The sequence below is a fragment of the Medicago truncatula genome, chromosome 5 (assembly GCF_003473485.1).
Source record: "Medicago truncatula cultivar Jemalong A17 chromosome 5, MtrunA17r5.0-ANR, whole genome shotgun sequence".
Taxonomy (NCBI): domain Eukaryota; kingdom Viridiplantae; phylum Streptophyta; class Magnoliopsida; order Fabales; family Fabaceae; genus Medicago; species Medicago truncatula.
In genome coordinates this window covers 1312813-1422489 of record NC_053046.1, presented here as the reverse complement: position 1 = coordinate 1422489, position 109677 = coordinate 1312813, and the positions used below count along the sequence as shown (strand labels likewise).

The following is a 109677-nucleotide window of genomic DNA, read 5'->3' as shown; positions in this document are numbered from 1 at the left end:
TAAAAACCTAAAAAATAAAATAAAAGAAAAAACGTTGAAATTTTTGCTTTACCAGCTTGGCCCTGTGACTTATTCAATTTTGAAATTTTCATTGCAAAACCTTTGCTGAGATCAGGAATTCTTCTAGCCAGGCTTCTTATATATGTTGTTTTTCTCATGATCTATATATTTGTTTTGTTTAAATCTCCATGTGTTTTTTATGATAAAAAAGTGGATAACATTCAATTATACAGTGATCGTTATAAAAAACTTGCTACTTTTGATTATATAATGAATTAACAAATTACAAGTAGGTTTTCCAATAACTGATGTTTGAATCAGATGCATTATAAATAGGACACTCTAGTGAACCCAAAGCATCACAATTCACAACAGAAGATATAATAATCTTCTTCCATATACATCCTTTTTTTACTTGTGTTCTAAATGGCAACAATACCATATATGGATATTCTGAGTTATATACTTATCTTCTTGTTAATATTCATTGTTACACAAGTTTTTTACTCATTATTTGCAACCAAAATGAGAAACAAAACTAACTCAAAACTTCCACCAGGACCTTTCCCTCTTCCCATAGTTGGAAATCTCTTTGTAATGAACAACAAACCACATAAATCATTAGCCAAACTTGCCAAAATTTATGGTCCAATATTAACTTTAAAGCTAGGTCAAGTAACAACCATAGTTATCTCTTCGCCCGACATGGCCAAAGAGATACTCCAAACACATGATTCTTTACTTTCAGACCGAACTGTACCACATGCTTTAACCGCTTTCAATCACGACCAATTTGGCGTGGGATTCCTTTCTCTTTCGCCTCTTTGGCGAGAGATGCGAAGGGTATGCAAAAATCAACTATTCTCTAATAAGAGTCTTGATGCAAGCCAATATCTCAGGCGTGGGAAGATAGATGAACTCATCAATTATGTTTCTCAATGCAGCCTAAAGGGTGAAGCAATAGATATGGGAAAATTAGCTTTTAAGACTTCAATTAATTTGTTGTCTAATACTGTTTTCTCTGTAGACTTTGCTAATAACAAGGATTTGGTTATGGATATGTCGGAGACGGTTGGATCTCCAAACATGGCTGATTTTTTTCCATTGTTGAGGTTGATTGATCCACAAGGCATCAAAAGGACCTATGTGTTTTATGTAGGAAAGTTGTTTGGTATCTTTGACAACATAATCGATCAAAAGTTGAAATTGCGAGAAGGGGATGGTTTTGTCGCCAACAACGATATGTTAGACTCGTTGCTCGCTGAAGAAAACAAAAAGGAGTTGGACAGAGAAAAAATTCAACATTTACTACATGTATTTTCTAATCTCTTACTATTTACAATCATGATGTTTGATCTCTCTTTCTTTAGTCCACTTTATTCGCATCTCTCTCAATGGACTTGGATCCTCTCCGGTCCCTTCCTTTCTCTCAGGCTACCCGTCGGTTGCAATTTTATTGAAGAGACAAGAGGGACAATAAAGGATCTAAAAACCTATATGTGTGTATGTGCGCGCATGCGCATATTACATGTCATGTTTTAAATTTTAATAATGTTTTAATAAATTATACCATGAATACTTTTCAAGATTTTATTCACTATAAACTTTCAAGCTAATGGTTGGTTTATAACAGGATCTACTTGTTGGGGGAACTGATACAACTACATATACATTAGAATGGGCAATGGCTGAACTACTTCACAACCCAAATATAATGTCAAAGGTTAAAAAAGAACTTGAAGATACCATTGGAATAGGAAACCCGATCGAGGAATCAGACGTTGCTAGACTCCCTTACTTACAAGCGATAATAAAGGAAACCTTACGCTTGCACCCGATAGCTCCACTTTTGCTCCCTCGAAAAGCAAAGGAAGACGTAGAAGTCAATGGCTACCTCATTCCAAAAGGTGCACAAATTTTCGTTAATGTGTGGGCTATTGGTAGAGATCCAAAAGTATGGGACAATCCAAATTTATTTTCGCCAAAGAGGTTTTTAGGAACAAAGCTTGATATCAAGGGACAAAATTTTCAGCTCACGCCGTTTGGCAGTGGAAGGCGAATATGTCCCGGCTTGCCTTTGGCTATGAGGATGTTGCACATGATGTTGGGATCATTACTAATTTCTTTTGATTGGAAGCTAGAAAATGATATGAAACCTGAAGAAATAGACATGGAAGATGCAATACAAGGACTTGCCTTGAGAAAATGTGAATCCTTGAGAGTTATTCCAACCAAAATCAGTAATTAAATTCCCTACGTAGCAACTTGTAATTCTTTTACGTGTATTTCAATTCTATTTGGCCTCTGTAAGGAAATTAAACATAGACATTCAATAAAAAGAGAGTAAATTACACTCCCCTTCTCTAAGAGAAGCTTGAATTACACTCTCATCTCCTCTTATGTTAAAATATACACTCTCCTCCATTGAAAAATAAAATTTATACTCCCCTCGCCTATAAGATGCTTGAATTACAATTCTCACCCTTAATAATTAAATATACACTAAACTTTAATCTATTTTAAGATAAATAAATATTTTTATAATATATACCAATTTTGAACCATCATTTAAGTAAAATAAATTAATTAATTTATAATTTAAGTGTCAATGATAATTAAATTTAAATATTTTACTATTAATTTTATAATTTAGAGTATAAAATTAACTTTTAAGCAACCATACTTTATTGTCTTTAGTAATTGTTTACATATTTTAATTTTATTTTTGACTGTTTCATATTTTATAATAGGGTTTAAACTATATGTTAATAAAAAATAGCGAAAAATATGTATTCAAATTTTGATAATAATAAAATAGACCCGCAATACTATTTTTCTCAAAGTGTGTTCAATTTTTTTTTTTGCTAGATTATTAGAAATAAAAAAATTATTGTTGGAGTAAAGTGTAGATTTTGACTTAAGAGGGGAGGGGAATGTAATTCAAGCTTCTATTAAGGGAGGGGAGTGAAATATTTCCTAATATGTTTTGAATTCTATTAAGAGAGTGGAGTGAAATATTTCCTAATATATTTTGAATAAGAGGAGAGATGAGTGTATATTTTAACATAAGAGGTGAGGGGAGTGTAACTCAAGCATCTTTAAAGAGATGGAAGTGTAATTTACTCATAAAAGAATTGATTGACCAAGCCCACTTAGATGATCAATAATAAGCTTTTATGGTTTCTCGTGTTAGTATGTGAACAATCATGGATCATTCTTTTAATATAAAACAATACACTAAATTCTTGTCATGTTATTATTTATTATTATTTATAAGTCTATTTGAATGAGTATATGCTTTATCCTGGAATATCACACAGTAGATACGGGTAAAAAAGGGCAATCCGGTGTACTAGAGCTCCCGCATATGCAGGGTTCAGGAAAGGGTCCCACCATTTGGTGTATTGTACGCAAACTTACTCTATTTTTTATATAAGAGGTTGTTTCCAGGACTTGAACCCGTGACCTTCTAGTCACATGACAACAAGGTAATATAAAAAAATTAATGGTCCCCTCAAATCAGCACAATAATTAATATATAACAATATCTTCAAAATTGTTCAGACTAAGACTAGTTTTTGTGTACTGGAACACTGAAGTCTGCTCTTAAAAATTTGATATACCAACTTGACTAATGGAAAATACATTCAAAGACCAAATAATTAACTAGCAATAAACATAATGGAAGACCAAAGTGATTAATGAGAGACTATAGTTAATGATGTTTTTGTAATTTTGGTTAATTCAGGGTATATAGCACGTTGGAAGCCTCTTACCCATCACCGGTTAACCTTGACAGTGGAATTTTCATCAAAGCTCAAAGCTATAATGTAGCACCGACACTTTATATTGATAATGACACATGCAATTACATTCAATCATTTTAATTTTTCAAATTATTTTAACGATGTTTGCGTCTACGGCTCATGTCATATCTGGTGTCTGTGTTTCATATCTTGTAGAACCTTATTGATCCATTGCTTACATAATAGTACTAAAATAATCGAAGAACAACTAAGTACCAAGACATGGCTTAATAGTTGATAAATTTAGTTTTCCCAAGAGTAGGTAAAAGTATATTTCTTGGATAATATGCATGCCATCATCACAAAGACACAAACCATCCAGGAAAGCTACAATAAAATTTCAAAGTTGGAATAGCCAAGTATTGAATTCCTCTATGCAAATCTTAATAACAAACAATTCTATGTGCATTCAAATGCAATCCCAAAGCCCATGGTTCACAAACATGTACGTACTGTGGACTGTGGTTAATCGAAACAATCCGCAATAATAGGAGAAAGAGTCTGCAACAATAGGAACAATATTGAACACTAAAAAAAAAATCTTATATTGACTTTATGTACAAAAAAATATTGTGTTTTGATGTATCATCTTTTCTTTCAATATTACCCTTTATTTATTTATTTTTTTACCATTTTAGCATTTCTGGCTAATAAGATTGAAAAGATGTTAGTGGCGGTCTTTATGCTAGTATAATAGAATGGGCATCAGAAGCCCAATCCTCTTGGAGCGATGTGTACACAAAGCTAGGAATTGGACATTCATCACCACGACTATTAAAGCATAGTTCACTTAATCGTGTTAAAATTATTAAGTTGGACACATTTATGTTGGTTCGAACATCGACCTTACCGTTTTTTTTTAGGAAAATCGACCTTACAATTTTGTGTGTTGTTAAGTTGGAAACCTTCATGTTAGTTCGAACATCGACCTTGCAGTTCTGTGAGTGAGAGTATTAATGACGTTACCACTTTATCTATGGACAAAGAAGAAAAAGGACAACGTTACATGAAATGTGTTGTCTTGTATATGAATCAATTTTAATTAGACATGAAAGTTAGGGAAAGTAGTGTGTCGAATTTTCATCTGTGTTTGATTATGCGGTAGTAAAGTTACAAAATTGTCTCAGATTGGACATAACTATTTTTAATTAATTTTATAAGTCTGAGAAATTATTTGACTAACATAATGTATAGCCATAAACTACTTAGAAATTAAACAAATTATTTTTTGGTAGTGTCCAGAGTTTGAACCTCGAACCAACTAACTGAGCTAAGCTCACGAGAACAAATTACACCATATTGAATTACTCATTATGTATCTTGGTATAAAAATGACAATTTGCCATAAAAATAATTTGAATTGTGTTGAGAATAAAAGTTTTATGAATGACCTTCTATATTTGGTCAATCATTCTGACCAAAATTGTGAATGTTTGAAAAACTCTTTACCTTCGAGTTTCATTTGAAGTTACTAGATTTCTGACCCGTGTGCCGCACGGGTTTTATGAGCTGTATAATGTTACATAATATAGAAAAAATTGATGTGATATAGTTAGAATACTAAAAGACAGAGATATAAATTTAACTTCAACAAACGGTCTAACTAAAGTTGATTATCACTTACATTATATTAATAATGATACTATCAAATATTACAGAATACTTTCTCATAAACAACAGTAGATGTAAAATTGATATCTTTGTTGTTTCATCAGTGATGAGTATCATTAACTCTTCTTTTGAGGTAACTCTTGAAACAACAATATAGTTGTCCATGTAAAAATAGGGGAGTTGGTCTATAGGTGTAGGCCAACATTTTTAAGTCCGTGCTTCAAAATTTGTATTCTTTAGTTTCCTATAAAACTTGTGCCATCACAATAAATGGACCGTGTGCATTTATATAGTCACAATAAAAAATAACTGCAAGGGAGCAAAAATAAACTGCACAATACAAAGCACTTGTTGAAATTCCAAAAAAACAATTAAACTAAAACTTAACGCCAAGTCCATAGGTAAGCTGTTAAATTTAATTCACACCCCAAATACATGCCTCCATTTCTATACTAATTTTTTTTTTTTAAATAAAAAAAAGCATTTATTTAATATGCATTTTTCATACAACTTGTTATGGTTTTCCATATTATAATAGATGTGTAGTTGTTCATTAAATTGAGGTTTTTTCTAGATTACCTTTGAAAAATGGTGGGTAATTTATCCACCAACCAATCATAATGAGTAATTTATTGGTGGGATCAAGATAGTTTATGGATACCACCCAAAAAGGTGAATGTTTATTAGTTGGGGTAAATTACCCACCATTTTTCCATGGGTACCCTAGTTATCACCTTAAATTGATTCTTAAAGCTTAGTTTTTAATGCATATAAACTGTTAAACATGGTATCAAGCATATATATAAATAAAATTGTTTAACTGTATCATTAACCATCAACAGAGAATTACTTAGGGCAAAATATAAATGGAATTGAAATGAAACTGGATACTTAATTAAACAGATATAGTCTTGAACAAAATAGATTTGGCAAATTTCAACAACACAAAGCAAAAAAAGGAGTCAACATGCTCCAAAAATAAAATAAAAGGAAACAAAGACATTGAAAAACTTCCAAAAAAACGACCATCAAACTCCAGCAAATCACAGCTCCATGCACACCAAGTTTAACTGCTAAGATTGAAGAAAGTTTAGAAACAGATGAGTAAAACGGAAACAGTCAGGCATGTGTATATATACAGAGGGAATAAGGTGCATGATTGTGTTAATATGCATGGGAAAAAGAGGATTACATATGGATAGATGTGTTGGTTTTCAAAACGAAAGTTCAATAGCCCTTGATTAATGTTGTGTTGTATTCAAGCAAGGGGAATTTTGAAATACAAATACAAACTAAATGGAAAACTAAAGGTTTACATAAAACACGGTAAACTAAGCAGACCACAATAATTGCATTATTTTGAATTCAAACAGTCAAATACTTTGGAGCCAAATTATTTTAAGGTTAACTCATTAGCATTAATTGCTGCTAATTTGGCTCCAAATCTTTAGGGTTAACTTGATGCAAACCTAATAACTTTAAGGAATAAGAGATAAGATATTTGAAAAAAAAAATTGTGTTTTATTATTAATCATTTTACAATTAGTAATACATGGTCAATGATATTTTTTCTATCATACTTCTTATAGTAATTTACTCTATCTTCTTTTTATTCTTTTAATATATTTTTCTCTTGTCATTATTAAAAAAAAAATTATAACATCTTTCATAATTTCTCTTTTTTTAAATAAAATTAAATATATTTGCTAATATATGTAAAAATGTCCAAACGACATGGATCCATCAAAAATATAAGAAAACTGTTGTTGACACATTTCATAAGGCTGAGACACACAAGTAAAATACGCTTTTACAAATCTAGCAGAAGCTCTCTCATCCATTATTCATCTCATCTTCCAAAAAAAAATTCCAAATCTCTCTAAAAAACCCAACCAAATTTATTCAACAAAATCACAAGTAAGTAATTATAATGCTATTAACTTACATTTTAGTTGTTATAAATGTTTTTATTTTTTAGTTTTTGAGTAGATTTATTTTATTTTTGTTTTTGAGTAGATTTACATAGTATAATTCATTTTTAGTGTAAATGTTAGTTGCTTAATTTAGTTAAAATGTTTGTATGATGTCTATGTTATAGTTTAAAATTTTAGACTTATATTTTAATTTGGTGTTTTATATTTATTTTTTTATTTTAGTTTTTAATTAGATTTACATGTTATAAATCATTTTTAGATTATATGTTAGTTGGTTAATTTAGTTAAAATGTTTGCATGATGATTATGTTGTAGTTTAAAATTTTAGGGTTATATTTTAATTTGATGTTTTATATTTTTTATTTTATTTTAGTAAGAGTATATGATTTATTTAAAGAGTAAATATAAGTTGAATAATTTTGTTATATTTTACGTTTTAACAAAAAAAATGTGTTAAACATAAGTTGAATGATTTATGTTATAGTATATGATTAATTTTTTTTTATTTTAGTAAGAGTATATGATTTATAATTTTAGGGTTATTTTTATGATTTTTAGAGTCTATGTATAATTTGCACATCAAGTGTTTGATGAAATGTTTGAATGAGTTTTTCATTGATTTTTTTTAATTTCTTATTGTGTAGATTTGAAACAATGGCCGGGTGGATCGACATTCATGCACAATTCAATGGCGGAGAACCTCAGAGGTTGAAGGTTCGGTGCCTTGGTGTAACGTTAAGAGGTCTCAATGATGAACTGACTGAATTCAACCAAGGAGTCAACCCCGGAGACACAAGGAGGGTGGAACACGTTCGGTATAAACGTCCAACGCTCGACGAGGGGAGAGTATCATTCACTTGGGTGGAATTAACGAACGACGAAAACGTGACGACCATGTTTTGGGAGCACATCATGTTCCAGTGGATCCATATGCGGGTGACGTTGCTGAGATCAACTGAAGATATCATCAAAAGTTTGATTCCGCCAGAAGATCGTCATTAGGTACGGAGTGAATGCACCTTCCAGCTACAACAATTGTCTTCCTTTTAATGGGGTAATTCAAACTTGCCAAACGATAGGTCTCTAATATTCGACCGACATTCCCATTGTTCCTGTCAAAGGATTAAATTCTTGTTAGGCTGGTTTAAATGAAGGTATTGAAGTGTCAAGGAATGAACCTCATTCTTTTGACATTTGAATACCATCATTTAATCTCAGCCTAACAAGAATTTAATCTTTTGAATGGAACATTGGGAATGTCGGTCGAATATTGGAGTCATGCTTGACAAGTTTGAATTTACCCCATTCAAAGTTAACACAATTGTTGTAGTTGGGAGGTACAAACGTCCAACTGCAACAATTTTCTTCCTCTGAATGGGGTAATTCAAACTTGTTAAACGGCAGGAAGCCAACATTCGATGAGCATTTTGAATGATGGTATTCAAGTGTCAAGGAATGCACCACATTCTTTTGACACTTGAATATCATCATTCAAGATGCTCATCGCATGCTAGAGTCCTGCTGTTTAGCAAGTTTGAATTTACCCCATTCAGGGGTAAGATAATTGTTGCAGTTGGAAGGTACATTCTGGAATGTAATGTAAAGCAATATAATGTGATAACATATATAGTTGAATATGCATAATTCATTTTGTTTTGAATGGAACAATAATTATCTTATTTATTCACTTTTCGAATTTATTTATTCATTACACAATTTTAATTAGTTGAATTCACGTTAGATTTAATTAGTTTTTATTCGAATACACAATTATGCAAAAACGTGACTTTAAGCAAAATTATTCCAAATACGATTTTATTCTAAGTACCATAATGTCAAACAAAATATGCGCGACGCAAAAATAAAACATAAAAAAATCCAAAACAATTAGGCATTAAAAGCCATTACATTCATTCTTCCTCGTCACACAAGTCAACCGGGTTGTTCGCTACAATCCCTGGGGCACCTTGTTTTGATTGAGGATCAAAATAGCATGTCCTCCCGCTCCTCCTCAACCTAGACTAATTGTACACCGGCACCTTTGAACCCTTCTTTTTTTCGGAATCATCACAAACAATTCTGTGCCATGTCATAGCAATTTTTCTTCGTTCTTCTCATCACCCTGAACGTTGATTATGATTCTGAGACATATCTACATTAAAAAAAAAATGGCGATCAAAACCTAACTAAACAACAATGCCATAAAATCGTAAAATCAAAAACTAAACCTAAACCTAAATTATCATCAAAACCTACACCTAAACCTAAACAATTCTAACAATTCTACAACTATTCATCAAAACCTAAACCTAACAATTCAATAAAAGTTCTCTAACAATTCTAACATAAACTATCATAAATATCATAAAATCAATAAAACCTATATAATCGAACCTATATAATTGAAATTTAACAAAAAAAACAAACAATTCGACCACAAAACAACAATGTCGAAGATCAAAAAACGTACTTAGGAGATCAAAACAACAATCACAAACTTGCTTGTTTTTTTTATTGAAATTGACTTAGAATTGCTTGAAATTGCTCAAAATCGCACCTAGGAGATCAAAAAATATAACAATGGAGTTTTGAAAACTCCTATGTCAGTTCTGTTCTTATAAAAAAAATTCGACAGTTAACTACCGAGGTTTTCCTTGGCTGTTAACTGCAACCGGTTATTGAATTCCTCGGCAGTTAACTGTCGAAGGAGCAAAAGTGTATTTTACTTCTGTGTCTCAACCTTATGTAATGTGTCAACAACAATTTTCAAAATATAATAGGTTATGGAGTGAGTTTTTTTTTTTTAAGCAAAAGAAGGGATCTCCTGCTAGAGCTGTCAAAATGGGCCGGCCCGAAAGCCCGAAAAAAAACGTAGGGCTTGGGCCTAAAAATGGCAGCCCGAATTTAAATAGGGCTTTTTGGCCCGGCCCGTAAAAATCCGAAGCCCGTTAGGGCTAGCCCGCCAGCCCGCATAATTAAAATTACAAAATGAAGCTGCTGTTTGGGCTTGTGTGTTGTGTGTGGCCCAATTTCACTTTTCTGGCCCAATCCAACAAAATAAGCCATTTCTAGCTTTCTACCCATCTAACAAAAGAAACCAGTTCATGTCTCTCTCCCTCATATTCACTCTCTCACCATGGAAACTTTACAAACCATAAAAATTTCAGCTGCGCAGTCGATTTGTCATCTGTTCGTCTCGTTTTCCGTCATCGTGTAACTCGTGTTCTTCATTGACTCGTCTTCTTCCATCCATTTCTATTATATTCCATTTTTAATTTCTGCTTTAATATTACTTAAGTTGTGCTGAAAAATATTATGTCTATGTGGCTGGTTTATGTATTTATTGGGATCTAATGCATATTATTTTAATCAATATTTGGAGTATGTGGTTAAAAGGATTTATTTGATTATGTTAAATTGATTTTTGAAGCTGCAACGTCTGTTGTTAATGTTCATAAGTTTATTCATTTTTTTTCTACAAGTTAATGAGAATAAATTTTAATCCTTCACAATGAAATGCAGTTTCTGCCCTTTGTTCTCAAGTGGATTATGTATTCACTACACATACATTAAAAAAAAAAAAAGGTAAGATGGGCTTTAATATTCAAGCCCATTTTTCAACAGGGCTTTTTGGCCCGGCCCGAAACCCGTTAGGGCCGGCCCTAAACGGAGCCAGACCGCCGTTTTGACAGCTCTATCTCCTGCTGCAGAACCCTAATCATATATAATAAGAAAGAAGTACAAAAGGTGAGGGGGAAACGAAAGTGAGTAACTAACTTTAATATTATTTTTTTACCATGCAAAATTATATAAAAAAAAAATTGTTGTTCCCACATTTGATAAGGTTGTGGCACACGAGTAATTTACATTTTTGCCCCCTCGGCAGTTAACTGCTGAGGAATTAGAAATCCGGCTGCAGTTAACTGCCGATGAAACTTCAAACCTTTTTTTTTTTTTTACAAAAATCTTATATTGTCATTATTAATATTTATTGATTCTAATAATATTTAATTCATTGTGATTTTATAAGGAAACATAATCAACACTCTTTTAATATTCTGGATTACATTAAAGAATTAAACAAGAAAGTTATGATTTTCATTTTCTTTTTTAAAAAGAAGCAACAATAAAAGCACTTTAATTGTGTAATTAAATCAAAATTTCACTCAAAAAAATAATACTCGATTTTATCAATCAAGGCTGTGTATCTTTACTGATTTAAATCATTAATTAAAAAATAATTAAATCACATACAAATAAAAACATGAACCATATTTGACCATATTAAAATTTATTTTAATATTATTTACTAGGAAAATGATCTTTACCACGAACAGTGTTACAACGAAAAACAAGAAAAACACTAGCCTTGCCGTTTTTTCCGCCAAAAACGTCTTAGATTTTTTTTTAATATTAAAATGATGTTGATGTTTATTGTAGTTATATTGTGAATGTTTCGTGAATTCCTTTTCCATCAATGATGTTTATTCTACTTACTAAAGTCATAATTGATATTTTTTTTACAATAATCAGAATTAATTCGGCAATTGAATGACATCAATCATAATTAATTCACTTGATTCCATCCATGTCAATGTGCATATATAGAGGAAATAAATGAATTATTAAGAGAAGTTAAAGCCAAGTTGTTCTACAAGGATTTTTACGAAAAAGAATGGAAGAAATTTGATAAATCTTGAAGGATCATACGGATAAGCTGGAAAACAATATCTCATGAAATAATTTGTCAAAAAAAAAAAACATTAAAAGAGTGTTGATTATGTTTCCTCATAAAATCATAACTTTCTTGTTTAATTCTTTAATGTAATCCAAAACATTAAAAGAGTGTTGATTATATTTCCTCATAAAATTACAATGAATTAAATAGTATTAGAATCAATAAATATTAATAATGACAATATAAGATTTTTGTAAAAATAAAAAATAAAAAAAATTAAGGTTTGAAGTTTCCTCGACAGTTAACTACAACCGGATTTCTAATTCCTCGGCAGTGAGAGGGCAAAAACGTAAATTACCTGTGTGCCACATCCTTATCAAATGTGGGAACAACAACTCTCTTATAAAAAACTATATTTTCCACCCGTGCTGCCGCACGGGTCATATACATTGCAGATGTAGCAGACAAAAACAAATCTCAATGCATATCAAAGAGAATGAAATATGTGGTCCCAAATATCTGCAGATGTTGGAATTCGAACCTCAGACACCACACTTATTCACCTTAAAAATATTAATTTTTATCAGTCGTGTGTTACTTCATTCTTTTGTTAAAATTATATGTCAATGTTATATTATTGGTATGTTACTTCATCTTCTTTTCTTTTTTTGACAAAATGTTACTTCATTCTTTTGTAAAAATTATATGTTAATGTTATATTATGTACCTAAAAATAGTTCATTCTTAACCTCAACATGTAAAATGTTTTATTTAAATAATTTTTCTTTTATCGAATATTTGGCCTTTACCGTAAATGATATCCTTTAACTGTTTGTTGAAATGTTTCTTCCACCTGTTTATATAGATTGCAAAATTCAGGTGCATTTTGTGGTAGATATTTAACAAAGAGAGTTTAGTTCTAATTTGAATGAAAAGTGTAATATTAACAAAAAAAATGTTGCTATAATCTTTCAAAACCCTTTTATTCCAATATGGCGATTTGTTTTGTTGAAGAAATATGACGATTTGTTTTGAAGAAATAGGGAAAATAAAGCGATGCTGATTTGCTTTGTTCATGAATATAGGAGATTAGGTGTGAACATTAGGGCTGTTCATGAAAATAGGAGATTAGGTGTGAGCATTAGGGTTAAAACAGTTAAATTATGCAATAGAGTTTATGTTAAAATTAGTGCTTACGGGTTAACTTTAATATATAAAAATATTAGGTGTGAGCATTAGGGTTGTTCATGAAAATAGGAGATTGGGTGTGAGCATTATGGTTAAAACAGTTAAATTATGCAATAGGGTTCAGGTTAATCTAGAGCTTACGGGTTATTCTTATATATTAAAGTTAACCCGTAAGCCCTAATTTTAACCTAAACTCTATTGCATAATTTTACTGTTTTAATCTTAATGCTCACACCTAATCTCCTATTTTCATGAACAACCCTAATGCTCACACCTAATCTCCTATGTTCATGAACAAAGCAAATCGGCATCGCTTTATTTCCCCTATTTCTTCAAAACAAATCGTCCTATTTCTTCAACAAAACAAATCGCCCTATTGGAATAAAAGGGTTTTGAAAGATTATAGAAACATTTTTTTTGTTAATATTACACTTTTCATCCAAATTAGAACTGAACTCTCTTTGTTAAATATCTACCACAAAATGCACAAGAATTTTGCAATCTATATAAACAGGTGGAAGAAACATTTCAACAAATAGTTAAAGGGTATCATTTACGGTAAATGCCAAATATTCGATAAAAGGAAAATTATTTAAATAAAACATTTTACATGTTGAGGTTAAAAATGAACTATTTTTAGGTACATAATATAACATTACCATATAATTTTTACAAAAGAATGAAGTAACATTTTGTCAAAAAAAAAAAGATGAAGTAACATACCAATAATATAACATTGACATATAAATTTAACAAAAGAATGAAGTAACACACGATTGATAAAAATTAATATTTTTAAGGTGAACAAGTGTGGTGTTTGAGGTTCGAATTCCAACATCTGCATATATTTGGGACCACATATTTCATTCTCTTTGATATGCATTGAGATTTGTTTTTGTGAAAGTCTAGTATATAAGAAGATTAGGTGAGAATACTACGGTTGTTCATGAAAATAGAAGATTAGGTGTGAGCATTAAGATTAAAACAGTTCATAAAAATATGAGATTAGGTGTGAGCGTGGTTATGTTAAAATTAGGACTTACAGATTTAATATATAAGAAGATAAGAAGATACCGCCCAATAATTATAATCCTCTTCTCTAACCTAGAGATAGTAGCAAAATATTGAAACACACCAGACACGAGGGAAACGAAAGGGGTAAATCAATTCTTCCAACAAATCGCAAAAGCTATAATTTCCACTAGAATCGATTCCAAGGTGAATAATCGCGTTTTTGTAACTAATTCGCTACCAAACAATCCTTAACCACCACCATGTCCTCCGCCAAATCCCGCAATTTCCGCCGCCGAACCGACACAAACTCCGACGACGACACTCCTACCACCGTCCCTTCCAAACCCTCCGCCCCTAAACCTAAAAAACCCCCCAAACTTCTCAGTTTCGCCGACGACGAAATCGACGCCGATAACGAAACCCCTCGTCCACGCTCCTCCAAACCCCACCACCACCGCCCCAAACCCTCTTCTTCCTCCTCTCACAAAATCACCACTCACAAAAACAGAATAACTTCACATTCTCCTTCACCTTCACCTTCCAATGTTCAACCTCAAGCTGGTACCTACACCTTAGAAGCACTTCGTGAGCTTCAGAAGAATACAAGAACACTAGTCACTCCTACAACCGCTTCTCGTCCTATTTCATCTGAACCCAAACCTTCTTCTGAACCGGTTATCGTTTTAAAGGGTTTGCTTAAACCGGTAACGTCTGAACCGGAGTCAGATTCTGAAGAAAACGGGGAATTTGAGGCGAAATTTGCTTCCGTTGGGATTAAAAATGGGAAAGATTCGTTTTTTCCTGGTGAAGAGGATATTAAAGCAGCTAAGGCTAAGAGGGAGAGGATGCGGAAGGCGGGTGCTGCTGCACCGGATTATATTTCGTTGGATGGTGGAAGTAATCATGGCGCTGCGGAGGGGTTGAGTGACGAGGAACCGGAGTATAGAGGCCGGATTGCAATGTTTGGTGGCAAGAAGGGAGATGGAGAGAAGAAGGGTGTTTTTGAGGTTGCGGATGAGAGGTTTGACGATGTGGTGGTGGATGAGGAGGATGGATTGTGGGAAGAAGAGCAGTTTAAGAAAGGATTGGGGAAGAGAAGGGATGAAGGGTCTGCTAGGGTGGGTGGTGGTGGTGAAGTTCCTGTTGTGCAAGCTGCTCAACAGCCCAATTTTGTCGGTCCTTCTGTTGCAAATGTGTATGGTGCAGTCCCAAATGTTGTAGCAGCAGCATCGGCGAATACCAGCATTGGAGGAGCAATCCCAGCAACACCGGTTTTGGATGTCATTTCTATATCTCAACAAGCTGAGATTGCGAAAAAAGCTATGCTGGACAATATTAGGAGGCTTAAGGTATGAATTGCTTATATCATAGTACCATACTGACTTTGTTTCAGGCTTAGTTTTTTTGTTACTTATCAGATTAATGATCTTGTGCATGGTGTCCACACTTATTAACATTTTATGTATGCATTATGATCTTAGTGATACTGATTAAAGTAAAATAAGATAGAAGTTAGAGATATTGAGCCATTAAGTGTATCATATAAGTGACTTTGGCATCAAAAGAATCATTGTGGTTATATTGGTAAGAAAGGATCAAATTTGCCTAGTGTAGGTTGAGGGGTTCTGGCAATTGATCAGATGAATCATCCTGTTGATAATTAGATATAGATATAGGGTTCTAAGTTACAGTTGCTGTCATGTTTTTATTGTGGCTACTAGGGGTTAATAGGCGGGGTTGGCTAACTGTTGATGTGGTTTGCAATAAAGGCATGAATACATGATGTGATTATAGCGACCATTGCAACCCAGATGCTGCGGCTGTATCATGTGATGCAGTCTGCAATTTACTGCGATTACATATGATAAAAGAAGGCCCATGCACTCTCTCTCTGTGTGATCCAGAGCCAGAGGGTTGTAAAAGATGATGGTTGAAAGAAAAGAATGGCGATATTTGTCATGAGGGACCAATAATATAGGCTTTACGTGCACTTCAAAACTATGTTTGTGCTTAAATGGGTCAACTGCAGTCGTTTGCAAGCATTTATGTTGTATATGAATAGGTAAATAGGTAATTGCATATTTTCACACAAAACAACCATGAATAGGTATTTGCTTTTTCATGAAATATATACAGCTTTATTTTTCTGAGGATTTATATGTTTTCTTAATTGCATTTTTGTGTCCCCCACAAATGACAGGAATCACATGGAAGAACAATGTCATCCTTGAACAAAACAGATGAAAATTTATCCGCCTCCCTTTTGAAGATAACTGATCTTGAAAGCTCATTAGTGGTAGCTGACGAGAAGTACAGATTTATGCAAAAGCTCCGAAATTATATCTCGAATATATGCGACTTTTTACAGGTAAGGTAACCATATTTCTTGAATTCTTCCAAGTTCCTTATCTTCCTTCATATTGAAGTTTGTTTTTCCCTCTCAAAATATCACTAGTATTGCTTCTTTTTGTACTTCTATACATCCTTCTATTTTACTAATGAAGTAATGGGGTAGCTATATTGATTTTTCTGGTATTGGAAAGGCTTTGTGGAGATCTGTTACTTATAATGTCTCTTTGGCTTAAGTCCTTTGATCTATTTTCTGTTAACACGTGCTTCTCTTTGTATATACTTCTTTCTTCTCTAGTAAATATTTCTGTCCACAACGACTTAAAACATACACTTCAGAGTTTAGGCAGGTAGACATCTGTGAAATATATACTGATGAAGGGAGGAAATGTCCATTCTGAATTGATTGATGGTCTTTTTTGTTTGGTGAATTTGTTGTCCAAAGTGGTAGGGATGTATAGGTATTTCGACAAATTAATCATGTAAGAAATCAAGGCAAATGAGAACATGAAAACAACATTCTTGCCTATGTAGGATGGAATATTACTTCTCAATGTCATAGTATGATATTAGTACTTGGTTGACTAGTTAACCATGTAATGGTTTATCTTAATGCATAGTTGTCAAAATTGCAATCTGATAGGCCCAATAAGGAGACGGGGAGTAGGGGGAAGAATAATGGGCCTAAAGAATAGGCCGTGCCTGTTTATGAAAAGAGAAAGAAGCAAATTAAGAAGATATTAATGGGAGGAGGGTAACACATAGAATTAGTTGAAGAGGGTAACACATGGAGAGGGAGAGAGGGATAACCAAAGAGGTGGCACGAACAGAAAGGATACATGAATCATGAGGCAGCTGGAAAGAGATGGAGAAGGAGAATGGGTATATGGAGAGAGGGAACTGAATGGAAAGGGGGATCATTGAATTTCTGTAAAACACTGGCGGGGGCTAGTCTGAGTCAGGAAACAGGCTCCTTGACTGCAGGGCTTATCACTTTTATGTTGTTCTCTTCATTTCCACTATCATTTTGTAATGAGCATTGCTCCATTCCTTCTTAATTCCTAGAATAAACTCAGAGCTTTGTTTGGATATTCTACATACAACTGTTATAGAAGTTACTCAGTCAGTAGGTTTCTCATCATCTTGATATTCTTCACTGTTAATATTTGAATTCATCCAGCAAATATGCCAAAAAAAAAAAAAAAAATCCCGTTAAGAACCTTGCTCAAGCCACAAATTTACGTCCTTACTACTCTTTAGTCTTTAGTTTATGTATGTCTTATGGGTTTTCCTATTTTAGGTTGCTGATGGAAGAATGTAAAATGAGGATTTTAAGTGTTGGATTTTTAGGATTTTGATGAATTCCCTAGCTGGACCTTTGCCTTGAGAGATTTAGGCCTTGTTTGGTAAAAAAATAGCAGATAGAGGATAAGCTAGCTGATTTAATTTGTAGTGTTATGGTAAAATTAACTATTGAACTAGCTGGAAAGTATAAAATGATGTAAAAAGATATTGAGAGTAAAAATAAGAAGAAAAAAATGAAAAGCTATAAGCTTGTCGGTAAATGAGACAAGCTCGTAAGACTACCATCGTTACCAAACAATGAGCATATAATTATAAGCTACCTGCTTTAAGCTCGAAAATTGGCCTTGCCCAACAGTCTTAGGAGCTGAAATGTACAAGCTGTTTAAAAGCCTCTCCTCGTTCCTTTTTATTTGTTGCTTTTAATGAATTGCTTGTTACTATTTATCTATCATTTGTAAAGTTCAAAATGATATTAACTATTGTTTTGTTAAAAATGTCCTTGCCTATTTATTGGAGACAGAGAAATAAATGAAATGAGGTAATAACAGTCAATGTTATCATGGAAAAAACAAATAATTTCAACAAAAACAACAAATTTTATTGATTGTGTTGGCATGTTTCGATAATCTTAAAGCAACACATAAAAAGGAACAGAGGTAATACTTGAAAAACATATGCTTCTAATAAAGTTAAAGAATATGTATTTTTCTCACAAATTGATATTTAACACTTAAAACTCATTTACCTGCTTGTAATTTTTGCTAATGCATCTTGGGGTATTGTTTATTTGAGGGTATTACTAAGGTTATCTGTGACTTTAACTTTCAGCATAAAGCTTACTACATTGAAGAACTTGAAGATCAAATGAAGAAACTTCACGAAGATCGAGCATCAGCCATTTTTGAAAAAAGAGCCACTAACAATGACGACGAAATGGTGGAGGTAGAAGCAGCTGTGAAAGCTGCGATGTTAGTTTTAAGCAGGAAAGGTGACAACGTGGAGGCTGCCAGAAGTGCAGCTCAGGATGCATTTGCTGCTGTCAGAAAACAAAGAGATTTTCCAGTGCAGTTAGATGAGTTTGGTAGAGATTTAAATCTTGAGAAACGGAAACAAATGAAAGTGATGGCTGAGGCTCGTCAACGCAGGAGGTCCAAAGCTTTTGATTCTAAAAAGTCGGCATCCATGGAAATAGATGATCATAAAGTAGAAGGTGAATCGAGCACTGATGAGAGTGATAGTGAGAGCCAGGCATATCAGTCACAACGGGATTTGGTGCTGCAGGCTGCTGATGAGATTTTCAGTGATGCTTCTGAGGAATATAGTCAATTATCCCTGGTCAAAACAAGAATGGAAGAATGGAAAAGAGAGTATTCGTCAAGCTATAACGAGGCTTATATTTCGTTAAGTCTTCCACTGATCTTCTCTCCATATGTAAGATTGGAACTCCTGAGGTGGGACCCACTTCACAAGGGATTAGATTTTCAAGATATGAAATGGTATTGACTCATTCTATATATTCCATTTTTAGTATTCTTTCTTGAATCTGATATGAAATGGCTTGTTTTGCTTAGCCACTTCATTACACTTCATATGGTTATCGTTTACCTTCCTTGAATTTACAGTAGAGTTTTTTTTTTTTTTACTCTTTCTCTCTTTATGTTTAGGTATAAATTGTTATTCACTTACGGCTTGCCTGAAGATGGAAAGGATTTTGTTCATGATGATGGAGATGCTGACCTTGAGCTTGTCCCGAATTTGGTGGAAAAGGTTGCACTTCCTATTCTCCATTATGAAGTTTCCCATTGCTGGGACATGCTTAGTCAACAAGAGACAATGAATGCTATTGCTGCTACAAAATTGATTGTGCAGCATGTGTCTCGTGAAAGTGAAGCTCTTGCAGGTCTGCTAGTTTCGATTCGTACACGTCTAGCTGATGCTGTTGCTAATCTTACGGTATGCTCAATTAGCATTTACATTAACTAGTGACGCAGTATATGGTATTTGTTTTGTTCATTTGGTTTGCGATGTGATTTATATACTATATATTGGGCTTGTAGAAACTAGTAACTAGAAACAGTGAAGCATTTGATGATAAAATTTCCATCTTGTCTTGTTTGTAGGTCCCTACATGGAGTCCACTAGTACTAGCCGCTGTTCCAGACGCTGCAAAAATTGCAGCATATCGATTTGGTGTGTCTGTTCGACTATTGAGAAATATTTGCTTGTGGAAGGACATATTTGCAATGTCAGTGTTAGAGAAGCTTGCTCTAGATGAGCTTTTGTACGCAAAAGTTTTACCTCACTTTAGAAGCATATCGGAAAATGTTCAAGATGCAATAACAAGAACAGAACGGATTATTGATTCCCTATCCGGCGTTTGGGCTGGCCCAAGTGTTACTGGAGACAAAAGGTATGTTTATAGTAGTTTGTCAAAGTTGTTGTGAAATTGGTATATTCTTTTCTTTACTCTTCTTAATCATGTTACTGTCAGTTAGCATACCAGAAATAACTTGGGGTTAATGGGGTGGGATATTCATTAAGTGCCTACTTGACACCTTCATCGGGGGTAATTGGGATTAGAGTAGAGATTATAGGTTTAATTAAACTTCTTCCTAATTAATTTGCTTCTGTGGTTGTGAAGTCGTTTAACTCAACTATGATCTCAAATACTGTGTAACCTTATTATATGTAGTGCATACAATAATAGTATTGCATCTTCCTGTCTGTTAATGTAATTTTGATCAAATCTAATACTATCCATGTCCTTCCCTATTCTTAAATTGCAGCCGCAAATTGCAACCTTTGGTGGCTTATGTGCTGTCACTTGGAAGGATTCTGGAGAGAAGAAATGTGCCGGAGAGTGATTTAGCTCGTCGATTAAAGAAAATACTTGTCGACCTCAATGAATATGATCATGCCAGGACCATGGCCAGAACCTTCCATCTCAAGGAGGCATTATGAGCTTGGGAATTTTTTGTTTTCGTTAAACATGGTCTCTTGGTATGTTGAGGAGTTCGGCCCAGGGTTAGCCTTCTCAAGTGAGTACTTCAGATAGCCTTCTGGCTTTATGAGGTGTATGCTTTATGATTTGCATCTTTCACTCCAAGAGTCAGCTTAGTGTATGAACTTGCTGGAACATATGAAACTTGAGGACCTTCATCGCTTAATTTGTCACCACAAAGGGTATGTCTTACCAATGACCAAAAATGCATATGTATCATCTCACTTTCAGGGGTGCAGTGGGAATTTTTTTTATCTTGCCACTTTTTTCTTCCATTGCTATAACTGGGATCCCTGGAGAACAAATTTTGTAAAATTTTCGATTCTCTACTGTGATTATTTAGATTACATCTGATACTGAAATTAAAATATGATAAAACTGTTATATAAAGTCTATTTTGAGTTAAGTTCGAGTGGAGTTTATTTCCGGCAAGGTGTTTAGATGGTTATATTGTATCATTGTAAAATCTCATAATAATACGGGGTACAATTTAACCAATTTGTGGCAATGGTGTTCTCAAGAAATGTTGAAATTCAATTTCCAGGCCGCTTGAAGGCAAGGTTAGAAAAGGCCGCTTTGCAGTATTTTGCCTCTGTTGGTGATCATTTACGGATAATCTGTATCTCCCGCAGACAGCAAGAATGTGATATGTAGCCTAGTTTGGTGCACACTGTTTATGTTCTTGAGGGAGCTAGGATTTGCTTGCAAGGATTTGAAGGTGGCTTTTCACCTTTGACGAGGAGCAATAATATGTGAATTTGTGATGAAATTTGGAGCATTTGGGACGAGGTCGCCAAATGTGACTAATTGTGTTTGTATAAATTACAAAATTAATTTACTTTTAAGATTACTACTTCAGTTAACATAGAATTTTGCATTGAATATTTTGATTATGAAAGTCTCATCACCAACCTAATAGAACTACCAGTTAGGGTTCAGGGATGGAAGGAGATTCCACCACCACCGTACAATCCTTGAGTCCAGCAAATCATGGATACCAAAACCAAGATCTTCTCTCTTGCGGGCGATAGTGTAGCTTCCATGCCTTGCTTTCCGCTTCTAGAAGTTATTTTTTAAGGATGATTCCATATGGTTTCCGAGAATGGTGGGAGGGGAAGAACATAACTTTGGATTTTACAATTCTGCGGTTCCATGATTTGCTATTGTATTCTTCTTAGAGCTACACAGTAAATGAGTGATGTTATTTGAACGTAACAAATTTGTTAACTTTTTCCAACATCATATAAAACAGTACTTTAGCTAGGAGCACTTTAGGTGGTGATGAAGAACATGATTTTGGATTTTAGATTCTTATGGTTTATAAGTTAGTATGTTATCATATTATCATTTATAAGATCAATTTGAATGAATATATATATATATATATATATATATATATATATATATTTTATCCTATAATACCACTATAGCTAGAAGTACTATAAAAAAACTTAATGATTCCCTCACATCAGCCTAATAGTATATATATACAATAAAATATAAGGTTAGTGAGTCCATCTATATAACCACTTAAGCATGCAAACTAAATCTATCAGGTTAGTGAGTAATGAAAAGAGGAGCCGAAATAGTCTTTATAATATCAAAAGCGTAGTTTTTTTTTAGAGAGCAAAAGCATAGTTAATAATCTATCAATATTTTAGAGGCATTGCAGCCATCATCCTCCTTAAAACATCTTGTTTTCCCATTTAGCATAGATAATAATATCAACGAAAAAACTCCAACTTAATTGTCAGTAATCAGTATCATGATACCAAAAAATAATAATAGAGTAAATTTATATTTTTGGTTATTAAGTATGTGAGACAATGAAACTTGAAAATTATATTAAAACATCCTTCAGTATACTTTCTATAACTGATTTGATACACTAAATTGACTAATACAATATAAATTCATAGACTAAATTAGCAAACAAGAGAGCTCTTGTATTTGTGGCAACTTTACCTCTTCAACATTCATCCAACATCTGATTTTCTCTATATTTCTCTTTGAGTATCACATTGACCTCTTACATATAACATATATTAATGTTTCATGAACACCCTTTTCTTTTATCTCTCAAGATGTAGATATGGTGCACAGGTGTTTAAATAACAACAAATACAATTCAATTGAGAAGCCTAAATTGGTTAATATTATGAGAGACATATTTTGCAGGTATTTTTGTAATATTTTGGTTAATTAGATACTATAGCAATTGTGTCTCACAAATTAAAAGACCAAAATAAGGTTTACTAAAGAAAACATCAACATTCAATGGGTTTAAGCAAAATAATCTATTATCTATACTATATATAAATGGAATATATTTGATGACTTTTTCACTTCTGATTATATCCACAAACAAATTTGTCCATGTTAATGTTTTATTATTGGTGTCATTTAAAAAAATAAAAATTTATATTATATTTATTACATTATTTATGTCATTGAAAAAGAAAAATATATATACCTGTCATTTTAATCTTAATCAAAATATGTAGTCCTATAATTTGAGATTCATTAAATATCTAATGCATCTGGTCTATATATGGATCAAATATATCAATATTTCAATGAATCAAAAAAGTATATATTTTTTACTTATATTAATGACCTGCGATGTAATGTATAAATGCGATAAAAAACGAATAGACGAGTAACACTAACAATAATAATAATAATAGTAAAATAAAATTTAGAACTAATAAGTAATAACAAACACAAAAGCTAGATATAGGGTTTTCTCACATGATTTACTTCAAGTGTGATTTCGTTCATGTCACTTTCATCATTCTCTAGTAATAAAGAAGCCTTCACCATGTTCATAGCATCAGAAGAACCAACCCCATCAATGCTAGTTGTAGCACCAAAAGCATCCTCTTTCACCATGTTAATAGGATTAGAAGACTTGTTTATACCTGAATCCATTTCAGCTTGGTTGTCCACAGTCCACACCACCAACAACGAACCCTAAATCTAAGAATTGAAAAACAATGTGAAATTGTGAATAGCACTTTCGTTCTATCAATCCTTTAGGAAGCGAGAATTGGTAACCTTGTCCAATGAGATTGTATATATAGGTAACTGTGACGCAAAAGATTAACCTTGTCCAATGAGATTGTATATATAGCTAACCTTGTCCAATGAAATTGTTTTTCATATGGTTTATATATATATATATATATTCATATTTTGTTATATTTTTTTTAATATTTAAATTTATTCTTATTTATTTATTATATGTTTTATTTGTATTGAAAATTGAGGGTATTTTCGAAAGGAGAAAAAAATCAGCCAAGAAGAGCTTAACGTGGTTGTTTTCTTTATATATAGTATAAGATAACAACTTTGAGAAAATTATAGATTTGAGGAAATCATAATAAATTTAGTTAAAAACTATATGATAACACCTAAGAAATTTTACCTAAATTTTCTTTCAGAAAAACTTGTACCTAAATTTTTTCATAAAAAATTATTTGCTACCCAAAAAACAAACCAAGATTCCTAATGATAACAATTGGTCCATATGATAAACAGATTCATTATTAATATTTTTTCTTTCTTCTTTTTTAGGGTAATGCTATAACACATCTACCAATTTAGATGAAAGTGTGTTTTAGCATTGAACACCTTGTTTTGACCAAAAAACCACAACCTTTCTTTTTTAAAACAAGTTCAGTTGAAGGACAAATATGTAATTAACAATTCATTATTAATATTTTTTTATTCTTGCTCTTATCTCCTTTTTTGTAAAACAAAAAAGTTCTTCTTCCACAATCAAAGACATACGCAGGTACAGAGAAAGAAAAATTGGGGATACTCACCAATACCCTTCATCACTATATTTTTATTGTTTTAATTATCACCAAATTATCTCCTTGGATGTTTGTAAGCTTTCCTTAAACATTTTTCTTAAAACAAAAATGAAGCATAATTTTTTTTATGAAAGAAACTCCAATCGAACATTAAAATAAATATAAAAATATTGAAGAAAAGAACATCAAATTATTATAAGATTTTAATAAGAACTGCATCCACCGCATACAAAAATAAAACATGCACTTCACAGGAGTTTGGATTCCGGAATTGAAGAACGGTTGTCATGTTTTCCGAAACAAACACATCTTAAGTTTTGTTGTTGACGGAGGTTGATGAAGGACAAAATTTAAGGATTTTGACGTAGGAGGATGCGAAAGTAGTGATGGCAGCGGCGGCGCGGCATTGAAGATCTGGGAAGGAAACACTGAGCCAAGAAAGAGATGCTGCGTGATTCTAAGTTGAGTTATGGAGAGAGCAAGATTAAAAAAAGAAATGCTAACCGGTGTCCCGGGTACTGGTTAAGGATAATAAGAAGGGAAATTATATGTTAATTATTGCATTGAAAATTGTTTAATTAATCCATAAAAAAGTCAACAAAACTTCCTTTTATGGTAAGAATTTCCTTTTTTTTGTATGCTTAACCCGTGTCCCAGAGGCACCGGTTAGCATGACCCTTAAAAAAATATTAATTAATAATGAATTGTGAATTACATATTTGTCCTTCAACTTGACTTGTTTTCAAAAAGGAAGGTTGTGGTTTTTTGATCCAAACAAGGTGTTCAATGCTAAAACACACCTTCGTCTAAATTGATGGGTGTGTTGTAGCATTACCCATGTGTGTGTGTATATATATATTTCTTTATCATTTAAAAAGTATAACAAACTGGATGAGTTGATCATGTATATCACTTTTGGAAGCAACAATATTTCAACAATAATGGAAGTGGCCTGGTGGTTAAACTTGTGAAGTGTAAGCATATGGTACTCAATTCGATTCCTAGACACTATCCTCTAAGTTATTTAATTTGAATGAGTTGAGTCTGAAGGTTAATTTAAGTTAGAACATGTCTCAAAGCTCAAAGAACACCAACAAACTTACTTACATATCATTGAACAACGCGACCCTTGCATGGATGAAGTTAAACACACACTCCAATAAAATATTAGTCATTCTTTTATCATAGTGACTTCTTCTAACATTTCAAAATGAAGTAGGTTATAGAAGACAAACGAATTATGTGTCATTTTAATAAATAATTAATTGTACAACTTTTATTGGGGGAAACATTTTCTTTCTTCTTTTTTAAGACAAAAATAAAATAAAGAGAGAAACATAACAAAAACACAATATAAAACATATAATTGTTCTAAAAATTATCACAAAACAATCATACAAATAGTATCATTCTTCTTTTAATAATAAACTAAACCTCTAGACAAAAATTGAAAATGGAACAAGTGTTGATATTCCACCTCATCTTTAGACCTGGCCTGCACACGCCTTTGCTACCAAATCCAACACCCCAACGTCATTTATACTACAAAGAATATATTTATTTGTCTGCGAATTTTTTTTTTAAAGGTTATTTGTCCACGAATCTGAATTCAATCAATAAAAATGTTCAAATTATTAAATTAAACATTATAATTAGAGTTTGAATCACGACTCTTTTATATATATGAGTTTTTTTTGTCTCTTAACTTAGTGGTTAAAGCTCACACAATTAAATGTGGAAAAGTGGAGTGTCCGAAATTATGCAATGTCCCCACCAATTGAGCTAAGCTCACGGGGACATATATGTAAGTTTTTAATAATTACTGTTATTTTATCTATTTACGAAAAAATTAATGCATTCAAAACAAAAATTCCCTACAAAAATAATCTTGCGAAATAAAGAATCTAGACGACATTTTAACAGATGAAAGCGAAGTTTGAAGTTCCCTCGAAAATTCGAAATTTTTTTTTTTCTGCCCTTATTTAATTCCAAAAATACAAAAATGCCCTAGTTTTGAAAAAAATTGCATAAATGCCCTACTTTTCAGAATTTACTGATACCTTGCAACCCCCACTTGCGGGGTACCTTAAAAAAAATTTAAAAACTAACTACCCCGCAAGTGGGACTTGCGGCCTCCTTTTTTTTTTTTTTTTAAAAAAAAAAAAATTAAATAACTATAACTACACTACACGCCTATATTTTTTTTTTTTTTTTTTTAAATTAATAGATTGCTACCCCCACTTGCGGGGTAGGCTTAATTTTTTTTTTAAATTTTTTTAATACCCCGCAAGTGGGGCTTGCGGGTTTGTTTTTTGTTTTTTTTTTTTAATTTTATTAAGGCTAAAATATGGTTTTGGTCCCTGCAAATATGCCTCGTTTTGGTTTTAGTCCCTGCAAAAATTTTTTGTTGTTTTTGGTCCCTGCAAATATGTCTCATTTTGGTTTTGGTCCCTGGCTCCACTTTTGTGATAATTTGCACACGTGTCACATGATGACTGAACCATTTATTAGAGAAATAGTCCCTGCAAAATCTTTTGATTTTGAAAAAGGTCCCTGCAAAATATTTTGTTTTTGGAAATAGTCCCTGCAGGGACTATTTCCAAAAACAAAATATTTTGCAGGGACCAAAAACAACAATTTTTTTTTACAGGGACTAAAACCAAAACGAGACATATTTGCAGGGACCAAAACCATATTTTAGCCTTTTATTAATAATAATAATAATAATAATAGTAATTATTATTAATAATAATAATAATAATAATATTAATAATAATAATAATAATAATAATAATAATAATAATAATAGTAATTATTAATAATAATAATAATAATAGTAATAATATTAATAATAATAATAATATTAATCACTAGACATCCTATAAACAAAATAAAGACTAAATTTCTACTGATGTCTAATATTAATGCAATCTTTGCGGGAATGACCAGTCATCCTACAAACACCGCATCTTCTCTCAGTTTCCACATCGTCCATCTCGGTCCTAATGCGAGTAATTGGTGGACGACCTTTCTTTGCCCTACGCATTGACTTGTTGGGAACCACCTTCGGTCCTTCATAATTAGGCCAATATGTCTGGTGGTGAACCACGTCGAAGTGGATGTTGTATACGGCGTATACACACTCATTTGTGAATTTGTTATCGACAAAAGTCTTGTAGTCGTGACAAAAGCTAGAACATGCGGCAATGACATGTGAGCATGGTAGGTGTAACGCTCTAAACCGTCCACAGTCACACCATTTATTTTGCAGGTCCACTTTGTATTCTCCCTTTGGCAATCCTTCTTTATGATCTATGGTTTCACGGACGGAAAAGGTAAATCGATCCCGGTCAAACTGAGTGACATGATGACTGTTGGATTTAATCACCTCATTCCTGAGATATTTCATGCTGTTTTCGGAGAATGGCTCACCAGAATTTACCCTTGCCGCTGCCTCATGTCCTCTTTTAGCAAACAAGGCCGCCAACCTGTAATATGATGCTTTCACGATAGCTGTGATCGGAAGTCCTCGAATACCCTTATACACGTTGTTTTGTGACTCTACCAAGTTACTTGTCATATGGCCCCATCGTCGACCATCATCATGTGATTGAGTCCACTTTTGTTTGGGAATATTGTCGACCCATGCTAAAGCCTTTCGGTCTGCAACAGCAATTTCAGAACGGTAGTATTCGAATGTAGGGATGTTCATGGCGTAACCTGCATTGTTTTGAAAAAAGTTAGATGTGTCATTTTAAACAAATAAAATGTCGAATTTACGTGGAAAGAGATATGATTTTTACCCATGCATTCAACTTTCTTCTTTAGTTCTCCATCCTTGAATGATCTCATAAAGTTTTGTGCAATGTGTCGGACACAATAAACATGGCTTGTCGGAGCATCGTGCCATCCATTCTGTGGATCATCATACGCGCTCTTTATCGACACATGTCTATCAGAAATGAGGCATATGTTCTCTTGTGGATTTTAATCTAACAAGAAACTATAGTTGGGGATCGGCAGTGTTGACTTACCTTTATCGTGGCTTGTGTGAGGCATCACACCCAAATATAAAAGCACTAACAGGATGTCATTTCCTGTTACAAGTTTGGGGATATTGTCGGTTGAGTTATATCGCTCCGAAAAATGATAACCCACTCCAGTGGCCGCTTGGATTAAAGTAATCGTGATCAATTTTTTTTTTAATATTTATTTCGTCACATTTTCTCACTTCTTATTAATATTATTATTTGATAAATTAGTTACTAAATTGTTTATATCATTTGTTAGATGGACAGGTGCAGGTTCAAGATATTATGAAAATCCAAGCCATGACACTATTTCTTACCGAAAAAAGTTTGATGACATACTACCCCATGATGTAATATTATAATTGATTTTTTAATTATGACTTTATATATATATATATATCAAAATTGTTAACCTTACACTACATCTTATCTCTTGTGCTAGTTTAAATGGAGACCATACAAGAATGTTCCACACAACTTGCCTGAAGAATATTGGGAGTGGACTGCAACAAGTTACCTTATATGTTTTGACAAAGTTGAATGGCATCCAACTGATAGGGTCAAGCTCCAATTTGGTCTGCCACAAGAAATACCAGGGCCCCCACGAGACATGACACAGTACCATGTAATAGACAAACGGTTCAAGACGTGGTACAAATCAAATGGTTATCGCTTTCCAGAAGAGTGCGAACATTGGGACAACCGACGGAGCCATACTTTACCACGCATGCGGCCAAGATCACTCACCCACACTCATGCGTATATTGAGTGGTTGACAACCACATGCAACCCACGTCTAAGGATTTCAATTGAAACAAACCCATCAAATTCAGATCCAGACGAAGCCGAAGAGCCGGAACATGAACCTGAAATTCGCAACAACCAAACACCAATTCATGATGATTTTTGGGATCAAGACATTTTTTCTCAACTACATGATCATCAATCCCAACCACATACAACCCAAAACATTCATGGTTCTGTAATGTATGAATTTCTCGACACCCCCCAACAAAACATCATCCAACCACCACCATATACCTCCCCGAGAAATGCATATGAGCCCCATTATCAGTCAACTTATGGTTACAATGACCCAAACCAAGCTGGCGCATCCAACAACAACTACTTCTCCTATAATGACTCAAACCAAGCTGGACCGTCCAACACCAATTACCCCCCCTACAGCAACCCACAGTACCCAATGTACACCAACCAAAACTACAACCACCCACCAACACCAACAAACCTATTATCTCACTTTTCTCCGGCTTCGTTGAACTCTAGTGATCAATTTCTGGATATGGGATGGCCAACAAGGGAACACGATGTGTCATTGTCATTGGTTATGGTAGTCAAATACAATCAGCTGCAGATAACAACGACGAAGACCAACATGACCCTCAAGTAAATCGCGGAAGAAATCGTCGAAGACGAGGGTGTGGGACAGCCGGACATTTATAATAATTGTAGATATCATCATATTTAATATGTTTATTATTTTTTTTCCTTCTTTTTTTTTATTATTTTTTTTATTTTAAAAATTAAAAAAAAAAAACAAAAAACAAACCCGCAAGCCCCACTTGCGGGGTATTAAAAAAATTTAAAAAAAAAATTAAGCCTACCCCGCAAGTGGGGGTAGCAATCTATTAATTTAAAAAAAAAAAAAAAAAATATAGGCGTGTAGTGTAGTTATAGTTATTTAATTTTTTTAAAAAAAAAAAAAAAAAAAAAAAGGAGGCCGCAAGTCCCACTTGCGGGGTAGTTAGTTTTTAAATTTTTTTTAAGGTACCCCGCAAGTGGGGGTTGCAAGGTATCAATAAATTCTGAAAAGTAGGGCATTTATGCAATTTTTTTCAAAACTAGAGCATTTTTGTATTTTTGGAATTAAATAAGGGCAGAAAAAAAAAAAATTCCGAAAATTCATAAACTGGCCTGACATCCTTACTTTAGCTACACGGCACACAAATTGATTCAATCAACTATAATAATTAATAGGACAAATATAAGAACCTCTTAAATAAGTTAATTAATAGAGGTTGTGTGCGAGCAGCGGAATGTGAAAAGTGGAAATTGTTTTTGTGGCAGTTGCGACGATGTTTAAGGATTTTTGTATAACTTTTGATTATGTTGTTTCGTTGATCGTGGTGTTAGTTTTGTTTTGGTGTTTCTATTTATTAATTTCGGAGATAATCCTTTGTTAGGAGGCGTTTTTCCTATAGTTTTTTGGATTTTTTTCTTTGATTCATGGGTGTATGGGTCTTCCATTAGGACTCCCCATCTATCATTTGTATGTTGTTACTTTAAGACTCCTAACCTAACATTCCTTGTGCTGGTTAAGATTAATTGCGATTTGAATAAATTTCATTTTAACTTTTTTTTTTAAAAAAAAAAGTTAATAATAAGAAAGCATTCATCTTTAAATTTTAGAAATTTTAATTTTAAATTATAATATTTCATATAAATCAAATATAATTTTTTTTTTTACGAAAAAGAATTATGTTATTTGGTGTCCCTTCACTTGTTACCTTTCATTTTTTTTCCACCACATAAATTCTTTCCTTTGGATATAATCAAATTCGCAAACATTTGACATTAAATATAAATATCTTTATTTACAAATATTCAAACATTTATTTCTCACCTTTGCCGAGACCCAACTCGATAATATTCTTCTATTTCAACTGGTAATAAGTTTTCTCTTAAATTAAAATAGCTTTACGTGGAACTGCGAAGACTAATTCTTATAGAAGAATTAATTTCTTCCAATATGTATTTTTTCGTAAGTACCAACCAATAATCTAACATTAGAGAAAATTATCAATCACACAAGTTCTTTATCATTTAGATTGATCAATTATTGATATTATTTTTTCTCTTTTACTTATCTTAAATACAAGTTATTTTCCACTTATTCATCTTTAAAAAGATGAATTTATAGTCACTAAGCTACTAGATCAAGAAAATACAAGTTATTTTTTGAAAGAAAAAAATACAAGTTATTTAAATTTGTCCAAAAAATAAAATAAAAGTTATTTAAATATTCAATTCAACTAATTTTAGAAAGAGGACTACTTACATGTGTTTATTAAAAAAAAAGAAAAAAAGAAAAAAAAGAGAGAGAAGAAAGAGTCTTCTTCAAGACTTAACTCACTTGTTACGCCGTTACGCGTTTTCTCTACTTTTCCACCAAACCCTTCTTCAACCTTATTCTTCTTCTTTAATTTCTTCAATTGATTCTCAGAGACTGAAAAAATGAGCGATAATTTGATGGAAAAAGTGAACGCGTTCGGTGAAAAGCTAAAAATCGGGGGTGTAGAAGTAGGTAGAAAAGTAACAGAAGGAATGAGTTCAATGAGTTTCAAGGTTAAAGAATTCTTCAACGGTCCAAACCAAGTCGATAAGCTCGTCGAAGATGCTACTTCCGAAGCACATGAAGAGCCTGATTGGGCTATGAATCTTGATCTATGTGATTTAATCAATACTGAAAAAGTTAACAGTGTTGAATTGATCCGTGCTATTAAGAAACGGATCATGATTAAAATTCCTAGGGTTCAGTATTTGGCTTTGGTTTTGCTTGAAACTGTTGTTAAGAATTGTGAAAAAGCGTTTTCTGAAGTTGCTGCGGAAAGAGTTCTTGATGAGATGGTTAGGGTTATTGATGATCCTCAAACTGTTGTTAATAATAGGAATAAAGCTTTGGTTATGATTGAAGCTTGGGGAGAGTCTACTGGTGAACTTAGATATCTTCCTGTTTTTGAAGAAACCTATAAGGTGGTTCTTTTTTATTTTTATTTTATTTTATTTTATTTTATAATTATTGATTTTTATGATGATGCTGATATAAGTTTAGTAGATGCTAACTATGTTATGTGCAATTGAATTTCTATTGTTGTTAGCAATTTTTAACTATGAAGCACTGACACAGGCACTAGACACTTACACCTCATCACCATTAATAATTTGAAAAAATAGCATAATTGAATGTAAAAACATGTGTCGGTGTTGTGTCTGACACTGGACATGGCTTCAATCTTAAGTGCCGGTAATACAAAGATTGTTAATGAGCATGATTGGATGAAAATAATTATGATGATGATGATGATGTTTTTGAAACAAATTTAATAGATGCTAATAGTGTTAATTGAATTTCTATTCTTGTTAGCAGTTGTTTATGAGGATGATTTTTTTTTTGTTTGCAGAGTTTGAGATCAAGGGGTATTAGGTTTCCTGGTCGTGATAATGAAAGCTTGGCTCCGATTTTCACTCCTCCTCGATCAGCTACTGTGCCAGAGCCACCTCATGTGGATGATATTCCGCGTCAGTTTCAGCAGGATGTTCCTGTGCAGGGTTATACGGAAGAACAGACAAAGGAAGCCTTTGATATTGCGAGAAATAGCATCGAGCTTCTTTCTACTGTGTTATCATCTTCACCACAACAAGATGTTTTGCAGGTTTCTTTTTTGTATTGTTTTGTTTTGTTAGTTGCATTTTTTTTTAATGTGCTGTGTTTGATGCACTCTTTTTATTAGCATGTTTTGAAGTAGAATGTTGTGTTGCGTTAGATCATGGTTTGCTTCTTTTAAATTAATAGGTGTAGCATGTGTGTTGCATTGACCGCGACAACTGTTTTGGCCTGTGGTTTTTGTCTTTGTTTCTAGGGATTGTTTAGAAGTTGGATATGGAAGGGAAATAGAATGAAAATCATAGTAGTCAATTGCAGATTGCGGCGCGTAGCAGCCGACCCCAAAAATGCTATAGCGGGATAGCGCATAGCGCTATGACCGCTATTTGATAACTTTTTTGACAAATTACGTAAATAATACTATAAATTATAAACAAACATATATCTAATATAAAATTAAATATAACATTCAAATCTCATGAAACATTCATAAATCATACAAAACACTCAAATCTTATGAAAGCTTTTACTCATGAATCATTCATAAATCATACAAAACACCCAAATCTTATGAAAGCTTTAAAGTCTTCAACATAGTATCGAAAGTCTTAATCAAAATTCAACATAGTAGTCAATCTCGGATAGCGGTGCGTAGAGGCCAACCTCAAAAGTGGGATAGCGGGTTAGCGTATAGTGGTATGACAAATAGTGGTCACCGATATTTGATTATTTTTTGAACAAATTACATGAATAATGTTATAAAATATAAACAAACTTACATATTTCTAAAAAAAACTTATATTTAATATAAAATTAATTATAATACTCAAATCTCATGAGACAATCATAAAATCAAAAGATAGAGGAACAAATAAAAAATCATAAAACAAGAGAAACCATAAAACAGAGGAAGAAAAAAGAAACCGTAAAACAGAGTCAATTTGGTTTTAAAAATCCTCAAAATGCCCTAAAATAAATTTAGACATTTGGAAACCAAACAAAATGTTTTTAAAATAGTGTCAATTTGAAAATTTTCAACTAAAATCAAATAGCGGCCGCTATAGCGCCGCTATCTCATACCGCACCACTATGACAATTAGTGTAGCGGTTTGTCGCCGCTACGCTACGCGCGGCCGCTATAGTGCCGCTATCGGCCGCTATTGACTACTATGATGAAAATGTATATAACTTTAGAGGAAGGGAAGGAAGAATAGACTACCTTGTTTGCAAGTCAAAACCCCTCTGATTTTGGGGAATTCCATAAAACAAGTAAAACAGGGTTTTGAGTAGTTTCTAAAAATTTCCCAAACACTACTCCCCACTATATAAATCTCTCGAGCAAGGGAAAAACTAGCCATAACTATATGCCTCTCGCAACCCCCCTTCGCCCGACATAGCCTTGGTATATGTACTTGGCAGAGGTTATAAAGTATACAAATGATGTTAGTTTTGTGATGTTATACATATTCTAATGTTTGGGTCATTGGACTATTTAGAGGGTTATTGAAATATTTAAATATGGGAATGTACAATAATGCTGTGAAATAAAATATAGTTTTTAAAATTGGTCCTCTTTTGAGATAGTTGAGCGTGAAATTGATATTTTCTATGGGTGTGTCTATATACATCTGATGTTTGCTATAGCTAATGTAGATTTTTTTCGGAACAATTCACTTTCTTTAGTTTCTGGCTGTGAGTTTTTCCCCTTGACCACAATAAGACATGGTTGGGTATTGTTTATATGGGTTGATTATATGGGATATAATAATGGGTATTGAAGTGAAATACTGAAATGTGCTATTTATACTTATTTACTTAATTGGACAAGTACAACACCCACGGAAGAACTTATCCTACTATGTTTAGTTAGTTATTATCAGTCAATTTCAAATCGGTGTGTGATTTCTGAACGCTAAGATAGTAACTCGATCATGACCTTGTATGATTTCTGTACATTCATCTTCCCCCTTCCAAAATGGAAAATTGTTTCGTACTTATTAGTTTATTTCCTTGTAAGCTTCCCAAAAGAGGAATACATAAATATTAGCCCGTCAATGTTCCATGTTAGGGAATGAGCATATTGTATCAGGCATCTGTGAGTTACCTAAATGTGATCTTTATTTCCCATCTACAGGATGATTTGACCGCCACACTTGTACAGCAGTGTCGTCGCTCCCAAATTACTGTCCAGCGTATTGTTGAAACTGCTGGGGACAATGAAGCAATTCTTTTTGAGGCCCTGAATGTTAATGATGAAATTCTAAAGGTTCTTACCAAGTATGAGGAGTTGAAACCACCTCCAGTTGCTCCACTTCAACCTGAACCAGCTATGATACCTGTTGCTGTCGAACCAGATGAGTCACCTCGTCATCTTGATGATGCTAAAGAGGACTCCTTGATTAGAAAGCCAGCTGGATCAAGACCTGGTGTCCAGGGAGGGAACAATGATGACATGATGGATGATCTTGATGAAATGATTTTTGGGAGTAAAGTTGGGGGCGCATCAGATGGAGGACATGACACAAAAAAACAATCTTCTAAAGATGATCTCATCTCCTTCTAAGCTGCACTACTAATAATCGACCTTGGACTATCTTTAACGTACTATTACTTTCATACGTAGTTGTTGATTGTGAATTTTCTTCATGATTTCAGATTGCTGGTTCCATGATTGTTATTATTAATTATTGCATTTTTCTGCAATTTATGTTTGAAATATGGTATATAAGTTCTTGACAAGGTATAGGTGATGAGATATCTGAAGAAACAATGGGTTTCATCCATATTCTTTATTATCTGTTACTTTAGTGACTATTGACTACTATGACTCCCCTACCTTTTCTCTCCCTTATTTATCTAGGCTTCTAAATTGTAGCCTCTGGCCAAACGCAATGAGTTACGCTGCTAAAAAAAATGTCACTGGGCTATTTTGACTTGACTCAGTTAACCGGTTGGCTGCGGATTCGGGTATAATTGACTTATATTTTTTAGTAAGAAACTACTCTTATTCTTTTACAACCCTCTTCTATTTTTTAGAGTTGCCTTCAAATCACCCTCCACCACCAGTTGCACTGTCACTCCTCTTCTATTTGTCGTAGACTCATGGTTGATGGTACCCTCGGGTGCTGTCTTTTGTAGCCTACCATTTATCGTGGGCTCTGCATGAATAGGCTGACCTTTGCCACAGATAAGACCAAATCCATAATTTTCCTGTTTGCAAGCCTGTCCCTTTGCATCCCTTTACTTATTCTGTAATTTAGATTCAATGGCAGATATTTGGATCATGAATAAGTGCATGGTTATTCCAAAATTTGCAAATTATTGATTCTAAAATCTCACGCTTTCGAGTTATGAGTATATAGATCTTATAAAAACAGGAACTTGAGACTAATTTAGCTTCTGTTTGGATTGACTTATTTTTGAGCTTATGCAAAACAGTTTATGTAAATAAATACACTTTTATGTATTATTTATAAGCTTGTAAATGTGGTTTATGAAAAACAGTTGATGAAGATTTAATTTTCGTTAATGAGACTTATAAATTAACATAAAACTTATTTATTTGTATAAGTTATTTTTCATAAGCTCAATCCAAATGGGGCTTAGATTCGATTGAATCCCACATATTTTGTTCACAAATAAATGTATACTTGTTAGAAAAAAAATTAAAATTGAAATCCAGAATACCAACAAAAATGGGTCTGTGGCAATAATTCGACTTATATTTCATTGCAGATCAATTTATTATTACTCCTAATTATATAATTATAAAATTTAAGTATAATTTTTTTTTACCACTTTTTTTTTTATTCAAACACTTCCATTCTATCTTTTATTATATTTTAAAACTATCAAAATATGTGACAGCCTCCCTATCAACTAATTGAAAAATTTACCTTGTACCACTGCATTTATATCTACATCCCTACAAACCATAAAAAAAAAAAAAAAAAAAAAAAAAATTATCAATTTTACACATTTTGTCATTTGACTACTCACAATTATTTTTTACCCCCTTTCTTTTTCGAATGTAATTGTATGGTTTGGCGTGTATGTAAGAATCAGGTTGCAGAAGTTACATAGTATAGCTTTAGAAAAATCATGGTTTGTTGCCTTAATTTTAACATATCCAGCGTGATACCAAAGATATGTTAACTGGTGATGGGTATAAGGCCTACTGCGGGGAAGACAGTGACCAGGTTCCTAGTAGGATTGTTCAGAGATCTGTTGATTGGAATAGTTTACTTTTCAGAACTGATCAGGATGTTGTTACTTAGAAGCAAATGGTGACTATAATGTCTCTCATCTCATAGTGAGTCATTAGTTACTCAAACCTGATACGACCCTTTTTAGTTTGTATGTTTAGTTGGTTATATAGAGGAACTAAACTAGACTTAGTCTGAACAATTTATCTGTTTTGAAGATTAGTGCACTGTTTTATATTTAAAGATTGATAAAATTTCTTTTCACATAGTAACTTGGTAAACCATAAAGGCCTACTCTAATTTTCTAAAAGGTTTGATTAACTATGTTGCTGATCTTTATAAACAGTAAATCAGATTAGAGCTTATGGCTACAAAAATTACTAATAGACAACACATTTTAGTACTCATGAAATGGATGACAATTTTGTTCTGGTTATATGCTTCTACTATTCATTTTTTATGTATTAAACATCTAAGTGGGCTTGGTCAAGCCATTATATTTATTCATCATGTATGTCTACTCACACTACTATGTTTAATTTCCTTATACATGCCATTTATTGCAATACATGTAAAAGAATTACAAGTTGCTACGTAGGGAATTTAATTACTGATTTTGGTTGGAATAACTCTCAAGGATTCACATTTTCTCAAGGCAAGTCCTTGTATTGCATCTTCCATGTCTATTTCTTCAGGTTTCATATCATTTTCTAGCTTCCAATCAAAAGAAATTAGTAATGATCCCAACATCATGTGCAACATCCTCATAGCTAATGGCAAACCGGGACAAATTCGTCTGCCACTGCCAAACGGCGTGAGCTGAAAATTTTGTCCCTTGATATCGAGCTTTGTTCCCAAAAACCTCTCTGGTGAAAATAAATATGGATTGTCCCACACTTCTGGGTCTCTACCAATAGCCCATACATTAACGAAGATTTGTGCATCTTTCGGAATGGTGTAGCCATTGACTTCTACATCTTCCTTTGCTTTTCGAGGGAGCAAAAGTGGAGCTATCGGGTGCAAGCGTAAGGTCTCCTTGATTACTGCTTGTAAGTAAGGGAGTCTTGTAATATCAGATTCCTCAAGTGGATTTCCTATTCCAATGGTATCTTCAAGTTCTTTTTTAACCTTTGACATTATATTTGGGTTGTGAAGTAGTTCAGCCATTGCCCATTCTAATGTATATGTAGTTGTATCAGTTCCCCCAACAAGTAGATCCTGTTATAAACAATGGTAACAATAGTTATAATCTATTAGATTGAAAGTTTTTATAAATAAATAAAATGTACAAAAGTTCATATAGTTCAAAAAATAATTGATTCTTCATCATATAACTTTATTAAAACATCATTAAAAATTAAAGCATGACATATAATATCAATCGACACTCGCAAGTGCGCGCACACTTATAGATATTTAGAATGTTTATTGTCCCTCATGTCTCTTCAATAAAAACGCAACAGTCTGATTAATCTAGTAGTAGAGAGATCAACTCTCTCTCTCTCTCTCTCTCTCTCTCTCTCGTTAGATTAATCCAACGGATTAGATTAGACCGAGAGACTGGAGGGAGCGGAGAGAATTCGAGTCCATAGAAAGAGGCGTAGACAAAGTGCACAAGAGAAAGAGATATCAAACAATTTGAGTGTAATAGTAGTAAGGGATTAGAAAATACATGTAATAAATGTTCAATTTTTTCTCTATCCAACTCCTTTCTGTTTTCTTCAGGAATGTCGAGCAAGGAGTCTAGCATGTCGTTGTTGGTGAAAAAACCATCCTCTTCTCGCAACTTCAACCTTTGGTCGATTATGTTGTCGAAGACATTGAACAACTTTCCAATATAAAACATATAGGTCTTTTTGATGCCTTGTGGATCAATCAACCTCAATAATGGGAAAAAATCAGCCATGTTTGGCTTTCCAACCGTCTCTGCCATATTCATAACCAAATCCTTATTCTCTTTATTTTCATTAGTACCTGCAGAGTTATTAGCAAAGTCTACAGAAAAAATAGTATTTGACAACATATTAATTGAAGTCCTAAAAGCTACTTTTCCCATATCTATTGCTTCACCCTTAAGGTTCCTTTGAGAAACATAACCGATGAGTTCATCTATTTTTGTACGCCTAATACATTGGTTTGCATCAAGACTCTTGTTGGAGAATAGTTGATTTTTGCATACTTTTCTCATCTCTCGCCAAAGAGGCGAAAGAGGGAGGAATCCAACCCCGAATTGGTCGTGGTTGAAAGCGGTTAAAGCATGAGGTACGGTACGGTCCGAGAGTAAGGAATCATGAGTTTGGAGTATCTCTTTGGCCAAGTCGGCCGAAGAGACAACTATGGTTGTTACTTGGCCTAGTTTTAAACTTAATATTGGACCATAAATTTTGGCAAGTTTGGCTAATGATTTATGTGGCTTGTTGTTCATTACAAAGAGGTTTCCAACTATGGGAAGAGGGAAAGGTCCTGGTGGAAGTTTTGAGTTAGTTTTGTTTCTCATTTTGGTTGCAAATAATGAGTAAAAAACTTGTGTAACAATGAATATTAACAAGAAGATAAGTATATAACTCAGAATATTCATATATGGTATTGTTGCCATTTAGAACACAAGTAAAAAAGGATGTATATGGAAGAAGATTGTTATAACTTCTGTTGTGATGTTTTGTGTTCACTAGAGTGTCCTATTTATAGTGCATCTGAGTCAAACATTAGTAATTTTTTAATTCATTAAAATCATATATGCACATGTATTTGTTAATGATCATTGAATAATTCAATGTTATGTTATGATCCAGTTTTATTTTTAAAAACAACATAGATCATGAGAAGCCTGTTAGTAAATTTAAGATGAGACTTACAAAGAGTTTACTAACAGAAAATATCAATTTTGAGTAAATCACAGGGCCGGGCAAAAACTTTAGCTCCCAGATTTTTTTTACCATGTACATTTAGGTAAAAAAAAAGGTTATGTAAAATTTTGCCAAATAAAATTTACTGAATGAACTTGCAGCAAAAATTGGGATTGAAAAGCACAGTTTTTTAAGTTCAACAACTATGAATAGTATGAAATTGGATTGCCTGATGTAAATATTTTGTAATATTAATGCAATCACAACATTAGTGTGGGTCAAATTTCAATATAGTTTTTTGGGATCTTCTACGGTACACCTTATAAATTAAGGTGTACCGGTACTTTTCCTTCATAAATTTATAAATTAACTATATTTTTTGTGTACTCGCACACTCAAATTTTTGAATGTACCTTAGAATTTGCTAGTTTTTTATTTTTAAAATATGAAAATTACCCATCTTAAATACAAACTGTTTGTTCTCAATCCAAAAGTCAAACATGACGTGACCGACAATCTACCGACGACAAGAAACTATATTACGAATTTAGGTCAAATACATCACACGATTATTTTAGATATTTATAACAAGTTAATATTTTTAGTTTTTTTTTTTTTTTAACAATTTAGTTCCTTGATGTCAACCTATAAAACACATTCTTTAAAATAAATAAAAAGTTGACATTTTTTATTATTTACACTACATGATAGGAATGGTGTGTTTAGCCTATCTTACTTGTACAAACATGAAGTTCTATGACTGATCTACATGTCATGAAACTCTAGTTACTACATATAAATCCTTTAAAAGTTTGACAACAAATTAAGGACTCAACACATATTTTTCTTCTTCATGTATACCAATCATTGAGTTTGGGCTAAACATACATACATAGTGTACATAAGGGACACATCAATTTTTTTAACATAAGTTGTTTAAAAAACGATGTAACTTTTACAGACTAAATTAAAGCATATAATAGTCTCCATTGTACATGCTAATAAATTAAATTATATAATAGTCTCTAGATAGGATTGCCCAAAGTCAATATATTTTCTTATACGTACGTATAGGAATTATATGTACCGTCGTTCAATTTTGAATGAGTATAGGATAGGATTGCATTCATATTCAAAGTCCAAAATGGATGTTTTACATGGCTCGAAAAATATTGAAATAAAACCTCGAATGCATTATTTCCATTTCGTACGGTCTTCCTTTGATAACAAATCAATCATAATCGAATACATGCAGAAGATCATTGAACATGCACAGATATATAAAATTATATGAGTTAATTTCATTAGTATAGTCAGAAACTAGCATGGGTGTGACTTTCTTAACTAGTGGATATTCAAATTTCAAAGTTTCATACACAACCACACAAATATGCAGTGATAATGCATGCAGCGTGTTGCATTAGTTGATATTCAAGAAAAGACTAATTTTGTCAATGTCTTGTATTATTTTAAATATTTGTGACTATTTTTCTTCTAAATAGAGTAAATAAGTTCATTAAAAAAAATAGATGTGATGTTAACATGTGTTATGCAGGCCGGGCTTTGGGGTGAGCAAAGAGCTCAATGGAGCTGGGCCTCTCCAAGATATGGGTCTCATAAATTTTTTATAACCGGATAGTATTACCCCACTAAAAAAAATTATTCTTCTCTTTCTCTCTGATGCCACGTGTTCCATGATCATCACTCAATCACACTTTCATTTTCTTCCCCAATTTGATTTCCTTTTCCTCTTTGTTGTCTTGTTTTACGCCTATTGGAATTGACACCTCTTAGCATTCGGTGTTAGGTGGATGTTTTTTTGGGAGGGTGGTATGAGGTTCCTCATATATACGGTAGTGATTTTCACATTTAGGTGTATCGCATATATACCACATCTTGTATTTATCTTATAAAAAATTTAAATAGAACATTGTTCTTTTAAAAAAAATACGTTTTTATTTTTTTACGGACCTCTTTTTACTTACAGAACCGTAGGAATGGCCATCGTGTTATGTCAATCAATTTGCAGTTAACATGTATGATTGAACTTAAGTTAAAGTTCAAATTTCTATAATTGGTAGATAATAGGTAAATTTTCATTTATAAAAATAACACGTGCTTCATTATAACAAAATAAAAGTGTGAAAGACCCATTGTCTCGTGAGAAAAAAAATGGGGAACCCAATTTATAGCCTTTGAGAAAAGTTAAAACAATTTTTTTTTAAAGGAATTGGAATAATTTAACTCCTAGTTGCTTAAACTAAATTGAAGATGTGGCAATGTTCAACTATATACTGAATTATTTCGGTTTTTTTTTTTTTTTTTTGAGACATTAAAAGATAATTACATTTTTTTTTTTTCCGGATCCAATTAGACATCCAATTCTTGTCAAATTCCATTTTTATGCTTAAGAACTTTAAGATACAACCATCTAACTCTCTCATAAGCTTCACAAAGATTGTGATTCAATTATCAATTCTCTAATTCAACTACTCAATTGAACAAGAAAAGTAGTTAATTTACGAGGATTAATTTTACCATCCAAAAAGATCAATCGGCGCAGCTTATTATCCGCTTCCATTATATTTATATATTTATATGTAATTAATCTTCAACAAACTCTATTTTCAACATTTTTGCATAATTGGTGACAGTACACATACTAATTCCAACACACCAGCTTAATTCATGTTTTCTAATGATTCAATTCCCATTTGGTCTCTAAATTCCCATTGACATCTCAATGTGCATATGCCCCTCCCATGTGCAATTGGATTCTTGGCTAGATTGATTGCATTTGGGCATACATGTTATCAATCATCAATGTCACATTTCTCATGACTAAGTTCTTCCATTAAATTCATCAACCAAAGAGCTTGACAAGAACTCAATGATGCTGCAATGTATTCGGCTACACAAGATGAGAACCACGAGATTCCTGTTATTCCAAACAAAAAATAAGTAACCTACAACGGATAAATGTCACATTTGTTTGCCATTTTTTACAGTGTTTGACATGGTGGTGCATACCCGAATATTTGGTCAACTCTAAGATGCTATTAGTATATACAATTTTTTTATATAAATTTATTCCTCTCTTGAGGAATCACAAATTTATTTATTTATGATACATGTCTGATTTATTCTAAAACACATCTTCATTATTTGCATTTTTTTTTTCAATATCCTTCTACACGTTACATACATTTGAATATATATATAAAAAAAATCACATGTACCATACAATTTTTAAATGAATCGATACATTGTAATCATTTTGCTTACAATAAAATGCAAGACATCCGCTCAACGCGCAGGTCAGAATCTAGTTTTTATTATTATTTATTGATCATGTCTATGTTTACTCACACTGCTATGTCTAATTTCCTTGACAGGCCATTTATTGAAATACACGTAAAAGAATTACAAGTTGCTACGTAGGGAATTTAATTACTGATTTTGGTTGGAATAACTCTCAAGGATTCACATTTTCTCAAGGCAAGTCCTTGTATTGCATCTTCCATGTCTATTTCTTCAGGTTTCATACCATTTTCTAGCTTCCAATCAAAAGAAATTAGTAATGATCCCAACATCATGTGCAACATCCTCATAGCCAAAGGCAAGCCGGGACATATTCGCCTTCCACTGCCAAACGGCGTGAGCTGAAAATTTTGTCCCTTGATATCAAGCTTTGTTCCTAAAAACCTCTCTGGCGAAAATAAATTTGGATTGTCCCATACTTTTGGATCTCTACCAATAGCCCACACATTAACGAAAATTTGTGCACCTTTTGGAATGAGGTAGCCATTGACTTCTACGTCTTCCTTTGCTTTTCGAGGGAGCAAAAGTGGAGCTATCGGGTGCAAGCGTAAGGTTTCCTTTATTATTGCTTGCAAGTAAGGGAGTCTAGTAACGTCTGATTCCTCAATCGGATTTCCTATTCCAATGGTTTCTTCAAGTTCTTTTTTAACCTTTGACATTACATTTGGGTTGTGAAGTAGTTCAGCCATTGCCCATTCTAATGTATATGTAGTTGTATCAGTTCCTCCAACAAGTAGATCCTGTTATTATAAACCAACCATTAGATTGCAAGTTTTATAGTGAATAAAATCTAGAAAAGTATTCATGGTATAATTTATTAAAACATTATTAAAATTTAAAACATGACATATGATATGCGCATGTGCGCACATACACACATATAGGTTTTTAGATCCTTTATTGTCCCTCCTGTCTCTCCAATAAAATTGCAACCGTCGAGTAGCCTGAGAGAAAGGAAGGGACCGGAGAGGATCCAAGTCCATTGAGAGAGATGCGGATAAAGTGGAAAAAAAATAGATATCAAACATCATAATTGTAAATAGTAAGATTAGAAAATACATGTAGTAAATGTTGAATTTTTTCTCTGTCCAACTCCTTTTTGTTTTCTTCAGCGAGCAAGGAGTCTAACATATCGTTGTTGGTGACAAAACCATCCCCTTCTCGCAATTTCAACTTTTGATCGATTATGTTGTCAAAGATACCAAACAACTTTCCTACATAAAACACATAGGTCCTTTTGATGCCTTGTGGATCAATCAACCTCAACAATGGAAAAAAATCAGCCATGTTTGGAGATCCAACCGTCTCCGACATATCCATAACCAAATCCTTGTTATTAGCAAAGTCTACAGAGAAAACAGTATTAGACAACAAATTAATTGAAGTCTTAAAAGCTAATTTTCCCATATCTATTGCTTCACCCTTTAGGCTGCATTGAGAAACATAATTGATGAGTTCATCTATCTTCCCACGCCTGAGATATTGGCTTGCATCAAGACTCTTATTAGAGAATAGTTGATTTTTGCATACCCTTCGCATCTCTCGCCAAAGAGGCGAAAGAGAAAGGAATCCCACGCCAAATTGGTCGTGGTTGAAAGCGGTTAAAGCATGTGGTACAGTTCGGTCTGAAAGTAAAGAATCATGTGTTTGGAGTATCTCTTTGGCCATGTCGGGCGAAGAGATAACTATGGTTGTTACTTGACCTAGCTTTAAAGTTAATATTGGACCATAAATTTTGGCAAGTTTGGCTAATGATTTATGTGGTTTGTTGTTCATTACAAAGAGGTTTCCAACTATGGGAAGAGGGAAAGGTCCTGGTGGAAGTTTTGAGTTAGTTTTGTTTCTCATTTTGGTTGCAAATAATGAGTAAAAAACTTGTGTAACAATGAATATTAACAAGAACATAAGTATATAACTCAGAAAATCCATATATGGTATTGTTGCCATTTAGAACACAAGTAAAAAAGGATGTATATAAGAAGATTATTATTAAAACTTCTGCTGTGATGCTTTGGGTTCACTAGAGTGTCCTATTTTATAGTGCATCTGATTCAAACACTAGTTATTGGAAAACGTACTTGTAACTTTTTAATTCATTAAATAGTCAAGGTAGCAAAGTTTTTGATAACGATCATTGTATAGTTTATTGATATCCACTTTTTTCTGTTACTTTAAAAAAATATTTAGATCATGAGAGACACAACCTATAAGAAGCCTAGAAGAATTCCTGATCTCATCTTCTTCAATGAAACTTACCAAGAGTTTACTGACCATTTTCAAATTTGAATAAGTCGCAAGGCAAAAACTTCAGCTTTTTTATTTTTCATTAATTTTTCATATGAAAAATATTGTTTATAATTTACAAATATTAACGTAACAAAAAAACAGAAAGACAATCATGAGATTGTATGCTTTTTTTTGTAGTGTTACAATGTAACGAGGCAAAAAAAAAAAACAACAAAAAAAGAGGGAAAAAACAAAATTAAGTTATAAGCTTATCTCTCGGGATGACTGATTCCATGTAAGGCGGAGAGCAGAGCACCTTGCATGTCTGATCTTTCCTTAGCCATAAAATCTACATACATATTTTGTTCACTAAGAACATGTATCAATGTAAGAGTTGACTCAAAAATAAAGACAAAAAATGATAATTAAAAATTTTATAGAGACTAAATTAATTTCAGAAGAAATTATAGTAGAAGAACTAAATTGAAAATTTGATATATTTATAGGGACAAAAAATTCAGCCAACAAAGTAAAATAATTAGAGTCCATCACAAGTGGAAAAGGATGCATCGGGATTGGCTAGTCTGGTCGGGCAACCTAGCATGCATAAGCCCGCATTAATATACCCTAAACTTCATACTTGTTGAGATAAAAAATTCTGTCTATAGATTTTACTTAAAAGTATTTTAATTTTTTTTTTTGTTGATTATGATGATCTCGATCGATAGAATTTGTCTCACTTGATCTAACTTTTTCCGAAAGAAGTTTCGTTCTTAATGTTATACAAAAACGTCCCATAAATTTTTGTATTTTACCCTCTTAAAAGCCAATGATTTTCACTTTCAAGATTTTTCACATCCTAAATCTGTTCCAAAAAGATTTCAACTTTTTTCAAGAGTTCCCTTTTTTGATTCTCTAAATTTACATAAGAAAGATAAAGAAAAATCTTAAATAGAGGATCAAAACTCGAGCCTCATAGGTCATTTTGGCAATTATAATTGCTTTAACAATTTTACATAAATTAAGAAATGTAGTTGACATTTTATAAAAAAAATAAAAAATTATGAGTTATTTTACAAAAATATTATTCACTAATGATATGAAAAACCTAAATTAAAAGAATAGAAAATAATAAAGTACGTAATAGTAAATACCTAAGGGAATAATAGGAAAAGTTTGCATTAATAACTTATTGAAATTGTAAAATGACATTTGGAACAAACATATTTTGCTAAAATGACTTATATTTTTGGACGAAAGGATTACAACATAAATCACTCTCCAATAAATATATTCTATTTTATATTATGCATGCTAATGATAAATACACAAATATAGAGTGTATGAAGTAATTTGTACCAAAAAAAGAGTGGATGAAGTAATTTTTTATTTTAGGTAAGGAGTAATCTCTTTTTCTAATTATTTTTATTTCTCTTTCTCGTATCATTAATCAAAGATAATTTTATAATTAAGTGTAAGTTTCTTTTTCCATACCAAATTACTACTTACGAGTTACGATACATATTTTAATTTATTGTATTTTTGGTAAACATATTTAAGTTGCATGTAATGTGTTAAAGCGACATAAGTACATTTTGAGACAGGAATGAGTCTTAAGGATAAGTATACATTAGATTGCATTTATACTTTGGTCAAAAAAAGAGAGAGGATTGAATTAATATGTTTCGTCATTCACTTTGAATACGAGCAGCCTAAACTTATTTATTCACTTATGATTACGTATAGGGTTGCATTTTTCAAAGTCCAAAATGAAAGCTTATGTGGTTCAACAAAACCTTGAATGTATTGATTCCAATGGGTAAGGTCCTCCTCTTATGTCAAAATCATACTATCGTAATTGGTTAATTACATACAGAAAAGTAGTATTATGTGAACAAGTCATCTGTGAGTTATATATCACAGATAATGATAAAAATAATTTTTCTTAGCAAAAATTGACGTTTGTAGTTTTCTTATGATTTTACTACAATTATTGTGAGCGTAGATTACGGTCTGAATCAAATTCTGGCTATATTAAAATTTGAATAATAGATCAGATTGACTTTATAATTCATATTTAACTTGTTTATTTGAAATAGTTTCCAAATTAGAATCTTTCATTGTTTTCAAAGATTTATACATTTTTTACCCCAAAAAACTTATGGGTGTTTATTTCAATTCATATTTGAAGATTCACTGGAATATGATAGCAGCACGAAAGATATATTTTTATGTTTGTTTCAAATTTTTAAAATTTTATTTTTGGGAATAAATTTTTTATGGAAATGTTGTTTTGTTCCTAAGAAAATTGGGAAGAATAAAGTTCTTAGGAAGGTGAGAATAAAATCATTAATTACAATCTATAAATATCGTTTTATCAGTTATTCTCAGGAATATTTTAAATACTAACCAAACACATTTGCTCAGTAAATCTGGGAATAAAATTCTCATCCTTATATTCTTAGAAAAATTATTCCCTACCCTAAGATTATATTTTGTAAACTTGAAACAAATGTCTCCTTAGTTTTTTGAGAATTGATAACTGGACACAAAAAAGCAGACACAAATACGACATCACCGTATTTTACTGTTCACCTATACTCTTATTTTGTTTTTTCTGCTCTTAGACTCTCATAGTCTCACGTACAACACTCTCTCCTCTCTCTCATTTGCAAACCCCTTCCTCTTCCTCTTCTCTATCTCCTCTACAACTCTCTCACTGGTGACCATTCATCGACGTCACTCTCCTGACCTCGCTGGCCTCAGTCTCCTGATTTCGTCGGTGATCGATCTCACAGTTTTCTAGCACGACCGCTCAGATCTATTTGTTGGTGGCGGATCTGTGAGTTTTAGTAAGTGGCGGTCGTAGAGGACAAAATGGTGGTTGCAGGCGGAACAGTGGTGGTGGCGGCACATAAGGGAAGAAGCAGACAAGTTGTAGGGAGATGAAGAAAGAAAAAAAAAAAGGCGAGTTTGAGGACCATGGTGCCGACGAAGGTGGTTATGTGGCTGGTGGTGAGGATGATGGTGGGAGGGTGGTAGATGGTGGTGGGAGAATAGTTGATGGTGGTGACTATTCAGAGTGAAAGAGAAAGAAGTAGAGGAAGAAGTTATAAAAAATGCCCCTCATTTCTACTTGTAATCTCAATTATGCCATTGGATTTTGATATAAATTACAAGACTACCCCTAGTGTCGTTTTTGTGTTAGTATTTTTGTGTTCAATTATCATTTCTCTAGTTTTTTTACCAGTAGAAATGCTCTCTTAGATGAGACAACATGTAAAGCATCTCCGATATGGAGATCATTGATTCTTAAAATCATTGGTGCATTTATTGAAGCTTAGATGAGAGTGAATGATTGACGAGTGATTAAATTAAAGTAGGGTTAAATACACTTTTGGTCCTTTATCTTTCTCAAACTTGTGATTTTGACCCCCTATAAAAAATAATAACAATTTTGCCATCTATGTTTAATCCCTTTTGCAAAAATGGCAACTTCCTTTGATTTTGACCAAGTCGATGCTTATGTGGACACATTCTAATATGATTAGGACACCATATGTATATATATTTTTTTTATTTTTAAATTAAAAGAAAATCCAACTCTTTAATGATTGAAAAAAATAATTAAAAAAACTCCTTCTTTCACTTATCTCTCCTCACAAAGATCTCTTCTTCTCTCTTCTTCTTTCTTCTTCTTTCTCTTCTCTCTCCATTAAAAAAACGAAGAACAATGATAATCATCACAAATAAGTAACTTCTTTAATGGATGAACAACAACTCCTCAACCGCAAATTAACATCAACAACAATTCCATTTTTTCGAGTTTTAAAAAGGGTTGAATATAGATTCGCAAATTTGGGTAAATTTTTTCTAATTTCATTAATTTTGAATCTGGATGAACATTGGTATGCATGTTTGGACGAGTTCAGATATGCCATATGGGTTAACAAATAAGAAGAAGAAAAAGATGTTGAGCAAAAATCAAGGAAAATGGTTAGCTCTTATTGCTTCTTTTTATGTGTGATGATTTTAGTTTTTTAATTTGTGACGATTGTTGTTCTTCATTTTTTAATGGAGAGAGAAGAGGAAGAAGAAGAGATCCGCTAGAGGAGAAAGAGAAGAGAAATGAGTTTTTTATTTTATTTTTATTATTTTTTAATATAACATGAGTTTTTTTTTAGGAAATATATAACATGAGTTGGATTTTCATTTAATTTAATCTATTGATAAGTTATATTGTTTTTCCAATTTACATTTAAGGAGATAGGATTAATTGATTTTTTTCATTGTAATATTTTAACATATTAATTGCAAAAAAGTTATGTAACATACTAAGGACATGTTGATAGTCCTCGCGAGCCTAGCTCAGTTGGTTAGGACAATGCATAAAATATGTAAGGTCTAGGGTTCAAATCCTGATCACTAAAAAAAAAGGACATGTTGATAAATAAATAGTAAGTTTGTGTTAGGTGTATCCTCAATTTTGGACGGTAAGAATTTTAAGTTTTTATTATTTGAAACATAGAGCTTATAATATTTTTCTCATATCATGAATTTTAATTAATTAAAGGTATTTATAAAAGTGTTATGTCATGTTAATTATTATTGTTAGGGAGATAATTTTAAGCCGGCGTGGTGCTTTAATTTACTTTGTGAAGGCTTTGTTCAAACTGACACCACAACTACTTTCGGTCAATCATTCAATCAAACATCAGAAATTGATGGTAGATTGAGGGTCGAACTTCTATTGTCTAATTCATAGGTCACCTTCCAAATATATTACTTTCACAGTATGAAATATATATATTATAAAAGGTTATTTAACATTTCGAGAGTAAATTATCTATGTAAATACAAAGAATTTATTTTATCACAAATAAAGTCTAAGTATCGTATATTCACAACAGTTTATCAACCCAAAAACAAAAGATTGGTGGCTTGGTAGAACAAAGACTCTTGTGGGTACTACCTGATGGCGCCTTGGCTAAAACATCTTACTTTAAGAATCTTGTATTTTATATGGGACATACATTCACCATCAAACAAGAATGCTATGGAGCTGAATACTATGAAGAAAATATTGAATTATCTCTACAAATTGTGTATTTAAGGGAAATAAGTTGTATTATGATCAAGTTTTATTCCATGTGTATTTAAGGATTAGCTAGTTATTTTAGCCATGTTCTTTTCCATGTTTACCAGTTTTGTATTTTTTCAATATTCATTTTTCTTTTGAAATTGTTATTTATCATTGAAATAAGTTTTTTCATAAAATTTACCATGTCGGTGTTGGCAGGGGACTAACATAGAGGTGTTTGTGTGAATGGGGTGGATGAAATGAAATTGAGGAGTGAGTTAATGATTTTCATAGAAAAGTGAAGGAGAAGTAATATTTTGGGTGGAAGGATCAATTTAGGATGAGGTGTTTGTTTAAGTCACGCAGAAAAAACAAGTGTGCGCGCGTGCGTACGTGTGTTCGTATGTGTAGAGGGAAATAAAAAATTAGGTGTAGGAAAATGGAAACTTAGTTTTAAAATAATCAAATAGAGAGGGGGAAAGACGTAGGTTATATTTGATTTATTAAGTTTTATAAATATGATATGATAAAATGACCTAAAATGTATTCAAAACTATAACTAAAATATGTATAAAAATTATAACGATTTGTATATTGTTTTTTGTGTTAAGTCCGAATATAAAACTATTTAGTTGCTACCAAAATTATATTTAATCTTAAATGAAATAAAAAATAAAAAATAAAAAACATTCAACTACTCCTAAGTCGTGCGATTACAACGAACATTGCTACCTAGTTCTTACATATTATCATTTTCCAAATAAAATACATATAGATAAATATGGTTTTCGTTGTTTTGTGATATATAAATGAAAAATGCACATAAATTAACAAAACTAATACAGTACATAGAAGAAGTCTTTCATAATTTTATTCCATAGGAAAAGTCACCAAATTCACCTTGAAACTCGATACCTCCCTCCCTCTCCTGGTGTTGTGGTCACACGTGTTGTGGTCGCCAGTGTTGTTGTCGCAGTTGTTGTCGTCGTCATAGGTGTTGTCGACGCAACTCTTGCTATCGTCGTCGGTGTTGTACCTCCTGCCTCCACTTCTCCTTTCGACGCTTTTTTCCGCTTCACCTAATTGAAGCAATTATTCCACTTCCTACAACAACATTTTGGGTAATGAAAAGGTTGATGTTTATGTTAAAAAAAAGGTATGGTTATGGGATTGTAGGATCTCAGCAGGAGGAGAAGTTGAAGTGGGGTAGGTGGAGGTGGAGAAAACTTTGGAAATGGCGGATCATTGTAGTTGACATCTGGAGATGGAGATGGTGTAAACTGTAAAGACACCAATAACCATAACATAACTAGCAGCAACATAATGCCAAGTTTGTGAATGAGTGAGAGTTTGAGAAAAGGAAATTATATAGTTTTGAAAAGAGAACTGAGGAAAGATGTGTTGTCATGGTTCAGAAGATTATGAGCAACAAGAACACCGTTCTCTTTCTCCTAACAATATTCGTATCTTTCAATAATAAGGTAGAAAATTAAACTATTACAAGCAAATACAAAAGGCACAAAGGAAAAATGTGATTTTCATGTGCATTGTCATGAATTAATTAATTTGAACTTTTAGCATCAAGATAGTATCATTGTCTGCATTTGACTCATGCATTGATTAGTTAAAGATAACAAACTAACTAACACATAACAATCTTAATTAATTCATTTTACTTAAGGTTGATTTTCATTTTATTCTCCTATTCCACTAACGGCATTATGAAAATAGATCGTGTGAAAGAAAGTTGATATAAAAATAGGAGATGTAAAAAAAAGTTGTTAACATCTAGCTGAGCCAAAATTCAATCCTCCTCATTAATTTCCATCTTACCCATTTGTGTGATTTCTTTGAAAGTAGTTGGACAAAAAAATATGTTTCAGTCGCAAAACCTTTAATGATAAATACAAAGTTAATTTATGTCCTTTTGGCACATGTTAAAAAACTCAAAAAAAAAAAATATTCTCTTAAATTTTATGCATTAAATTTATTAAAATGTTAAAGATTAAATTTAATATACATATTTCAATTAACTGTTTCTATATTTAATCCATTAACTTGTGACTAAAGATTATTGAATAAAATTCTAGTTATGTGTAGATATACTTTGAATACCAAAATATTCAACAACAAAAAATTGCTTTACCACTTTTAAAATATAGTTGGATCTAAATATGTTTTATCCTAAAATCATTTAGTGAAAAATCCAATGCATTCGGTTATTGGATCAGTAGGGTTTGCATGCGAAAATTATTCACTAGATGATCATTTGTTGATCCAATATCATCGCCTAAAATATTAAGGTGAGAGAGATTATTAAGTTAAGGTTACCAGCAAGTGTTCTTAAGGCACTTGTTAAGGATACAAAAATAAAAATAATTGATAAATTTTAAATAGAAGAAATTACATTTAAAAGTTTCAATGCAGTAAATGCACCATTTTCAAGACAAAATTCTTCTTTAGTTTTTCTAAAGGCACTTGTTGCCATTTCCCTTAAGTTAATTCCTATTAGTTTTTCTAAAGAATTAGAATTGATCTTACGTACTTTAATTCGGGTAAATACTAGTTATACAAATAATATAAAGTTTTGAGTACAATGCCAACCTATTATTTTTAGTTTTCTTAACAAGTATTTAAGACATTTGTTAGCATAACCCTTATACTAATACAACACCTAAAAGAGAGATAAAAGTTGATGAATTGCAAAAACACACTCCTAATTCATTGACAAAGGGTTCTAAATTGATGCTGATGTAAAATATACGGTTCAGATTTTAAACACAATTTTTTGTGGTGTGCATTGGCATTCAACATCAGCGTAGAAGACTTGGTTTAAACATAGTTTTTTGGTGTGCATCGACAATCAACATCAGCGTAAGAGACTTGGACTTCTTACCGTAAAGATACAATACCATTACACGTTGTAGTGAATCTCAGCCATACATTTGAAATCAAAAAATTCAAATTTTAAACAAATCTAAACCGTATAATTTTAAATGTATGACTGAGATTCACTTCAACGTGTAAATGTGTTGTATATTTACAATAAAAAATCCAAATCTCCTCCACTGATGTTGAATGCCGATGCACACCATAAATGAAAATAAATACATTAATTACATGAGCCTACTAGCCACTACTAATCAAAAGAAGTCAAATACTAGCGCTGCAAATAAACCAGCAAGACCAATACAATGCCTACTTACTATAGTTGCAATTAAAAAGTGTCATGTCACAATTATTACTCTCTCTACATTATTCTGCAAATGTAGCAATCATACCTAGATAGGAATACTATACTCTGCATAGCAAATCACAAGAGGATATAAATACCCAATTTTCGTAAACTCAACTTGTTAACAAGTGCCTCCGAGACACTCTTAAGAATTCTAAAAAAAGAAATTATTTTATAAAAAAGTTAAATATTTCGATTTCTAATATATTGATTATATATATTTTCATGATAATTTACCTTTTAAAGGCCTTAACCAATGCCCTCGGAGCACCGGTTAACATTTCCCAAACTTAATTGATGTGGTTTTATAATTACACTAGTAATAAATTTTAAATATATTTCAAAAGTTTTAAATACCTTGTGTCTCATATTTTTAATTGAGAAATATAGAAAAAAATCTAATAAAAGATTATTACCATATTTTTTATTTTGACAATAGATTATTACCATATTATTAATTATAATGTTTGACTTGGTTTTGTTAGACATGATTTTAATTCCAAATTTTGTATCCAAAATCATTGAAGATTCATTACTCTTAAACACAAGATCATGCAAAATCTCATTATCTTCTTCTCTTCTTGCCTTCACTCTTATCAATGAAGCATCTCATCATCTTGTGTTGTTTCCTCATTTCTCCTCGAACATATTATTCTACTAATAATTAGGACTAGGTTAGTATATATTGTTTCCTTTAACTTAGTTTTTTAAGGTTGCAGTAATAAAATAAAATCACAAACAAGCAATGTTCTAATTTATATTTTTAAAAAACTTACACACAAATCGGATTGATGTACTAACGAATGTTGTCTCTATCGAGACCTTTTATTGTTGTTGCAATTATAATTGCAAACCACAATTTAAAATCATGCTTATGAGGTTTCTATTCCACAAATATTATATTGGTAGCTTAAGCTTATTTATTTTTCATTGATCAAGATGATAAAAATACTAATAAAAACAACAATAAAATAATATGTTGCAGAAATGGATGATCATGACCTATAACTCCATTTTTCTTAAGAAATTGAAGCAAGGAAAGTAGTTGCAGCCACCTTAAAACTAAGTTCAGAGGCAATATTGTATACTAGTATAATTCTAATTAGTAGAATTATATGTTCTTTCGATGAGAAATGAGGCAACAACATTATTACTAGTATAAGAGTGAGGACAAGAACATGAGATGAAGTTGAAGAACCATCTGATTTTTCTCAAAGGGTGGTGCAGATAGAGAAGATAACTCAATTTTATAGAAATAGAAGACATGATCAGTCTTTAGCTAGAGAAAATTTGAGGACTATTGAACAAGCAGCAACCATTCTACATTCTAAATAAATTTTGCTTTTAGTTACTTTTATGAGTTCTTTCAAGATTTTTGATCACTTATATTATCCACATCACTCCTTCTCCTTTTCAGGATCACCATGTAAGGTTGATTTTCATTTTATTCTCCTATTCCACTAACGGCATTTTGAAAAGGTGTGAAAGAAAGTTGATATGAAAATAGGAGATGTAAAAAATAAAAAAAAAAGTTTATAACTTCTAGCTGAGCCAAAATTCACTCCTCCTGATTAATTTGTTTTTTTCCATCTTACCCATTTGTGTGATTTCTTTAAAAGTAGTTGGACAAAAAATATGTTTCGATCGCAAAACATTTAATGATAAATACGGTGTTAACTTGTGCTCTTATGACACATGTTAAGAAATCAAAAAGAAAAAATATTCTCTTAAATATTGTGCATTCAATTCATTAAAAAGTTAAAGATTAAATTTAACATACACATTTCAATTAATCGTTTCTATATTTGATCCGTTAATTTGAGGCTAAAGGGCACAAGTTAGCATTTTTCATAAAAGATTATTGAATAAAATTTTAGTTATGTATACATATACTTTGAATACCAAAATATTCAACAACAAAAAATTGGATCTAAATATTTTATTCTAAAATCATTTAGTTGAAAATCCAATGCATTTAGTTATCGGACCCGTAGGTTTTGCATGCGAAATTCTTCACAAGATGATCATTTGTTAGTCCAATATCATCACCTAAAATATTAAGGTTAGAGAGATTATTAAGTGTCTTTAGGATTTTATTTTTTTTAATAAGCTAAAATGAGATATAGATTAACAACCAAAAGTTTTGCAGTGAATAGAAATAGAAATAATTGATAAATTTTAAGTAAAAAAAGTTACATTTTAAAGTTTCAATGCAGCGAATGCACCATTTTCGGAGATGTTGGCTTGGAATTTTGGAGTGAGACTTGGGTGTGTGTTCTTGTCAATATTTCAAATTCGATTCTTTCTGATGCCAATTTTAATGAGTTAATTTTATTTCCTCAATAAAATATATAGTTTAGGCACTATGCTCTTGGACCAATAGATGATGATCTTTGTGAGGAAGGTTTACATGCAAAACTTACTAGTCCAATAACCGAAAGGATGATCATTTGTGGTCCAATATAATTTTTTAAAATATTAAGTTTAGAGAGATTATTACATTCAATCGTATTATTTGAGTAATGAATTATTTAATGAAATATTGCAAATGTGTGTTTTTATTTTTTGACCATCAATTATTTGAAGAAACAAAACAATATACATGTGATAACCTTTTGTGAGCATCAAGATTACTTGTTGGTCCAATATCATTGCCTAAAACATTAATGTTAAAGAGATTATTAAATTCTTTCCTATATTATATTTGAGTAATGAATTAGTTAAGAAAATCTTGTAGTTGTGTCTTTATTTATTGACTATCAATTATTTGAGGAAACAAATAAATATACATGTGATAATCTTTTGTGAGCATTCAAATTATTAGAGTAATCAATCTTATCTTAATTATCTTCACCGGTCACATTAGTCTTTTCATTTTGACCATAGTAATTTTGATGCTCACAAAATGGTTGCCAAGTGTATATATATTTGTTTCCTAAAAATTTGATGGACAAACTGTGTAAAAACAGGTAAAAGAAAGATTTCTTATCCTTTTAACATCGGCTTTATTCTTTCAAAAACAAAAATATTGGCTTTATATGAATGAATTTAATAATGTCTCCAACCATAATATTTTAAGCGTTGATATTGGACCAAAGAAGTTTTGCATGCAGAACCTACTAGTCCAATAACTGAATGCATTGGATTTTCCACTGAAGGGTTATAGGATTAATCCAACTATTTTTTAAGATATTATGGAAGCTGGTAAAGCAATTTTTGTTGTTAAATATTTTGGTATTCATATAGTATGTATACATAAGTAGGATTTTATTAAATAATCTTTTATTAATCCTCTCTCTTCATATGTAGATAACTTTGAAGATTTGCTAAAATTATCAGAAAATACATGATTGCGGACCCTAGAGAAACATTGTATTTACAATTAAAGGGGTTTGTAGGTGAAACATATTTTTATGACTCCTATTACCTTAACAATATTGGTGGAATCGGAGAAAAAGATGAAAATTAGTCTTTTATGGCGAGCTTGAAAAGGAAAAGAGGAGTGATAGCTCATATGTGTCAAGTAAAAATATACGGTTCTTAATTCATGTGTTATGATTACAAGGGTTGCAGTGATAACTATCAACATAACCTTTTTATCCATCTCTGAAATTTTCATCAGAATAAATAACAGAAAACGCACACAACCAAGTCCAACATAGCCAAAGAAAAATCACAAGCAACAATATCAACTAAAAAAACGCTTCTTTCCAAAACAACAACAACAACAACAAGACGAAAGCAAATAATAATGAGTAAAATGAATAGGGGTGGGTTGCAACTAGATGACAAACCTCTGATATAGCGGAAATCAAAGGGTGTATGCCTAGTGTTTTGAGACAGTTCTGAGAACATGGCGATGATAGAAAGTGAGTGAGTGACGCAAACTGGTGTCTATGTCGTCGACGGCAAAAGGCTGGGCTTGACGTGGATGAAGGTTGTGAGGGACAGAGGTGTTGATTGCTAGGTCGGGAATGAAGATGATAGTGAAGGTGTTATGAAATGCTAAGGAATTTATATTTGACTATTACTTTTCTCATCCTATTCATTTCCTCGCGCACCCTATTTTATTTTTTTTCCAAAAATGCCCTTGAAATTTTCGGATTTCATAATCCGAACTGGTGTTTTCCTTTGTTATAGGGTGAAAATAGGGCGCATTACATGATTTTTTTTCCAAATTATATAATCCGAACACCCCTAAACATCTTTTTTCAAGGGAAAAACAGTTCGGATTATATAATTCAAACTATATCAACACAAATTCTAAACATGTTTGTAACATGGATAACCATTTTATGGATAATATTAAATATAACATGCCGAGAGTAAAAAATGAATAGGAGAGAAAAGGAGCACTCACATAGTCTAGTCACAAGCAAATGTGAAATTCAAACTACTAGTTACACCTCTTCATGTTCTTTAAAACATGGATAATTTGAGCAATTTGAGTGATTAGGGGTGTATTTTGCATTCACGTTTGTTATAGCTTTTTTAAGAAAAAATCACTTTTTTTTAAAAAAAAAAAAAAACACTTTTAAGAGTATTGTATCTCTTTATATTACATATTTTAAAAAAAATCAGAATCTAAAAACAACTTTAAATGAGAAGTTGTTAAGAGCAGCTTCTCAACAAATAGATTTTTTTAGGATTTGAAGCTCTTATAGAGCCCGTTTGTTATAGCTTTTTTAAGAAAAAAAATCATTATTTTTTTAAAATAATCACTTTTAAGAGTTTTGCATCCGTTTGTTACAATTTTTTAAAAAAATCAAAATCTAAAAATAATCTAAAAACAGCTTCAAATGAGAAGCTGTTAAGAGCAGCTTCTCAAAAAATAGATTTTTTTTTTTAGAGGAGAGAGAAAATATGATTTAAAAGATTGAACTAATTTTGTAACAAAAAATCCCTTTTATATAGTTGTATCCAAACAAACTAGATTATTTGTTTTAAAAAAATGATTTTTATTACAGTAAACAAAACGCAAAATAGATTCTGAGTTTTTATAAAGTCTCTAAAATATAATCTCTAAATTATTTTATGTCAAAATCACTTTTATTTTAATCTGTAACAAACGAGCCCATACTTGAGTTCATTGTATTTAGAAAAAAAAAAATAGATTTTGAAAAAGCTACTAGGAAATAGCTTTTCATTTTGAGGCTAAAAATAATTTTTTAAAAAAATGGATTTTTTTAAAAATCTAAAACAAACACTACAAAAAAAAAAGTGATTTAAAAATAGTTTTTTTTTAAAAAAAAAAATCCCAAACAAACGGGCTGAAAATATGGTTCAAAAGATTAAACTAATTTTGTATCAAAACATTTCTTTTATATAGTTATATCTAAACAAACTAAATTATTTATTTTAAAAAGTTATTTTTATTACGGTAAACAAACACAAGATAAATTCTGATTTTTCGAAAAATCCTTAAAAAATAATCTCTAAATTATTTTACGTCAGCGAAGCTTATAAGATTTTCCAATTTTACGATGCTAATTGATTCGACCCACCCTACAAAACCCTTTCCTATATAACAACAGAAACAGAATAAGGGTTTTTATAGCTCCCTATTCTTCAAAATCCTTCTTCGTAGCATCAAACTCAACCTTCAATAGATTGCTTGTTCTCGATGGAAAACTTCCCTAATCTTCTTCACCAACAGCTTCCTGCCACCAAGAGGAAAATAACGGCGTTGTCACAATTGTTGACGGTCAACGACTTACCAGACGAGATACTAACTCACATTATCTCTTTTCTCACATTCAAAGACGCTTTCAGAACTACCATTCTTTCTAAGAGATGGTTCCCATTATTCCACACACTTCCGATTCCCCACATCGACGACAAAGAAGTGAAAAACGGAAAGGATTGGATTCACTTTCGTCAAATGTTGGATGTTGTAATGCTCTCCCCACCTGCGCAACTACAAACCCTCAAATCTTTTCATCTAACATGTGGTTCGAAACTCTGGGGGACTTATTGTTTCGGTTTTAACGACTGGATAAAAGCAGCAAAACATCGTGGTGTTGTGGATCTCTATCTAAACTTGTTACACGTCCCTTTGGCCCCAACCATTTTCCATTGCAAAACACTTGTGGTTCTAAAATTAAAGAATTTACGTGTAAACACCATGTTTCGTAGTTCGGTTCATCTTCCTATGCTCAAAATCCTTTGCATGTGTTCTGTTCGGTTTGAAGATAAGAAGGATCTCATGAAACTTCTGTCTGGGTGTCCTCAATTGGAGAATTTGAAAACTAGATATACTAAAGCATTGACAAACTCCATGTTGAAAAAGGCCAAAACTATAAATTTTAAACCCTTATCCAAGTTGATCAAGGCCAAAATCCATTTATTTGATATTCCGTTCAGAGCAGTTTATAATGTCGAGTTTCTAACAGTATTAGAGGTATCATATTTATAATCAAAATTATATTATATGTGATGTGATGTTTGAATTTCTATTTTTTATGTTATTTTGTGCTGTGCAGATGGGGAAATTTGTTTCTTTTGATTTACTCAATTCATATTACAAAGGCTTTCCCGTGTTTGAAAACTTAATTCAACTTCAGCTAGTTTGGTTTTATGATGCCATTTATGATTGGGGTGAGATAGTGAAAATGCTCGAGAATTGTCCTAAACTTCAAACTCTCTCCATTTCAAAGGTTTGTTTCTCACGTCCAAGTATAGTTTTTGGTTTTTGTTTGTTCTTTTCTTCAACTATTTTAACAAATTTTATTCTATCTTTGGTTAATAGTGGACGAAGTTTGCAAAAACCAAAGCGGATTGGATATACCCATATCATGTTCCTCAATGTGTTTCCTCTCATCTTACAACATGTAATATCATACACTATCAAGCTGTGGAAGCTGATTTCCGATTTGCAACCTATATATTGAAGAATGCAAAACTGTTACAGGTTATGAATATTTCCCATACTAGTTACTCAGCTTCAACGGAGAGCTCCCATTTTTTAGAAGATTTATCTTCCTGTCCTAGGATCTCTCGTGTTTGTAAGTTGTTGGTGATATGAATATTTCCTAGATATATACTTGGTGTTTTCTTAATTTTCTATACCTGCTACTATTGGATTTGATGGTTTGAAAAGTATAGGTTTTGTCTCCTTATACAAATCAATGGTCCAACAATTCTAGGGTACACTTAATAACTACGCGATATATGCTTTGCTTAGCATTTTTCGTAACCACGTTGCTTGAATAGAACAATTTGTTGCTGATATATATATTATGTCCATATTTCTTGCATTCATGACACTGCTTTATTTTGCACAGAGCCATTACCTCTAGTTCCATTGCTTGAGTTAGTTCTACCTCTGAACTTTTGCCCTCTTTAGTTTTGCGGTCTACCTTCCTTTGCACAAATCCCTAATTTGTCAGTTTTGTTGGAGCTTGAAGTGCTTGATTGATTGTGTCACTTGACCCTTTCTTTCATTCGCATTTCATGTGACTCCAAGGATGCTTGCAAATCATTCAAGGTCTTTGAGATAAGATCTTTTTGACTCTTGAATTGCTTCTATGACGTAATTGATTCATCTCGTTAGTGTATACACAATTTTCTTCATGACTTGTTTTTCTGTTATATTATTCTTCGCTTCATTGACCAACGTATCCATTCGTAAAAAATCATGAATACTTTCATCTTTGCAAAATTCAATCAGCTCAAATTCTTGTTTTAAGCCTTGTAACCTTTTTCGTTAAATTGGATCTGCTTCATATGTTTTGAGCATATTTCCCAAACTTGCTTTGTTGTTATAGCATGGAAACTCTTTTCAAAATCTAGTAGCTCCTCATATTGACTTATTAAAAACAAAGCTTTTTAGTTTGGGAGTGGATTAGCAGAATCTTTGTTTGGTTTGTGGTGTGTTGTTCTGCTAATAGATCAACTTGTTCGTTTGTCTGCTGTCAATTTCATCTTCTGCCGAGGGCTTTTTGATGTCGTGTCTGACCGGAAATTTGTGTTTGGCCGTTTTAACTTGCAATTAGCTTTTGTTCTTTTCTGTGTTGTTGATTTTGATTTGGATTTGTAAGTTTGGTGCAATCAGTTTTATGCCTAGACAGAGGTCAATAAAATTGAGTTCATTTTTGATAATTTGGTCTATTTGTTAGCTTTTTCATGTTTCTGCAATGTGCTTTCAGTTGCAGATTCTTTATATATTTTCTTGCTCTAAGTCTTGTAAATCTTGTATATGATTTAGAGCTATCAATTGCTGGAAGTGTTTGGAAAAGATAATTCAATAACTATGAAACATTGACATAGATCCGAACACGACATTGAACATCAACACTAGTAATAATTTAAGAAAATGAAATAATTGAATACAATTTCATGAGTTGGTGTTCGACACCAAACACAATGTCAATGTCAATGTGAAGTATTGATGTTACATAGCTGAATAACTATCTTCTTTTCGTTGAAAAGAAAATACATTTCTTACAAAGTAGACTTATATCCAAAAAAATTATCGGTCTTTTACAATAGCATCTAAAATCTAAAATTGAAATACAAAGCAAAACGGATTGCATTTAAGGTGCTATTGTTGTGCTTTGCAATTGGTTTTTTGCTTTTGATATTTCAAGATGGTCTACATCATATGCAATTCCCATCACCCCAACGTAGCCAGCAGTGGGACCAAATTCAGGTACATAACCTGTCTCACAAGGCAAGTACATGTAATGTAACATTACAGCCAATTTCCAGTAGTAACTGAAATAACTTCACTCTTTGTAATTGTAAAACTCAAGTTAATAGAATATCATCTTTCTTACAACAAAATTAATACATTGTTACTTAGGGTTGACGATAAATCAAACTTACTACAAATTAATTTGAGGCTCGACTTGGTAATTGAGCTTTACAACAAAATTAATTACATTGTTGCTTAGGGTTGGCGATTTGAGGTTTGATTTGATAATTGAGCTTTTTTTATCAACTAGTTGAACTTATTACACTTTTTATAAAGATGTAAGGTACCAATCTACACCTTTTATGTTTGGACAAAAAATCAATCACCCTCTTTTGAATCAATTTTAAAGAATATGACTACAATGAAGAATTAATTATTTACAATTTTACTCTATGTAATCCTATTTTATTACATAAATTTTTAAAATAACAATATATTTTAACAAAAAATCCTTGTAAAAATCCTTGTCTTAATCCCCGTGAACATAGCTCAGTTGACAGAGACATACATTATTATATAGAGGGTCGGGGTTTGAAGCTCGGATTACCCACTTATTCGCCATTGAAAAAAAGTGAATTCTAGTGAATTGTCTTAACTTGTTTTTTTAGTTTAAAGTCGAAGATGAATACTTGCAAAGAAAGAATGGGATGATTAATTATTCAAATAATAAAATATGAAAGGTAGCCCAAAAAAATCAAGGTTAATTAAGTTTTTAATCCCTATTAATATTTACAGTTTTGTTTTTAATCCCTACAAAATAAAATCACACTTTTTAGTCCCTGTGACATTTTTCTTAAGCATTTTAAGGATAAACAATTTTGATGGAAATTTTTGATATGGACTAAAAATGCTGACGGAAAATTTTATAGGGATTAAAAACACTAATGGAAAATTTTGTAGGGACTAAAAACAAAACTGCAGATATTTATAGGGACCAAAAACTTAATTAACCTAAAAATCAAAGTTATGGTTAAAAATGAAAAGAAAAGAATAAATAAGAGTGAATCATCAATTTCGTCCCTGAATTTGCATGAATCGGTCAAATTTGTCCCCCAATTTTACGAAATATCAAAATAGTCCTTGAATTTGTAAAATGTCAATCAATTTAGTCCCTCCGTCCAAATGGAATGTTAACCGTACTTACGTGGCCGTTAACCTCTCACATGTCAGATGCCACATAAGCAGGGACTAATAATTTGGCTGTTAGGGACCAAAATTTCAAGGACGAAATTGATTCATTTGCAGAAAATGTTCTTTCCTCCCCCAACGACTATTTTTTTCTTCCCTAACGGCTCTTTCTTCCCTAAATATATAAAATTGGAACCCTAATTTTACAATCTTTAATCTACACTCCAAAATCTCCAAAATTTCTTCCAATAATTGGTGGTAACGTTCTTCCCCAATTCAAAAAACTTCAAACCCTAATTTTTTTTATTGAATCCGAAAACCAGAATCCCCAAATTTTTTTGATGGAATTGGTGCTGGTCATGGAAGAAAGACAAAATTGATGGAGAAGGTTCAGTCAATGGTTAAGGCTAGGGAAAGTGATAATGATGAGGTTTGGAGGGCAAGGTTGATGGACAAAGTTGATTGTATAGGAAGTGAGCTTAGGCTGATTAAGTTTTTCATAGTCATAATTTGCTTGTTTGAGTTTTTTAACATGCTGCTGTATTGTTCTAGGTGTGTGTAAAGTTGTAACTAAAAGAGGTTAAAGATGAATGAAATGTAGCTTTTCTTTAATAATTTTACCATCATATTAGTCCTTGAATTATTTATCTAACTATTAAATTGATCCCTGCATTATATTAAAAAAAAACCATCAAATAAGTCCTTGATAGTTAGACAAATAATTCAAAGATCAAATTTATTTCTGTTTATATAATTCAAAGACTTATTTGATGGTCTTTTAATATAATGCAAGGGTGGATCTGATAGTTAGACAAATAATTCAGAGACTAATATGATGGTAAAATTATTACATAAAGGCTTTATTTCATTCATCTTCAACCTCTTTTCGTTACAACTTTACACGTACCTAGAATAATACAGTAGCATGTTAAAAAACTCAAACAAGCAAATTATGACTATCAAAAACTTAATCAGCATAAGCTCACTTTCTATACAATCAACTTTGTCCATCAACCTTGTCCTTCAAACCTCATCATTGCCACTTTCCGTAGCCTTAACCATGGATTGAACCTTCTCCGTCAATCTTGTCTTTCTTCCATGACTAGCACCAATTCCATCAAAATTGTTTGGGGATTCTGGTTTTCAGATTCAATCAAAAAAATTAGGGTTTGGAGTTTTTTAAATTGGGGAAAAACGTTACCACTAACTATTGGAAGAAATTTTGGAGATTTTGGAGTGTAGTTTAAAGATTATAAAATTAGGGTGTCAATTTTATATATTTAGGGAAGAAAGACTTGTTCGGAAAGAAAGAAAGAGTCGTTGGGGAGGAAAGAATATTTTATTCAAATCAATCAATTTCATTAGTCCTTGTTTATGTGGCATCTGACATGTGAGAGGTTGACAGCCATATCAGCACCGTTAACACTCCATTTGGACGGAGGGACTAAATTGATTGATATTTTACAAATTCAAAGACTATTTTGATATTTTGTTAAATTAAGGGACGAATTTAACCGATTTGTACAAATTCAAGGACGAAGTTGTTGATTCAATCTCATTAAATAATGTATGAAAGAACATAGAGAAGGGGTTAGTTAAGTTGAGTTCATACATTCTTTCAACAAAAAAAAAAAAAAAAAGGTCGAGTTCATACATAGATTCATTCCTTTCATTTCGTTACTTGCTGTGATCCGAACGAAACAATCATCATAATTTCGGTATGATATCCATCTTTTACACCATCACGTGTTTGTTAAATTTACTCAATTACACAATCACAATCACAATCTGCACCATCAAATTCATTTATCGCGTGCCTCTAATCAATTCAAATCAAATCAAATCAATTTGCTATAGTTGCTTCTTTATCAATTTTCATCCATTCCTAGGTTTAAAGCTCTTTCTACTTGTTTTTCAAAGAATTAAATCTTTTATTTTTTTTGCAGAAAAATGTAATTTTTATCCAAGATTTGAGTCATTTTTGTATATACTTGTTTGTTTTGTTATTCATTCTGTGTTTATTCTATTTATTTACACTTGAAATTCTGAAAATTTTGTTTATTTTGCAGTTATTGCAATTATCAAGTATTAAATGGCCTTTTTCATTGTTACTACTCTGTGAATGGAAGTGGTTGTTGATACTTGGATTTTACAAGTATATCAGATATTTTCTGTGAATTAAGTGAAGAAAAAAACGCTCAATGGTAAACCCGAAAGGGTCTAGTCAATCAAAAATATGCTATCGGCCTATTCGACCGTCTGATTTCGACGTTTTAGAGCGTATTCATGGTAGATTATTTCCCATCAGGTGAGATCATGATCATGGTTTTGTTTCAATGGCTTCAAGTATTATGAGTATTTAAAGTTGTGTTTAGTTAAAGATGTTTATGAATCTCAGGTATGAATCTGCCTTTTTCGAAGATGTGGTAAACAGACGGGATATTGTGTCATGGGGAGCAGTTGATCTTAGTCGACCGAATGGCCAAAGTGACGAACTTATTGGATTTGTAACAGCGCGGATTGTTCTTGCAAAAGAAAGTGAGGTTGATCCCCTTTATATATAACTGTATGCGTTTTGTCTTATCACTTGAAGTGTTGTATGAAAAACTTACCTGAAAACAGAACGTGTTCTGTTCCTATCACTCTGTGGAAAGTATGGCTATTTGATGCTGTCATGATTTACTTGTTTGCTATAAAGGGATTTGTATTTAGCTGATTCTTGTTGAAAATGTGTTAAATCAATCTTCTTAACCCAAACAAAGTATGTGATACGTCTATGTTCAAGGCAAGAGAAACTTGATGGAGAAGTATGTAGTCCTTGATACCAAAGTTTGAGTCTATCAATCTTTTTGACTTAAGATAGACATGTTATACTTAATGTAATATTTCATTTCTAGTTTACACTGTCTGCTTAGGTGGCTTGATCTTTTTATTAGTCTGATGGGAACCAAGAACTAAATGGACCTGATAATGTTCCATTAGCTTACAACAACCCAACTAAACCTCCCATTTGGAGTGTTTATTTTAATATTCTTGGAAGAGAAAGCATACAGATAGAAAATGACTATTATGATTTACTTATGCATAGTTATGTATTTATGAATTGTTTTAACTTTTAAGACATATTTGTGGGTAGTTATGCATTAGGAATATAGATTGTAGTGGTGTCTGAATGTAGTGGTACTGGTACATTTTGATTATAACTTCGTCTTCTATGATGACAATTACGGGCAGTTACATATTAGCCTATTAAAAATATATGTTGTAGAACCAATCGGGGTTAGGTCTAGTGGAAGGGGCTAGCCTCCCACAACATAGCAAACCAAGGTTCGAATTCCGGCTGGGAGTGGTGCCCTCATTTTGTGTCAGATAGTGCCTCAAATAGGATTACGAACGTGTGAAACAGAAAAAAAAAAAAATGGCAGTGCTGTGTAAAAAACTGGTTTTGTTTATGTTGTAAATTTGGACTGAGAATATCATAATACTCTCTTCAGGAGCCATATAACTCCAGGTCTTGCATAACAAGTTGTATAGGGTGTGAATTGTGTTATTCAATAACAATGAACAATTTTCCAATTTGTGTGAATTGTAAGTTTGGACTGAGAATAATCTATGTTGGAGTAACATGAATTTATCAATTGGTGTTATATCCTAGTCTTTGGGTGCTAAGTGCTAATCTTTAGGTAATTACTTACTCAAATTTATTTGCGATAAATCCTATTAAACTGTCTCATCCGATAGAGCAGGTCCTCCTTAATTCTTACCTTAACTTTTTGCTGATAATTGTAAATTGTTGTATGAATATTATTCTTGTAGATAGTGGATTTGCTTGGATATGACTCGGCCAAATCTGATCAGACTTTAGTGTATGTTCTAACACTGGGCGTAGTGGAAGCATATAGGAGCCTTGGAATAGGTAGCAGTTGGTTTTGTATTTTACTTTTGTCGAAGCCCTCCATTAATATGATTGGTAATCTAATTTGTGCTTCATCACCAGCTTCTTCTTTGATACGGGAGGTCGTAAAATATGCTTCAAGCATTCCAACGTGCCGAGCGGTTTACTTGCACGTGATTTCTTTCAATATCTCAGCAATCAATTTATACAAGAAAATGTCTTTCAAGTGTGTTAGAAAGCTGCAGGGATTTTATTTTATCAATGGCCAACACTATGACTCATTTTTATTCGTGCACTACGTAAATGGGGGACGGTCTCCTTGCTCGCCATTGTAAGTGCAATATCTTTCAACTTATATGCTGTGCTGTTATATTCTGACTGATCTTACTTGTTTGTGTTATAAATGAATATACTGTGATAGATAGTATAAATGTTATATTGTAGTATTACTCCTTAACTGGGATATAGGTTTGGCAAGCTTCTTTTTTTCCAAAGTAATGAAGTTGAACCAAAAAGGTTTTGTATTCTTTATTTGATATATGCATATTTGACTTAATGTGTGAAAAATATTGTTTCAATGTTGTGATATTCATGCAATTGTCAAAATAATTATTTGACATTGGATACACCACCGACGCCTTCTAACTAGGTTTCACAGTTTCCGAATTTACTGGACTTCAATATTGAAGTATACTTGTGGCATATGCATAGCCTTTTTGTGGTTCCTTTTATCTATAAAAAAAACGTAAATTCTTTACATTTTATTTTCCATTTCATATTTCAGACAGCTTCTCTCCGCATTTGTAAGCTACATGAAGAGCGGCTTTAAGGCAGTGGCTGCCAAGCTGTGCAAGAACGAAGTTAGGAAGATCTCAAGGTGGGAAAAGTGCAGAGAAAGCCATTCTCTTGTCTCACTCTCAACAATACCCAACAAAAGAAACATGGCAGTCGAGTCTACTGGTTGTGAGTTTGTGTAATTTTTTTCATGTTAGTTTTCTTTTTCCTGTACTATTCAATCACACTTATAATTCTCACTAGAAAGGTGCCAAAATTATACTTACTGTATGTAACTATTCTGTCAGAATAAACTTTGCAATCCAGAGATGACACCAAAAATGTAGGCCACACACATATAATGTAAAAGTATTTAAACAAATTATTTTAGACCCTGAGTTGGCTCCCATTCTTATAGAAGATAATGCTGACAATTAAGCGTGTGCAATAAGAATTTGTGATTCTGTTGATTATTGTTGTAATTGGCAGAAGTACTAGGAGTAGAACATTCAGCTTTCATACAATGTTTTGTTGGAACAGGGAAGAGAACACTATTTCATCTTTCAAATTATGATGACCTTCCCTCCAACAAATTTCTTTGCACTATCAATCAACTACAATCATGAGGAATGTTTGATTAGTATGTTAGTCACATATGTGATTGGCTCTCATTGATTGAAAGTGTAAAAAGTTTTACACATAGACATTGTATCATATTAAACATACTTAAAAATAATTTGTATCATATTAAACAATATTTTTTCGGGTTTAATTGGTATGCACTAAAGCTTTTTCTTTTTTTTTTTTAGTAGAAATCAATTACAATTATTATTAAACCATTAAAATTATTTGACTTTAATAACAATTATCTTATAAGTTACATATACAATTGGTTATGATTGCTTGTGAATGTAATTATTTTATAAAAAATATCGAAGTTAAACTCTAAGCGAGTTTAATTCATACATAGTCGGTGTAAAAGAGTTTTACACATGCATCAAATTATGTGTTGCTACATCGTTTAATGAGTTAAAAACATGTAATTTGTCGAAGTTCATAGGTAAAACTTTTGCGATATTAAACCCCAAGCACTTTTCTGTTTCATAATGGGTCTTCACACTAATTTCGTTTCAGAAGAAAATAAATATAAATAAAAAGTGAAAGAAGAAAGAGAGATTCTTTTGCTATAGCAAAACGTTTTTTTCTACAAAGGTTGCAACTTACAACGGATGCGCGCTCACATTTAACAATAACACCCATGTCTTTTTGTTGACACTCAAACTCAACATTTACAGTGTGTTTAAAATGCTAAAAAACACGACATTACGAGACTGGACATGAGTAACACGGTTCTAGAGACTAGACAAATTAAGGGACAAAAAAACATGACAAAAACTGAAATTCTTGTCTTTAATTAAATTACAAGACAATTTTTTGTATAAATTACAAGTTGTCTAAAATATCAAAATAATTTTTTGTCCATCAAATATCGTATATAACAAAAAGTTGTCTAATATCATAAAAGTTTGTCATGTAATGTTCTCTCTTTTGTGTGTAGTTTTGTCATATACTTACATTTTACCATCAAACGTACACTAAACAATAATACCCAAAATACATCGTGTATGCATATTTGAATTGAGTTTATGCAAACGTACTTGAACTAAATTTATGTAAACATACTTGAACTAAGTTTACATAAACGTACTTGAATTGAATTTACGTAAACATACTTGACCCAAGTTTGAGTAAAATCTAATGTACAATAATACATGAACTAAGTATATTTTTTTTGAATAAGCAAATTTTATTAAGCAAGGTTAGCACAAGATGCACACAACCCGCAAGGAGAAAAAAGAGTACAACAAAGGTTGGAAAACGCGGACTCCTCAACACCAAACTCGATAAAAAACCTCCTAGAATTCTACTACATCAGAAGAAAAAACAACAAGGCCATAACAGGACAAAAATCCCCATCCATGAAAAGAAAACAATCCCAAACTTGCCCAAGAAAACAGCAGCAAGAGTAAATGCAGGATCCGATCAGCAACCAAACAACCTGCAGAAAAACGCATACCATCCTAGCAACAACACAAACCTACACCACCCGCCAATTCTGCCACAAAAGCTCAGTGTCGTAAGACTCCCATACACCACTTAGGATCCCAACACCACTCATAAAACAAACACACTTGAATTTTCAGTCGAGATAAATTCCACTTCCACGACAACATTTTGATTTCTTCCACCACTTCTTGCACTTCTATACCGGCATTATTAAATATGATATTATTCCTCGTCTTCCAAATGGCCCAAATTGATGCATGCCAAATGATCCGGAATCCCCTTTTCAACTCTTTCGTATTCTGTCCCAAACCATCCCAACATCGCCAATGAGTAAGTAGATTCGATGGAGTGACCATATTAACCTCTAACCAAAGTTGAATATCAACCCAAATCTTCCACGCCACCTTACAATGTAAGAAAAAATGACTAGTCATTTTCATCTCTTCGTTGCACAAAACACAAAGGGAGGTAAGTATATAAACATACTTGAACTGAATTTACGTAAACACCTACTTAAACTAAATTTGTGCAAATGTACTTGAAGTTAATACATGTATAGTTTTCAAACATGAAACAAACGAAAAAAAAAAAAAAACTTTAGAGAAACTAATAGAAGATCTTGTGTAAGCTCCTTAAACCTTTTTTGGCAAAAATAAAACACGAAGTGTGAAAAAAGTATGAGACAAGAGGTATTTTCGGAATACTTTGTGTCGGGGTGTTACTAGAATTTTTTGCACAGTGAACAAACCTAGATGGCCACTTTTAGTCTTCCTTGTCTTTGATGGTGTTTGAGTATCATGCATGTATCTCTCTCTTTGATGTTCAAGCTTATAAACTATTTTTTTTTTTTTTGAAAGAAGCTTATAAACTATTTTGTGCACAATATATTCTACAGCAAATATTTCTCCTCTATTTTGTATAATAAGATATTAAAATTATTTTTAATATAAAATTGAAATAGATTAATTTATATGCTCGGATAATATATATATATATATATATATATATATATATATATATTATATGTGTAACTATTATCTAATTTAAAAACTAAATTAAATTCGAATTAACGTACAAGTATCAACCTCATTGTTTTTTTACTGTCAATTTTTATAAAAAAGTTTGTATAAAATAATTTTTTTTATTACATTAAAAAGGTGTATTTAATTAATTTTGTGATTTTCTTTTTCTGTATATAAACATCCCCACAGAGTTGTATGTACATTGAGAGCTTCTCATACATACATTTCTGAGAAGTAGAAAAAAATCTGAAAATCAAGAGGTTGAGTACGAAGGTGGAGAAGCTTGTACGCATATCATCATCATCATCATCATCATCGTTATGCCTATGGCTGCTTCAACTTCAACAACCTCTTCTCTCACTAATCTCTCTCTTCCACATCATCATCATCATCGTCATCACCGCCACTCTCCTTCTTCAATCTCCACTCGATTCCGTTCTAACCGTTTCTTCTTATCTTCTTCTTCTCTCTCTTTCTCTTCTCCTCAACGGTACTAATTACTCTCTCTCTCTCTCTTGATTATTATCCAATGAAAATGAACTCTACTAATTTCACTTCGTTACAATTGATTTCAATAATCGATTCTAATTCATTTCGACTTAACAACTTAATTATTATGTAACGCGCTTTTTTCAGTGAAAGAAGAGTTGTTTATGGTGGATTAGGTTTACGGCGGAATAAACCAGATGTTTGGAAACACTATTCTTCGCTGCTTTCTCCACCGGCGGCGGCACCGTTCCAGCAAAGTTGTGCCTCTTGCTGTCTTGCTTCCACAAAGAAACGCCGTTCGAGTCTTGCGAGATTTGTTCCTGGCGCTTTTTTTGATAATTCTTCTATTGGATTATCTAAGGATAAGCTTCGTCATGGTTATGTAAGATTTTCTATTTTGGATAATTCTCTGTTTGTCGAATTGTAGTATGTTGTAACTAACTAACATGTTTTTTGAATTTTTCTCATTAGTTACTTATTCGAAGAATTTTGATTTTAGCAAAATTTAGAGTAATTTTTGAAGGCATTATCGACATTGTCTAATATTTCAATCAAGGTTGTTAAAGTCGTGAATTAACTTGTGGAATCAATTCCAGGAGTCTAGGTATTAATTTCGAGTTGACTAACTCAAATTTTAGTTTAGTCGGAAATGAAACCGTATTTACTCGGATCTTGTAATGAACTCGGTAAACTTTGGTAGACCAGCAGAGAATTTTTAACATTTTTTTATTTTGTTTTCATCTCAGTTTTCACGTCTGGTTCCATTCAGACTTGTAGTGGATACGTTTTGCGTAAACAGTCATTTTGGTTGCTGAATGTGTGCGACATTGTCATTTTAGTCCCTGAATGTATCGAATTTGCAAAAACTATCTCCAATGTCTCATAAGTTAGTCATTTTGGTCCTCAAACATGTTTTTCGTTGGTGAGTTTAGTCCATAAAATTACAAAGTGATGCTTTGGGATGTATTTGCAATTTCGACAGATTAAGGGACTATAACGACAGTACCTCACACGTTCAGGGACCGAAATGGCCTGGTTATCCAATAAGTTTTCGAAGAGATTGTCATCATTGTTTAATATTCCAATTTCCTGTGTTTAAGTTTTCAAATTTTTTATTTTGATTGCATTTAGGCATAATCATTGTCCATTTTTTAATTTGTCGTTGTGTGAATGTATTTTCTCAGGTTAAGAGGGTTCAAGTTCCACATGCAACTGTTGGTCCAGATGAGCCACACGCCGCAAGCACAGCCTGGCCTGATGGCGTTGCTGAAAAACAGGACTCAAGTTTGTTTGATTCTGAACTGGAAAGGCTAGAGGAGTTTTTGGGTTCTGAACTTCCATCTCACCCCAAGTTGCATCGAGGTCAACTAAAGAATGGGTTGCGTTATTTGATTCTGCCAAATAAAGTTCCACCAACTAGGTGAGCCCAATAAATGATGATAGATTGACAATTAATAATAATACATACAGTACAAAGACATATAATGCTTTCCAATGTGATATGAAATGAAATGCATGATATTTCAATCATTTTTTGGAATAGAAACCAAAACTAGGGTGTGTTTTAAGATGGAATGGTGGATTTCACTGATTTATCACACGATTTTTTTTTATTATGCCCTTTTAATGATCAAATTCAAGGGTGTGATAAAAGATATCATTGTGCAAACATAGGACATTTGCTTGCTTTGGAGGCAACTTGTTTGCATCATTCAATTCAGTTTCCAGAGGCACACCTCAGTGTTATGCCCTCGTGTTTTTCAGTTGTTGTTGTTTCTGCAAGATTGTGAAGCTGCGACTGATAGCTTTAAATAGTGAAATGCATGTAATTTAAAACAAATGTGATTTTGTAAAGTGTTCTTTGTTCTTATTTGAAATATATATGTAGCATTAACCCTTTTAAAATGAATAATTACACAATCGATCATGTGACTGACTTGAAGAAGATTTATTAATAAATTGACACTCATTATATTATAAAATAAAATGTTGTACATATGTATGCAGTTTCTCTAAAATCCACTTGTGGCTAACTTCTTAGTATCCACTTGTTGCTTTTTTAGGTTTGAAGCACACATGGAAGTTCATGCAGGATCAATAGATGAAGGGGATGATGAGCAAGGAATTGCACATATGATTGAACATGTTGCTTTCTTAGGAAGTAAAAAACGTGAGAAGCTTTTGGGAACAGGAGCCCGCTCAAATGCTTATACAGATTTCCACCATACAGTGTTTCACATCCATGCTCCTACCACCACCAAGGTTTGGACCATTTGGTGTGCGGTTCTTTGTCTTGCGTTCAAATATTAGGTCATTGGTAGTTTTGCATTTGGAATTTTGGATGTCTATGAAGCATTGTTTTGTTACAACTTATGAAACGCTAATCCAAACCAAGCAAGATGCAAACAGGGAAAAGTGAAGTTTATCATGTATCTTTGACCACGCATTATATCAAAAGTTATTGGTGTTTTAATGAATATGATTAGTATACATTTTGAGAAGCACATTTACTAGCTCTAGTTTTTTTTAACTGAAGTTGTAAGAACAAATTGCACGAATACTCCCAATGCTCAATTGGTACTCTGAATGTGCAGCCCTTGAAATTTTGTGACATTAGAAGGTAAATCCATGTCAATGCTATGAAAGGAATAATTATACTTATCATCACTATAAAATGTGAATAGCATTCTTTGAAAGAGATTCAAAATGATCTTCAGAGTGATAAGATATTAGGAACAACATTAGGCTCAATTTGTAAGAAATTGATAGTTTTCCTGAGAAAGAAGATGAAATTGAAGAGGCAATGTTTTAAAAGTTGAAATTTAGTGTTCTTGTTTACTACACTTATTTTGTGTTAAAAACTTTTTCATGAACATGTTGCATACTATTTCCCAATGTGTATCCTGCATTTTTTTTGGTATATACCTGTGTGGTGTGATTAAGCATATCTGTTTATTGATGTGGTTGCTTATTGGTGAATCTTTAATGTCAGGATTCTGATGATCTCCTTCCATCTGTTCTGGATGCCCTGAACGAGGTACTATTTATTTTTTATCATATAAGCTACTTCTAATTTGTAGAAATGGATATATTAGATATGAGAAGGTGTTTAATCTGATCTAGGCATTATACTTTTTATTTGACCCTACTTGAGCCATCTGTAGAGGCATTTAAGGGGAAAATTTGGTAAAGATGGCTATGGTACTTCTAGACTGGCATTGTCTCACACCTTATGGTTATTGATGCATGCAGATAGCCTTCCATCCAAAGTTCCTTTCATCTAGGATTGAAAAAGAACGGCGTGCTATACTCTCAGAGCTTCAAATGATGAACACTATAGAGTATCGAGTTGATTGCCAGGTGATGTAAAGATATCTTCTGCAATCAACTTGACAGTTATGCAGAATATTGAAAGTCTCTTTTCCCCTATTTAATTTGCTTTTAGTTTTTGTGATTGCAGTTGTTACAACATTTACATTCTGAAAACAAGCTGAGCAAAAGGTTTCCAATTGGATTAGAAGAACAGATAAAGAAGTGGGATGCAGAAAAAATAAGAAAATTTCACGAGCGTTGGTATTTCCCTGCAAATGCTACTTTGTACATTGTGGGGGATATTGATAACATCCCAAAGACTGTTGGCCAGATTGAAGTATGTCAAATATAAATTTGCAAAGCATTAGTTGATCATGTTAAGCTCATATGAGTCTTATACAATAATAACTATGGTTATGCAGGCTGTTTTTGGGCAAACTGGTGTAGACAATGAGAAAGGTTCTGGAGCCACTCCAAGTGCATTTGGTGCAATGGCTAGTTTTCTAGTTCCTAAGCTGTCTGTTGGTCTAGGTGGAAATTCTATTGAAAGATCAACAAATACCTTGGATCAATCAAAAGTATTTAATAAGGAAAGACAAGTTGTTCGTCCTCCTGTGACGCATAATTGGTCACTTCCTGGAAGCAGTGCAAATTTGAATCCACCACAAATATTTCAACACGAGTTGCTTCAAAACTTTTCAATTAATATGTTCTGCAAGGTATGAAAAGGTTTTTTTTTTTTTATACCTTATTTCCTTTATCGTTTTTGCAAATTTAACTTTGGAGCTGGTATCTTTGTTGCAAGGATGATTTTATAGACCTTTTGTGTAAAAAAAATGGTCAATGAGGATGCTGGGCATAACATATGAAAAGGAAATCTATGGTTTACTGGTTCATGTAGATCTACTGGTCTAATGAACAATTCAGATTAACAAATACTGTATGCTTTTAAGCTGTCTAATTGATGTTATTCTTGATTTACTTATGATAAATAGAACCTATATTTATAAGCAACAAGCTCAGTTGGTAAGGTAAAAAACTGAAGCAGTTCATATGCAAATTGTCCTTGTCATACTGAAACAAAAAACCTTCTGGCACATATATAAAGGCCATTTAATGACTTCACTTGGTCTTTCTCTGCATCAGAAGAAAAAAAATAGGATTAGAATCCCGTCATCCATTAAAATTCTATCTCTTTCACATAGCTCTGCATTGTTTCATTAAGTGATGATGTGCACTGCCTTTGCCCTTGCACTCCTTGATTTTTTTTTGTTCTAATATTAACTGAATAATTATTCCTTAGATAGATGGTGATTCTGTGTCGGACCAAGCTTGTGATTTTTAATAATGAGCGTGTCTGTAATTTTGGTTACCATGCTGTTGTCTGGGATTAGCAAGAGATATCTCACTTTGTTACCTTCCATACTTATTTTTAACATGTACCCTCTATTCCGTTAGTTAATACTTCTAGATATGATAGCGTTTATGTCCCATCGTGCTCTCTTTTAATTATCTTATTGAAATCGTATGCAGATTCCAGTCAATAAGGTCCAAACATACAGAGATTTGCGTATTGTCTTGATGAAAAGAATATTTTTGTCAGCTCTTCATTTTCGTATTAATACAAGATATAAGGTGAGTTGAAGTCCTTGTTATCTGCTACAGTGCTATACTTGGTCATGTCTTTCTATACGTCCACTGTAAGAACTCATTTGGTTTCCTTTATGCAATATCTCATACCTGAATACTTGATGCATGTTTTTCAGCATCACGGCTTCTGTTATGCACCTTTATTGTTTATAAATATCTCCCCCACACCCCTACCCAATGCTGCTGTAAAAATTATTAGCTTTTGTCAATACTTCTAAAGAATAATAATTTGAAGAAAGAAATGTAAGAGAGAGAAAATGAAACTCTTATGTGAATATTGTAGATGTCAATTAGGTGATTTGATCATGTTTTTCTATACATAACAAAGGTTACAAGTTGCTCAAAGCTCAGATCATATTTCAGTCGCAAAGTCACTCTAAAAAAACTTCAATGTTAGTAGTTTGTAATCTACTAGATACTCTGTCCCTTAGCATCTACATATATTATCGATGCATGAAATTTAGAGTTCAAATCCACCATTCACTTCAGTTGAATTGGATCATAATGATTCTGGAAGGGAAGGATGCAATGTGACCACTAATATTTGATTTTTCGTAATTTACTGGATTGTCTATCCCTTAGCATCTAAATATGTCACCGCTGCATGAAATTTACAGAGTTCAAATCCACCATTCACTTCAGTTGAATTGGATCATAGTGATTCTGGAAGAGAAGGATGTACTGTGACTACTCTTACCATAACTGCAGAACCAAAGAATTGGCAAAATGCTATTAGAGTTGCTGTTCATGAGGTTTGTTTCCTCTGCTGTGCTTCACCTGTCTTCGTAATGGTGCAATTTTTTATTTTCTTTTCATTGCTTGTTTCAGTTAGCTGTTTTATGCTCCGCTTTGTTAATACCTCAATTGCTGGTTTTGCTCCTTAGTTTAATCTTGAAAGATATAAAATTACTTGAATTTAAGACAATGATTTGAAGATGCTCAATGGTCATTATAACTAATTTTTACTTTTACAATTGTCCCATGAATTCATTTGGTGGCAAATGCTTAGAGAAAACTAATTTGTTTTGGGTTTAGAATTTGAATGATGGCCTACATTTACAGCATTTAATCTATTATCATAATCTAATGAAAATTTGTATGTTGTAGGTTCGCAGACTTAAAGAATTTGGTGTTACTCAGGGTGAATTAACTCGTTATCTAGATGCCCTTCTGAAAGATAGTGAACACTTAGCAGCCATGATTGATAATGTATCTTCTGTTGATAACTTGGATTTTATCATGGAAAGTGATGCTCTAAGCCATAAAGTTATGGACCAGAGACAAGGGCATGAAAGTTTGCTTGCTGTTGCTGGGACAGTTACCCTTGACGAGGTATTTTATTAAACCCCCCTGCCTTTTAGCTGAAAGTGATGCTCAATGAAAGTTATACTTAATTAAACCCCCCTGCCTTTTAGCTGTTCTTGATTCTTATTTTATTAAACTAACTTATGGATGTAAGTCTCTGTTGGAGGAATGACTTGAACGAATTTCTGAGAAAATTAACTGATATGAAGCTGTGCATCAGTAGAATGTTTTGACTGGACCACTAAACAATTACTAATTGATTCCTTTTCTAAAATAAGACTCTATTTCACATAAACTAATGACCTAGTTAAAAAGAGAAAGTATTTAGAATACTTATTAGGTCACTTTCAATTTATTGACTGTACTGTAAAGAAATTTTCAATTTGTTGTAATTGTTCCTTTGGAAATTTATGCTTTTTTGGGCGTCATTGTTCTATTTTTTACTGTGAAGTTAGTCAAAGTGTAGTAAATATATTATATTTTAATTTGGATTTGATTTAATCAGTATATTCAATAGTTATTTTACAAACTTCATATTCAATTTTGGTGCAATTTATAAAAATATAACCGGGAACTTTTATTTTTCTATTTTAAATATCCTGTGGTGCAGGTTAATTCTGTTGGTGCTGAGGTGTTAGAATTTATAGCTGATTTTGGGAAGCCTACCGCACCCCTTCCTGCAGCAATTGTTGCTTGTGTTCCCAAAAAAGTTCATATCGAAGGAGTTGGTGAAACAGAGTTTAAGATATCATCCACTGAAATTACAGATGCTATCAAAGCTGGATTGGATGATCCTATAGAACCAGAACCTGAGGTACCTTTTTCTCTAACTGAAATCCTTGTTAGGTGATCCTGATTTGACATTAGAAATATTGAGTTACCCGATGGCTGATGGCTTGTCTATTGGTATTGTGTGTTAATTGCATTTAAAAGTTATGTCATTTCATGAGTTATAGCCACAATATGAGTGGTGAATATATTTTTCATGTGCTATGACGTCAATCTGCTACAATGATTAAATTTGTTTTATTATATATGATTGCTGCAATTCTATTTGTGAGAGCCAACTCCATTCATGAGTTGGGAGCATCTTGGTTGCTGCTTAGCTAATTGCTTATATGCATATGCAGCTTGAGGTTCCAAAAGAACTTGTACCATCATCAAATCTACAAGAGTTAAAAGAGCAGCGCAAGCCAACCTTCATTCCAGTAAGTCCTGAAACAGATGCTACAAAGCTCCATGATGAGGAAACTGGAATCACCCGGCGCCGCCTTGCAAATGGAATTCCTGTCAACTATAAGGTTTGTTGTGTTTATATTACGGTTTTCATGATTGGTGTACCTTGTGGCTCAGTCTTCAAGGATTCCTAATTGTAGTACTATGCTGCTGCTTCTTAATTTTGTTCTTTTCTACATTTATGGACTGTATGGAGATGGAACTTTTGATAAAATTAATTTCTATTATATTTGTACTTCCAATCACTTTGTAATCTGATTTCATAAAAGCAATAATATGACCTGTGTTTTGAGATTCATGTGAAGAACTCGGAACTTACACTGCTTAAGGAGGATTTGTTTTTTTGTCTCTCTGTACTTGTTAATGCCTTTTATTGTCAACAGATATCTAAAAGTGAAACTCAAAGTGGCGTGATGCGGCTGATTGTTGGTGGTGGACGGGCAGCTGAGAGTTCCGATTCAAAAGGATCTGTGATAGTGGGTGTCAGGACACTTAGTGAGGGAGGTCGTGTTGGCAACTTCTCAAGGGAGCAGGTAACTTTTCTTACCAACTGATGTTCCAAATGTTAATATTTGGCTTATAGTAGAGTTACACACATTTGTAGAGTTACACACATAGTAGAGTTACACACATTTGTATAAATGGCATCCTCGTCTATTTAGTTGTTTCTTGTTATTCTTTGCATTTTGAAGCTTATGGTTTATTTGCTTCTGTTTATTGATTAATTAAATACATGTTTTGATTTTTTTTCCTCCAAAATACATGTATAGTTAAAATATTGGTCGAGCAAAAGAAACCTTGGATAGCATATTAAGATCTTGTCAAGTTTACATGTGTTGCACGTGCACCAGACTGACTATGAGAGCATGCTTTTATAATACCTGTTTTCAGTTCATTCAAACTGAATTACGAAACTAAGATGCAAGACAGAAACTTTTCATTCAAACACACCAAAATTTAAGCCCTAACGTTGCATAAAATGATTGGATTTTTGAATGTTGGCATTATACTCAGATTGGTAGTTTATGATAGATGTTAAAAAGACCCTTGTTATCCCACTCCAATGGGTCAAATGATCTCCATCAATTTGAAGTGTGCTCGTGTGTGTGCTCATATCTGTTATTGGATGCATAGACTGTATAATTCTTTTATACTGTGAAACATTGATATGGCAAATGAGCTTCATGTCGGGAGAACCTAGGCAATTTTATTTTTGATGACATAGATTCAATTATTTGAATATATTGTGAACGCGATCGTGACATCTGCTCAGTGAGGATAATTTCAGTATTGAACAACTAATCTACACCTCCATTTACTGACTCTCTAGTATTTCATATATAAATACCAGGTTGAACTTTTCTGTGTTAATCACCTGATCAATTGCTCCTTAGAATCAACGGAGGAGTTCATATCTATGGAGTTCCGTTTTACTCTACGGGATAATGGGATGCGTGCAGCCTTTCAATTGCTTCACATGGTGCTTGAGGTATGCATCTTGTCAGTTGTTACTGTTAAGTCTTTTATAGTCGTATGTTGTTTCTATAAATTCCTCGTTGTCTTACAACATCTTCTATGTTAAATTCTTTATCTTGTTTATGATGTGCAGCATAGTGTCTGGTTAGATGATGCTTTTGATCGAGCAAGGCAATTGTATCTGTCATATTACCGATCCATCCCCAAGAGCTTGGAACGCTCGACTGCTCACAAACTTATGGTAGCAATGTTGGATGGAGATGAGCGATTTACTGAGCCTACACCAAGTTCACTAGAGAATTTAACTCTGCAATCTGTTAAGGATGCTGTAATGAATCAGTTTGTTGGAGATAACATGGAGGTCTGCTGTTATTAATATTGGATCCATAGTTCTTCCATTACATTCAAAAACTAAAATTTGTTTTATGTTCTTCAGGTATCCATTGTAGGTGACTTCACTGAGGAGGACATTGAATCATGTATTCTAGACTATCTTGGCACAGCCCAGGCCACGAGAAACTTTAAAAGCGAGCAAGAATTCATCCCACCTTCGTTTCGATCATCTTCATCCGGTTTGCAGTTTCAAGAAGTGAGAAACTAAGCATAAAATACCATTTTTCATTTTGTTTTTGAGTAAATTTGCTGTGCAATGTTTAATTCTTTTGTTGGATTGATTTATATGGATTTTAAGAATTAGTGGCTCTTGAAACTGATGCATTTCTGATCACTATTATTTGATGGACTTCAATAATACACAAGGCTTGTGACATGTGTTTATCTGATTTTACCTTATGTGCAGGTTTTCTTAAATGATACTGATGAGAGGGCGTGTGCTTATATTGCTGGGCCTGCACCAAACCGTTGGGGTTTTACTGTTGATGGAAAGGACCTTTTAGAGACTATTGATAATGCATCATCAGTCAATGGTGAGCTTTGATTGTATTTTGTGGCCATCTTATCTTTTATGGTATTTGAAATTATTTTTTTGAGAATTGCTATTAGTTATTAAGTGCTAAGAATGATTTCCGCAGATAATGGGACAAAATCTGATGCTGTACCAACAGAAGGTGGCCTACAAAAAAGCCTCCGTAATCATCCTCTTTTCTTTGGTATAACAATGGGACTGCTTTCTGAAATTATAAATTCTAGGTATGTATTTCTACTAACCTGCTATTTAGCTTAGTTTGGAAATCTTAGACACCGTGCTTGACTCCAGGCTGAAAAAAAGCAGGCTAGCCTGTCTTGATGTTTTAAATGGGTTTAGCCCTACTTTGGAGCTGAAATCTTAAAAATATCTATGCTCTCTTACTCTTAGTATCTTGAATATAAGGATGTTATTTTTAAAAATATTTGAATGAGAGAAATCTCCAACTAGGCTTAAAATCTTCGTTACATGTTTTCTGCACAGGCTCTTCACAACAGTCAGAGATTCACTGGGGTTGACATACGACGTGTCATTTGAATTAAACTTGTTTGATAGGCTTAAACTAGGGTGGTATGTGATCTCCGTAACATCAACTCCAAGCAAGGTGTGGGCTCCTCTTATAGCATTTACTTCGTTTTTGCTGTTGATTTTCTTCTGTTTACATGTTTCAAATCTAATTGATTTGCAGGTGCACAAAGCTGTTGATGCATGCAAGAATGTTCTTAGAGGTCTGCATAGCAACAGAATTACGGACCGGGAATTGGACAGGGTTAGTGACTGAATATGCTATGGTTGTTTTTACATTACAATATTTAGTTACAACATTGTTTAGAAAGAAAAAGAAATCTGCTAGACATGCATTATCAGTATTCAAATTTCATTTACTCCTTTCTTCTCACATAAACTTGACCCTTCTGCGTTGTGTTTCATTTCTCTGATTAAATCTTAAAAGAGAATAATGACCTTTCTGGCTAAAAAAAAACATGCACTTGCTGTTGGTGCCCTCATTCTACTTCTGAATATGACTTGAATATTCTTCCTGTTACTGTAGCATGTGCTTTTCTGACTTCAAAATTTTTGAGAATTTCTTTGGTGGCTTTCTCTAATGTAGGCTAAACGAACCCTTCTTATGAGACATGAAGCTGAAATTAAGTCAAATGCATACTGGTTGGGATTGCTTGCTCACTTACAAGCGTCTTCTGTTCCAAGGAAGGTGAGATAGAAATATCTGAATCTTGACATACAATCAGTATATTCACATTTCTATTGCCATCTAAACTCGGTTTAAAGTTATGAGTCCTGCCAAAGTCTCAAAATCTCTGTCATATTTTTACTCGCATGTTTCTAAATTATTGCATAATTATGATGTTGACTGTGAAATCCAGGACATATCATGTATCAAGGACCTAACTTCTCTGTATGAAGCTGCTACTGTTGAGGATACATACCTTGCATATGAACAGTTGAAAGTGGACGAGGATTCTCTATATTCATGCATTGGGGTTGCTGGTGCTCAGACTGCACAAAATATAGAAGGTGCAGTGTATTCTCAAAATGGTTAATTTTGGATGTTGCTTTGTTGATTTCTGAGGTCCATGTGTCACAACTCTGTAACTAGACACATTTTTTATGAAATTTTGGTGTATAACTTTTTCTTTTTAAGACAATGTCTATGTATAGCTCTAGCAGATCAAATTGGAAAAAAAAAAGCTGTCTCGTTAGGACTAGTACAAATGGTGTAGTTGCGGTTAGTTGAGTAATTTTACATTCTTTTATTCTTATTATGCAGTTCCTATAGAAGAGGAAGAAGCGGGTGAGGGTTATCCAGGTGTTCTTCCTATGGGAAGAGGTTTATCTACAATGACACGGCCTACTACCTAATTTTTTTGGATGACAGTGTTGGTCTGGTTTGCTTTAAGACCTGGGGAGGTTAGTATATTTTCGCTATATTTATTCAGTTGTGGTCCATTCATGGACTTCTGAAGATATTATCCATGTAATCTGTTTTTTTAGTTTCTGATAGTTTGTTTCTTTTTTGTCTACTGTGGGTTGGGACAACTTATTACTATTAGTTCTGTATTTTCCCTTCTTTCACCACATACTATTTTTCACAAAATGACTTCTTTCTTTGTAATTTTTTTTTGGCAACAATGGTTAAATAATTTTTGTGCATCTCTACAGGAGCCATGTCTGGAAGTTTAGTTACAGGTCATGGTTCAATGAATTGGCAGCATATGTATTACACAAGAAACTACTGGATTGATTTAAAACATTCAAACAAGTTAACATTCAAGCTGTTCCATCAACCTAAGAAGTGGTTCTTGGCTTGTGATTAATTGATTTCCTTAATCATCCTTTTATGTTTAGTTGAACTGCTAGTAAAATGTTATTGCTGCTTATACTTTTATAGGATTAGATTAAAGAAAATATAGAATACGCTACAGATGTATAGGTGCCATTTTTTAATGTTGGTCATATTGTTTTTGGAGGAAAACTCTGATCATGTCTCTTTGCGTTGGTAATTAGCCCAACTTAAATTGTATATCATTGTTTCCTTGTTTGTAAAATTAGTCTTTGCTACACATTACTCTGTCTGTCACCATCTATATGGGGAAATTCTATAACCATTTTACATGATGATTTAGCAATCATATTTTTACTTGCCGTACATGTTTTTGCTTGGTGACATTTAATACGGATTAAAGGTGTGTTTGAGTGGTGATGATGGGTAATGCTTGTTTAATGTGATAATGTTACGACCTCAATCTTCTGGCATGCTTTCCGAATTGGTATGCTCCATATAACGAGTAGTTTGTCCAATTTTCTACTAACTAATCGGAAAAAATGCGCAAAGGTGTGTACACATTGTCAAAGTAATAAGCATTGTGTGTATCTTTCAAAGAAAAAAACATTGTGTGTATAATACGTATTTTAGTGGGTTACATACATTCCTTTGTCCAAAGCGTCATCACCTTAACTAAAAATACTGGCAGGCTTCTTACTGAATTAGTGTTCGTGCTTAATGGTCTGAAAATTTTTCTTAAAAAAAAAGAACAGAAATTATTGTTAAATTTAATTTAATGGGGTTGCATTGTTGGTATAAAATTTGTATAAACCACCTATTTTGTGACAATTTTTAGACCCTTTTTTTTCTTCTTTATATTAGACAAAAACAATAGAGATAAAAATGAAGGGGGAGAGAGTAAAAATACAAGTGTGAGACAGAGTTGTCCTAAACGTTATCATAAAAATAGTTGTATAAATATCATTTATTAAAATAATTTTACATCAACATTTTACGAGAATTCACAATATTGTTTTGGTGAGTCTACTTGGTTACCACAATTTTAGGTTGTGTTTGATTTTCTAAAAAAACAAGGGATTCGTCTTCACAATTTTATTTTATTTTTACTCTATTTGATTTGAAAAATTATGAAGTAATCCATAAGGGAGGGACCGGACAAAAACAAAAATATTTGTTCATCATTAAATTATAAGACAACTTTTTGTTTAGAGTATAAACCATCGAAAATTTCAAAACACTTTTTTTTGACATTTTTTAACATAAAAAATATTATCTATATATCTCTTTTTAGTGGAGTTTAGTGTCATATAAATGTTTTGTGTCGTACTTGCTATTCTGCAAATAATGTTTAAGGTCATAATATTTAACGACCATTTTACTCTATTAAATAATATTTTATTTAACGACCATTTTACCTATGAAATAATATTTTATAATAAATTAGTGCTTTGATTATTTGATAAGGTCTAAATAACTTGTGTTAATGACTAAGCTCACTTAGGTAAAGTTAGAAACAAAAGATCACCAACGATTACGAACTATGCCATGTTCGTTAAAAGAATGTCTAAACAATTGATCGAAGAAAGAAATCATTTATATTGTGACGTCTGCTTTTGAGGCCTGTTACATTTTTATTTCTACAAGCTGGTCATTCTCTTAAGTCAAAAGAGAGGATATTAGTCGTATAACTAAGGTAATATTTCTCTTAAGGGTAAGACGATATTTGAATGTTTTTTAATGTATCAACGTGACACATAAAACACTACCCAAAGTCATCTTGTATCGTCTTCCCAACTAACCTTAGAACCTTTGGTAAATCTTCTAATTACGTAAATCTTTCCTTTTACCAACTCTTTTGATTATAGTAAATGCTTGGATTGATTCGAGTTTCTAAACCAAGATATTCTTGGAGTAATAGGTTGAACAACTTTTAGTTTGAGAACAAACCAAACCCTTTTACTTATATATCCAATTAACATTAGTGTTTTATTTTAAAGAAATTAGCCTATTTGTAGCAAATTTAATATGTACCAAGTTTGCAAGTAAAAACAAATTATATCATGGTTTTAAATTGATGTTCATAGTATAAATGATTTTGAACTCTCTAGAACAGGATTACAATTTGCAACCACAGTTTGGACTATATCGGCCACAAATAAATTGTGGGTGTAACCATACACGACTGCAACTGTAATTTAAAATCATGAACTATATTTTTTCGATCTATTTAACTATTCAATGAAATCTTTTTACTTATAAAAATCTATTCAAAGAAGAAATATAGTTGAATAAGCAACAAGGTAGATGTTGGAAAATATTCCATTTACACGAAATTGTTAGATGAAAAGGGTATCAGTCACTAGTCCATGAAAATGAGTTGAATATTATGTAAACAAAGTGGCTTGTAAATATTGATAATGAGGTAATGTTGGTAGAAAACCCTAGCAAACCAGAAGGTCTACTATACCTTTAACCCCCACATTGACTATTATTTCTATGATGTGACTACTTCTTTTTCTAGTTACAAAACAAAACATTTAACACACGCAATGTGTCTAGAAGGAAATATACATGCAGTCAGTATTCTTTGCCTTTGGAACAGTTAAAGCTGATTGGTTCTATTCCTCCCTCTCTCCCTCTATTATCAAATATACACTACTAATATTACTCATTTAGTTTCAAACTCATAATTAATAGATATGTACGCATTTAAAGTTTATTTGATTATAAACTCAACAAGAAATGAATAACCTATGGAACAAAAAAATCACAACTAGTTAGTAGTCAACGCTAATGCTAATACTTTTTTAGCAACACATGTTGAATACTTAAACACTAACCAAAAGTCCAAAACAATACCCACTCTTCCGTACCAATCAGGTTTTGCATAAAATCCAATACAAACACTCATTAACATACGTAGTTTTTTCTAAAATGACAATAATAGTCCATGTAACGGAACTTCTTTAATTTCTTCTATCATGGTAAGTGTGTGTATCGAATCCAAAGCATTGTTCAACACAAATTAATAAAAATTAAAAAGGACATGAATTGACGGAGACTTTTTTGCAATAACGTTATTATATGTTTTTTTATTTGACAGAATGTTTTTTCGTTGTTAAATGTTACGGACTATATAATATATCACTTATATTTGATGTTATTACAGCTTCTCGCTATTTACATTTCCGTGTATATTCCCCACATTTTAGCATGAACTGTATTACAGGCTCCATTGAATTCTTGTAAGCACCATCACAATTTAGCTTTATCCGATTTTCTCTTTCTCTCTATTGCTGTGTGAAAATTAATCCAACTCAAAAACTTATACCAGTATAGATTTACTACATTAATTGATTGACCGATTGCATCATATATTAATCTATTATTCTGGTAACTATTTCTAAATATATAACAACAAAAGAGTGCTTCAACAATACAATACAATACAGCCGAAAAAGACATTTCAATTGCAAAGTGCCAAAGCAGGAGAAGTAGTACACCCATATTCGTACGTCCAACTATTTCTTAACTCTTTGTTTTGTTTTGGTGTGTTATAACCGAATTTTTTATTTTTTTTCAAAAAAATATAATAATTAAGAGGCTTTTTATTTTTAAATTAAGTTGTTATATGATTGATTATGTTTTTTCTTTACGGAAAACTATTTATTACATGTAGTTAAGACTTAAGATCACCCTTGACAAAAAAAAAAAAAAAAGACTTAAGATCACCAAAGAGAATATAAACACAAATTCCAAAACAACAAAAGAGTGAGAAATAAACACAAATTATAAATACATTTTTGAGAGGAATTATCAATATATTTTAATCTTAAAAACTTATTAAGGTCGCGCTTGTTTGCTATCTTTACATGCAGAGTTTAGATATGCTCATGTGGACTGGAGCGGATCCAAACTCTTACAAGTGTGACCTTATTAAATAGACGAAATTAAATCCTTTACTTGAATCCTTTACATGCAGAGATAAAACATCAACAATGGAGTTGGTAGAAAAATGATAATAACGAGAGAATCAAACCACTGCCAAAAATCTTTTGACAAAAGATCAATGCAGATAGGCTACAAATGGAAACAATATTTTAAAATTAGACATTGTGAGTATATTTTTTCTGACTTTTTAGATTGTTCTCAAATAGAATTATAACGTTAATATTTTAAAAATGGTCATGACTCTTGACGAAATTTACTTATATAATCTTTATGATAAATGTTAGAGACTAAATTGATAACTAAACCTAGTTAATTTTTTAAATATAATGACCTGATGATAATTAATAGTAAATGGTTAAATACAAATAGCAACTTAACAATCTAATAGTTTTTTTTTTTTTGAAAGATTAACAATCTAATAGATAGAATCAAATGATCGTTTTAAAAAATTCATAATCTTATAAACCTATTTTGAGAACGCAAAATCATGGACTAATTGGTTTACTTTACACACATAATTTTAGTGTCTCGATATCCTTTTAGGTCGTTAACAACTTGTCAGAACTAGCTATATGACTTGAATATAAAATATACATACAGGACAAACTTGGAATTTCCCATCACAACATTACATGTATAAATATAAGTAACAAATTAAAACCAGACATCACCACCTTATAAATAACAAGTTGTACGTTAAATATTAATTAGTTCTAAACATCCTCAATCCACTTCATAGTATAGGTTTGGATTCTTCTACTAATTAATCTTTCTATTTTGGTCATGCATGCAATCTAATACTAACTAAATCAAACTAATTAGTTTTGTAAGTGCAGTGATGATGAGAACACCAAGCAATGATGAAAGTGGTTTGAAGAAGGGTCCATGGAGTCCAGAAGAAGATAAAATATTAGTGGATCACATTCAGAAACATGGCCATGGAAGTTGGAGAGCTCTTCCAAAGCTTGCAGGATTGAATAGATGTGGAAAGAGTTGTAGACTTAGATGGAATAATTATCTAAGGCCTGATATTAGAAGAGGAAAATTCTCTGATGAAGAAGAAAATCTCATCATCAATTTACATTCAGTTCTTGGAAATAAGTAAGCTTCATCATTATTTCTTTCGTTCATGGTTTGTTTGTTATAAATTATAAATAAATAAAAAATTATTTTCGATTGTTCAATAATTTAGAGATTATTTTTCTCAATTTTTTTTTTTTTTTTTAAAAGCAGAAGTTGCCTTAGCTTTGTTTACCACAATTAAAACTTTTTTTTTTTTTTAAATAATATTCAGTTATAAATAAGAGTTTTTAGATTTTCAAGATTAGCTACTAAAAAAATCTACCATTTAAAGAATTTTTTTAGATTTTATTCCTTTTTTTTAAATAATAATTACTTTTGAATATTCTTATCTAAAAGTTACGGATTATGAAAGAAATATGAAGAAAAAATACTTCAATCAAGAAACTGCTTTGAGTAGCTTATTTTAAAGTTATTTTTAATATAACTTTTTTTATTTGAAAAGTGATTTTCATTATTGTAAATATACACTAAATTACTTCAATTTTTTAAAAACTTAATATGTAAATTATTGAATGTCAATTTATTTATTTTATAGTATGCAATAACAAATGGATCCTAAAACTATATTCGAGCGCAAGTTCGAACCTATAGTTTTCCATTTCTTCACACTTAAAATGTATGATTCTCGCCACTAAATTATTTGACAAAAATAAATAAATTAATAGGTCTTATATATAGTATTTAGTTAATTATGAAAATGAAGTTGTATGTATTGTGATTGTGAATATGAATATGGTTGATTTATTAGGTGGGCAGCTATAGCAACACATCTTCCAGGAAGGACAGATAATGAGATAAAGAATTTTTGGAACACACATTTAAAGAAAAAGCTAATGCAAATGGGGTTAGATCCAGTGACACACAGGCCAAGAACAGATCACCTAGACCTTCTTAGTAATCTACAGCAAATAATATTGAATGCTGCAAACATTGTCACAAGTTGTGACATAAACAATAATGCTCTAAGGCTACAATATTCATTGCTACCACAAAGTTTGGTAAATGATGTTTTAGGATTTAATAATAACATACAAAGTTTTTATGATGGTTCCAATATTGGTATTTCTTCTCAAACAATTCAACCTAATTTGCAAAACTTTGAAGCCCCTCTTCAGCAATTACTACCACAAGAATTTGAGTGCTCTCAGAAATTTGGTGAACAAATTGGTAACACAAATTTTGCTTCAACAGTATTATCAAATTCTCTTCCAAAGTTGGTTTCAGTTTCACCTCAACGTTCAGGAACGGTTAAGGTAGGAGAAGAAAACATGATGATAAATGCAAAAGAGTGTTGTAACACTTCTTCCTCCAACAGCTTTGAAACTTGGGGAGATTTCATAAATGATGATGCAAATGATGCTTATTGGAAAGATTTCATAGAGTAAGTATATTTGCATGCATTTTCAAACTCCTATTATTATAAACATCATTTTACACCCACAAACGGTTTATGAATAAAAGGGGTGGAGTATATTTTCTAAACTTAATATTTAAAGTGGATACGCATTTTTTTGCTTAATTTTTTCTTTTTTATGTTCATTTAAACTATTTTATTATTTTCATAATATTATTTAAATTATACAATTGGAACAATATTGAAGACTAAAAAAAACCAAATTTTAATCTTAATTTTCAAAACTATATTATTCTCTTTCTATATATAATTAAGTGAAACAGAAATGCGGATAGATGGACATGATACTAGCGATAATGAAAGAAGAAAAATACTAATCCATACGATAATGTATATAGATTTTTTCATATTAGTTTCACTTTAATATCTATTTATTATATTTCCTTAAAAAAAAATCAAATTATTATATTATTTCTTTATAAAATAATAATTTATATAGACATTTAATAATCATGAGTTTCACTTTAATAATAATTTATGATATAATTTATTCATCGAAAAAGTAATTTATTATATTATTTTTAAAAACATATATCTCAATAAATGTCTACAAACACAAAAAAAAACTGTGTCAAACTTTTCTACGTTCAAAGTAAATTACCAGTCATTAAACTCTTTATAATTTTTTTTTCGAAGGAAGTCATTGAACTCTTTATCAATATACTGATTAAAATTGTCTACACATGATAAAAGACACTAAAATATGATCGGGTTAATGTTCGTGTTAAACCTGTTTATAATTAATAATAAACTACTATCAAACTCTATATTATTTGAAGCATGTCATGCTCATTTTTATTTCTTTTTATTTATTTGTAGACAACAATATTCAAGCCAACCATAGCCGATATTCTCATGAAAGATCACATCATTTTGACGGATTCGTTATCACAGCAATAACTATTGGGATTTATGATATATTTTAAGGATCAACACATTGTTCATTTTGGTGTAATAGGTTGTTCATATATATATCTATAAGCTATAATAATGTGTTATTTGTCGATGGATTTTACACCATGAATACTGTTGTAATTAATATGTAGGCTACAGTTTGTTATGTTCATCTTTTTGTATAAAATGCATTTGCACTCTTTGCTTTTTATTGATCTTAACTTCTTAAGTGTGAATGGTTGGAATTGAGCCATGATGAAGAAGATACTTGCAATCTGTCTCACACCTTTGAATTGATTGAGAAGATGTGTAAAAGGAAGTTAATATTATAAACGATGATTAGTTGTGTGTGGAGACTAAACAAGTAAAAATAGAATAGAACCAAGAAAATGAGACAAACTCAAGTCTTCTAAAATATTGTCCTTAAACCATTTCTTTATGCTAAAGGTGAAGTTAGTATGATATTTCTTCAATAACTTGTTGATCTTAGCTACCTTTTTACTTAAAAGTCAAGAGTTTCTGTTATCTATTAGGTAAGACTATATTGATTTTGACCCAATAAAGAAGGCAAATTGTATTGATTCTTAAATTGTTCCACACTTTCGATCTAACATACAAGGAATCCATTTATTAATAGTGTCAATAGTCAACTATCATCAAGTGAAACTAGAATTATTATTTGAGAAAATGACAGTAACAACTTTAATAAAAAAAATGACAGGAACAACTTTAATAAAAAACAAAATGACAGGAACAACTATTTTACGATTCTCCACAAGGGTTTTTTACTCCATTCTCTAATCTTACCAGGGCCAAGCTCAAGAGCTTGATGGAAGGCTCTAAGCTCAAGAGCTTACCAGTGTCTATGATTTTTCATTTTTATGAAAAATAATCTAGGGCAAAATCATCATTGTCATCCATGAATTTTCTACTTTCTTAAAGAATAGAGTGAAGTCGTGGATGGAAGTAATGAATTTGCCTACTTTATTTCTAATCGACCCGGACATCAGTGGTATGATGAGTGCCTTGTATGAGGTCTATCTGTCGCGTTACTCGGATGACTATGATGAAGCTCCTCCGGTTGATCAATATTTTACAGTCCCAACTAAGTCCCTCCATGTCATACACAGCATGGCTTGTTTGCACCAAAACAACACAACTTCTCTGGCTGACTTGAGTTTATGCATCATATCGTACCTGCCTCGCAACAAGTCTTCCTAAACTTGAGCCACATTATTCACCTATATCACACCCAAGAGGATTCTTTGGATTTACATTACTCACTTGCACTATTCCCACACAACAACTCAAGATACTTGACCAACTTCATTTTCCAACACCATTCTACTACCAAACTTTCTTGAACTCACTTCACCTATGTTGGGACGACATTTTTTACACCACTATTTGCGTACCATCAACCTATGCTAGAAGATTGTATCGTCCCATGTCGTTGTCTAATGGATCAAGGCAGATAAATGATGATGCTAACAAAATTGATATGTCTTAGAAGAAGAGGTGCACATGTGGAACTAGAGGGGTCAGATAGCATCGGCATGCCAATCTAGTACCATAGTTCTATTAGGAAATGTATTTGCGGCTTACTCCAGCCTAAAAACACATAGCAGACCTAGATTAGACACAAATTTTACCAAAATAAAAAGTATCTTATCTTATTCTAACAAAGTCTTAGATAGTTGCTCAATAGGTCCTTCAAAATATCCCGCATTTCTGAAAAAGTCGACTGAGTTACAACCCAATCAAAATTTACACAAAAAAAGCTGATCGGGAGTTACAATCTGATCGGACGGAGTCAATTGTGTACCAAGTTTTTCTTATTGAAATTTATTAACAGCGTATATGCTTTTGGCAATGTTCCTAAACGTTGGAAGAAGGTAGCAGTTTTCATTCAGGCAAGTGAAAGCTATTGACTATTGAGAAAACGGTTCCAAGAGTTGAAACAAAACTATTAATACTTAACTGTTGCCACTAGAGTCATTATCAGTTATCAGGTGGCAGAGTTAATTTACTCTTCCAGCAAGACTTATAGCTGCTTTCTTGAGAAGCTGAATTTCTTGTTCCTATTATAGTATGATCGTGTAAATAAAAGAAAACTGTCAACTATATCGATATCTATATAAACTGTATAATGCAACCACATAATAGTATTCTGTATGTCTGGAAAAGGACAGTTTAATGTTATTGACATTTCCGACATTTCAGTTGAGTAACTTTATGCACTAAGATGCATAGAGCAGACTGAAGACAGCTTAAACTTTTTGATCTTGGAAGCATTTTCAACCTGAAAGATGATCTCAGTACTTGATTTTACGGTCACTTCGTTCCACTCTGGTGCTGATGCTCCCTCGGTTCTGTAGTCACGGAAAGTGTACAAAACTTGAAGCGTAGAAGGAGCTGCAAACAATCCCATGTTAGTTTAAGAAACATCATAATATTAGACAATAATAACATTGCTAGTAAGTATAGAAAGCTTCCCTCCTTGAATCTTTATCTTCCATAAGACACAGGTAATTATCGGTTAATACTACAATTTTATAGAAAAGAGTCATAGGTAACTAGTGTATTGAAAATATCAACTTGTCCGTAGAGCCAATGTTGAATGTTCTGATTCTTGATCTTGGCTCATCTATTATATAACTTAGAGAAGGATATTACTATTAGCATTTTTTTCGTGATAGACAATATATTAATAATTGTAGAAATATTTGAAAGTATGTTATGATATTATGTGAATATTCTGTTGTAACCAAAATGGATCAAGATTTGATTAGACTATGGTTTTTGCCCCTAATTAAGGGATTTGGTTGTAGTATTAAATAAAACATTGAGGGTTAATCTCTCAAACAATTCAAACCAATCTTTGTTTCAACTTCAAGTTGAGTTGAATTACCCATTAAATTGTGTTATTATAGCTTAAATACAATTGGAATACAAAGCATAATTTATTGCGAGAAGATTACCTAGTCCAAACATGCTTGTCTTTTGGATTATCATCTGACCAACTTTTGATCTTCTAATATGTCTTAAAGCCTCAACATCCCCCTCCTTGCCCTTAAATTCAAGGAACTCTCCCAATACATACTTGCTGCCTTTCAGTTCCAACCTGCCAGCCAAACAATCTGTTGTGAGTAAAAAACCAAAATTTGGTCGTATTAAATAATGCCAACAATTATCCGATAGTGCACTGATCCAAAGTCAAGCACATGTGTTAGGACCTGGATGAGTGTGGACCCAAATAGGTAAATATCTAAGCAGTTGCCCGAGCCTATTATATAGGGTGCAATGTTATGAGAATGTAGAAAAATGAGCACGAAGGAATGTGACGTGGTAGAGAATGAAGGCTGAACAAAGTGTGTGACACATTCTGTTAGAGAGAGAGAGAACTATTTTCAGTCAGAAGTTAAAGCCTAAGAGGTTGGGCAGAGGGAAAACTATCTCTTCTCAGAGGATTGCTCCGGAAATCAGGGATTTATCATCCCGAATAACAAGTCATTTTGACAATTTCACACAGATTAAGAAATGTAATTAATTTTGCACCGAAATTAAGAATTGAGTTATTTTACAAAATTACCCTTCATTAATGTTATTGAAAACATAAATTAGAGAATTGAAAGAAGAGAGAGTAATAAATAGTTAAGTGTATAATAGGAAAAATAATATTGATGTTTCATTGGTATTGTAAAGTGACTTACAATTTGGGACAAATTTTTTTCTCAAAGCAACTTAAAATTTGGGATGGAGGGAGTAGTTTCCTTTTAGTAATCAATAATACTATTTTTCTGTTCTTTCATAATTTGAGTTCCTATCAACATTTGCTATGTAATCCCCCATTAACCAACAATATGAAAAAGGAAAAAAAGAAAACAGCCGATTTGATTCAGAACTTCAACCCTGTACAACAGATAACCCCAAAATGCTCCTTTTGCCAAGGTATTTCCCCATTAAACCTAAAAGTACGATTTGTGTATCAGCTTATCTAGTTTCATTGTTTATCTAGATATTTAACTTGAGATTAGGGTTTTGTGGTTGAGATTAATTATCGACAGTTACTATTGAATGATTTATTCTATTTTGAATGATCTTATTCAAACATAAATTAGGAATACAAGTAATTAGGATGTCTGGCTTTGCTTGGTCTATAAGTAGGTCTTTGCACTAAACATTTGAGATGCATTATAGGGTTTTCATTCAGTCGGGGAGTATCTATATTTGAGACAGAATTGGAGGCACACATAAATCAAAACCGTTATCGAGCCTTCTCCAAATAGAGTTCTGAGATTGAATTGATAAAGTAAAGCCTTATCCTACCAATATTCAAAAATGGATTGATATATTTACTCCCCTAAGCAAAAGTGTTGTCAAGGCACCATTAACAGCATCTAAATACAATTGCATCCAAATATGATTGCAGAAAGTTTTACTAGAAGAATGGAACATTAGAAAGATAAGAACAAATGGTAACTAACCTATCCCATATTGGAGCTGTGCTAAGGGAAAATTCAAGATTCTGATTGCTAGATTCTTGCATATCATTCTTCCCACTAAGAAAGGTATTCTTTACCCAGCTAGAGAGCACACTCTTTGTTCCAGGCTTCAGTTGCACCAACTGTTCATGGGTAATAACTTCAGATGGGAAATCACTAGCAGGAATGGTACTGCAAATACAAGCAGAAGAACTTCAACACATAATATATTACAAAACAAAGTTAAAAAAGATGTACAGATACACCAGATGGATAAACCAGATGTACAGATACATTTTTTACGTCATAAATACTGCTTGTCAATGGTTTAAACTGATGCTTACAATTTCTTCAACAGATTTCCAACTTATTAACAACACAATTCCAACTATAATTTAGACGGTAATATTCTCTTCATTTATTGCCAAGAACTAATTAAAAAAGAATGGATTAAACATATGAATAGGAAGAATGACCATAACAAGTCAATATATGAAGCCAAATAATTTAGACAAATAATATTTTCTTCATTTATTGCTAAGAACTAATTAAAAAAGAATAGATTAAACATATGAATAGGAAGAATGACCATAACAAGTCAATAAATGAAGCCAAATTTGGCAAATTTTAAAGTCTTCAACAAAAAAAAAATCAAACCGTGTATTGGCAAAATCATGAATTAAAAGAGAGTATCTTCTAAAGAAATTGACAATATTTACAGCAAGTACTTGTATTTCAAGGAGATTAAAAAACATACCATAATTTAGGATTTGGAAGTATAACTTTACAGATTAGGAATCCTTTAGGTAGAACAACCCCTCTTTGTTCAAGATAGGACTCGAGGATAGAAGCCTGCTTTCTTACTTCTTCCAACTGTATACAAGTTGAGAAACGAATTATGAAAGAAGTTACTAATTTGGCAAACAACCCATTTTCTTCAACACCTAATACAGCCTCATAACAAAATAGGAACAAAATTAAATACAAATCACCGCTCATTTGATTTAACAAACATCCAAGAGCAGTTTCTAAAATCTAATTTGTGTCATCCCAAAAAAAAAAAAAACCATTGCAGCAATAAAACTGCGAGTGTTCAGCATATATATGAACAAATATATTGCAGCAATCTAACTTGCATTCATAATTCATTCAAGAGGTTCCTTACAGGTTCAGGGTAACGGTCAACTTTATGTTTTCCTGGCTTTTCACAGGCCCAACTGCCATCCCCTTGAACTGTCAAAATTCCTGAGAAGTTCTTCACTGATATCACTAGTAGCTCTCTGCAGTATTAAAGAAAAAAACCATAAATTTACCATTCATTAACTAGCAATAGTAACTGAGCTTAATTGGACTCAATTTAACCCCTAATCAGAAGAATTAAAAAACTAACAAATCAGCAAGTAAATGATTGATAAATACTCTAACCTAAGTGTGTGTTTGGATTTGCGGCGTGATTTGCAAAATCATAGTGGTTTACCATGATTTTGTAAAAGCTACACTTTGGAGCTTGAACAAAATCACAATACCAAATTCCAAACATACAAAAAGAGAAACATGGATATTGCATCAATGTGTGTTAATGACTAATGTTTATGTTGTTTCATGAATGTTTAAGGAAATATAACACCTTAATCTCAAGCATTGACGCAGAGCATGAACACCGGACACGACACTAACACATCAACAGTAAATCGTTTGTAATTTAAAAAAAAAAATGACGTGTTTGGACACAGACACACCTTGTATCAGAAGTGTCGGAAACATAAAGAGATACAAATAATACCGTTTAGTAAGGAGAACAAGATCAATGGTTTGTGGTGAAGCAGAATCAGCATCAGGAATACGAAGGCCTACAAAAACCTTTCCCCCAAAAAGCTTCTGAAGCCTGAAACAAAAAATTAATAAAAATAAAAACTTAACAAATTTGATTTCAATTGAAAACATGAAAGGATTGAATTAAAAAATAAAAAAATAAAAAAAATATAAAAAAAAGAACCTATTAGCTACGGAGAAGAGAACAGTGGAATCAGAAGCTTCAATATCCAAAACGTCGTCGTCATAAAAGAAGCATTTGAAGAGTTTGTAAATAATCAAACCACATATAATCGCAGGCCACATCTTGTTGATTCTGAAATGAAATGCAAAAATGGTTTTTGTGTTCGTTTCTTGCAACCAACCAAACCCAAATCAGTGTGTTAAGTATGTATGGAATGGAAGAAGGTAGCTTCTTCTATTCTTTCAAATCAAATTATTGACCGACTTAACAATTAAGGGCAGGCTGCTTTTCATTCAAATTATATAATTTAATAAGCTTTTTATTAAACACGCATAAAAATAAAAATGTACATTAATAAATTATTTCTTTTTCAAATAATTTCCAAAGTCGCATATAATATTTATTTAAAAAAAAAGACATAAAAGGATATATCAATCCACATATCTTATCTTGTAAGATTTCAAAATTGGTATAATAGACCATCTCCATTAGGAGGTCTTAACTATTTAAGACCTGTTATCTACTATTAGGTACCTCTAATGGGAAGAATTTTTTTCAGGATCTTACTTACGACCTCTACTTTTAAGTAGGATCCGCACTCTTTTAATATTAAAAAATTAAAATATAATGATATAAAATTATTGATAATTGATTAGTGTATCCAATTTAAGAACTTTGTGTGAGATTTGGATTGGAGTGATTGAGTGCTTATTAGATACTATTATTAAAAAATTATAAATAAATGATATATACACGTGGGACTCATTTAAAAACCTAAAAATGAATGTCCTAATGGTTGCTCTTAGACGTTGTGAGTTTAAACTCTAACTCGTCCAAAAACAAATAAGATGATGTATAAGTTTCAATTGATTTTTAATTATTTAATTTTTACCAGTCATTTAAATTACTTGATTTTTGTCATAAAAAAATATTTTATCTCCCTCTCATTCAAAATAGTTAAAAAAAAAATGCTAACAAATGTCACTACTTACAACGTATTATTTTTTCCTAATGCAATAATAATTTTTTCTTTTTAAGTGTACCTTTCAATTAATATTATATACACTACTTACAACATATTATTTTTTCTTTAATGATAAACAAATCAATTGTTGATTATGATAATTTGATAAAATAACATATCTATTTCTTTTAATTAATGCATTTCTTAATATGTGTGTAAAAACCTTAAATGACATTCATTTTGAAACGGATGGAGTAAATTATTTTCTCTTTTGAATCCTTGTTAGCATAACCTTACAAAAAATATATTTTGGAAAAGATAGGTTGCACTTAAGTGATATTGAACATTGGTTGTGACATTGCCTCTATGTTTCTCAATTCTCCTAATTAATTGTTCTCTTTCTTCAAAAATAATTTTATTTTAATCATTCATAGATCATTATCTCTCATCAAAATATCACAAATATTTGATGTTACTCGAGTATTTTCTCAGATATCACCTCTTCATTTTAAGGTTGAAAACGATGTTTTTAACAAATGGTTTTCTACTCCTCCAACAAAACAAAATGATTTTTCTAAAAAACCTTAAACAAACATTTTTTTTTTTAAAGATTTAACAAACATTGTAAAAATGAAAGTATACTACTTTTAAAGAGAGTACAACTTTTTCCTCAATTTAACACTTGCATAATTAAAAATTTGTACCTTAAAAATCAAAAGTATTCTCTTCTTTTTTGTTAGTAGAAGGCATAAACTAAAATATGATATGATAATTAGTTGGTTTGAAGTTAGGACCTCAATTTTCACGGTGCTAGGCTTAGGTTTGGGACATTGACCAATATTTACTTTTCTAGAAACTAGAATAGAAAGCACTCAGAATATTGGTTTAGCTTCTGGTTATAATTGTCAAACCAGAACTTATAAAATTCAAAGCGGGCCAAATAAATAAGAAATATATATATATAACATGATAACAAAGTTTATGTAAGATCCACTTGAGTCATGTTCTAGATGATCAATCATGGATATTGGCCGAAATTAATGTTTTTCAACATTGTAAAATTGAACTTGTATTACATTTGTTTACATATTGTGTGGAGCTAAACATCGTATATTCTGAACGTTCCTTAGAATTAGGATAACATAAAATACAATTCACATATAAGGGGACATGTGAGGAAAGCAGAATAAAGTGGAAAACAAAAAATTAGAATTCCATCATCACATTCAATTCACAGCCAACATGCAAAAGTGTGCAACTCAAAAGAAGTGATCAGAGAAAGAATCCTAAACAATATTACAAGCCTCTTCATTCTTTAAAAACCTATTCCAAGAAGCAAAAAATCACAATAAACCAAAATACATGCAAACACTTTAATGTTCAAATATACCATCAAAAGCAAAGTATTGTTCTATTTGTGGTTGCTATTGCTACCACTCTTTTTCTTCAACAGGCTTCCAAACTTGCCAAGCAAAGGCTTCTTCTTCTTCTTGATCACTTGTTCCTTTGTTGGTGAGCTTCCACCATCACCAATGTTCTCTGTCACAGATGCTCCATTTGTCTCACCACCATCTGTCTTTGATTCAACTTCCTCTTCAAAGGATTCTTCTGGTTCTGCTCCTTTCTCTGGCGAAAACTCTTTTTTCTCTATCTTGCAGCTCTCCCACATTTTCAATTCAACAGAATCATCTTTTTCCTTCCTCTCATCTTCTTCCTTCAGTTTTCCATTCACATTCTCAGGTTTTGGAGATTCTGTTTTTTCAAACTTGTCGTCCAAAACAATGTTTTCTTCTTTGGCCGAAACCGAAAGCTCTTCCTTAAATATGCCGCCTTCTCCTCCATGACCATTCTCTTCTGAGAATTCTACTACTTTAGGAAGCAAATCGTAGTCCTTCTCGCTATCAGAAAGATCACCATTTTCCTCATTTGTGTTTCGTGTTGTAGCTTCTTCGAGCGACTTAGATAACTCCTCCACCTTCTTGATGGTAGCTGATTCCCTTGATCGGAGGTCCTCGTTTTCTTGAAAAATATTCTGAAACTCGTTTTCTTTATCCAATAAACTCTCCTTCAACTTCATGCTCTCAGCTTGTGCTTCTTTAAGTGCTTCCTGCAGGTGGATCACCTCAGCTTCAACTTCCTTCATATTCTCCTTCAGTTGAGTTTCTTCCTCTCTTTTCACATTGGCTTCTTCCTCGGTTTTTTTCAGTAAAGAAATCAACCTATTTACTTCATTTCCCAACGACGAGTTTTCTTCTTCAGTTCTCTTTATGCACTCGACAAGATCGTGTTCTTTCTGCTCCCACTCTGCCTTGGAGTTCAAAATATCCATCTTAGAATTTTCAATACTAGATGTAAGAACATCAATCTCATGATGTGCATCATTAAGCATGGACTCGTATTTTTCTTTGCTAGCTTCTAAATCCGACTTTAAATCTTCAATCTCATGATGTGCATCATTAAGCATGGACTCGTATTTTTCTTTGCTAGCTTCTAAATCCGACTTTAAATCTTCAATCTGAGTCTCATAGCTTTCGTGTTCAGCTTGGTTGGCTAATAGTTTTTCTTTGGTATCTCTAGCTTCTGCGGATACTTCATGTAACGCAGAAGCTAAGCTATCCATTGCCAATTTGGTCTTTTCTTCTTCATCTCTACAAATCTCCAATTCATTGATAAGTTTGTTTTTCTCTTCTAATAGGGTTTGCACACTTGAAGCTGAAAGTTTTTCATTGTTCAAAGCTTGAGCCTTCTCTTTACTAACTGTCTCAATCTCTGACTCGAGAGATTCAATCTTCTTCGACATTTCAATATTTTCTTCCTTGGCCGCAAGAAGACAACGCTCTGCATCCTCAAGATCTCCTCTTTGCCTCCCAACTGTCATTTCCAACATTCCCAATTTCTCTTTAAGACTAGAAATTTCAGATTCTGCATCATGCAGCAGTTCGTTTTTTCCTTCTAGCTGTTTCGTTGCAGTTTCCAAGGACAATGACGCAGATCTCTCTAACTGATTTGCTTCTTCAACCTTCATTTCTAATTCCTCAACCTTTTTTCTGCACTCATCCAGCACACTACGCGCATAAGATTCAGCCATCTTAGCAGCTTCAGACTCCACATTAAGTTGTTCAATCAAAGTCTCTTTCTCTGCCAACTTTTCATCGTAACCCTTTGCCTTTTCAAGTTCGTGCTTAAGAGCTTCTATCTCTGTTTGCAGCTCCAATACAGTATTGTTTTCACTAGCCTCGGTTTCCAGCTTTGAATCTAGTAAGCCCTTCAAACGTATCAGTTCAGCCGAAAGAATCTCCACTTTCTCTACATGAAGCTCGGCAATTTTAGTTGCATCATCGGCATGACTCAGTGCCTGGTTCTTTGCATCACAAGTCATAACAAGTTCTTGCTTAACTCGCTGAAGCTCGTTAGTGGTGGCGAGAAGAGCAGACACATCCAAAGCATGCTGGTTCCTCACACTTTCAAGCTCTCTCTGCCATTCTTCTTCCTTCTTCTGAGCAGCTTCAATTCCAGCCTGTTCCAGCTCAACAGCTCGGAACTTCTCAATCTCAGAATCATCTTCAGCACGCTTTTGAGCCACCATTGCCTCCCTAAGTTTCTCATTTGCTTCCTCAGACAATCTTTGTGCTTCTTTCAGCTCATTTATAGCTTTTTCCTTCTCTTTCTCAGCCTGAATCAGCTGTTCCTTTGCTTTCTTTAGGTCTTCTTGAGCGACATTCAACTGTGTCTGCAATTCTGAACTCTTTGCAACAGCTCTTGGGGTATGCTTCTGAAATATACAGAAAATATTAAACGTGTTTAATGGAGATGCACTGCTGCTTCAAAATAGTTTCACAGCAATATCCAATGAAAATTCATGATATTGCCACATAAGTCTACTTTGTAACCGCAGTGTAAAAATAACTGCAAAATGTTTGATTCTTGTTGGACATCAATGTAAAACTACTTTACACTGACAATTCATTCCCCCTTTTCACAATATTAAACACATATCAGAGTACAGATAACCAACAAAAAGCATGACTGCAGCAGTTATTTTTTCATGTATCAATTAGCACGCTTAATGAACAAGACATACATGACAGTTCACTACCGACATATTGGACATCTCAGAATAACAAATAAGAGGCTAATGATAATCCAAGAAAAATTGTCAAATATTAACATCCCAACACTAACAGCCTAAAACAAGGTCACACATTTACAGGTGTTTAATTATTTTTATTACACTTTTCATGAGACAATTGGAAAGTTCAAATGCCTATTCCAAAAACAAATTTGGAAAAGAAAAAAACAGTCCAACTGTCTAATCAAGCCAAACATACTCGATCTTGGAGAAAGAAGGAACACAATGTGTATTTACTACTTACATCAGCTGGTGTGGTAGGTCTCGGTGATTTCCTCTCAGCAATTGGCTTTGAATTCAAAGATCGTGGTGATGCTTTTTCCGCAGAAAGGCGCGAAGTTTGCAAAGGTGAAGGCGACTCAGATTCCGGTTTAGATACCCCTCTGCCGAGCTTACTAACTCTTGGAGTAGCAGGTGATGTTTTGTTTGGAGTTGCTGGTGGTACTTTGCTGAGAGTTGATGCTGGAGTAGCTTTGTTAGGAGTAGCTGGAGATGATGCTTTGTTGGGGAGTGTTTCAGATAAACCAGATCTATCAAGTTCACAATGTAAATACCCATATCCACAATGCATTAAATGAAACAGAAAAAAGACAAGACACTATAAATTACAAAAACACAAAATATCACACCTTTATGAAATCAGATAATGGATCTAAACCTAAGGTAACTAACTTTTGAAACCAAATTCAATGTCTATATTTACATTGTCAAGCCAAATTCAACATATGCTAAATAAATGAGCATTAGGGCCAGAATCACAGATAGTGATAAAAAATAAAAAAATAAAAAACCCATCAAAAATCAAGAATCAAGATGTAACAATAAAACAATAATGAAAATTAACTAAAACCCAACTTTAAAGTTCAAATTTTGAGCATACAAAGAAGATAAAAACAAAAAAAAACAAAAAAACACAAAAATTTAAACAGATAAAGGAAAAATTAAACATAAAGTTAGGAAATTTACACAATTTCTCAACCAAACAGATCAAACCAATTAATCAAAATCTCACAATAATAACCCAGATAGAAAAAAGATTAAAAAAAATAAAATGTTATGAAACCCAAATCAGATCTTAAAGCAAAAAACACAGTAAAGTATGAAACTTGACAAACCTGGATTTTGAAGCCATGAATGATTATGAAAGAAGGTTAAAGCAACAGCCAAAGTAAAAACAAAAGAGGTTTCTCAAACTCAAGTGTCAGTAACAGAAGAAGAATAAATGCTATTGTTCCAACAACATTGTCAGAGAAACAAGAAACTGAACAAGTTTTGGATCACACCAACATTAAAAAAAAATGTTTTTTTTCCTTCTAAATTAATGGAAAAATCATTGGAAGTTTAAGAACAGGAATTTTACAGAACATGTAAAGAAAAACCAAACAAATTGAGTTTGTTTTCCTGTCTCCAAGGTGGCTACACTCTCTCTCTCTCTCTCTAAATCAATGTTTCTCTCTCTTTCTTCCTTCACTTTTCTAGTAGCAGTTGTTACTTACTAGTGTGTATCTTCTTCAGGTGGAGGGTGTGAATAGACAAAAGTAACCCTGAATTTTCTAAAATCTGTCAAAGCCAAAGGCATGTGTATGTATTATCACTTTTTCAGAAGTAAAGTCATTACCCTTCTTTTCAGGAAATAAAAAAGGTAAGGTAACTGCCCCTCTTTTTTTGTTTTTATGATGGGGTAATTTTTTTTGTGATGTACAATTTTATCTTTCTCTGTAATTTTTGTGTATTTAATAAGATTTGGTACCAATGTTCCCTAAAGAAAAATGATTTGGTGCCGATCTACTACCCCGTCCTTAATTATAAGATTCTTTTGGAAAAAAAAAATTGTGCCTTTTTATAAAACTTCTTTAGTATTTTCAAGTACATTAATTATTTCTTTACTAACATACCCTTATTTATTTTGCATCGTTTTCTTCAATCAACAATAAATATTTTGTTGAAAACATAAACTAACTCTCTCTTAAGGATAAAATTGTAAAAATAATAGTAATTATATATTAATTTAATACTACAACCAACTTTCTTAATCTCCGTAATTTTGACAAAAAACTCTTATATTTAGGGACGGAGGTAGTACCATCCATGTGGCAAGAATTTCAAATGGAATAAAAAAAAGCAAATTTTGTTATATGAGTTTTTTTTTTTGCAACAGTTGTTATATGATTATGACATGGGGTGGTATAAATTAAAAGTGGATTGTTTTGAAAATGAAATTGCGCGAAGTTCATAGTCAATTCAATTCACCAAACATTGCGTCATTTTTACATCTGTTAACTTTCGATAAATTTATGCTTCCAGATTATTTTGACGCTAAAGTGTATTTGATCTACTAAAATATATTATTGAACTTTTACACAAAACAAAATATGAGAGGATAAAATGTTAATTTGGTATTTAAACATTAATATTGTATTGTGGTTTAATGAAAGGCAACAAAATCTAGTTTTTGTCGTGTCATTTGTTCCTCCGTTTATACAATCATTAGAAAAAGAGTAAATAGTCAATTACCCTCTGAAATTGTAACTTTCGTCAAAAATCCCCCTAAATTTTGTAAAATGTCAAAAATCCCCCTGAAATTGTCAAGCGTCTGTCAATTACCCCCTCCGTTAATTTCCTCCATCCAACATGCTGATGTGGCTGTTAACTGCCACGTGGCACTGACACATGGTCAGAAAAGTCATGCCACGTCATAGGGGGGTAATTGACTATATTTTATTTTATTTTTGAAAAAAATCTGATTTTTTTTTTTTTTAAATTTAATTTTTTTTTTTCATAATTAACATTTGTGCCACCCACTGAACATGCAAATACCCCCATGAAATTAAACATTTATGTGCAAATACCATCCTCAAATTTAAAATTTATGTAGCAAATATCCCCTCAAATTTATAACTTATATGCAAACATCCTCTCCAAATGTAAAACTTATATGCAAATTACACCTTGAATCATAAAACTTTAATGAAACTTATTCTTAATCTATAACAATAAAAAAGACAAAAAATCACATCTTTAAAATAAAACAATTATAAAAATCACAATTTCAATAACACCATAAAAATTATGCATTGATTACATGATGCTGAAAACAAGTCTACAACAAATGTTTAAAATGAAAATGGTCATCAATGATGATATTCATACATCCTAGTTAATGTATTTAAATACATAAACTTAAGTCTGCATTTAACAACTTAAAACTAATATGGAAACAGAGATGCATATGCATCAAAATGTTGTGTTTTGAGAGCAAATAATTGCAGATTCTCCAGAGAAAAAAAATTAACAAGGATCTGACCAAGACATATATATAATATATGAAGGTAAATTTGGTGGTTATGGCAAAGTGTAATTACAGCGGGAAGTTAAATTTTCTCCAACAGCAAAAGTGTAATGGCAATAATTTGTCATCATCTCACCAGGGGGAGAATCATTTCGAGCAACACCCTTACGCCTTAATAGATAGAGATTTGGTGGTGTGTTCCGTGGGAACCCCCTGAAGGAGCATAGCTAGAAATATTCCCAAGCTTTTGGCCAAAAAACAATTCTACCTGAGTCTACACACAACCATCCATTTATGCACCAATAACCTTTCCCCCTTTATTTTATTTTAAAGATGTGATTTTTTTTCTTTTTTATTGTTATTAGAGATATAGTAAATTATAGATTAAGAATAAGTTTTACTTAACCATTAAAATTTTATGATTCAAGGTGTAATTTGCATATAAGTTTTACATTTGGAGAGGATGTTTGCATATAAGTTATAAATTTGAGGGGATATTTACTACATAAATTTTAAATTTGAGGGTGGTATTTGCACATAAATGTTTAATTTCAGGGGGGTATTTGCATGTTCAGTGGGTGGCACAAATGTTAATTATGAAAAGAAAAAAAAATCAGATTTTTTTAAAAAAAAAAAACAGATTTTTTCAAAAAAAAAAATATATATAGTCAATTACCCCCCTATGATGTGGCATGACTTTTCTGACCATGTGTCAGTGCCACGTGGCCGTTAACGGCCACATCAGCATGTTGGATGGATGAAATTAACGGAGGGGGGTAATTGACAGACGCTTGACAATTTCAGGGATTTTTGACATTTTGCAAAATTCAGGGGGGTTTTTGACAAAAGTTACAATTTCAAGGGGATAATTGACTATTTACTCTTAGAAAAATTTTACAATCAAATACAGTATCAATTGAAATTGTCGTGTTCAATATCTTATTTTTTTAGCTGATAAAACACACACTTTAATTCTACAACTCTTATATTTAAACATCTTAAAATTTCATACATTCATTCAACACATTATTATTATTTTCTCTAATTCAATGGTTTTGGGTGTTTATCAATCTTTTTTCATGATTTTATGACTTAGCTATTGTCTAAAATGGTAAATTATTTACTTTGTTTTTTACCACCATGACCTTTTTGGGATAAATCATTCTCTTTTAACGTGTATTTTATTCACATAAATACATCTAGAAAACTTAAAATCAATCTTAAATTTTCATCCGGTCAATTTAAGTCCTCTTTTAAGGAGGCACGTGTTACATCTACACATTATCTGGTTGACCACATGCATCTTCTCCATCCGAAAGAGGCACCATTCTTAACAATCTTAGAAGGATTACCCTCGAATAGCTAAAGGGTCACATTCTTAAGATCCGACCTTAATATTATTGCATGGTTAAATTGGGAGTCACAAACCTCGAGAAAGTAGTACCTCTAGGTTAACCACGATAATTGTCTTTAGAAACCCCCTTGACCACTTGGTCTCTAGAAAGTTGTAATTTTATGTTACTATGCAGATATCTATTTTTAATTAGGTCGTGTTCTTAACTTTATTTCCAAGATCTACAAGTATATGTATTGCTTTTAACTTTACTTTTAATATTGAAATTATAAGATGATTTATTTTGTTTTTTCACAGACAAGTTTTCTTATTGAAAAATTGCAAAAAAGTAACTGCGCCACAATTCATGTGTGTTCGATCTTTTTATAGTATAATTTAAGACAATGTATCTTGACACTAGTTTATGTGTTGAGAATATGTATATTATTTTAACAAGCTTCAGTTAGCAAATAAAATTAACAAAAAAATTAAAAAAATCGCAAAATAAATTTTCAAAATGTGTTAGCTCAAGAATCTTATCCAACCTAACAGCATGTCTATACAATTTATTGTCTCCAAAGACTCAAATTAATGCTTCCACATAAAGGTTATAGGAGAAGCTGTGCAAAAAAGTAGAAGGTCCTACAGTTGAAATATTGTTTACAGGTGGTGGTACGTAGTGTAGACTATTGTTTTAACATGATGCATCAAAATTTACGGTACCAAAATGTTAACAAGTATTCTTAGGGCATTGTTTAGGTATCCAAAAATAGTAAATTTTATATTGAAATTTACGTAATTGTGATTTTTACATGTGTTTGACTTGTATTTTTAAAATAAATTTTCTTTTTGTGAATTTTTTAAACAATATTCTTATCACATTTGTTAGCAAGCAAGACTCAATAAATATTAGTATTTGGTACTATCTAATTAATGGATACGGATCCCTTGTTGTTAGGCACACTGCAGCTGTGCTTTTGTGAGAATGAAGAGATAAAAACCAAAAATAAAAAATGAAGGAGTTATTATGAGAGAGGGAAATGATGAGAGATAGGAACATAAAATAGGCATGAGAGAGTGCATGAGGGAAAGGGCAGCAGGTGATCCAAATCCCTAATTATAGTTTGCATGGTGTAATTTTTTTCTCTATCGATTCTTGTTAATAGAGAGGTAACCATAATTTGTGACACTCTCAAACCTCAAACATTATATATGTGTTTGGATTAGTTTTTGCAGTACAAATATCAAATCCCAAGGCAAGTTTGATATGAAAATATCGAAACTACAAAAGTAAGCTTTTATGAAAACGTGAAAATTCACTACGATTTTTTAAAAACCACTGCTAAACCAAACGTGCACTAGATAAGTAGATACAGATCTTTGAACTGAACTTCAAAATTTAGTTCGCCAAAAAGTTTATAAATTCTTCCGTCAACCCAACTCCATTGGTGTTTGCACCATGTTCATGTATTTAAAGAAATAAAATTGTGTGCAAAACCACTGCATACGAGACACAATATTTCTTTCAGAGGACAGAAATATTCTCTTTGGCACACCAACCTTTTTAAGCTATTGAACTCGTTACTCTTTGTATTCATCAATTAACGGTTGAAGCCACTACTTATAATGTTTAATAAAACCACTACATATGACTTATTTAGCCTAACTTGTATAACAAGAAAAGCTAAATAAGTTCATTCTTCTTAAATCGATTTGTTTGAATAGTCAAATGTAAATTATTTTTGGTTACAAGTCAAATATACATTTAAGGCAAAGAATAAAAAAATTAAGAAACTGTGGAAATATTT

The 109677-nt window shown here is 32.2% G+C and overlaps 13 protein-coding genes across 16 annotated transcripts; 8 read left to right on the top strand and 5 right to left on the bottom strand.

The window, feature by feature from the left end:
* Window positions 1-372: 372 nt before the first annotated feature.
* On the top strand, window positions 373-2357 carry LOC11428907 (geraniol 8-hydroxylase). Its single transcript, XM_003610787.4, has 2 exons — window positions 373-1314; window positions 1634-2357. The coding sequence occupies exons 1-2, from the start codon at window positions 427-429 to the stop codon at window positions 2246-2248; spliced, it is 1503 nt and encodes a 500-aa protein (XP_003610835.2). The 5' UTR covers window positions 373-426; the 3' UTR covers window positions 2249-2357.
* An 11953-nt stretch (window positions 2358-14310) lies between these two features.
* Window positions 14311-21312, top strand: LOC11437418 (transcriptional repressor ILP1). Its single transcript, XM_003610784.4, has 6 exons — window positions 14311-15580; window positions 16432-16599; window positions 18714-19381; window positions 19550-19838; window positions 20006-20295; window positions 20672-21312. Exons 1-6 carry the CDS (start codon window positions 14492-14494, stop codon window positions 20844-20846), a joined length of 2679 nt encoding a protein of 892 aa, XP_003610832.1. The 5' UTR covers window positions 14311-14491; the 3' UTR covers window positions 20847-21312.
* A 6297-nt stretch (window positions 21313-27609) lies between these two features.
* Window positions 27610-28416, bottom strand: LOC112421926 (uncharacterized). Its single transcript, XM_024784106.1, has one exon. The coding sequence runs from the start codon at window positions 28414-28416 to the stop codon at window positions 27610-27612; it is 807 nt and encodes a 268-aa protein (XP_024639874.1).
* A 305-nt stretch (window positions 28417-28721) lies between these two features.
* LOC120580551 (uncharacterized) lies at window positions 28722-30146 on the top strand. The gene is made up of 2 exons (XM_039834356.1): window positions 28722-29085; window positions 29178-30146. Exon 2 carries the CDS (start codon window positions 29346-29348, stop codon window positions 30144-30146), a length of 801 nt encoding a protein of 266 aa, XP_039690290.1. The 5' UTR covers window positions 28722-29085; window positions 29178-29345.
* Window positions 30147-31841: 1695 nt separating this feature from the next.
* Window positions 31842-35954, top strand: LOC11436153 (TOM1-like protein 1). Its single transcript, XM_003610782.4, has 3 exons — window positions 31842-32509; window positions 32938-33189; window positions 35275-35954. Exons 1-3 carry the CDS (start codon window positions 31991-31993, stop codon window positions 35701-35703), a joined length of 1200 nt encoding a protein of 399 aa, XP_003610830.1. The 5' UTR covers window positions 31842-31990; the 3' UTR covers window positions 35704-35954.
* Window positions 35955-37722: 1768 nt separating this feature from the next.
* On the bottom strand, window positions 37723-40012 carry LOC11437146 (geraniol 8-hydroxylase). The gene is made up of 2 exons (XM_003610780.3): window positions 39018-40012; window positions 37723-38563 (listed from the first exon to the last, which is right to left on the bottom strand). Exons 1-2 carry the CDS (start codon window positions 39939-39941, stop codon window positions 37949-37951), a joined length of 1539 nt encoding a protein of 512 aa, XP_003610828.2. The 5' UTR covers window positions 39942-40012; the 3' UTR covers window positions 37723-37948.
* A 3393-nt stretch (window positions 40013-43405) lies between these two features.
* LOC11436699 (geraniol 8-hydroxylase) lies at window positions 43406-45528 on the bottom strand. Its single transcript, XM_003610779.4, has 2 exons — window positions 44572-45528; window positions 43406-44252 (listed from the first exon to the last, which is right to left on the bottom strand). The coding sequence occupies exons 1-2, from the start codon at window positions 45457-45459 to the stop codon at window positions 43638-43640; spliced, it is 1503 nt and encodes a 500-aa protein (XP_003610827.1). The 5' UTR covers window positions 45460-45528; the 3' UTR covers window positions 43406-43637.
* Window positions 45529-59676: 14148 nt separating this feature from the next.
* LOC11435524 (F-box protein At4g22280) lies at window positions 59677-62294 on the top strand. Its single transcript, XM_003610775.2, has 5 exons — window positions 59677-60453; window positions 60536-60709; window positions 60802-61057; window positions 61943-62087; window positions 62201-62294. The coding sequence occupies exons 1-5, from the start codon at window positions 59677-59679 to the stop codon at window positions 62292-62294; spliced, it is 1446 nt and encodes a 481-aa protein (XP_003610823.2).
* A 3143-nt stretch (window positions 62295-65437) lies between these two features.
* LOC11432156 (histone acetyltransferase MCC1) lies at window positions 65438-69015 on the top strand. Its single transcript, XM_003610774.4, has 6 exons — window positions 65438-65594; window positions 65946-66184; window positions 66275-66419; window positions 67693-67792; window positions 67874-68102; window positions 68556-69015. The coding sequence occupies exons 2-6, from the start codon at window positions 66078-66080 to the stop codon at window positions 68746-68748; spliced, it is 774 nt and encodes a 257-aa protein (XP_003610822.1). The 5' UTR covers window positions 65438-65594; window positions 65946-66077; the 3' UTR covers window positions 68749-69015.
* Window positions 69016-71819: 2804 nt separating this feature from the next.
* On the top strand, window positions 71820-84661 carry LOC11426038 (stromal processing peptidase, chloroplastic). The gene is made up of 25 exons (XM_003610771.4): window positions 71820-72124; window positions 72271-72505; window positions 73308-73543; window positions 74187-74385; window positions 75116-75160; window positions 75376-75483; window positions 75584-75772; window positions 75858-76154; window positions 76969-77070; window positions 77703-77837; window positions 78193-78417; window positions 79001-79204; window positions 79521-79691; window positions 80010-80159; window positions 80978-81115; window positions 81236-81463; window positions 81539-81691; window positions 81902-82028; window positions 82134-82251; window positions 82511-82631; window positions 82716-82796; window positions 83139-83240; window positions 83413-83563; window positions 83817-83956; window positions 84209-84661. Exons 1-24 carry the CDS (start codon window positions 71955-71957, stop codon window positions 83906-83908), a joined length of 3777 nt encoding a protein of 1258 aa, XP_003610819.2. The 5' UTR covers window positions 71820-71954; the 3' UTR covers window positions 83909-83956; window positions 84209-84661.
* Window positions 84662-88949: 4288 nt separating this feature from the next.
* LOC11423542 (transcription factor MYB92) lies at window positions 88950-91885 on the top strand. 2 transcript variants are annotated; one of them, XM_003610770.4, is made up of 4 exons: window positions 88950-89027; window positions 89120-89384; window positions 90115-90747; window positions 91600-91885. In XM_003610770.4, the coding sequence occupies exons 2-4, from the start codon at window positions 89122-89124 to the stop codon at window positions 91622-91624; spliced, it is 921 nt and encodes a 306-aa protein (XP_003610818.3). In that variant the 5' UTR covers window positions 88950-89027; window positions 89120-89121; the 3' UTR covers window positions 91625-91885. The 2 variants fall into 2 exon arrangements, with proteins under 2 accessions (XP_003610818.3, XP_024639628.1); XM_024783860.2 differs by having other exon boundaries at window positions 88963-89027; window positions 89106-89384.
* A 1758-nt stretch (window positions 91886-93643) lies between these two features.
* On the bottom strand, window positions 93644-98425 carry LOC11427429 (uncharacterized). Its single transcript, XM_003610769.4, has 7 exons — window positions 98155-98425; window positions 97942-98043; window positions 97324-97438; window positions 96916-97031; window positions 96162-96350; window positions 94656-94798; window positions 93644-94089 (listed from the first exon to the last, which is right to left on the bottom strand). The coding sequence occupies exons 1-7, from the start codon at window positions 98274-98276 to the stop codon at window positions 93908-93910; spliced, it is 969 nt and encodes a 322-aa protein (XP_003610817.1). The 5' UTR covers window positions 98277-98425; the 3' UTR covers window positions 93644-93907.
* Window positions 98426-100305: 1880 nt separating this feature from the next.
* On the bottom strand, window positions 100306-104735 carry LOC11439930 (WEB family protein At3g02930, chloroplastic). 3 transcript variants are annotated; one of them, XM_024783154.2, is made up of 4 exons: window positions 104363-104735; window positions 103492-103777; window positions 101567-102890; window positions 100306-101491 (listed from the first exon to the last, which is right to left on the bottom strand). In XM_024783154.2, exons 1-4 carry the CDS (start codon window positions 104377-104379, stop codon window positions 100530-100532), a joined length of 2589 nt encoding a protein of 862 aa, XP_024638922.1. In that variant the 5' UTR covers window positions 104380-104735; the 3' UTR covers window positions 100306-100529. The 3 variants fall into 3 exon arrangements, with proteins under 3 accessions (XP_024638922.1, XP_024638923.1, XP_003610816.1); XM_024783155.2 differs by having other exon boundaries at window positions 100306-101558; window positions 101634-102890; XM_003610768.4 differs by having other exon boundaries at window positions 100306-102890; window positions 104363-104734.
* Window positions 104736-109677: the final 4942 nt, after the last annotated feature.

What these genes read in the sequence shown, in the direction of transcription:
- LOC11428907 (XM_003610787.4), top strand. Translation starts at nt 427, where the DNA reads ATGGCAACAATACCATATATGGATATTCTGAGTTATATACTTATCTTC. An exon ending in AAATTCAACATTTACTACAT is followed by an intron (nt 1,315 to 1,633) that starts GTATTTTCTAAT and finishes GGTTTATAACAG; the next exon opens with GATCTACTTGTTGGGGGAAC.
- LOC11437418 (XM_003610784.4), top strand. Translation starts at nt 14,492, where the DNA reads ATGTCCTCCGCCAAATCCCGCAATTTCCGCCGCCGAACCGACACAAAC. An exon ending in ACAATATTAGGAGGCTTAAG is followed by an intron (nt 15,581 to 16,431) that starts GTATGAATTGCT and finishes CACAAATGACAG; the next exon opens with GAATCACATGGAAGAACAAT. An exon ending in ATATATGCGACTTTTTACAG is followed by an intron (nt 16,600 to 18,713) that starts GTAAGGTAACCA and finishes TTTAACTTTCAG; the next exon opens with CATAAAGCTTACTACATTGA.
- LOC112421926 (XM_024784106.1), bottom strand. Translation starts at nt 28,416, where the DNA reads ATGAACATCCCTACATTCGAATACTACCGTTCTGAAATTGCTGTTGCA.
- LOC120580551 (XM_039834356.1), top strand. Translation starts at nt 29,346, where the DNA reads ATGACACAGTACCATGTAATAGACAAACGGTTCAAGACGTGGTACAAA.
- LOC11436153 (XM_003610782.4), top strand. Translation starts at nt 31,991, where the DNA reads ATGAGCGATAATTTGATGGAAAAAGTGAACGCGTTCGGTGAAAAGCTA. An exon ending in TTTTTGAAGAAACCTATAAG is followed by an intron (nt 32,510 to 32,937) that starts GTGGTTCTTTTT and finishes TTTTGTTTGCAG; the next exon opens with AGTTTGAGATCAAGGGGTAT. An exon ending in CACAACAAGATGTTTTGCAG is followed by an intron (nt 33,190 to 35,274) that starts GTTTCTTTTTTG and finishes TCCCATCTACAG; the next exon opens with GATGATTTGACCGCCACACT.
- LOC11437146 (XM_003610780.3), bottom strand. Translation starts at nt 39,941, where the DNA reads ATGGCAACAATACCATATATGAATATTCTGAGTTATATACTTATCTTC. An exon ending in AAATTGAACATTTATTACAT is followed by an intron (nt 38,564 to 39,017) that starts GTATTTTCTAAT and finishes TGTTTATAACAG; the next exon opens with GATCTACTTGTTGGGGGAAC.
- LOC11436699 (XM_003610779.4), bottom strand. Translation starts at nt 45,459, where the DNA reads ATGGCAACAATACCATATATGGATTTTCTGAGTTATATACTTATGTTC. An exon ending in AAATTCAACATTTACTACAT is followed by an intron (nt 44,253 to 44,571) that starts GTATTTTCTAAT and finishes TTATAATAACAG; the next exon opens with GATCTACTTGTTGGAGGAAC.
- LOC11435524 (XM_003610775.2), top strand. Translation starts at nt 59,677, where the DNA reads ATGGAAAACTTCCCTAATCTTCTTCACCAACAGCTTCCTGCCACCAAG. An exon ending in AGTTTCTAACAGTATTAGAG is followed by an intron (nt 60,454 to 60,535) that starts GTATCATATTTA and finishes TGTGCTGTGCAG; the next exon opens with ATGGGGAAATTTGTTTCTTT. An exon ending in AAACTCTCTCCATTTCAAAG is followed by an intron (nt 60,710 to 60,801) that starts GTTTGTTTCTCA and finishes TTTGGTTAATAG; the next exon opens with TGGACGAAGTTTGCAAAAAC.
- LOC11432156 (XM_003610774.4), top strand. Translation starts at nt 66,078, where the DNA reads ATGGTAAACCCGAAAGGGTCTAGTCAATCAAAAATATGCTATCGGCCT. An exon ending in ATATAGGAGCCTTGGAATAG is followed by an intron (nt 67,793 to 67,873) that starts GTAGCAGTTGGT and finishes CTTCATCACCAG; the next exon opens with CTTCTTCTTTGATACGGGAG. An exon ending in CGGTCTCCTTGCTCGCCATT is followed by an intron (nt 68,103 to 68,555) that starts GTAAGTGCAATA and finishes TTCATATTTCAG; the next exon opens with ACAGCTTCTCTCCGCATTTG.
- LOC11426038 (XM_003610771.4), top strand. Translation starts at nt 71,955, where the DNA reads ATGCCTATGGCTGCTTCAACTTCAACAACCTCTTCTCTCACTAATCTC. An exon ending in TAACATCAACTCCAAGCAAG is followed by an intron (nt 82,632 to 82,715) that starts GTGTGGGCTCCT and finishes ATTGATTTGCAG; the next exon opens with GTGCACAAAGCTGTTGATGC. An exon ending in CGTCTTCTGTTCCAAGGAAG is followed by an intron (nt 83,241 to 83,412) that starts GTGAGATAGAAA and finishes TGTGAAATCCAG; the next exon opens with GACATATCATGTATCAAGGA.
- LOC11423542 (XM_003610770.4), top strand. Translation starts at nt 89,122, where the DNA reads ATGATGAGAACACCAAGCAATGATGAAAGTGGTTTGAAGAAGGGTCCA. An exon ending in CATTCAGTTCTTGGAAATAA is followed by an intron (nt 89,385 to 90,114) that starts GTAAGCTTCATC and finishes TTGATTTATTAG; the next exon opens with GTGGGCAGCTATAGCAACAC. An exon ending in TATTGGAAAGATTTCATAGA is followed by an intron (nt 90,748 to 91,599) that starts GTAAGTATATTT and finishes ATTTATTTGTAG; the next exon opens with ACAACAATATTCAAGCCAAC.
- LOC11427429 (XM_003610769.4), bottom strand. Translation starts at nt 98,276, where the DNA reads ATGTGGCCTGCGATTATATGTGGTTTGATTATTTACAAACTCTTCAAA. An exon ending in CTTGTTCTCCTTACTAAACG is followed by an intron (nt 97,439 to 97,941) that starts GTATTATTTGTA and finishes TTAATACTGCAG; the next exon opens with AGAGCTACTAGTGATATCAG. An exon ending in TTGACCGTTACCCTGAACCT is followed by an intron (nt 97,032 to 97,323) that starts GTAAGGAACCTC and finishes ACTTGTATACAG; the next exon opens with TTGGAAGAAGTAAGAAAGCA.
- LOC11439930 (XM_003610768.4), bottom strand. An exon ending in GACCTACCACACCAGCTGAT is followed by an intron (nt 102,891 to 103,491) that starts GTAAGTAGTAAA and finishes TGTATATTTCAG; the next exon opens with AAGCATACCCCAAGAGCTGT.